Raw genomic sequence first — 144,179 nt, forward strand, 5'->3', positions numbered from 1 at the left:
ATGTGATCTCAGAACCAGTGTACCAAATCTTTCAAAAATCCTGGAGTGCGGGGGAAGTACCTGAGGATTGGAAAAAGGCTGATAGGGTTCCCATCTTCAAGAAAGGGGGGGAGGGACTTCCGGTTTGGGCTTCTTCAGCAACGGACCGAAAGCCGCAATCGTGTGCGGTTTTGATTCGTGCTCGCCACTGGAGCACCCCATGCCGCTTGGATTTGGGGCTAAGCCACCCCGTAGAGGTAGTGAAGAGGGGGGAGACTGCCAGCGGGGTTGAGGAGAGGCACATCTCTCCTCCTCAGCTAGCCATTACTCCTTTGCTGAAGATGGTTGCAGCGGTGGTCAGAAATGGCCACCTCAAAGAAGAACCTGACCAGACAAGATTGTGCAGGAGGAAGATAAAAGAGAAAGTTTTGACTAACCAGGTTGGATTGAAAAAGCAACTATACAGGGTACCCTGGGTCTTGAACTATAAAGAATACTACCATTCCCAAAAAAGATCTTTGAAGCGGCGAAAGAGAGAGGAAAGGGAAAGACTTCATGTTTTTTTTCCTCTTACATTGACAGTTGTAATTGGCTTTAAATGCTAAGAAGAAAAGATCTAAGCAAGAAATTGATATAAATCCACTTTGACATTAATAGGCAATTTTAAGCTGAAAATAAAATGTCAAAGGGATAGTAAAGACTTTTGGATGTTTTAAAACCTTTAAAAGGAGGAAAGGAGAGGGGGAAAAAAGAAAAGGGTGGAATCTGGAAAAAATGGAGGAGACCACCTGAAATTAAAAAGAATTAACAGTTAAATTTTAACAAGACTCCTAAAAGATACATTGTAATTGAAACTTTGCTACAAGATAACAGAACCTCTGGAAAGAGAAAGTGGAAAAAAGAAGCAAGAAGAAATAGCTTTGGATTATTTGGTGATTTTGGGAATTTTGGCTGTTGGATTTTAATGACTAAAATTAATTGGGTGGTGGTTTAAAAGTGTTTAAAATGGCATTACTCCTTGAAGAACTAAAATGGAATTTAAAAAGCAGAAAAATGCACAAGAGGGAAGAGGATCTTTTGGCTTCATATTTCAATAAATGGAGATTTTGAACTATGAAAAACAACAAGAAATGCTTGCAGAACAAGAAGGGCAGGACAAAGAAGTCATCTTTAATGATCAAATAATTCTATTGGGGTTAAAAAGGAAAAGAGGGGAAGGGAGTGAAAAACCTAAGATCTGAAAAAACAACCAAAAAAAAAAGAATAGCTTGAAGAGTAATTACAATACTAGGAGGAAGCAGAAGAGAGGATTACAGAAGGGAGAATTAGAATTAGAGAGAAAGGGGGTCAAAAAGGCAAGGGAGAAGAAGAGGGGGGAATGGAAAGAAGAAGTTATAAAGGACAGAAGCAGGATATAGAGAAGCAGGGGAAACATACAAGGATTCACAGAGATAATGGTTGAAAATTGAAAGAGGGGATTCTGCAAGGGTACATTAGATAGTATTGTTATATTAGAAATAGTAATGGGTATAGAAAATATGAAATATAGGTGATTAAAGTGATAGATAAAATTGGTACTGTTATGTAATAGAATGTAACTAAATGAAATAAAGAGAATAAGAGAATGGAAGTGAGAAAGGATGAGAATATTTTAACTTACCAATTATTTATTAAAATATAATTGAAAAGAAATATGAATATCAGATGTTAAGATGAATTTGAATAGAATAACAACTCTATTAATTACTTTACTTCCTTTTTTGTTTAGAATTTATTGATTCTTAAGGGAATGTACCAAATAGAACTTGGTTGATAAATTATATGAAATGGAATGTTATAATTGTATTTTTAGGACCTAGTGTGTATTTCTAAGGGAATGTACCAAGCAGAATTTGGTTGATAAGAGTTATATGTTATAAAATAGAGGTTAGAAATTCAATGTTATAATTAAGATATAAATTAAATCTTAAATGAGATTTGAATGGACAGTAATTTAAAAATATAAAAGTGTTATACTCCAATTAGTAATTACAGGGGAAATCTTGTTTTATGAGAAAAGAAAATATGAAAGTGTAAATAGGACAGACAAAAGTATAAATATAATGATTAGAAAGATACTGAAATTTAGAAAAAGATGAATATGTAAAAGATGAATATGAAGTGATAACCTGGAATCATGCTGTTCTCAAAAAGATATTTTAATTGTTGTTTTGTGAAAACCCAAATAAATTTTTTACAAAAAAAAAGAAAGGGGGGAGGGAAACAGACCCAGAAAACTACAGACCAATCAGCTTAACATCAATACCTGGGAAGATCCTGGAAAAGATAATAAAAAAACAGATCTGTGAACATCTAGAAACAAATAAAGTTATAACTAGTAGCCAGCACAGGTTTGCTAAAAACAGATCATGCCAAACCAATCTTATTTTATTCTTTGATAAAGTCACTAAATTAGCAGACCAGCAAAATGCTGTGGACATAGTATACTTAGATTTCAGTAAGGCATTTGACAAAGTAGACTACAATCTACTTCTTGGTAAGCCAGAAAATTGTGGAATAGACAACTTCACCACCAGATGTATTTGTAGCTGGCTGACCAACAGTACTCAATGAGTAATCCTTAATGGTACTACATCCACATGGAAAGAAGTAAGCAGTGGGGTACCACAAGGTTCTGTCTTAGGCCCAGTACTTTTCAATATCTTTATAAAAGCCTTAGATGAGGGAATAGTACTCATCAAATTTGCAGATGATACTAAATTGGCAGGACTATCCAACACCCCAGACGACAAACTCAGGATCCAAAAAGATCTTGACAAACTTGGGCCCTATCCAACAAAATGAATTTTAATGTGGAAGAAAGCAAAACTTTACATTTATGAAAAAATCAAAGATATAAGTACAGATTAGGCAAGACCTGGCTCAAAAACAGTAACTGTGAGAGGGACCTTGGAGTCCTAGTGAATGATCGTTTGAATATGAGCCAGCAGTGTGCAGCAGCAGCCAAAAAAACTAATACAACCCTGGCATAGAATCAAGATCATGTGAAGTATTAGTGCCACTTTGCAAAACCTTAGTAAGATCATACCTGAAATACTGCAACCAATTTTGGTCACCATACTACAAAAAAGATGTGAGACTTTGGAAAAAGTTCAGGGAAGAGATGATCGAAGGCCTGGAGACTAAACCATATGAAGAATGGCTGCAGATTTTGGGTCTGGCTAGTCTAAAGAAAAGAAAAATTAGGGGTGACATGATAGCAGTATTTCAGTATTTGAGGGGTTGCTACAAAGGAGAGGGGGGTCAAATTATTCTCCAAAGCACCAGAGGGCAGGACAAGAAATAATGGTTGGAAACTGATCAAAGAGAGAAGCAACTTGGAATTAAGGAGAAACTTCCTAATAGTAAGGACAATTAAGTGGAACAGCTTGCATCTGGAAATAATGGGCGCTCCATCACTGGAGGTTTTTAAGAAAAGACTGGATAGTCACTTGTCTGAGATTGTATAGGTTCTCCTGCTTGACCAGATGGCTGGACTAGAAGACCTCCAAGGTCCCTTCCAGCTCTATTCTATTTATGTTTTATATATGCAGACTATATATATAGGCTACAGACCACATTGATGCCAGAGGGGCTTAAAATTCTTGTTTCCTTTAAAAACAAAAATATCCTGATACACAAATTATAATTTTGAATGTTAATATTTTGCATTGTGAGTTAAAGGCCCAGGGCTCCCTAGCCAATCATACCATTCCATGAAGTGTTGAATGGCTAGTGCCATTCAGGACCAAGCATTTATTGCATACAAAAAACAATGATTAGCTAAAAGTTAAATCATTTTTTTCTCTTTATGCATCCCATTACCAGAGTCTTGAAGTTGCCAACATGGAGAAACACTAATATCTACCTTTCATTCATAGAAAAGATTTATTAACACACCATATCAAGCTGATTCTTAACGATTTTTAAAAAGATTCTCAGACAGCTAAAAGGAGAATAGGCTTTACATATATATAAAAGACCAAGCTCTTTATCTGCTGTAGGTGTCGAACCACCTACTTTCCTATAGCAATGGATTCATCCCGAGTTATACAGCCAGGACGCCCTAGTCGGTTGTATCCTTCTGTGCAGTTTGTGTGACGGCTTGTTGTCATGGGTTGCTGCCATTAGGAAACAAGAGCAGTGCATTCATCTTGAAGAGCCCTCAGGAGAAGAGCTAGCCTTGGCATTCCTCCTCTGGGTAGCAACCGTCCCACCCACCTGACAATGGGTCCTAGCTGCAGGATGTGAAGCAGCAATATCAACGGCCTGTCCCGGCTGAGGTCGCGGTGGATGAAGACGAGGCTGAACTGGACCAGGATGCAAGGCAAGAGAGCGAAGAAGAGCGTCAGCCACTGCCAAATGCGGTCTCCCGCCGAGCGGTAGGTGCTGCTCAGGTACAAGGCGATCGCCGTCTCGGCCACGAAGAGGAACAGCGAGACGAGGACGGAGCCCGGGAATTTCATCGCTCCTTTTTTGTGGCCTTCTCGCCGGCAGGCCAACCGGAGGCTCAGGGGGCTGCAAGGGAAGGCGGATGTCGTGGCGGAGAGACCTGCAGCGGAGGCTTCCCATCTCCGTCTTCTGCAGTTGGCGCTTCAGTTTCTTGAGCGAAGAGAGGAGCAACTGGCGCTTGCAATGCATGGCCGCTAGGAGTCAGGACTAAAAGCACTGCAGCACTCGCCGAGAGCGGGCATCTGAGTCCACCTTTCTGGGCTCGGGGATGAACAAAAGAGTCCCTCTGATCACAGCTCGACTTGTCTGTTAACTCTCGGAGTTTGGGAATAGTGGAATCTCTCCACATTGGAAACAAAGATGCAGATATCCTGTATTTTGCCACATGCTGGAGTTTGGCTCTACTTAAAATCAAGCCCAGATATACACCATGTTAATTTGTACAGGCAAAGGAAGAGGTGGCTTGAATGGTGAAGCCTTTTGATTTTACCCTGAATGTTACTCCTTCTCAAACAGCAGTCACTAATAAAGCCTCGTCCAACCAGATGTTCCATAAATGTCTAAGTACCTGTTACGAATTAACATACCCATTGTATCCCCAGATATCAGGGGAGGATGCTTTTAGAAAGGCTGTGGTGTAGATGCTCAATGGACAAAATTCACCCAGTGACAATTGCCCCCAATTTCATGGTAGTAAAAGTACTATGTACTGAGATTGTGTTAAGAAAAAATGGCAATTCCCCTTGACACGAGAAACCAGGGAACCTCTGCTTACTCTCTGCAGAATCGGGTATGTCAGGCTACAGAACTTTTCCCATTCAATCAACAAGAATGAACTTCTGAAAACGTATCAAAAGGAATCCTTTATTGAGATGAGACAATTCATGTAGAGGTCAAAAGCAGCGTGTAAGGCCTCTCAGGCATGCAGAGATAGATAAGGGAGTTTCAAAGCCCTCCCCTTATCTTGATGTGTATTTAGTAAAACAAAGAACCAACATGTTAATTCCCCCCACCCCCTTTTTAGAACGATCTTTTACAGAGTTTCCCAGGACACATCTCACTGTGGAATTTTTATGGTTTCTTCATCTCCTGGCTGTCTCTTTCAGAGGTGATAGGTTCTGGCCATCTGGGTTTCATCTCTCCATTGTATCATGTGTAGGTTATACAAATTCAATATAAGATTAAATATATTCAGGTTACATCAAGAAGGATATCTTTATCAGTCTCCCCCCCCCCTTTCTTCTTCCATTGAAGAAATGAGAGCTACACGGATCTGACACATGTCTCTGTGCTATTTACCAGTCCTAGATCCAGCAGAAAAGAGTTGCCGCTGTCAGTCTAAGAAAAGTTGCTTATCCATAGAAAACAAATACTCTTCCTAACATAGAATGGATCAGGAATGGGTGAGAATGGATGCTTAGAATGGTATTCCATTCCAAGAAGAGCTTTCCTTCAGGCTACTTTTGAAGATAGGTCGAAATCTACATATCTGAAAGTTGTAAAGGTTGAGAAACGCTGTTAGATGATATCTATGGCAAAAATTACAAAGACGGAAACACCTCAAAATAAGTAGCTAAATATAACTTTTTAGTAATCGAAAACCAGTACAAATCTGTATATAGGATAACATGAATATAGTGGCATAACTAAATAAATAAGTGGAATAACTCTTCACAGTGTGGGATGGGGATGTGAAATATTTCCAGTAGTCACCAGAATGATCAAAAATATGTACAGCTTAGATAGACTAAAATTATAAAAGACACCATGGGAGTTTGATAAAAGCAGGCACACAGGTCTCAAGGAAAACAAGGATATGTATTTTATATAAATAACATCAATTGGTGGAGGAATTTTGTTATTCTAAACCATATTTTGATTACCATTTTAAAAAGCTTTTAAAAAGCATCTTATTCTCTTATATACTTCTCTAGTTTACAATACAAAAGTAATACATTTTGAAATAAAGTGTGGAAACTACTATACTGGCAATATTTTTTAATTTAACATTAAGATACAATTTTACCAGAGAACATTCATCTTAATTTCAATAATGACAAGAAGTAGATATCAACGGTAAGAACAGTTTTGTAATGTATGCAATATTCATAGCACACAAATAGGTAGAGTTTAGCAATAGTTGATTCATAACAACATAAATTGCTTCTTTGTTGATTTTCAAATGTGAAATTAATTTTAGAATAATGTAATATATATTGCCATCTATATTGCCATTTATTAATGTCACAAATAATTCCAATATTTATTTATTTATTTATTTATTATATATTTACAGTATACTATACAGAGCTGAAAAGATCATTCCTGTACCATATTGTTTCGTCATAGAATTTTGTGTTGTGCAAAATAAGCCAATGTGAAATGTAAATTATACTTTATGGCTCAGTGTATTAAATAAAACAGGGTGGTTTTTTTTGATGATACTAGATTAAATAAATAATAGCTTAGCGCATTTTAGGATTGTAGTTGATAAATCAGAGTTTAAGGCTCCACAGTGCTAAAAAGCAAATGAGTTCTGGTCCATTATTTTTTTTATCATACATCAGTGAATAAATATTTTATTAATAATATAAATGTGATGTGTGCTCTGAACTTATATTTTGAAGGGGGGGAGAGGCTGGTCCTTACAGTACATGTATTTAGAACTTCCTGTTAGCCTGTATAGGAGCAGGAACACATAAGCACTGCCAGCCACACAATTCACAATTCCAGGACCTTTTTTTAGTAGTCCTTTCTGCCAGGTTAGCTCTCCACAGCAGATACATTTGTCTAAATATTGGAGGTTTTTAGAAACCAAATATGCTTTTGCAAACATGTATCCAATGCCTGAGGAGAAAACAAAGTGACTTGTAAGAACCACTGAAGAATAAACTACTGTATGAAAACAGAAAGTCTGCACTGTTAGCCTGGAGATATAAGATGCAAATAAAGTGCCAGATAAAATCTAAAAGCAATCACTTTTTTCTCTTCTTAAAAGGCTACCAATGCTCAAGAAATTATTTTTTATTCTGTGATAAGATGGTCTGAATGTTCAGATTTCCTAGCAGTACTCACTGCTTTTCAATATATTGTCACTAATAATGTTTTGCTCCCTCAAAAAAAGAGAGATTATCATGATTTTTAATAGCATGATCAGAATTAATTGGTAAGCAATTGGAGCTAGTGTATGGAAAAATTGTGTGGAACATGCAGGTATAAAATAGTTTGGTTTTATCTGCATTATTGTAGATAATGTGTTGCTTTCAAATAGAAAGTTCAGACAACACAATTAAGCCATATGAAAGCCATCCCAGTAAAATTAATATTATCCTTAGCAGATGATTTACAGCTGAAACTCAAAAAATTAGAATATCGTGCAAAAGTTCATTTATTTCAGTAATGCAACTTAAAAGGCGACCCTATTATATGAGATAGACTCATAACATGCAAAGCAAGATAGTTCAAGCCATGATTTGTCATAATTGAGATGATTATGGCGTACAGATCATGAAAACCCCAAATCCACAATCTCAGAAGATTAGAATATTGTGAAAAGGTTCAATATTCTAGGCTCAAAGTGTCCCACTCTAATCAGCTAATTAAGCCATAACACCTGCAAAGGATTCCAGAGCCTTTAAATGGTCTCTCAGTCTGGTTCAGTAGGAAGCACAATCATGGGAAAGACTGCTGACCTGACAGTTGTGCAGAAAACCATCATTGACACCCTCCATAAGGAGGGAAAGCCTCAAAAGGTAATTGCAAAAGAAGTTGGATGTTCCCAAAGTGCCGTATCAAAGCACATTAATAGAAAGTTGGGTGGAAGGGAAAAGTTTCTTCCACACTCTTCAGACTGCAGCCTGAAGAGGATTATCAGGAAAAGGCCATTCAAAAATGTTGGGGACTTTCACAAGGAGTGGACTGAGGCTGGAGTCAGTGCATCAAGAACCACCACACACAAACGGATCCTGGACATGGACTTCAAATGCCATATTCCTCTTGTCAAGCTGCTCCTGAACAACAAACATCAGAAGCATCTTACCTGGGCTAAAGAAAAACAGAACTGGTCTGTTGCTCAGTGGTCCAAAGTCCTCTTTTCTGATGAGAGCAACTTTTATGTCTCATTTGGAAACCAAGGACCCAGAGTCTGGAGGAAGAATGGAGAGGCACACACTGCAAGATGCTTGAAGTCCAGTGTGAAGTTTCCATAGTCTGTGTTGATGCCATGTCATTTGCTGGTGTGCTTCATTAAGTCCAGGGTCAACACAACCATCTACCAGGGGATTTTGGAGCACTTCATGCTTCCTTCTGCAGATGAGCTTTATGGGGATGCTGACTTCATTTTCCAGCAGGACTTGGCACCTGCCCACACTGCCAAAAGCATCAAAACCTGGTTCAATGACCGTGGGATTACTGTGTTTGATTGGCCAGCAAACTTGCCTGACCTGCACCCCATAGAGAATCTATGGGGCATTGCCAAGAGAAAGATGAGAGACATGAGACTGAACAATGCAGAAAAGCTGAAGGCCACTATTGAAGCATCCTGGTCTTCCATAACACCTCAGCAGTGCCACAGGCTGATAGCTTCCATGCCACGCCGCATTGAGGCAGTAATTGCTGCAAAAGTACAAGTACTGAGTACATATGCATGCTTATACTTTTCAGAGGTCTGATATTGTTCTATGTACAATCCTTGTTTTATTGATTCCATGTAACATTCTAATTTTCTGAGTTTGTGGATTTGGGGTTTTCATGAGCTATAAGCCATAATCATCTCAGTTATGACAAATCACAGCTTGAACTATCTTGCTTTGCATGTAATAAGTCTATCTCATATATTAGTTTCACCTTTTAAGTTGCAGTACTGAAATAAATGAACTTTTGCACAATATTCTAATTTTTTGAATTTCACCTGTATATGTAATGGGATTTTGCATTACTGAAATAAATGAGCTTTTGCATGATATTCTAATTTTTTGAGTTTCACCTGTATGGAGTCATAAGAAGATAGAAAAACACACACAAGAGGCACTCATTCTAATAGTCATGGATATCAGATTTTTTAAACTTTCAAAATAACTTAATGAAGAGGATCCATTTCTGCTTTTCTTCAAACACCAGAAATTTAGGGGGAGCCTTATGTATTTATGCTGTGGGCCAATTTTATATTCTGATGTTAGCTGATAATCCGGCATTGCCTGGGATATTTATTTATCCCAATCTTGTATTATTATATGCACACATACAAACACAGGATCCTTTGCTTAAAAAGCTGAACAAAAGATCAAAGGTGTCTTACATCAGAAGCTCAGGGGAAAAGGCATTTCTGGGCCACACAAGGGTTTATCACAGCAATAATATTCAGTATTTGGAACAGCACAGGGGCACACTGTTCTTTGCAATGACACATGGGGAAATAAAACAATGTTTTCATCATAAAAATAATTAAAACCCACAGAGAGAGAGGGAGAGTAATCTTCCTCTGCACACCGCTGGTTTGCATTTTCAAGTAAATGTAAAAATTGGGTTTCTTCTTATTGTCGCTTCAGTTAGGACTGTCCATCGGGAGGAAATCGTACAATATTCCCCCCCAAATCGATCAGTTGGATCTGAGTCTTTCCCGATATTATGAAGAAATCCAGAGATTTCATTTCCAACAAAAGAGCCATCTCTCGATATCTTGAGAACCATCTCAAAATTTAAAAAGGAAAAAGCTCGACTCTGAAGCCCATCCCTCCCACGCTCCGATCATCTTCTTCGAATGCTGCCATGGCAAGATTCCAGTCCTCCAAGAAGCCTCCTTGCTTTCCATCCTCCTCTTTCACTGGTTTTAAGTAGCTCAAATGGAGTTTTATCCCCCACTTTAAATAGCTTGCACGGGGTTTTATCCCCCGCTTTTCAATTTCACATGGTTTTGGTGAGGATGGGGAGATTTTCAACCAGGGTTTGGTGGTTCATTTTGATGCTGGTGATCAGGCCGTCTTTGTTACCATTGGAGCCCATGTAAGTGATCTCCTTCCCAGCTAAGGTGGTCATGCACCCAGCAAGGGCCATCAGCAGGGCGTTGCAAAAATGAAATCACGAAAATGAAACACCAAGGAAGAATATATCTATAGGTTTAAATAAAAGTAACTTTATTTACAGGATTTTAAAAGTATAAGTAGAGTATACAAATTATATCTAGATGTAAACAGCTCTATCTCTTCTATAGTGTAGTCAGGCTTCACAATATTGTACTGTCTCTGGATATCTAGATGTAGCAGCTCTTAGATCTCTTATCCTGTAGTCAGGACACGCACTGTTGTACTGTCTCTGAAGCTCTAGATCAGAGGTCCTCAAACGTGGCAACTTTAAGCCTTGTGGACTTCAACTTCCAGAATTCCTCAGGCATCTATGTTGGCTGGAGAATTCTGAGAGTTGAAGTCCACAAGTCTTAAAGTTGCCAAGTTTGGATACCTCTGCTCTAGATGTAGTAGCTCTATCTCTCTTATCCTTTAGTCGGGCCTCACACTGTTGTATTGTCTCTGAAATTTTGGATGTAGTACCTCTCTCACACAATGTTGCAAATCTTTTATTCCTCTCCTTGGGAGTTTCTTGTCTACGTTGGCATTTCATTTTTGTAGCCTTTGATTGCACTTGGCCAATCTCCTGATGTTTCTTTGGAGGCATCTTGGGCTTGGCCCTGTTATCTCAACCACTATGGTGAGAATTAGAGACCTAGTTGTTCTGGCCAACAGCCTTGGAAAAATTCCACAAGGAACAGACTTTGAGGTGATTATCTGCATTAGCAGGCACATCCCCCAACAACTTGCCCTCTTTGCTTGAAGCTGAGGCCCCTTACCAGAGGGAGCCCCCTTGTTTTTTGTAAGAACCAATCCCCCTTACCAGAGGGAGCCCCCTTGTGGAGTACTGTGAAGCCATTACCATGGTAACTCCACTGTGCTGTACAGTGGAATCCATTTTAAGGCACACACACCCAAGGGGTATTAGGGGTGTCTTACCCCCCACAGTATTTTTTTCCAGAGGATAAGTTATCTGTCTATGACATTTTGTTGAAATTGCTCGAGGTGTTCCAGGGTTATGCTGGAACACACACACACAAAGAGCCATTTATATATAGATTGATTGATTCATGGCTTTATACAAGGATAGGAATATTAACAGAAATCAAAAAGATGCACTCACAAAAAGAGAGACTCTATTTTATCCTTTGTAATAGATTTCAGATTTATCAGCTCACTAGGATGCTGTTATACACTACAGCATAGACAAGGTATTTTGAGGACCATTGTGAAAAAACTTCACATTTGCAGTGGAGGGCAACTGACAGCTCTACATTACTTAAACTTTGATCCATTTCAGTAGGAATAAAGCTGTTAAAGTAACAATAGTAACTTTACTAATGTTTCTTTACTATACTAACCATACAAGTTCATGATCAACAGGTGGGAGTTATTCATAATAGGAAAGGATGAGAGTCCTTGGGCAGTTCCTGTGAAGATCATAAGTAAAGTAAGCAGTACACGGCTATTTTCCTTGCAATTTGATTTTTGAAAGAATGATGCTATATTCCAGGGTCATCCAATAACACTGCATGATGGCAATCTCTGGGTAAATAAAAAACCCGGGATGATACAAAAATAGTGGACTGAGTTAAAACAAAGAAATGATGCCAAAGGTTGCTCTTTATTTAGTTTTTCCAGATACATGCTACAGCATACAAGATATACAGCTCTGGTTGCAGTGATAGGATTCAGCCAGTTCGGGAAAACTGGTAGCGATAATTCTGGCTTAAATTGGGAAAGTTAATTGTTATGGTATTAAAATATCACTTAAGGAGCATTTTAACAATGAGAAAATTTCTTTGCACTGTAATCATCTCTACTTAATAATCAATATAATGCACAATCAGTTCCACTGATATAGCTAGTAGGCATTTAATTTAGCAGAAAGAATGCTGCAAACTGAATAGTATCTAAATTACAAAAAGACTACGAAGACTTTTAATAAAAAAATGAGCTTCTATTTTTTATCTGAAATGCCAAGCAAAATTCTCCCAATTTTTTTGTAAGTTTTAAACTTACAAAATGTATAATGTGGGTTTCCAATTATCCATTAGAAACCCACATTATACATGCATCATATTGTCATAATCTAAATAAATCCAAATATAAGGAAAATAGTTGCTGGAGTTGTTTTGTATGCAGTAATGGATGGGATAGTTGAGAAAAATATGGAAAAGCTGAGAAAACAATTAACAGATTACAACAATGTCTCCATAACTTCCCTATGTGTGCTGATGTAGCAGTCCTGATGAACTAAAATGTATGACTCTTTTCTCACAGACTTTTCATTTAAAGGCTATTTTAGCAGTGACTCACAGATCACCCATTCCTGTTTACAATCATTCACTTTCACTTCTAAAGTTTGATAAGACTTGATGTTTGCATGAGTTTATAGCTTGGATAGCATGACCCTAACAAACTGAACTGCACATTGGTTTCTGTGCCAGAATAATGCCCCTTTACAATTCTAGTCCCTACAAGGGCATGTAGAGTATCGTGCTGGTACATCAGATGTTTGAAATAGTCAGCACATACACAGACTGGTTAACAATGACTTTTTTTAAAAAAACAGAACTGTTCCAAAGGGCACATTGTCCTGTAATTTTCTTGTGGCATCAATACTTTCACATGTCTTTTCTTTTTGGAGATATCATGTTACAATTTTCTAAAACTATGTTACCATAGACAAAGTTTAGTTTATGGAAGATATTTATAAACCAAAGTAATTAAATATCTGTTGTTTCTCTTTGTTATTCAAATTCATTACTCCCTTTTTACAACCCTGTAGTCCCTATCTGGGGTAGAGTCAGGGCATTTACTGGCTAGGTGCCCTTCCTGACATCCACATGGAGTTCGCAGCGGATATTTTTCTTTGCCCCCTAAGAGAGAAACATCCACCCCTACCTAGGAGTGAACTCTCAACCTTCCAAGTAGGAGACAATCATTTTCACCACAATGCTACTTGTTATGAAAGGAAAAAAATAGCCTCAAGTTTATAAAAGCAACAACATATAATAAGTTTTCACAAGATAGATTTGTAATATGAAGCACACAGCATGATATCCACATGAATGTTTGGAAAAGGTCAGTTAATATCTATTATATAATTAAATCCCATTTTATTTATAAATATTTTAACATAATCTACTTGCATCCATTTTGTACAGGAAGTTGGTAAAAGAGCCAGCTCATCTATGGCTACACTGCCAGTCTCTGAAGTACTTGGAAGATCTGGTCTTCATTTTGCAGAAATGATTCTTTTATGTTACCACATAAGTATGCCTATTATTAGAACTGTAATATGATTTGGAATAGAAGACAGAAAGATGTTTTGAAGACACAGAAGCACAAACAGCTGCATGATTTCAGGGTAAGCTACATCACTTTAAAAAATATAGAGATGCTACCGTATATTTCTGCCTTGACATTCAGAAATGTGAATTAGTTTTTAAACCTAAAGCATTGTATAGCCCAGAGGTCACAACTGGTGATCCATGGACCATTGGTGGTCCATGAAAAAAATTTGGTGGTCCACAGCACACCCGTGTCTGCAACAGGGGTGATACTGGCAGTGGATGGACTGATGTGCACAGGGAGGGAGGGTAGCATGTGGGATATCGCAGCATCAGAGCTTTTCCCGGGTGTTTCCTGGCCTGTGAGGGTGTGGGGATGGGGGGAAAGGAACCTCTGAACTTGTGCTGGGTGGTGGGAATCTGTTGTCCGGAGGCCAATGAGCCACATGCTGAAGACCAGATTCCTGGCAGGGAGGTGGGGCAATCCTACAGTCTCTCTAGCAAACCCATGTCATGGCTGCTGCCTCCTGCCTCCATGCATCGAGGAGGCTGAGCAGCAGCGGGAAGAGCATGAACCTCCTGAGCTGCAAGAAAGCAGCTGCCAGTAAAGATGTTGTGAGGGAAAGGCTCGACCCCTCCCCTCAGGAGCTGCAAAGCACTCGCCACCCCTCTGGCATCCATCAAGCCTCCTCCCACCGTGCTTCTCTTCCTCCTCATCAGAAGTGCTCAAATACCCAGCGGGGAGAAGGCTTGGGATGGTGTGCACTTGTGGCTCCCAAGGGGAGGGGTCCAGCCTCCCTCTTGCAACATCTTTACTTGAAGGCATCATTGGCAGCCGCTCAGCCTCCTTGGTGCACAGAGGCAGGAGGTAACACCAATTCAGAGGTTCCTTTTCCCCCACCCACACCCCCTCGCAGGCCAGGAAACACCCAGGATCTCCCATGCGCGCCAGTCCAACTGCCACCTGTATCACCCCGTTGCCCCACCTCCCCGCCAGCCATCTGGTCTTCAGCATGTGGCTTGTCGGCCTCCGGACATCAGATTCCCATCACCCAGCACCAGTTTAGAGGTTCCTTTCCTCCCACTCCCACCTCCACCCCTAGGGACAGAGAGGGGGGAGAAAAAGAGGGAGAAAGGGGGAGAGAGGGGAGGGAGAGATCTCAGTGTTTTGTTTTCTGTAGGAAATGGGTCTAAATGACTCTGAGTATTTAAGGTTGCAGAAACAGGCAGCCAAGTTAAGTGCCTGAAAGACCCCATCCCATCAGTGGGAGTCCAGGTGCTTTAGCGAGTGGCATGCTGGATTCATATTAGTGGTCCGCGGGATTTAAAATTATGAATTTGGTGGTCCCTCAGGTCCAGAAGGTTGGAGACCCCTGGTATAGCCTTACTATTTATAAGTATTTAATTTATAATTAACCTATGGGAAGTGCACAAATTATAATTTTAGATCCCATTTAATTCCTGGGAATTCCTAATAATATAGTCAGTACTTACGGTCCTGCAATTCACAGAAACAGGTTGCATAAATCATTTTTTTTTAAAAACTTCACTAAATGCATGGGTTTAGTGATGTTCATATATCACACATTACTATAATTAACAAAGCATGCCACGTAATACTTTAAACAGATTATCTTATTCCTCTCCAGTTGCTTAAAAATAAGTTTTGCATTATTCCCTGCTTTTCAGCATTACACTGATAAATAATTTATAGCACATCTAATTATTAGTCCTGAAATAAGCTGTAATTATCATAGTAACTTTTCTTCTACTTTTCTATCCATCAAATAAATAAAATAAAGGGCTGTTAGAATTTGCTGGTCTTGCCAACATCAGTGAAATCTATGCCATTTGCAGCTAAAGATGAATATGCGGAGTAGAGTTTACAATATTATTTTGAAAAGCTATTATAATGTGACACATCAGTGTTTCAATATTTTAGCTTGATTAGTCTTAGCCTGCAGCATCTTATTACAACTTTTTGATTCAAAATAGAACGAACAAGACTGAAAAGAACTCTTTTAGCAATGTTAGTTCCACAGAAAAAGAATCAGACACTCAAGTTTTAATAGTTTTATTTAGCATATAAAGTTGCACCAAATGTTTTAAAGTGGCATAATTTAAACGTAAACCATATGTGTAAAATATTTAATACTACAATATAATTGTTATGTTTTGAAAACTAAAAAAGTTGGAAAGTCAAATAGACAAAACAAATGGCTTCTAGAGTTTGTTGGTCCTTAGAAAATTTAGTGTCATTTAGAGGTATACAAAATAATGCTACTGTTATAGCCTGATGTAATGTTTCATCTTGCCTATATTAATAATCAACTTAAAACATAAGCTCAAATGTCTGTAAAAACTGAAAAGATTGCATATTCCACTATATGATCTATAGGAAAGGCAATTATTTTGTTTCAAAATAATTAGTGTATAATGAACAATATAAGATCTATATATATCAAAATACATTGAGATAACACAAAGGTAAAGCATCAAAATAAAGCTCAATGGAAACATTATTTTCAATTTTTTCAATATTGAGAGAAAATATATTTAAAATGTATGAGAAAAATCTGATTTCTTCTAGCCAAGGATTTGTATATTTATTGAATTCCATATGAGGTACCTGCTAGAACAAAATCCTGCTCTGCATATTGAGATGAACAAATAATATGAGCCTCTGGAGCTCCAAAATTTGTGTCTATAATTTAATAATCCAAATTTAAAAGTTATCCTTCACATCTTTTGCACACTGAGAATCTATGCCACAGCAAACTGGCGATTCATTAGCATGCTGCAGATAATTGTTTCTTTTAGGGGGTAGGCATCTTCCCTGCCAACCAGCCTTCTCTGGTATAAGCAATTTCCACATATTTTTGGATCTGGCATGCAACCTGGGTCATCCACATATATTTAATGCCTGTGCATTTAATATTTTTTAAAACAAGTCAGATTCTCCATCCTATACATGATAATTACATAATCTGAAAATTTAACTAAACACTGCTTTCAACTATCAGAAAGTATGGGAGCTAACCTGAAATTACTCAAGTTCATATCCTAACAGATGTATTTTATCAGCTCCCATGAATCCCAATCAGCAGCGATCTTTGAAAGACATTAGATAAAAAATGATAGTACCAGTAGAAGGAATGGAAAAAAATAAATGAAAGTAGACGTGGAATGAGAAATTTTGTTTCTTCCTCTTTTCTTCATATACTATTTTAAGCTGCTTAAGAATGAAACAAAACTATGGAGTTTCAGTAAAAGAAATATGTGAAAATACTCTTTTCTTTCATACGTTTGTTTTATTATCTTTTTACAATCTTGGATTGGGGGAGTAATTAGCAACAAAGAATAGAATAGAATAGAATAGAATAGAATAGAATAGAATAGAATAGAATAGAATAGAAAAATTTGCCAATGATATAGTATTTTTTTAGAGGAACTGTATGAAACCAGGACTGCCTTAATAAGAGAAACTGAAGAATTCAGTAAAGTAGCAGGACTTAAAATAAGTAAAAACAAAACAAAGATATTAATCAAAAATATGACGGACAAACAAAAAAAAGGAATTAGAAGAAAATTTGGGAATTGTCTATTGAATATCCCTAGTAGGAGGAATTCTGGTTTAAGTTCAATCTGTTCAGCTGTAATTTCCTCCAACCAGTTTTTGAAGTTTTCTGGCTTAAAATCAATATTGTACCCTGTAATTTCTTTTATCCATCTCCTCACTTTTTCCCAGTACTTATTGGCTTTGGAGCATTGCCACCACATATGGTAGTATGTTCCATCTACAAGCTTACATTTCCAGCAGTGTGGGTTCATATTCGGGTATATCCTGGCCAATCTTGCCAGTGTCAAATGCCATCTATAAAACATCTTGATAAGATTTTCTTTATACGCTGTTGATAATGTTAATTTGCAGTTCTTGGTCCACATGTTCTCCCAATCTTCTAACTGTATGTTGTGACCTATGTTTTGTGCCCAAGCGATCATCGGACCCTTAACTACCTCTTCCTCCTTTTCTACTTGGAGTAAATAATTATATGCTCTAGTAATAAATTTTTCTCCTTTACCAGTTAAAATTTGGTCTAATTTTTGGGGTTCCCTTTCTATTCCAAATTCCTTCATATCTTTTTTATACCTAGTTTTGATCTGTATAATTTATGATTATACCTTGTTCTTTTAATTTTTCAGTTGTTTTTAAATCCCCCTGGTTATCTAATCATTCCTTATATCTGATCCTTTTTTTGGTCTCTGTTGTATTTGGATAAATTACTGCTTCCATCGGTGACACCCTGTCTGGTAATTTAATATAGTACTTCTTCCTTAACTTTTCTCATATTGTTATTAATGAATCCTTAATTTGATGGCAATAAAAGTACGAATGTGTCCTTTCCCATTTGTCCCATAGAAAGGCATGCCATCCTCTATGGAGATCATGTCCCTCTAATACTAATATCCTCTTATTATCTAAATTTATCCAATCCTTAATCCAGAGCAATGCCACCACTTGATTCCCACTTTGGGAGTCCTAGGCCACCACTACTTCTATTGTCTTGTAACATTTTTATATTAATACGTGCTTTCTTTCCTAGCCAAATAAATTTAAGCACAGTTCTATTCAGCTCTTCAAAAAATTTCCAGTCTAGCTTTTTTAAAAATAATGTTTATTGAAAGTTTCAAAAAAAAAGAATATCTAAAAAAAGAAGCATGTTTTCACATTTTTGCAACGTTTTCATAGCAGTGTACATTTCTATTAGTGTCATTTAAAGTAATTTGCTACAAGTAAATCTATAACCTGTTTCCTAAATCCTTACTAATTTATGTTATTACAATTATAATACAATATTTATTTAATTATATTGCTTTACATATATATATATATATATATATACATACATTTATCCTTATTTCCATTTTCCCTTGTTGTTTGTTTAATCAATTTCACTAGACATCTTTATTTCCTTTTTATACAACCATTTGTACCATATATTCCAAATTGTAAAAAACTCCCCCTGTTCCTTGTTTTTTAATAACATGGTTAGTCTAACCATTTCTGCACATTAGTGGATTTTTAGTTATTGCCAGGTCCATGGGTATCATTGTTGATTTCCAGTTTTGGACAAAGACTATCCTTGCCGCTGTAATGATATGTGATATCAGATGCTGGTGTTTTTTGCTCCATGTCGGTTCTGTCATTCCAAGTAAAAAGGTCTCTGGGTTGAATTTAATCTTTAATTTTGTCATCTCTTCTAACCAGACCTGTATCTTAGACCAGTACTTTTGGGCTTTAGGACATACCCACCACGTCTAGTTTTACGGGAATTGTCTGGAACAAGTATAGGAATTTTGGTAGAATGTTCATTTTTATTGTAGCAACTCTGCCTATCAACAATATTTGTAACATTTTCCAACTTTCTAAATCTTTTTTGCATTGTAGCATCAATTTCTTATAGTTATCTTCTTTTATTGTTGAGCATCATCCTGTAAGCCGAATTCCTAAGTATTTAATCTTTTTCTCCACCTGTAGTCCCAATTCTCTTTCTAATTCCTTCTTTTGTTTTCCTGTTAAAATTTTTACTAACATTTTTGTTTTTTCTTTATTAATTTTTAATCCTGCCACTAATCGATATTGTTCAATTTCCTTTAACAAATTTGCCCGTTTCCATCGGTTGTGCAATGAAGAACACTAGGCCGTACACAAATGCTTGGGTTTTATATTCCTGATTTTTCATTTTCAGTCCTGTTATGTCCTCATTTTGCCTTATTTTAGTTAGAAGCACTTCTATTGTTAATATAAAAAGTAGAGTTGACATAGTACAACCTTGACGTACTCCTTTTTTTATTCATACTTTATTCATATTTTCATTCATTCTTGCTGGCAAAAAACCATTCTGGTCTGAGTGTATTATTTCATTTAGAACTATCTTTAATCTTTCCACCATTATGTAGTGAAGATTTTGGTCAGCATTTAACAGCGAGATTGGCCTGTAGTTTTCTCATTTGGAATAAGAGAAATATAAACTTCCATCCATGAATCTGGTATTTTTGATAGCTCCAATACATCATTGTACACGCCCAACATTACCTCTCCAAAGCATTCATACATATATTTATATACTTCTGATTACTCTTTTGTTTTTTTAACCGCTTTTTCTAATTCCATTGAAGTTATCTATTCAATGTGTCCCTTTGATCTTCCCTTAATTCTACCAAACTGTATCTTTTTAAATATTGTTCTATCTTATTTACCTCTATATTTTCTATATAGTTTTTCTCTATCATTTTATATTGTATTTCTCCATTCTCATCTTCCAATTCCTGAATCAATTTTTTTTCTCTCTCTTTTTTAATTTATGGGCTAGCCACTTCCCTGATTTATTGGCATGTTCAAAGTAAGTTTGTTTTGCCGCTTTCAGTTCTCTCACCTTCTCCTCTTGGTTTACCATATGTTTAACTAGATCTATGTCATTTTTCACTCCTTCATTTTGAGGTTCTCTTTGTAATTTCTGTTCTAGTTCTCTTATCTCTGTCGTTAATTTTTCCTGCCTTTGTCTCCTTTGTTTCTTTTTGCCCTGTATGCTATAGTAATACCCCTAAGATATGATTTTGCCATATTCCACACCACCTGAAGCGAAGTATCTTGGTTTAGATTTTCCTCAAAAAACATTTCCATATTCTTTTTAGTCCTTAAGATATATTCTTTTTCATTTAAAATTTGGGAGTTTAATGTCCACCTTCTCACTTTTTTCCCCATAACCCTTCCAAATTATTATTAATGGGTTGTGGTCCGCCCATGTATTCATCATAATTTCTATCTTATCCATCCCATTTCCTAATTCTCCACTCATCCAAACCATAACCAAGCGGTACCATGATTTGTGGGGATTTGAAAAAAGGTATATTTCTGCATTTTAGGATTTATCTTCCACCCTTGATCAACCAAATTTAATTCCCGCATCATTTCAAAAAATGTGATTGGTAAAATTTTCCTTTTCTGTGTAGCCAAATTCCCTATATAGTCTTTCCTCGGATCTACCACTGCATTGTAATCGCCTATAATGCATATATTATCATATTCTATTTCTGTAATTTTTTCATGCAGTGTCTTCTAAAATTATTTTTGGTTCTCATTTGGGGCATAGATTACTTCCAGAATCATATTTTTTGTCCAATCTGTAGTTCAACTGTCAAGATCTTTCCATTTTCATTTGTGTATTTTAACTTTGCTTCTAGGGTTGCTTTTATAAAGACTGATATTCCTCTTTGTTTTTTGCTAAAGCGGTATATACTGTCCCTAACCTGGGGTATTCTAAACAGTCCCTATGTTGATCTTTTATATAAACCTCCTGTAGGCAAACAACATCTATTTTTTCTTTAAACAGCCTTTTAAGGTCTTGATTTCTTTTAGCAGGAGAGTTTAGCCTGTTTATATTTATGGATATTAGTTGAATTTCTTTATCCATTAACTTATTGGTAGTTTGGTCTCTGTCTTCTGTTTTTTTCTAGTATCCCTTTGTGGTCTTGTCCTTAATTCTCTCCCTTCTGTACCCTTTTGTTCCTGTCCTTCCATACTACCTCCTACCTTTTCTACCTCTCTTATCTTTTGTGGGTGATCTTCTTGGCTCCTGGATTCCAGTTCTTCTCTACTACTATTTTCTTCTTCCTCTTCCACTAATTGTTCACAAATTTCTCTTGCTTTTTCCAACGTATCTACTCTAATCTTCCTCTCCTGCCAGGATATCAGCATCCCCTCCAGTATCAACCATCTAAATAGTATATTCTTCTTATTTAGCTGTTGTGCTAGAAATAGGTAGTCCCTTCTTATTTCTCTTACTTTTGGGGGGATTTGCTTTAGTGTTTGAATTTCTTTATCCTTATATATTAGTGGTTCTTCCCTCGTAATTTTATGTTATATCACATAACATAACTCGTTTCCTAGAGAACCTTACATGTACCTCTCGTGGTAACTTGTGTTGTCTGGCATAATTGGTATGTATGTGGTAGGCTTCATCTATCTCATAAACTATTTCCTGCCTATCCCTCTGCAAGGCTCCTGCTATCAAATCGGCCATAATTACACCCAAGTCTTCTTCCTTTTCCTCTACAATATTTTGGAACCTCAGGTAGAATGATGCCTTGTCCATCTCTAGATGGGTAATCTGGTCTTCCAATTCCCTATTTACAGTCGCCCATTTTTTGTCTACCAATTCTAACTTTTCCTCCATCTGCTCTGACCTAGTTTCCACCACTTTTATTCTTTGTTCATTTTTCCTCCATTGTTTGTTGTATAGTTTCTACCTTATAGTCCAGTTTATTAATATCCCCTTTCAAGTCAGCAAGAATTTTTGACATCGTCTCCTGCATTTTTAACATTGTTTCCTGAATAGACAGTAATGTATTTTGCATAGTCTGTGCATTTATCGTTATAGTTTGCTTTTCCATATTCAACATTCCCTCTATCGATCTTTGGCCTGATGGAGAAGGTGTTGCCAATGTCAGATTCAATGTCATTTTCTTTCTGGATTTCAAAGTTGTAATTGTAGTACTAGTCATATTTCTGAGACCTCTGATCCAAACCATCCACACTACCATTCACTGCCTATTTCCTCAGGACAACCAATATATAACTATTATACTGTAATATATCTTCCCAGGTTTAATATAAATATATTTTCTTATTGACAATTTCCCCCTATCCACCAATACCTTGTTGCTTATCCAAATATATATTATCTTCTATTAATCAAAATCTGGTTGCAACTTTTGAATAAATAAATCTATATTATATAAATCTATATGAATCTAAATGTTAGTTTTATCACCCAATCAGGTTTCCTAAATAAAGATCACCAAATAAATATTTTAAATCCAATATATTGCTTATTATATACTCTGTGGGTTAATCTACTTCTTTAACAAGCCTAATTCTCTATTTACTTCTCTATTCCACAGGTGCCTTTCCAATCTCACTCCTCCACTACTCTGTCTCCTTCAACAACTTCTTCAAAATATTAGCTTTTTCCTCTGGCTTCTCCCTCCTATTCTCCTTTTCTATCTCTACTCACAGCTCACTTACAATCCACCATTTACCATCCATTTTCCTTTCTCCTCCCTTCTTTCACTGTCTGCCCATTCCACCAATCTCCTTTTCCAACACTCTCCAGTCTCCTTTCACCACCAGTCAGTATGCCAGTTTCTGTCTCTCTCCGGTCCAACTCCAGTCACCTTCCTCGCTTGTTTCTCTCGTTTCTTTCCCATTTTTTAGTTTTTTCTTTTCAGTCTAGTCCTTTCTTCTCACAGCAATATTCACTTCCCTTTCAACTGTCTCTACTTGCCAGTTTACAATCTGCTTTCCAGCCTCTCGGCTCCTTCTGCATGCTGTTGTTTTTTTCTAAATTCCGCTCACGCACTCTTCCGTCTATTTCAGCTTCTATTTCAAAATGTCCTCTTTTTTTCCTCAAGCCTCCAGCCACTCGCTCCTATTTCACCATTCCAGCGTGTCTCCGACCCCAACTTGGTTCTTCCTCTGCTTTGCTAGCCCCAGTTCACAATCCACATTCCTTTTTCTTCCTTCTTTCACTGTCTGTCTGGGCCACCGAGTTCTTTCTCCAACACTCTCCAATTGTCTTTTCCTTCCGCCAATCCAAACACCAATCTCCCCTTCTCTCTGCACCAACTCCAATCACCTTCCCCACTCAGTCCTTTTGTTTCTGTCTCCAGCAGTGCCCGCTTCTCAGTCCCTCTCCCCGGGCTTCTCCTCTAGTCCACTTTGCTCTCCAGGCTTACTGCATCCCCTAAGAGTCCCAAATGTGAGACAATTGGGCTCGAAGACCGTTCTTTTTCCACCTGCTCCACCTTGGCTTCCCCACCGGAAGTCCCCCAAATTTCATTAATGGAAAGAATTACGGCAGTTAAAATAACTGTACTACTAAAAAAAACTATATCTATTCCAAACTATACCGGTAAAATTAGGCAAAACATTTTTCAGGGGATTAAATAAAATAATAGTTAAATTTGTTTGGGCTAGGAAAAAAACCTAGAATTAAAATGAAATTGTTGCAGGATAAAAGAGAGAAGTGGCTTTGGACTTTCAGATTGGGAGACATACTATCAGGCGGCAGCTATGGTATGGATAAGAGATTGGATTTACCTAGAGAACAAAAGGATATTATTAATAGAAGAACACGACCTGTAAAGAGGGTGGCATAGTTTCCTATGGGAAGGGAAAAATAAACAACACATCTACTTTCAAAGACATCAGATCAGGAATGCACTCATTCAAGTATGGTGGGACAAAATCAAGAAATACCATAGCGGGCGACACCAATTATGATTTTCTGGTACCTATCTTCGCATTTAATGGTGGGGCACCTTTTGTCTAGCCAACAAGTCCCAATATGACAGGTTCTGACATTTTTGGAGCTACTATAAATCGTATGAGTTCACAATGCCTTCCACAACGCCTTCAATTCTGTAATCTGGGTGGTGGGAGCTCCTCCAATTAACATTCCATCTACCTGTTCAAACTTGTTGGGGCATTTTAGGGCTCTAGCTTTATCCCTAATTGCTCAATGATAGGGAGTCCAATTAGACATCTGGAACATCCTGTATCACTGCTTCTAACTCTCCAAACTCCCCAGTTTCAGGCACCACCAACTTCACTTTAATTGTAAAAGGGGGGATGGCTGCACTCACCATGGGGTCCACTTCATCATTTGCCTTTCCGGAAAGGGTTTTTTTGGCCGGAGGTTCCTCGCTCTTTTCTGTGGGGAGGAGAACCTCTACAACTTGTCTGGCAAACCGACTGATGTCTGGGGGCTTCTGTGGAGCTCTCCTGCCACTGGCAGCTGTACAGTTGTGGGACTGGTGCAGGGGCCAGACATTTGGAACCTGACGACCAGCTTAACCACAATGGTAGCATTTGATAATTCATGTAGCTTTGGCAGGAGCAACTAAAACAGGTTTAGTCAGAGGGCATCTGGCCAAAGTTCTCAGAGGGGCCTCTCAGAGGGAGGTTTTTGGTGTGGGTGAATTTCTTTATCCAGAACAATGGACATGGCATATTGGTCTTGCAGTTGCTCTGGTACCTCTCAGATGCCACAGGCTTTTCTGACTTCTGGATCAATGGCTTCTTTAAAATAGTGCAGAAGTATCCTGTCAGGCCAAATGCATGAGGTTTCCTGCAACCTGTCTAAAGTCCCATAAAGAAGTCTTTTATGGGTTGATTACCTTGCTTCATCTCATTTATTTTGTCTTCATTTTCACCTACTCTGTCAGGGTCTTCAAATCTAGCCCGGAGCAGCTCAACAAATCCATTTGCATCATTTACCTCTGCAGCTTCCTCATTGTGTAACTGGGCTATCCAGGTGGAAGCATCTCCTTTATTCATCCCATTGGTAATTGCAGAAACTAGGTTGCACTATGTTTCATATTGGTTTCCATATTGATCTATATGTGCCCAGATTTGACTGAGGAAATAAACAAGGTTTTACGTTTCCCATCAAAGGTTGCTCTAAACCTTGGTGGTGCTGGTTTCACTGGTGGAATCCCCATAGCAACCACCAGCTGAGCTGGAATCTGTGGGGGCACTGCTGTGGGTGGCAGGAGGGGCCCCTGCAGGGGTGCTGCAAGGGGCGGTGGAGTGGCAGGCGGCAGCAGAGCTGGAATCTGCTGTGCTGCTGCTGCTCACTGCTGAATAGGGGCCATCCGCTGAACTGGTTGCTGTGCTGGAAAAGGAGGGATGGTTGCAGCCTGCTGTTGGATCTGACCCCATTGCTGTGCCAGGATTGTTGCTGCAAATTGACCCCATAGTTGGTCCCGAACCAGGTGGTGCAACTGGTGCTGGCATTCACTGGCATTGGACCCAGCCACAACCAGGATAGAATCCTCAGCCTGGGTGAATACATTCCGCAGGGGGTAGTATAAAGGCTGATGGATGAGGAGAGCACAATTGGAGGTTGCAGCATCCCAAATGCTAGCTGCATCTGCTGTTTCCCCCCTGCTGCTTGCCCCTGCTATGCTGAGCCAATTCTTCGGTCTCTAGCCAAGGGGAATGTTGCTGACACCATGTGACATCATGTGACATCATCACCACTGACATCAGTGCCAGGCCCTAAATCAAGAAAAGTGAATGTGGGTTGCATTAAGTTCCATTTCGGTCCAGGAGATTGGGACTGTGGGACATAACTTCCCACATCAAGTTGCTCGAAGTGCTCCTGGAGCCCTACCAATGATTGGCTTTGAGATGGAGGCAACAGGTTCCAGTCTCGGGAGTTGTCGGACCCCAAAGCTCCATTCTGGCCTGACTTCATTGGGCTGGAGTAGGAAAGTGTTCAGGCAGCTTCTCCTCCAGTCCCATCTCTGGATTTAGATCAGTCTGGCAACTTTTCCAAGAATCCATTTCCTTGGGCCAAGCCTAGCCTTCGTCTCTCCTCTGCAGCTTCAATGGCTTGCACAAATCCTTCAGAAGAAGGATATCGGGTCTCGAACCGTCCTCCGGTATCTGTTCCCATTGCTCCTTCTGTGATCTCCTCCTTCTCCATCTTCATTGAGTCTTTGCACCGCCAGAGCTTTAGGTCGGTACTGGGGCTCAGCACCCCAGACAGCTCCCTTTCGGGGTGCTGATAAGTATTTAGAGATTCGGGATAATGTCAGCATTCCAGAAAACCTCAACTCCAACAAATAACTCCAAGACAGACATCTTCTCAAAAGTTCCTCTTATTAGAGTAGCAAACTGGCACATCTGGGAAATCCTGAATCTGAAAGTTCCGGGTTTCCCTTCAATAAGTAAAATATTACAGATCCACCCCCTGCACCCCTCATTGCATCACATGCCCTAATCACCATCCGCCCCAACTTGAGACGTCCCCCAATCACTCCTCAACCAGATGCTGAAATAACATGACCTTGACTTAGAAGAATGCTATTATGTCTAACTATATGCACTCCAAGAAATTCCCCCCTTCCATTTTCCCAGGCCCAAGAATGTGGCAGTGTGGAAGCGTCTGGTGCTAATATGGCTTCCAAAGCTGACATCTGCCTTAGATCCAACCCACATGGCCAGTGAGAGACCACCTTGGCCATACCCCTGGGCATGAACACAGGAAGTGGTGAGCACATGCCTCCTGGATGAAAGGGAAGCACTCAGTCAGCCTGCAAGGCAAGACAGTCCCCAGGAACATGAGACTCTGTTAGGAATATGAGTCACCTAACAGCTATTTGGGTTAGAAATATATAAACCAGGATAAACATTTTAAAACTGTAACTTTAAGAAAATGCAAAACTGTAATTAGGTGTGGTTTCTCAAACTGCCATAAGATGGAGCCAGAAACCTGGGTTGTTTGGTCTTAGTCTCAGAAGAGAGTGTGTCTGAGAGAGTATCTCTGTTTCCTTCTGTTGGAAAGTATTGCCGTTCCTCCATTTTTCCTAATTGACTGATATTGCTGGATTTAATGTAAGTCTGATACTGAACTGTTTTTGACACTGGAATTTGATATTTGGATTATCCCTGGATGAAAACTGACTGATTTAACCTGTGAATGACTTTTAGACTGCTTATTTTGGACTTTGCTTAACGTTTCTGGAAGTAAAAACCTACATTTATTGTACAGTGTATCTGTGTGCTCTGTGTGTATTATTCAAACACTTCTCTCAAATACGTCTCCCTGTATGTGCTCATTCTCCTAACGGGGAATTACTTCAACATACTCCATGCGTGCCCAATGCATCCTCTGTGCATGCCCAGGGAGCAGGATGGGGGTGGGTCATCATAGGCTTCAGGATCTAAGGCCTACTACATTCCAGCCTGGATGGCCACCACCATGTTGTAGATCAGCGTTCGGCTGGCCTGGTCCTTTGCTGTTTCCAGGGCAGCCCCATGGGCCAAATCTAATCACATTGCGGGCCAGATGTGGCCTGCAGACCTTGAGTTTGACACCCCTGCTGTAGTATATTGTTATTACACAAAGGAAAATTATATTAATACTGATTACTAACTCTGTTCAGGCCTTATTTAAACTGGATGAGTTATTATTTTATTGGCTGATGTCATTCCAATGACACTGGCTGCCTAAAGGATTCACTTGTTTTATGTAAATGATTATGGAAGAAAGCTTTATTGGGAAAAATAAAGATGTTATAGCCCTTACTGAGGTGCAAACCCGTGTGATTATGCTTCTACAAGCTTTTATACTCAGTGCACAAACGACTGAAGAAAAGCTGTTGTCATTAGCTGCCAGTCAAAACAGAATATGGTGGGTCTCCAGAATCATAGTCTTTAAGGTGCTTACAAATGGAAATATAGATCAAAGCATCACAAAACGTCATTAATACTCTTCTGAACAATCAAAATACATGTGCTTAAATATAGTTAATCATCAACATAGTTTTAATTAGTGTTCATTGTAACAAGTAGATTTTAGAGACAAACCTGACTATTCCTACTAAATGATTTGCTCGTTTTTGCTATACAAGGATTCCAAAAATACTTATTTTGAGGGGGAAATTGTCAACATTTCTTACTGTATCTATTTTGTTCAAGGTTAAGTCTTTTTCAAGCCAAACTTGACTTCCAATTTCATGGATACATTTATATAGTTTTCTTGACAGCAATACAGAAGTGGTTCACCCTTTGCCTTCAAGATCTTTTCTTGACTTCGTAGTTTAGTCTACAGTCCTGCTATTCCTGGGAGGTTTCCCCATTGAAATAGAAATCAAGACCAATTTTCCCTAATTTCTGAACCTAGATAAAGTCAGTCTTGTGTTGCCATCTGCTTAAACAATCAATTTTTATAATTGAGCTATTTATTAGCACTACTTTCAATAGTAGAAAAAGTATGCCATGACAATAATGCCATGCCTAGTGTTAATATATAGTCACGCTGAAGTCTATTTTGTTTCCCAAATGTAGGGATTCTCACAGAATAAACCAAAGTTATAGAATAAGAATTGGCATAATACAGTAGAAATCTTTGAAACACCAAGCTATAATAAAGTGCTAAAAAGTGTTAGGGTTCATTTGTTTCTACAAAGGGAGCATTTCATCATTCATCATTCATTTGACATTAACATGAAGTACTGAAATGCTATTCACAATGTCCTCATACTGAGGAGGCAGATCCAAATGATTTGCAAATTCATTTCTCTGTGTGCTACTTTCACCAGTAACTTCCTCATAGGATGGTGGTGGTTCACAGTTTGACAACCTGATTGATAAGAAATCCATAGGTCTCTCTGTGTAGCTCAAGTACCTTGGGAAGTGTCCACTGCCTTCAAATATTTCTTCTTGGGGAGAATGAAGAACGCTGAATGACTGAGGGATGGGATTTCTCCGATCAGGAATGGCTCTGTCGCCTATATCTTCCCTGTTTCTGCTCTGGGTGTACATGGACTGTCCATGTGGGGTTTTTTGGAACAGGCATCTCCATGTGACAAATATAATAAGAACCACCACCAAAAGGCCAATGACTAGAGGAAACGTTAGGTAAAATGGGTACCAGTTCTGTCCTGCGTTACTTCCTCCATAGAGTCCATTGGTGTAGTCTTTCCAAAATTCTGCCTAAAAAAGTTAATTATGTGTTATTATAATCATTTTTTACCTACTGGTACTATAATTATGGTTGTTTGCCATTAGCTTTGATTTTGTATTTAGTTAATTGCAGTGTGTTTGAATGACAAGTAGAATAGAAGCATTTGAAATAAAGAAAACAAGACAGAACAAAGAAAAAACTAGTTCCTTTTTACAAATTAATCTCTAAAGGGAGGAATTTAAATTTGGGATCCCTAGAAATTCAACTTGTTCATGTTATAATAAAAATAGCTGAATAAAAAGTCACATGATGAAATCTTATAAGCCTACTGAAAGATCATTCTGGAATGATTCAGCAAAAAGGAGTTAAGATCATGTAGATGCAAAATCTAAAGTTTTATATTTAGTAATTATTTTCTAGCCTCATTCTTTAAGATGACAACACAAAGCATGCTATAGTTCTAATGTAGTATCATGTATTATATGGAAAAATATTAAATAAATATGTAAAGAATATTTTATATTTTTAGTAGGTAACTTACTGTTTTTTCATCATTTTCAAATGCTTCTCTTGCCTCTTCTTTATCACAGCGTTCTTCATAACATTCACGCTCAATGTTTCCTTTTTTAAGTTCTTCCAAAAGTCCATTAGTCCGTGGGTATCTTTTTAAGACAGAATTGGCCTTAGCCTCTATGAGGAATACTGCAGAAAACAAGGAAATACTAGTACTTACAAGTTGAGAAATTTATGTTCAGGATAATAATATTCTGCAGCATGAAGATGTACTGTTTGTGTCTATTTGGCAGCAATGTTAATTCTACAACCTGTTCAGTCAATCAAACTGAACTCATCATAAGGATGAGAGTATAGTAAGATTTAAAACAGCATCAAGTAACATGTTTCAGATATTTCAGCTATAAACCTCATCCTATGTATATAACGCTTAATCTATTGGATTATGAACACACAAACGTTGTATGTGTATACTATACTCATAAATATTTGGGGTTGTTTAAATGCTGGAGCTAACTGCAAAGTAATAAGAAAATGATTGAGGATACTCAAAATCCAATTCCTAAGTGTTAAATTTAATAGACAATTAGTATTTCAAATGATGTATGTTGTGCTTACTTTAAGCAGGGATAGGGAAAAAAGGCAGATTTCACACAAAAAAGGAAGTATTGGCACCCTATTTGTTTTATATTCAATGCTTTTTTTCCATGCTGGAGTAGGAACAATAGCATGTATATAGAATTTGGGTCTGGATAATAATTAATTATAGAGAACTTTGGGAAAAGAACCTATGTGCAGCTACAAATAATTTCCCCTCGATAATCTGATCTAAAAGTGCTTAATTAGTGCCAGATATTGGAGGGTGGGGTGGGAGAAGAAGGGGTGATCTTATTATCTACCCATCATGGATAGTTCACAAATTAAATTTAATGTTAAAATAATGATGCAATTCCTGTCAGGTTGCATTGTTGGAATGGAGAAAACTGATATGGAGAGTCTTACTCTTGAAATATATAAAAACTACCGTATATACTCGAGTATAAGTCGACCCGAATATAAGCCGAGGCACCTAATTTTGCCACAAAAAACTGGGAAAACTTATTGACTTGAGTATAAGCCGAGTTTTTCAGCACATTTTTTGTGCTGAAAAAACCCCCCTTGGCTTATACTCAAGTGAGATTCCCTCTGAAAGAAAAATGGTGTGGAGCTCCGGAGCTGGGCAGCCGCTTCCCTGCTTCCGTGTTTCTTTTGCAACTTGTAAGCATGGGGGTAATCGGAAGCAGAAAAGTTCTTGCATGAGGATATATTGTTTTTTCTTTATTTAACTGTTTTTAGGGGGGGTAAAGACCCACCATTATGTGAGAATGCTCAGACACGAAATCTATCCACCTGAAAATAAGTGTGTGTGTGGGGGGGGGGGGGATTTTAACAGAGGGAAGACATAGGGAGGAGGCAAAAGCGACGGAAGATCCTTCAGGGGAAACTGAGGGGGAGACTCAACCTTGGTCCAGATGAGCCCCCTTCCTCGCCCCTAAGGAAGCAGAGGCAGCCAGCAAGGACAGGCAAGCCCTGCTTTGACGACTCCGTCCGTCCTCGCTCCCACCCACCCACCCAAAGCCATGAAGTCCCCTAATCGCGCAGCCCAGAATTGCCCTCCCCTCAGGGGGCAGCAACGATGCCCGGTGTTTCCTGAAGCAAGAAGCTCCGCCGTGCAATGAAAGCGCCCTGGCTCTAGGCTCAGAAAACAACGTGAGCCGAGGTGGCTTCGTTTCCTCAGCCCCAGCTACTTTCAGTCCGCTTGGGAGGAGGAGGAGGTGGTGGCGGCGGCTCGCGTTGTTTTCTAAGATCGCGAGCCTAGAGCTCAGAAAACAACGCGAGCCGAGGTGGCTTCGTTTCCTCATCCCCAGCTGCTTTCAGTCCACTCGGGAGGAGGGGGAGGAGGTGGTCGCGGCGGCTCGCATTGTTTTCTGAGATCGCGAGCCTAGAGCCTAGAGCTCAGAAAACAACGCGAGCCACCACCGCCACCTCCTCTTCCTCCTCCTCCTCCTCCTCCTCCTCCCGAGTGGACTGAAAGCAGCTGGGGCTGAAGAAACGAAGCCACCTCAGCTCGCATTGTTTCTGAGCCTATAGCCAGGGCATTTTCATTGCATGGCGAAGCTTCTTGTTTCAGGAAACACCGGGCGTCGTTGCTGCCCCCTGGGGGGAGGGCAATTCTGGGCTGCGCGATTGGGGGACTTCGTGGCTTTGGGTGGGTGGGTGGGAGCAAGGACGGACGGAGTCTGCAAAGCGGGGCTTGCCTGTCCTTGCTGGCTGCCTCTGCTTCCTTAGGGGCGGGGAAGGGGGCTCATCTGGACCAAGGGTGAGTCTCCCCCTCAGTTTCCCCTGAAGGATCTTCTGTCGCTTTTGCCTTCTCCCTATGTCTTCCCTCTGTTAAAATCCCCCCCCACACACACACACTTATTTTCAGGCAGATAGATTTCGTGTCTGAGCATTCTCACATGATGGTGGGTCTTTTCCCCCCCTAAAAACAGTTAAATAAAGAAAAAACAATATATCCTCATGCAAGAACTTTTCTGCTTCCGATTACCCCCATGCTTGCTAGTTGCAAAGGAAACACGGAAGCAGGGAAGCGGCTGCCCAGCTCCGGAGCTCCACACCAATTTTTTTTCAGAGGGACTCTCACTCGAGTATAAGCCGAGGGGTTTTTTTTCAGCACAAAAAATGTGCTGAAAATCTTGGCTTATACTCGAGTATATACGGTCGGTAGTAGGGGCAATGGACATGCAAAAAAAATTACCCACAGAGATAAAAAGGTACTTGTACAGCATTACACATTTTTCAAAGTGAATGATAAGTTTTGTTATGGTCCACAGATAAATAACATGCACTTACCACTATCCATGTTAACACTTTTCTCTAGAAAGTGCTGAAAGGAAAAGAGAAGCAGCTTTTGTTAAGAGATAAAACAATTTTAAATCAAGAAATATTAAGTGGCACAAATCGAATCTCTTCTGATAATGCAGATCTTATCGTTCTGTTTTTGAATTTCATTTAATATGACTACATGCATAACACCATATTTTAATTTTAGAAATTAAAACAAAGCATGTTACACTTTGTCAAGTCTGTTTCACATCTGAAATGACTGGTTAATTATTTCCAATAAGCCCTTTGAGTAGTTCCTGGATAACAATGCATAAGACCATTTTGAACCAGAACAATCTTGTAAGAAAGAGAAGGGGCGTTGGTACTTACCTGATACGCCCTTTCTATTTGAGCTGCGAGGAGCATCCAGAGATGGGAGGTGCTTCAGTCTCTGCTTGCTTAGGCTGAGCTTGAATTGAGGAACGCTCCTCCTTCATCATGTGACTCTTCCAGGGGGTTCCCCAGTTTTGCGAAGGCGAGAGGAAAAAAAGGTTGCTCCTATCCCTATCACCTAGATAATTTTTGGTCCTTGGCCGAGAAGAGAGGCCCCCACCAGATGGAATTAGGGTGGGGCTGGATGCTCCTCGCAGCTCAAATAGAAAGGGTGTATCAGGTAAGTAATAACGCCCCTTCTCCTATGAGCTGCTCGGAGCATCCAGAGATGGGACATACCAAAGCTTGGCCTGTCCTAAGGGAGGGACTCCGTCTGGTCCTGAGTCTCCCTAGGGTCCCTAAGAACACGCTGCAGGACCCGCCTGCCAAATGAAGCCCCCGCAGAGGAAAACACGTCAATTTTATAGTGCAGAATGAAGGGGGAAAGTGAGGCCCAAGTCGCAGCCTTGCATATTTCGATTATTGGTGCCTGGGTAGCCCAGGCCGCAGAGGTGGCTGCGCTCCTGGTTGAATGGGCTGTTATGCCCTTAGGAACTTGAAGGGCTTGGGACAGATATGATTTAGCTATGGCCGCCCTAATCCATCGTCCTATGGTAGAAGATGACACCCTGTAACCCAGTGTTTTGGGTTGGAAAGACAGAAATAGGGCCTCAGACTTCCTGAAGGGCTTTGTACATTTGATGTAAATGCGCAGGGCTCATCTTACATTGAGTTTGTGCCATTGTTGTTCCCTTTCCTGCGATGGATTGGGACAAAAATTGGGGAGGATGAGCTCCTGGGCTCTGTGGAAAACCGAATTAACCTTTGGCAGAAAGGTGGGGTCAGGTCGGAGGATCACCCTATCTGCGTGAAAGACACAGAGGTCTTGCCTGACAGACAGGGCTGCTATTTCTGAGATATGTCGGGCTGATGTAATGGCCACCAAGAAAACTACTTTATATGTTAGGAATTGGAGACCCGTCTCCCTCAAGGGCTCAAAAGGCTCTTTGGTGAGGGAGAGAAGGACTTTATTGAGGTCCCAGGTGGGATAACGGTGGACTGGGGGGGGGCGTAAATTGATACTTAACAGATACTTGTGGACTTCAACTCCCAGAATTCCTCAGCCAGCAAAGCAAAGAATTCTGGGAGTTGAAGTCCACAAGTCTTAAAGTTGCCAAGGTTGGAGACCCCTGATCTACAGTACATTAGGACTAACAGCCCTCTTTCAACAGAGGGGGTGGGATACGACACCACCTATCTCCTGTTTACCATACAATCCTTTCAGCAGTTCCAAAAAGGCTCTACACCCATTTGCATTATTCAGGTGCCCCTAAGGGCACAGATAAAAATTTTTTAAGAAAGGCTCGGATGAGGGCGTGGTGAGAGAGGGAACTGAGACCGTCATAGGAAAGGACAGAAGACAGGGCAGCTACCTGATGCCTTAGCATGTTAGGGGACAACCCCTTGTCAAGTCCCTCCTGGAGGAACTCTAAAATTTGAGCTATGGAGGGAGAAACTGGGTTGATTTGAAGCTTGTTGCACCAATGACAGAAGATAGCCCATGTGGCATTATAAATTCGGATTGTTGATGGTCGTCTGGCAGCTAGGATGGTGTCAATGACCTTATTTGAGAGCTGACCTTTCCTCAAAGTGCTCCGCTCAACCTATAGATGGTCAGCTGGAGCCATTGCGGGTCCAGGTGCAGGAGGGGCCCTTGGGACAAGGAAATCCTGTCTGGAGGGATCCTCTGGGGGGGCCACCGAGGGAGTGTGGAGGTCCGCAAACCACGGCCGTCTGGGCCAGTAGGGAGCTACTAGGAGCAACTCTGCCTTTTCGTGGAGGAGCTTTTGGATCACCCTGGGTACCAGAGCCAGAGGAGGGAACGCATAGAGGAGCCCCGAGGGCCATGGGCAGCGGAGCGCGTTGTGATTCTCCGCTCCTTGGGACGGGTATCTTGAAAGGAATCTGGGGAGCTGGGTATTGAGGGGGGAGGCAAACAGGTCTATCACCGGTTTCCTGAATATCCTTGTTGCCTCTGTAAACAGGGATGGATGGAGGCGCCACTCCGAGTGGTCTATGGTGGTCCTGCTCAACCAGTCTGCCTGGATGTTTGATAGCCCTGATATGTGCTCTGCCTTGATGGACAGAAGGTTGGTCTCTGCCCAGCGACAGAGATGCTCGGCTTCCTTCATCAGCTGGATTGAATGTGTGCCCCCTTGCTTGTTGATGTGTGCATTGGCTGTGATGTTGTCTGTCAAAATGAGGACGTGTTGCCTGCGTACCTGGGGGAGGAAGCTGCACAGGGCCAGGAGACCGGCATGAAGCTCCAGCCAATTTATACTGCATGATTTTTCTATTGCAGTCCATCTCCCCTGGGATGAGAGAGACTGGAAGTGGGCACCCCATCTGGATAGGCTGGCATTCATGGTAATAGTCAGCCATTGAGGTTCCTTGAAGAAGCAGCCCTTGTTGATGAGTGGTCTTGTCCACCAGAGGAGGGACGTGAGGACCTTGGGCGGGACCCTGACTGGGGACTTGGAATTGCTTCTTCCGGATCTCTGGTACGGGAGCAGGAACCACTGTAGGGATCTGGTGTGGAGATGGGCCCAGGGAACAATAAAAATGCAGGAAATCATTTTCCCCAGTAATTTTGACAATTCCAATAAGGGCACCTTCTTGCGGTGCCTAATTTCTTTAACCAATTTCTGAATACTAAGGAGTCTTTCTGAGGATAGGTAAACCTTACTCTCCACTGTGTTGATAATAGCCCCCAAGTGGGTTATCTGAGTGGAGGGAAATAACTGGCTCTTTTTCGAGTTTATGAGGAACCCATGATCTTGAAGGGAATCTAAGGTTGCCTGGGTGTCTTTGACTGCCTGATTGATAGATGATGATTGAATCAAAATATCATCAAGGTAACATTGGAGACGGATGGGGGTATTTCTGATATGAGCCGCCAGGGCAGCCAGGACCTTGGTAAAGGTCCTGGGGGCGGAGGCCAGTCCGAAGGGAAGGGCCATGTACTCGAAGTGTTGGTTATTGTAACAGAACATTAGGAATTTGAAGTGGGAAGGCTGAATGGCAATATGGAGGTAGGCTTCTGTTAAGTCTACGGATGTGAGAAAGTCCCCCTGTCTGATCCCCAGTAATATAGATTGAAGGGAGTGCATTTTGAACTTGCGGTAGGTTAAAAAGCGGTTAAGTCGCTTCAAATCTAAGATGGCCTGCCATCCCCCCGAGTGTTTAGGAATGATGAAGAGGTGGGAATAAAAGCCCCGACCTCGTTGGTCTGGTTGAACAGGCTGGATGGCCCTAATGTTGAGCAGGTGCTGGATGGCGGAAGTTATCAGATTGTGTTTAATTGGGTCTTTGGAGGGGGGGGGGATGACATAAAGAAATTTGGGGAGGTGGAATGGAAGTCGAGGCCAAGGCCAAACCTAATGGTGTCCCTGACCCAAGAGTCGGAAGTGGAAGAATCCCATATGTTGGCAAACGACTTTAGACATCCGCCAATGGGGATAGAGTTGTCATGTCTACCTGGAATGTCGGAAAGGTCTGCTTCCGGACCCCCGAAAAGGGCACCCCTCCTACTCCTGTCTCCCGAGTCAGGTCGATCCTGGAACTGGCCTGGTCTGAAAGAGGGGGGCCTCTGATATTTGGGAGAGAAAGGGGCCAGGTAGAAGGGCTGAAAGGAACCCCTCTGAAAGGGCTGCAGCTGTCTGGAGTCTGACCTTTGGGTGAGGGAAGGGAGGAATTTCTTTTTGTTCCTGGTCTCCATAAGTAAGGGGTCCAGGGAGGGGCCGAATAGCTTGTCCCCCACTAAGGGAGAGGAGGCCAGCTTGGCTTTGTTTTTAAAATCCACCTGCCAGTATCTGAGCCATAGTAGGCGGCGGCCTGGGTGTGTGATGTAATTGCCCTGGCAGGAAATTTGATGGAGTGATATGTGGCATCCACCGAAAACTCCGCTGCGGCGGTGATCTTAGCAATGTCCTGGTGTGCCCTGGTGTTGGAGGCGGGGACATGCTGTCTAAGCTGGCGCAACCATCTAATAGAGGACCTAGTGAAGAAAGATGCGGCCGTAGCCGATCTTATGGCCCATGTGTCCGACTGATGGCCCTGTGCAGGGCCAGCTCGGCTCGCTTTTCCTCCAGTTTTAGGGCTTCTAAAGTCTCAGTAGGAGTCGAGGAGGATGCCTGGGCCTACAATGGGCTCATCGACCTTTGTCGTGATTGGAGGGGGCTGGGGGCACCCCTCCAGACGCCAGTTGTTTTTGGACCAGATCTGCAAGGACAGGGGAGCTGGAATAGTTTCGGCCTCTACCACTGGTTGGTTAAATATGAGGTCTTCAGGTCCCTCCCAGAGGGGTGGGGTGGGCTGAGGAGGGTTGCTTACTCAAACCTGAGATATTTTTGGCCTTCTACAATAAGGATTTGAATAGTTGTGGCTTAAAGAGGCCCGTGAAAATGGGCTGGTCAGGGATGAGCCCCTCGTCCCTGGACATTTCATCCCCTAGGGGATCCATATCTGATAGGGGTTCGCTATAGTGCATGGACCCCAGATCGAAGTTATGAGGGTCCATGAGCTGATCACCTTCCTCCTCCTCCTCCCCCTCTTCCATCTCCTCCTCCTGCCCTTGGAGGGGGGGGGTTCCCTATGTAAGGGGACCTGAACCAAAGGTTGTTCAGACCTGGGTAGGGATCTCACCGAGTGAGATTCCTGTTCAGAGCCTACCGGGTACAGACTGGGCCTGGTGGCTTGCTGGATGCCAGAAGCAATGCCTTGGCAAATAGACAACTCCATCCAGGATCTTATCTTCTCAGGGATCTCCTCAGGGAGAGACTTGTCTTGGCGGAGACCGGCAGCAGTTGGGTGAAGGTGGCCTCTGGAGCCCCTCTGGCCAATGTTTCAGGAGTCAGAGCCTGTTGTTCCTGAAGTGGCAAGCTGCGCCTGGAGGAGAAGGAAACATTTGGGGGGGAGGTTGAGCAGAGGTAGAGGGACTGGAGGATGGAGGAACCTGAGGCACCTTGGCTGCTTCCTTAGATCTCCTTTCTATTTCCTTTTGTAGGGCCTTGTGGCGCCTTAGGGCGTCCTTCTCGGCTGCTTTGGAGGTCTCCTTAGCCTGCTTGCGCAAGTTGTGTGTTTTGGCTTTTGCCTTCAAGGAAGGTCCTCTCGAGGTATTGCCATCTGCCATTGCAATGGCCTAAATATGGCTGGAGTAAGATAAAGAAATGAAATGAGGCGGTTGGCACGCCCAGGGTCTGATCTGGCAAGACGGTGTCCCTGATCAGTATTACCTCCCCCTTTTAGAAAAATTTGTCTTTCTATTCTCTCCTTTCTTTCTTTTTTTTCTCAATATATGTGTGTGTGTGTGTGTGTGTGTGTGTGTGTGTGTGTGTGTGTGTTGTGACTGGAAGGATCGATCCTGCTGGGAGTTTTGACTCTGATGACTCTGACGATGGAAGGTTGCAGCCTGCTGTGAATGTGGAGTCTGAATTATCAGAGGACACAGACGTGAGCCAGGAGGATGAGAGATTGTTGCAGAGACAATCCTCCCCAGAACCTTCGACTTCGTTCATGCCAGCGAATGATCAACAAAATGAGACAGAAGTTTCCAGCGAGGAAACTGACAGATCGTGGGTTGACGCCAGAACTAGGAGAACCAGGAAACGTCAATCTGAAGGGACGCATCAGGCCAAACATTGATTGGAGAGACTGACATGCCTATCCAGGTTATTTAAAGAGGCGTGCTGACTCTCAAGCTTTGCTTGGAAGCAAAGTGTTTGATGAGTCGAAAGAATACATTTGGAGGGGCCTCGTGATTTATGGACAATTCTGATTAGCCTGACAGGTTCCGGGAAGTCTGCCAAGGACTGGAAAACTGTGCTAATTTAACCCTTTTAAATCCGGTTTTGTTTCTGCTTGAATATTTTGAATTCTGAAACCTTGTCTTCTCATCTATGAATATAGGTGAGACATATATATATATATATATATATATATATATATATATATATATATATACATACATACATACATATACATACATACATACATACATACATACATACATAGAGAGAGAGAGAGAGAGAGAGAGAGATGTTATGTCTCACCTGTATCCAGAGTTCCAGAGTTCCAGAGTTCAAAATATTTAAACAAGAACAAAACCAGACTCAAAAGAGTTAACTGTACTGTTTTCCAGTCCCGGAATCTGTCTGGCAATTCAGAATTGTTCATAAATCACAACGGCCGCTTCAAACGTATCCTTTCAAATCAACAAAGCACTTTGCTCCAAGCAAACATTGAGAGTCAGCATGCCTCCTTAAATCCCCTGGATGGGTGTGTCAGTCTCTCTAATCAATGTCTGGCTTGATGCCTCCTTTCAGATTGTGATTGATGTTTCAATCTTCTCCTAGTTCTAGCGTCAAGCCAACATCCCTCAGTTTCCTCCTCACTAGAAGCCTCTGGCTCATTTTGTGGATCAGCTGCTGGCATGAACGAAGTCGAAGGTTCTGGAGAGGACTGTCTCTCTGACAATCTCCCATCCTCCTGGCTCACATCTGTGTCCTCTGATAATTCAGATTCCACATTCACAGCAGGCTCAAACCTTCCATCTTCAGAGGTATCAGAGTCAAAACTCCCAGCAGGGTCAATCCTTCCAGTCACAACATAGAGATATGTAAGGTAGCCAAAGAGGAGAGAATTGAGCCGTACCTCAGTGATAATATTTTTAAGTTTGAAAATATTATAGTGTCAAATATGAATAAATGCTATAATCAAGTTTGAGTTATGTTTCTATCCCTGCTCCTGGGATAACAGAAAGAAAGCCAATAAGCCGGATATCGAAAACGCCTAGGCCCAGTTAAGTTAAGGATAGGGCCTGCAGCAGCCTCTCTGCACAGGCTGACACGAGGCCTGTGTGCAGCTGCTGTGCTGCTGGAGAAGCTGTGAGGCTGGCCAACAAGACAAAATTAAATAAAAGCCAAGGTAATCTGGAAAAAAAGCTACAGACAAAAGTCAGGCGGGGGCCTGCTGTTTTGAAAAAGTTTCACTCATAGCTTCAGAAAAGCGAAAAATAAAATGGCACACGCCACGAGGCAGCCTCCAAAATGGCAGCTGCTAAAAATGCGCACCTCCCAGCAGCATTTTCCCCGCCTGGGGGATGAAGCCAGGGGCTCAGTTAGTCAAGAAAGATAAGGTAAAAGCCTGGGTAATGAAGGCAACGGCATTTGAGGGTGGGAGGAAAAATGCGGTACGGCTCTAACGGAGCAAAACACTGTGAAACGCCTTGAAACGGAGCGGTTTTTAAAACAACAAGGATTCGAGGCAGAGAGGAGAAGAGAGAGAGGGGGGGATTGGCTATGGGAGGTAGTGCGAAAAAAACACTACTGACCCTCCCTTCGCCTCCCTTGGGGGGCAAAAAATTGCGCTTCCCCCTTAATGGCAAGTATGCCAATTTAAACCAATGCGCAGGGGCTAAGGAGAGAAATCAAACCTGAGAGCTGAATAATAAGAGATATTTCCAAGTTTCTTGCTTCGGCCAAGGAGCAAAGAGAGAGCACAGCCTGTCTCGCACGAGGCTGAGCAAAAACTGGGGAATGCCCTGGAAGAGTCACATGATGAAGGAGGAGCGTTCCTCCTCCTTCAAGTTCAGACTAAGCAAGCAGAGACTGAAGCACTTCCCATCTCTGGATGCTCCGAGCAGCTCATAGGAGAAAGGGCATTGGTTCTTACTTGATAGGCCTATTCTCTGGGAGCTGTGAAGAACATCCAGTTCAGGGTAATACTTCCGTCTGCCATTCAATAGGCTGACCAAAGTTCTGAGGATCCGCCCCCTTGCCACTTGCCCCTAGTTTTGGCAAAGTCAAAGTGGTAGTTTACACCATTGTTCTTCCTTCATCGTTGCTCATTGTGCTTGACCAGGATCAGACCCAGAACCAGACGGTCATCTGGGTGGGGCTGGATGCTCATCACAGCTCCCAGAGAATGGGAGTATCAGGTAAGAACCAACACCCTTTCTCCAGTGAGCTGTTCCAAGCATCCAGGTCAGGGACATACCCAAGCTGGCGTGTCCTTACGGGAGGGCCTCCATCTGGTTTGGAGTCTCCCTCACCATGTAAACCCTCTGCAGGACATGTCTGCCAAAGGCAGCCTCCACCAAGGCAAAAATGTTCAATCTGTAATGTCTTATGAAGGATGACGGTGACAACCACGTTGCTGCCCTACAAATTTCTTCGATAGCGGCTTGTGTCACCCAAGCCACTAATGTGGCTGCACTCCTGATGGAGTATGCCATGATTCCTCTGGACATGGGTAATGTCTGTATTACATATGCCTTCACAATCATGGCTCAAACCCACTGTTGAAGCTGTGACTTTCCTCCCCAGTGTGGAGGGTTGGAATGAGACAAAGAGGGCCTCTGTCTTCCTGACAAAGAGGGTCTCTGTCTAACCAATCCAATATCTCCTGGAAGAGGCTCAGGTGCAGGCACCACTCAAAATGATCAACAGTGGTCCTGCTCAACCAGTCTGCTTGAATGTTGTGCTGTCCCAAGATATGCTCTGCTGTGATGGATTGGAGATGCCTCTCTGCCTCCCTCATGAGGGACTTTGAATGCATGCCCCATCGATTTATGTGGGCCTTGGTGGCCACATTCTCTGTCAGAAGGACATGCTGTCCCTGGATCTTGTGCTGGAACTTGTAGAGGGGCAGATGGGCTGCCCTGAGTTCCAGCCAATTGATGCTGCAATTTAGGTCTGTTGGAGACCAGCGACCCTGTGCTACTAAGGACTGACAATGAGTTCCCCAGCTGAAGAGGCTGGCATTGGTAGTAGTTGTCAATCAGTGTGGCTCTCTGAAGAGGCAGTCCCTGGTGATGTTCCTGGAAGTCCACCATTGAAGTGAAAGAAAAACTTTCAGTGGGACCAGGACCTTGGCCATGGAATTGTTCCTGCTGGATCTCTGGAATGGGAGCAGAAACCATTGCAAAGTCCTGGCATGGAGGTGGGCCCAAGGAACTATTGTAATACAGGAAATCATCTTCCTCAGAAGTTGAAATAACTGGGCCAGGGGCACTCTTTGAGAATTCAAATGCAAATGGACAATTCCCTGAGGCTGGCCTGTTGGTCAGGTGAGAGAAAAACCTTACTGTGTCGATTATGGTGCCCAGGTGCAGAAGTTGAGTGGTAGGTGTCAGATGGCTTTTGTCCAGATTGGCTGAAAAGCCATAATCCCGAAGGACTCGGACCATGTTTCATAGCTCTATCTCTGTCTGCAGATGAGATTGGGATTATATTAAAATGTCATCTAAATAACATTGCAGGTGAACCAGCATGCTCCTGAGATGTGCTGCTAAGGCCGTCAGCACTTTTGTAAAAGTCCAGGGGCCAAAGCCAGGCCGAATGGTAGGGTGCTGTACTCGTAATGGCGGTTGGCATAACAAAACTACAGGAATCTTCTGTGCATAGGTTTATAGGGATGTGCAGATTTGCTTCAGTCAGGTCCACTGAGGTCAAGACATCTCCCTACCTGAGATTTAGAAGAATAGATTGTAGGGAACTCATTTTAAATCTCCTGTATACTAGAAAGTGGTTCAGATGCTTCAGGTCTAGAATTGCTCTCCACCACCACTCTGAGATGTGGTGGGACCAGATGAATGGGACATACCGGGGTCTCCAGCAAATGCTGTATCGCAGTCTCCATAAGGTTCCTCCTTGTGGAATCCCGTGAAATAGAGCAAGGCATAAAAAAGTTTGGGGGTGTGGAGAGGAACTCCAGGGAGAGACCTGATCTTATAGTCTCCCAGACCCAGGCATCTGTGGTAATCATGTCCCACTGATTGGCAGAAAAGGTCAATCAGCCTCCAATGTCTGTTAGGTGTTCATTTGGACCGATGAAAGGATTTGCTCCCAGCTCCACAAAAGGGCCTCTTAGCTTGGGCTCCTCACCTGTTCCTATCTCTCAACCCTGTCCTATCAGTTTGTTGTCCCTGACGGAAACCAAAGGACCTTTGGGTTCTTTGGAAGTTGTTTCCCTGGTAAGGAGTCCGAAAGGAAGTTCTCCGAAAGGACTGGGTGGGGTGATAATTGAACCTCCAGGACTGGGAAGGCAATATCTTCCTCCTGTCCTGTGTCTCTACCAGGATGGGATCCAAAGCTGACCCAAAAAGTTTGTCCATCGAAAGGAGCAGCTGCCAACTTCCATTTATGTTTGGTATCTGCCTGCCAATGGCAGAGCCATAACAGGGGGCAGGCTGTGATTTGGGAGGCTATGGGATGATAATTTTACCGCATTGAGGGTACATCATCAGAAAATTCTGTGGCCACCACTAATTTTGCTATGTCTTGATGGGCTCTAATGTTAGTGGCCGGAATGGAATCTTGCAGGTGGCATAGTCACCTTAGGGAGGTTCAGGTGAAAAAAGATGTGACTGTGGCCATCTTAATAGCCTGGGCATCTGCCTGGTGTGCCCTACATAGTGCTAGCTCTGCCCTCTTATCCTCTGGTCTCAAAACATCCTCCGCCTTGCTGGGCATGGTGGAGGAAGCTGCTAGGGCCACAGCTGTTAGGTTCATCAACTACTGGTGTCTGAAGCAACCCAGTCAGATCTGAAGCCAAATTGTAAAATGTCCTATCATAACCCATAGGGTTGGGATAGGAGCCTGTGGAGGTCCACTGTCATCTGACCATATCCACAAACATCTTCAGGACTGGTATGACCTCTGTCTCTGTTATTGGTTCCAAAAAAATTAAATCATCTGATTCTCCCATGTTCAAGGCGGGCTCTGAAGAAATGGAAGGGCTGTCAAGGTGTGCTGTGTTTTTGGTCTTGAACAACAAGGACTTGAAAAGATGCGGGCAGAACAGTCCCATGAATGTAAGCTGTTCTGGAGCTAGCCCTTCATCCTCTGACATATCTTTGTCTAGTTGGTCCTCTGTCTCCGACGGGAAGGAATCAGTGTCATCTGATGAAATGGGAGAGTAAGGGTCCTGACCCTCTGCTGGTTTCCCCATGCGATGTATGGGATGAGGTTCTGGCTGAAACTCCTGTAGATTTCCCATTGGGTGCATGGGAAATGGCCAATCCAAAATGGCGCTGGCTGCTGAAACTGCCGGCACAAAGTTTGAAAGGTCTTGGGCAGCCAAGGGAGGTCTTGGTGCAAGTGGGGGAAAAATAAGAAAAAAGGAAAATTAGAGCTTGAAGAATGCACCGAGTGGAATTGCACCAATACACTTCCTGCTCAGATCAGCTGTATTGGTGAACCCTCTGATTTTTAGAAAGAAGCTTCAGCAGCGGAATCAAGCTCCTGTTCTTTGCACTGCTATGGCCCGCTGCTAAGGGCCTGCTGCAACCAATGGACAGCTATTAATTCGACACTGGTTGTCAGCATTTTAACAAAAAAAGAGAGAAAACCTCCAAAATAGAAAAAAGAAAAATATAACAGTCCGAAAAGGATCCCCCAAAAAACCTCGAGGGAAGATCTATTTAAAACAGTAGCGTTCCAATAATCCTGGTTAGCGATACATGTCTAGCTTGAACGACAGACTGAGCTAAAACTTGGCACAAGCGGCAAGCGGTGGATCCTGAGAACTTTGCTCAGCCTATTGAACAGCAGATGGAAGTATTATCCCAACCTGGATGCTTGGAACAGCTTACTGGAGAAATCAAGAGAAACATGAAATAATACTGCCTTAACTATGTTATTTATAAATAGATATAGATTCTAGAGAATTATTTTGGCAGACTTTCAAGATTGTTATATTATTTAACTAGCAATGAAGATCATTTCAGAAATCCAAGTGGTGTTTGGATTTCTGGAATGATCTTCATTGATAATTGAACTTGGGGCTGGATAATAAGTTTCCTGAATTTGCAAGGTATGAAGGCCTTGACAGACAAAAGCGTTTTCACCATGATTTAGAATAAGCTCACAAGAACCAAAAAAAACCCCAAAGTAGATATTGCAATGGACAATTTTGAAGTTCACATTCTTATTTCTTGTTATCAGGATCGAGAACATGCTTTTAAATTTTATTAATTTTTGCTAAGATTATTAGTATTTTTTATGTTTTAAGTAGCAAAAAAACTAGTTCTTTCTCAAGAGGAAAAGAAATAAATAACAAAATAAATATGGCCAATTAACGTTTTTAGTATTATCTTCTACAAAATCTCATTTCCCATTCTAGAATTCATCTGAAAAGAATCAAGAATTGATTCACCAGATTGATACTGTGGCTGAATTATGTATCAAACTATGCTAGGGTTTTTCAAACAAGTCATTGTGTATTAAGCAATAATATCAGTATTGATTAGGTTCATGCAATGAACTGATACAGAAACACCCTCATTACCGTTTAAAATGATGTGTTAGCTTAGCTAAATAGAGCGGTAGCTTGGTACTCAACTGCTTTGAAACTCACTGAATTTGGTACTCAACACATTTCCATGCAAAAACCCCTGTCCCGGTACTCATTGTTTGTTTGGTACTTAATGCACAACCTAGAATTTGTTGGTATTGGCTGCCTTGGGACTCACTGTTATTCCTAATGGGAAATATCTGTTGGTACTTATCATGCCTACCAGAACTAATTAACAAGGAATACTGAAGTACCATTGTATTTTACTCCTTGCTCCAAAAATAGAACAAATTTAGAAGGATTATGAGGAAATAACTAAAGGATACTGGGGAGGCCTCCTGGGAGTGTTTGTGCCTGAACTAGGTCTCCCTTGGTTTCTCCTATCCCTGACTCATCCCATGCTCTACCTAACGACCCGCACATTCATTTAATGAATGCATTGGGGAAAGCAGTGTCAGGGAAGTCATTAGATGCTTCATTTAATGTAATCCTCGACTTCTGATATGAATGGGCAGGCTACCTGTATTTTATATTGTATTAGGTCAATTTAGCACTGATATAAGCCATGAACTTCAAGTCATAAAGAGAAAGTATTGGGGGAAGCACTGATTTTGGTCAGTTGTATTACAAAGATTTATTAATATGGACATTATACAGAATGGCACACATTTCAGCCACTTATAAAAAATTTTTAAATACATGACTCACTGTTGGCAAGGCATTACATCTACCAAAAACTATTTGTGTGGATTGAAATATACCTATTTAATCAGGTATAAAAAAAACGATATTAGGCATATTTTATCCTTTTCAAGGTAAATTTCACTTTGAAAATTAATTCTGAGTAGAAAACTTTTCTTTAGTCCAAAAAAATGTATGTGATGAACAGCATCAACATTTCCGTGCCTTTGTGGAGTAGCATATACAACAAAAAAAACCTGCTGATGATGCAACAAGCTTGAAGCAAGTGACATCTATGGATTATTGACTTATTTTTAACTCTTGTACATCCTGGTCTGACTATCTCTGCTACCAATTGCTTTTCATTCCTTTCCATCACAATATTACAATTGAAGTTATTAATGGTTCTCTTTCAAAAACTTATATACACAATGCAGAGCCCTGAACTGAAAAACAAAACTTTGGGAACCAAAATGCAGTTTATTACAAGGTGCACTGGAAAAAAGAAAAACATATTTTAAAAATGAATAATAAGAATATGAAAGCAAATTCAGAGAGGGCGGAGCTGACGTCACGATGGTACAGCTTGCAATCTCAGGGCTCAGATTGCAGCCGATATCTTCGCGCCTGGTCAGTCCAAATGGACCTAAACCATCCCGTAGGGACGGTGACAGTGAGGGGCGCATCCTGTGGATCCCAGGGACATCGCAAAGTCCCTGGTTGATTCAGGAGAAGTCCCTTTTGCCGGCGGCAGAGAGGCAGCCCCAAAGCTGCTGAAGTTGGGACAGCTCTGGAAAGGAAGAGATCTAAAGAGAAAGTGTGTCGGCTGGGTGAGATCTTTTTTTTTACTAATATTCTGAAATTTGAAAGGACACTCTAAGAACAAGAAGAAATCTGTAAGATTCTTGACAAAATTGAATAAGTGGCAATTTTTAAAGAGAGATGTCAAAGTGAGGCTTGGCTTTTTATTCCTTTTTTTTTTCTTTTACTGGACTTTTATTGCGACTTAGCAGTTGTTAACTGGACTGATCTTTCCTTTATATATATTCTTTTTTTTTCTCTTCTCCTTTTTGATTTTTGAACTTTTTAGATTAGAGGCTCCCGTTAGTTTAGTTAGTTAGTTAGTTAGTTAGTTAGTTAGATATATATATATATATATATATATATATATATATATATATATATATATATATATATATATATATATATATATATATTTGTTTTCTGAGGTTCTCATGGTATTTATATGTGGATCTTTGGTTGTTCGGGTTTTCCGCGTAAGATTTGAAGTATCTAGGCAACGTTTCGATGAAGTCTCATTCATCATCTTCAGGCTTCTGTCTCCGGCTCTGTGCTTTTCAGAGTAATGTGAGATTGCAGCTGCTTCCTCCTTTTAACTGCCAGTGGGGGTGGGACTTGATTGGGTGGGGGCTTGGCTGTGTTCTGATTGGGTGGGGTGTGTTCTCATTGGTAGGGGGTTTGGTTGTGTTCTGATTGGTTGGGGGTTAGCCATGTTCTGATTGGTTGGAGGCGTGTTCTGTTCAGGTGGGGGCTTGGCTGTGCTCCGGTTAGTCTTAGTTGCTGGGGATTTGAGCTGGTGAGTTGTGATCTTGCTGTTTGGCTTCTAGTTCGTGGTCCTGTTGCATCTTCATAGTGGGTGTCGGTTTGCTTCATGTATGGCTCGGAGGGGTTTGAAGTGGGTAGTGATGCAGCTGTAGTGCAGCTTCTGGTCCATGGTCGTGTCTCATCTTCTGAGTGGGTGAGAGTCTGTTTTCTACATGGAAGTGTGGTGGTGGCATCTTGTGTGGCTCTCATGGGTGTGGGTCTGGTGTCCTTCTTCATGTTAGGTACTCGCCTGTTCATGAGGGCGGGTTTCCAAATGGCTGGAAGGCGGGAAGTGTCATCTCGTTTGTTCATGCTGTGTGGGCGTTTTTCTATCTCTATGGCTTCTCTGATTATTCTGCTGTTGAAGTGTTCGGTTTTGGCGATAGTTCTGGTGTTTTTAAAATCAATTTCATGTCCTGTGGCTTTGAGGTGTTGGACCAGGGAAGAGGTCGTTTCTTCTTTTTTGATTGAGTTCTTATGTTCTTCAATGCGTGCATTTATTCTTCTGTTAGTTTGTCCAATGTATGTGGTAGGGCAGGCAGTGCAGGGGATTTCGTATACTCCTTGGTTTTCTAATTCGATTTTGTCTTTGGGGTTTCTTAGGATGGTGGATATTTTTCTGTTTGTGCAGAATGCTGTTTTGATGTTGTGTTTTTGGAGGATCTTGCTGATTTTGTCTGTAGTGCCTTTTATATATGGGAGGAGAGCTTTGCCGTTTTCTTGTTCTCTGTCTTGGATTTTGGTTGGGGTTTCTTTTTGGATTAGGTGGGTAATCTTCTTTCTTTGGAATCCATTGGCTGTAAGTACGTTGGTGAGAGTGTGTAGTTCGGTTTTTTGGTGTTGTTCATCGGCTAAGCACCCCCACCCAATCAGAACACAGCCAAGCCCCCACCCAATCAAGTCCCACCCTCACTGGCAGTTAAAAGGAGGAAGCAGCTGCAATCTCACATTACTCTGAAAAGCACAGAGCCGGAGACAGAAGCCTGAAGATGATAAATGAGACTTCATCGAAACGTTGCCTAGATACTTCGAATCTTACGCGGGAGAAAACCCGAACAACCAAAGATCCATATATATATATATATATATATATATATATATATATATATTCTCTTTTTCTTTTCTTTTTTTAACTTTTATTATGTTTTCCCTGGGAAAGGGGGGGAGTGAGAACAAAGAAACTTTGTAACACTGCCAACTAGAGGCTTGAAAATATTTTATTTGAAGTTGAGAGAACTCTGAAACACTCCTTCTCAAGGACATTGTAACTTGATAAGATAGAGGGAAGAGCATGGGTGAATGTTATTACAGGTGCTCTTCTGGACTTCCATTAATAACTAAATACTTGAAGCTTGGCTTTGAAGCTTGTGGAGAAGAGAGTCATAACAAGAGCCTTGGATAATTAAATAAAGTGCAGTGTGTTTTTCTTTCTTTTATTTTCTTTTAGTTGTGCTACCCCCCCCCCCCAGCTCTATTGTAAACTCTTATTTTTGTAATATTTTTATGTTCCCTTTTATTTTAAAGGGAAAGCCTCAGAATTTTTCTTTTCTCTTTTCTCTTTTTTTATTGGGAGTTTTGCTTCTTCCATCCATGTTTTTGGCCTATTCTTATGTTTTATTTATTTTTTATCATAACTGAGATTTTTCAATTGGATTAAGGTGTGAAGAACCTGAAGAAACTTTTATTTTATTTTTTATCTTTGTTTTTTTCCACTTTCTTTATTTTTTTCTTATTATTATTGGGCCTTTTTCTTCTTCCTATTTTTATCCATTATTTTGGATTACAATTGACTATTTCCTAATTGGATTAAGGTTCAGAAGAACCTGAAGAACTTTTTCTTTTCTTTCTTTTTTTACTACTACTGGGCTTTTTTACTTTTTACTATTTTTATCCTCTATTTTGGATTATAATTGACTACCTTACTAATTGGATTAAGATTTAAAAGAATTTGAAGATTTTGAATCGTTGAAAATGAGTAGGAAACTCATACCTTCTGGTGCCTCAACCTCCACTTCTGCCTCCCCACCACCTGGAGGACAACGTTTAGTTCAAACAATGTTAAAGCAAGATAAAGACCAAGAAAAAGTCTTTATAGATGATTATGCAAGGAATCCAAGATCTTAAGACAAAATCAGACACCATTGAAAAGAGAACAGAGAACATTAAACAAAGAATAGAGAACACTGAGCAAAGAACAGGGAAGACCGATGAAAAAATTGAAAATATTCAACAAATGATGGCGAAGTATGATGAGAGATTCCAAAAAATTGAAGAAGATAAACAAAGAGAAGAGAAGATTGGAAACACTGACAACAGACTAACAGTGATTGAACAAGATAAAAGTGGGATGCTGAAGTGGGAGATGGACAGGTCAGAATTCTATCTCAGATTTCAAAATATAGAGAAAGAAAAAGGACAAAACTTAGCTGCGATAATGATAGAAATTCTGGCTGAAGCCTTAGAAATAACAGAGGAAAAGATGGTGGATGGAGTAGATGAGGTGTATCGAGTCTTTACAAGATATGCGATGAGAAACAACTTACCAAGAGAAGTTCACATCAGATTTACAAAAAAAGCCATTAAAACACAAATATTACAAGTGGCAAGAGAGAAGACGTTGAAATATAAAGGCAAGGAGATTGTGGTTTTAAAACAAATACCTAGAAGAGTGACAGAGATGAGAAGAGAATATCGATTCCTGACTAAAATGTTATTGAAAAAGGAGGTGAACTATAGATGGCTGATTCCAGAAGGACTAATGTTTACATGGCAAGAACAGAGACATAGAATTGATTCAATTGAGAAAGCAGAACTTTTCTACGCAGAATTTTTTGGAAGGAGGGAGGAAGAGGCAGAAAAAGAGGTTTCATTAATTGAATTCCAAGAGGACCAAATGGGGACTGAAAAAGAAGAAGGCGCAATAGGTGGACAGGTGGAGATCAAAGAACAACGGGAACCAAGATCTACGAGAGTGGCCAAACCTAATTATAAAATATAATCATGGAAGAGAAAAAATCGATTACAATGAACATAAATGGACTTAATTCAGCTGTTAAAAGGAGGAAATTTTTTCATAAATTTAGAGAAATTAAAATTTGATATAATTTGTCTACAAGAAGTACATATTAAAAAACAATATGAACAATTGATGGTACAACCAAAATTAGGGAAAATATTCACTTCTTTGACTCAATGTAAGAAAAGAGGAGTGGTTTTTTACATTAAAGAGACTATTCCAGCAAATATGGATTTATACTGATGAGGATGGAAGAGTATTAATGGTGGAAATAATGGACAATAATATGAAAACACTCCTGGACTTCCAGTCTGCAACGCTTCGGTGTAGGCAGGAATCCACGACTGTGCGCGGTTTCTGCCTGGTTCACTGCCCGAGTGCCCCGAGCCATCCGGCTTCGGGGCTAAGCCACCTTTGCAGAAGGTGGTGAAGACAGGGGGGCTCTGGCAGGGATGAGAGACATCGCATCTCTCTTCCCTAGCCAGCTAAATCCCCTTTTCCGAAGGCAGCTGAGCGGCGGTCAGCAATGGCCACCACATAGAAGAGCTCAGCCGGAAAAAGAAAGTGCAGGAGGAGCTGTGAAGAAGTGAAAGTGATCTTTGCTGACCAGGAAAAAGCAACAGTGAAAGTATCCTGATATTTAATATTTACTAAAGATACATTGTTCCCAGATTGTACAAGCGGCGAATGGATATTAAAGGGAAAACTTTTTTTCTTTTCACTCTCCTTCCAAACGGAACAGCGATAGAACTTTATGAGAAATCAGAAAACCCACATTGGAGGTATGCTAAATGCTAAAGACTATGCTAATACTAAGGGGATATGGATCTCTGAATATTTAAAGAAAAATCTTTTTATGCTGTAAGTGGGAAGGGAGAGGGAAAAAAAATGGAGTAGAATTTGAAAATAAGGAGGAGACTGCCTAGAATTTCAAAGAGCTATTTGAACATTAATAAGACTTCAAAAAGACATATTCTAATTGGAACTTTGTGACTCAACAGTAACCCCAGAAAAAGAAATGGAAGAAAGGAAAAAGTGCTAAAAGAAATAGTTTATCTGGATTGTTTGGTGACTTTGGATCTTCTGGGAATTATTTTTGCTTAAAAGCACTTTGGTGGCTGTTTTGGGAAAACTCTTTTCTCTTTATAATGGCATTATCTGTGGATGAATCAAAAACTGAATATCAAAAATATAAAAAGGAAGAACAAGAATGGAAAGATACTTTGGGCACTCTTTTTCAATTTTTAGAAATGGCGGTAGAGACAATGGGTAAATTTAATTGAAAAAGGGATTCTGTAAGGCAGGGGTCCCCAACCACCGGGCCACGGACCGGTACCGGTCCGTGGAACATTTCCTACCGGGCCGCCGGTTTGCTGGGCGCCGCCATCTTGTTTCGATGAGAAAGTGCTTCCGGGTGAACTTTTCCAGTTGGAAAGCAGCGTTTGGGTCCTGAAGGAATCCTTGCGCCTTAGTTTCATCGAAGGGGGGGCAGCTTCGAACGAAACTAAGGCACGAGGGTTCTTTCAGCACCCAAGGCAAGGTGAGCCAAGCGACCGTCCCGAAGCCGTCCCAAAGCGAAGCCCATTGACAAAGGTACAAAGGAGGAGTTGAAGGTGGTGGAAAGAAGCGGGGGACGGCTGGCTGGCCAGTCGCTCGGCTCGCCTTGCCTTGTCATGCGTGCTGATGCCGGTACCGGGCCGCGGATCATTTTGTGATGCCGGTACCAGGCTGTGGCACAAAAAAGGTTGGGGGCCACTGCTGTAAGATACATAAGATTGTGTTTTTATATGTGTTTTTTAGAATAAAACACTTGAGATATAAATGAGTATTAAGATATATGATTAATTTTTTAATGGTATTGACAGTGGTACTAGCCACATTATATATCTATAAATCTGTTCTTTTGTTGTTGTTGTTCTTTCTTTTTTTCTTTTTTCTTTCTATATAATACATTGTGTAATTTTAGAATGTACTAAACAGAATCCCAATACAAGTTATGTGTGATATTAAGTATTATTAGGTTAGGGGAAAGAGTTAAAGGCATCATACTCCAATCAGTGTACAGGAGAAGTCTTGTTTAAAGAGAAAAGATGTATGGATAGCTGAGAACAGACAAAGAATGACAAGTATTATGATTAGAACTGAGATGAGATAAGTAGAATAAAACTAAGAGAGTTAAAAGAAGGAAGAAGCTATATAAAAAATGGAAAATGGTAATAAGATATGGAATGGTATATAAAAGGAACATGATTTTTGAAGTTGTGTCTGTACGATGAGTTTTAACCCGGGATCAAGCAACTTTCAGAAAAGATGTTTTATGTTTTTTATGTTTTATGTTTTGTCTGTTTGTGTATTGGAAGAGAACAATGAAATTATAAATAAGACAGATGGATATAAAAAATGTATACAATCTAAAGTAAAAGAGATATAATTTGAATAAATAGAAGGAAAGGGAGTAATAAAGAGAGTTGGGATAAGATATGAAGTTGAACAGATAAGGTAAATATATATATTAAATTGTGTTTATATGGAAATGTGATATTGTGGAATTACTCTGTCTTTAAACATGATGTTGTATTGGTTTTTTCAGAAAAAGATTTCATATGTTATTATATTTTATGTTTTGTTTGTCTGTATATTGTTTTGTAAAATTAATAAAATTTGCTTAAAAAATATATATGAAAACACTCCTGATTGCTCCGAATGATAAACAAGAAGAATTCTATAAAAAATTACATATAAAAATGACTGAACTGGACTATGTTAATATAGTTATGAGAGATTTCAACAGAATTGTAGACAATAAATTGGATTACACAGCAACAATAACAAAACAAAATAGAAAGACTCTTCCTAAATCCTTCTTTAAAATGACAGATGAAATAAATTTAAAAGATATATGGAGAGAAAGAAATGCTAAAACCAAACAATATACTTTTTATTCAAATAGACATTTATCATAGCCCAGATTGGGCGTTGGTGCTTACCTGATACGCCCTTTCTCGTCGAGCTGCGTACAGCATCCAGATTGGGAGGTGCTCCAGTCTCTGCACTCACAGGCTGAGCTTCAATCTAGGAACGCTCCTCCCTGTCCATGTGACTCCCTCGGAGCGTTCCCCAGTTTTACGAAGACGAGCAGACAAACACTATCATCTCATCCTGACCATTGTAGAACATTAATCTCTGACTCCTTGATTCATTGGCCGAAACAGGATTCCCCACCAGACGGCTAAATTAGGGTGGGGCTGGATGCTCTACGCAGCTCGACGAGAAAGGGCGTATCAGGTAAGCACCAACGCCCATTCTCCATCGAGCTGCTCCGAGCATCCAGATTGGGACGTACCAAAGCGTGGCTTGTCCTATGGGAGGGGCTCCGTCTGGGTCGGAATCTCCTCTGATTTCTAAACAACTTGTTGTAGGGCTCGACTGACAGAGGACACTTCGACTGAAGCAAACCATCAATCTTGTAAAGAGGAATGAAAAGTTGACAGGGACGACCAGATGGCCTCTCGACAGGTGTCGTTGATCAATGTCTGAGTTGCCCAAACTGCTGAGGTAGCCGCACTCCTTGTGGAATGTGCGGTTATTCCTCTGGGAACAGGAGCGTTTGAACCAAGTCAGCCTTGGAGAGTGTAGCTCTAATCCAACGGCCTACAGTTGACGGGGATACTTTGATACCCAGCGTCTTAGGTTGAAACGAACAGCATAATGATTCCGACCATCTGAAAGGCTGAGTGCGGCTGATATAATACGAAGCGCACGCCTGACAATGAAGAATGCCGGTGTCTTTTCCTCTCTCTCTCGAGGGACTGGGACAACCGTTAGGAAGGAAAAAGTTCCTGAGATCCATGAAAGGCTGAGTTAACCTTGGGCAAGGAAGGAAGGGTCCGGTCGTAGGACCACCCGATCAGCATGAAAAACACCGAGATCCTTCTGGCGGATAGAGCTGCGATTTCAGAAATCCGACGAGCAGATGAGACTGCCACTAGAAACACTAGTTTGAACGTTAGGCATTGAAGTGATGTCTCCCTTAAGGGCTCGAAGGGAGGATTAGCAGAAACAGGAGAACCCAATTAAGATCCCAAGTTGGGTATCGGAGTACCACTGGAGGATGCCAGCTGGCAGTTCCTCTAAGGAATGCTCGGATGCGAGGGTGGTGGAAACGAGCCAATATTGCCACAGGAGATGACGGTTGATAAGGTTGTAACATGTTGTCTCAAGGAATTAGGGGCTAGCCCTTTATCCGCCTTGCATGAAGGCTAATATTTGTGCAATAGATGGAGAGAGTGGATCACTAAGTGATCGCGGCATCATCTAGCAAGAAAAATGTCCCATGTGGCATTATATATACGTACAGGTGGTTGAGGACCGAGTTGCTGTCAGAATGGTATAGATGGCCTGGCTGGCAGGCCCTTTTTTCTTTAAACAGTCCTACTCAACCTTCCGACGGCCAGATGAGGCCCCTGCAGGTTCGGATGCAGGAGGGGTCCCTGGGATAATGAGACTCTGCCCAGTGGGATTCTCCAGGGAAGGGCCACTGACGGGGTGCGAAAGTCTGTGTACCATAGTCTCCTGGGCCAGTGTGGGGTAGTCGAGAGAGTTCTGCCCTCTCGCGAATCAGCTTTAGGATCACCCTGGGGACCAACGGAAGTAGGGGAATGCGTAAGCAGCCCTGAGGGCTAGGGACGACGTAAGGCAGTGTGGTTCTCCGTGCTCCGCCCCCAAAGCGGGGTACCTTGAGAAAGGTCTCGTGGGCTGGGCATTGAACATGATGCGAGTGTCACCACTAGTGGTTGGCCTGATATTGCTGAGGCTTCCCTGAACAGGGAGAGGAACAGGCGCCACTCTGACTGGTCTATAGTGGTCCTGCTCAGCCAGTCTGCCTGAATGTTTGAGGCCCCCAATATAAGCTGCCCTGGTGGAAGGAGGCTGGTCTCTGCCCAGCGACATAGACGCTTAGCCTCCCTCATGAGCCAAATGGGTGTGTGTCCCCCTCTCTGATGACGTGCGCCTGTCAGAATGAAGATGTGGCGTCCGCGTACCTGGGGGAGGAAGCTGTGTAGGGCCAGGTATACAGCGTGAAGCTCCAGCCAATTTAGGCTGTACCGTAGCTTGGCTGCTGACCATGTGCCCGGAGCTGAGAACGAGTGGAGGTAACGCCCTATCCGGAAGGCTGGCATCTGTGGCGAGGGAGACCCACCGGGATTCCCTGAGGTAATGCTCTCTGTCAATGGCAGGTCTGGTCCACCAGAGGAGGGACATGAGGACCTCTGAAGTGCCTTCGCCAGGGAGTTTGGGTTGCTACCTCTCGATCGCTGCTTGGAGGCGGGAACCACTGAAGGGATCTGGGATGCAGACAGTCCCAAGGAAAAATGAAATGCATGAAACCAATCCATGGAATACATGAAGCCAAGCAATTTACTAAGTCCAGTAATGCTACCTTATTGTGCCCGCCTGATCTCCCTGACCGATTTCTGGATGCTATTCGGTGGATGGAGATAACTGGCTTTTTTGCCAATAAATGAGGACCCATGCATCTGGAGAGCAGGGAGGGTGACAACGTAAGGTGTTGTGGGGTTCTGGTGTCCCTTTCTGCTTGGAGTTTGGAAGGGGACAGGATAAGAGTGTCATCCAGAAATAGCGAATGCGGATGGGGAAGACTCTAAGGAGAGCCATCAGAGCCATGAGGCTCTGATGAAGGTTCTCGGGGCCGAGGTCAAGCCAAGGGGAAGGATCCCGTATAGGAAGTGTTGACTGTGGTAGCGAATCGGAGAATTTTGAAACGGGAGGGTCAAATAACGATATGTAGGTATGCCTCAGAGGGGTCAATGGAAGTGAGCCGATCTCCCTTCCTGGTACCCTGACGAATAGGTTGTAGCGAGTGCATCCTAAATTTATGCCGGAGAATGAACCAGTTGATCCTTTTCAAATCAAAAATGGGCCTCTACCTTCCGGAGTGTTTAAGGGTGGGACAGACTGTTGGCCTTGATCCAATAAGATGCTGGATAGCGGCATCTACTAGTCCATGTTTGGTGCAATCTTGGGAGAGGGGGTATCCTGAAATGCTCGGGGGGAGGGGATTGAAATTCAGGAGAAAAAGGCCGAATTGATAGCGTCCCTAACCCAGGCATCCTCGGCAAGGAGTTTGAGGCATCCGCCAATGGGATGAGAAGTAAGGGACTTATCTGGGGTGCCAGGAGGATTACTGCCTGCGTCCTGAAGGGGTTTCTTGGAGCTGGAACCGGGAGTCGGTTCGATCCTGGAGTTGGGCCCGCTGGGAGGCAGGGCTTCTCTGAAACTTGAGAGAGAAAGCTGTCTGATAGGGCGTTCGAAGGGGTCCCCTCCGAAAGAGCTGGGATACTCTGCCTTCAGGTCTGGGAAGGAGAGACGTAAGAAATTTATTTATTTATTTTATTTAATATATCAGTTTTCCATTAATAAGGTCCAAGGGCTGGATTGAAGAGATTGCCCCCCGAGATGGGAGCAGAGGCCCATTTAACTTGTTTTCTTTTGAGTTATTATTTATATATATATATGTCTGCTTGCCAACGTTGAAGCCAAGATCGACGCTGGCTGTGACCTGGGATGAAACAGCCCCGGTGGAAACTTAACGGTATGGAGTAGCGATGGCTGAGAATGCCGTAAGCTGCTTTGATGGAGCCTTGTAATGGAGGACCGTGTAAAGAAGGAAGCAGCGGTGGCTGCTCAAGTGGGCCAAGTATTAAATTGATGCGTCCGGCAAAATGCCAATTTGGCTTTAAGGCTTCCAGAGCATCACTTGGGATAGGGGAGGTCCGAACCCCCCTATGGACCCGACATAGTTGGGAGTCTCTAACAGGGTGGAAACTCTGCATCGAGATTAAAAATTCTCCTATCCCGATTGGAGGGGGTGGGAGGAGCCCCTACAGAAGCTAATTGTTTTGCTACCAGGTTAGAAGAATGGGCGGAGTAGGAATCACTTCAGCCTCCACAACCGGTAGTCTGAAAGGACTTCTCTGGATTACCAGAGGTTGCTGGGGAAGTAAGAGGGTTGTGACCCCAGACCAGAATATCTTTGCCTTAAACAAAAAGGGCTTGAACAGGTGGGGTTTGAAACCCACGAATGTGTGCTGGGAGGGGGTAATACCCACATCCTCCGATATTCCTAATTCCATTGGGTCCACCTCTGAAAAGGTTCAGAGTAGTGTAAGGACCCCATATTAACCTTTTCCACTTGCCTGACCCAGGCCTGTTTCCTCTTCCTCCGCCTTCTCCCCTTCGGGGGGAGGATATCCCCCTGGGGGGTATCTGACCCCAGTGAGGAAAGCTGGGGAAAGCTCTGCCAGAAACGGCTACGATATTAGGAACCATTGATGGTAGACCTGGTATGGTCATCTGCTGGAGACCTTCTGCGGTACCTGGGCAGGTAGCCAGCTGCATCCATTCTCCGATCCTGTCTGGAACCGGGTCTGCAGATGGGTCATCATGCTGTGGGCCAGTGGCTGATGGATTAAAGATAGCCCCGGATGTCCGGGTGGCTGGTGACAGAGGAGAAAACCTGGCCTGGAGAAGAAGGAAGTACTGGGATTATGGAGCTTGAGCCCCTTGAATGTTCATCAAATTCCTTCTCAATAAAAAGGGAAGGAGCCTTGGAGGTCATCTAGTCCAACCCCCTGCTGCAGCAGGGGAGCTCATTATTCTCAATATTAGCCTCTACCTAGGATCGAACTCATGAAACCTCCTGATTGTCAGGTGAGAGCTCCACCTCTAGGCCACCGCTTGGACGCGGTGCTTTAATGCCTCTCTCTGAGAGACTTAGGTGATCCCTTGGCCTGCCTGCGCAAATGGTGTGCCTTTGATTTGGCCTTCAAGGAAGGTCCTCTGGGGTTGTCCCCTGCCACAATAAGAGCGAAAGTCATGCATGATAGTAACCAAAGAAGGCGGTTGGCTCGCCTAGGAGTTCGACCTACAACAAGGCCGGATGTCCACGTCCCCCTTTTGGAAAATTTTTTTGTCCTTAATAATATTATTATTATTATTATTATTATTATTATTATTATTATTATTATTATTATTATCTGAATATATGATTTCTATTTATTTATTCATTTATTATTATTATTATTAAATAAAAACAATAAAAAAGGAAATGGAAATATGTACAATTAAGGTCTAGAGTACTGAAGTACTGTAGTATTTAATTCCAGATGGACAGAAAAACACGCTAAATGAATTAGAGAAAAGCAGTCAAATTACACAAATGAACGCTGAGGCCAGAGAAAAATAAAAGAGAAGGGTGGGCCTCATGCAGTTGCCTCCCAGCCAAAATGGGAGGTATTGGTACTGCCTCTACTTCGCCTCTAAGCCGGCTGCGGGATAGCCAACAAGTTACAATGACAGGCAATAGGGCTAGGAGCCACAATGCCTAATAGATCAAAGGGGCACTAAACAGGCCTCCGGTCCTGCTTTGGGCCTCAGAACAGTCACCACAGCAAATTGGTTAAAAGAAAATGGCGGCCACCATGAGGCAATGCCCAAAATGGCGTCCGATGGCCAGCGCGAAGGCTCAGGGACGGAAGTTTGCCTCCTCAAGAAAAAAGCAGCTTAAAACGCAGCGGAATGAGGGGCAGAGAGGAGGAATCATTCTCCTTTTACTTAAGGTGTTCCTGCGGGGAAAGGAGCAACAGCGTGCGAAGAAACACGTTATAAGGAAACTGCTGTTTGCGAGCAGCACGGCTTCAAGGCACGGCAGGTAGAAAGAGGATGGGGGGGCGCGAAGGTGCTGTTCTTCCCCCGTTTCGATCCTCCGAGGGGTGAGAAAAACGCTCCTCTTACAATGAGCAATAACCCAGTTGCGCAGGGGCCAAGGACTAAAGGGAAAATTCAAACCTGAACACAATTTGCTGGATTCCTGAATCGGCCAAGGAGGTCTGCTAAAAGCTTGCGAGGCTGAGCTAAAAACTGGGGAACGCTCCAAGGGAGTCACATGGACAGGGAGGAGCGTTCCTAGATTGAAGCTCAGCCTGTGAGTGTAGAGACTGGAGCACCTCCCAATCTGGATGCTCGGAGCAGCTCGATGGAGAATAGATATGATTTGGATCTCAACAGAACTAATATCTAACATTCAAGAAACAAATATTGAAACAAGTACTTGGGCAGACCATAATCCAATGACAATTAAATGGAAAGGACAAAAAAAAGATCGAGATGGACGTTAAATAATACTATCTTAAAGGAAAAAGACTTTGTACAATGGATGGAGAAAGAACTGGCCTTTTTTTATAGAGAAAACAAAAAAGAAGATACTTCAATACAGAATGTTTGGGACACAATGAAGGCATATGCTAGAGGCTTGATAATAGACTATATAAGAAAAAAGAATCAAGAAAAGGCAAGCTATTAAAGTTTTAGAAGATGAGCATAAAAGACTTGAAAAAGAACTGCAGAAAATGCCACAGAAAAAAGATGTTAAATTAAAATTGGACATAATTAAACATAAAATGGGTCTAATAGAGAAAGAAGAATTAGCACAGAAAATTAGAAGTGCTAAATAGAACTATTTCGAAGATGCAAATAAACCAGGCAGATGGTTAGCATATAAATTGAGAAAGGAGAAAGAATCAAGGAAAATATTACAATTAATAAATGATCAAGGCCAAATTTGCTATGGTAATGAAGAGAAAAAGGAAATCATTCGAGACTTCTACAGGCAACTGTATAAGCAAGAGAATATTGATGAGGAAAAAGTCAAACAGTATCTACAGAATGCTAATTTACCTAGGATACCTAAAGAGACTGAAAAAATGTTAGAAAGTAATATAACAATGATGGAATTAACTGAAGCACTTAAGAAGCAAAACAATGGGAAAGCACCAGGTCCAGATGGGCTTCCGGCAGAATTTTATAAAACACTACAAGAATCATTGAGCATTCCATTGCTTGAAGTCATGAATGAAGCTATGTTAAAGAGGATACCTAAAACATGGTCAGAAGCTTATATTACACTTATTCCAAAAGAAGAGGCTGATCCATCGCAAATCAAGAACTATAGACCTATTTCTTTATTAAATGCAGACTACAAAATTTTTGCTTCAATTTTGGCAGAAAGATTTAAAAAATACTTAAATAACTTTATTCATCCAGATCAAAATGGATTTCTACCAAAGAGACAAATCAAGGACAATATGAGAGTAATCCTGGACACTTTGGAATATTATGAGGCACATCCCGAAAAGCAAATGGCTTTGATATTTTTAGATGCCCAAAAGGCATTTGATAATGTGAATTGGAGATTTATGTTATTATTATTGGAACAGATGGGTTTTGCCAGAAAATTTATTCAAGCAATAGAAGCCATATACCATAAGCAAACGGCAAAGGTAATGATAGAGGGAGAATTCACAGACCCTATTAATATAAGAAAATGTACAAGACAAGGATGCCCCCTATCACCTTTGCTATCTGGAAGTGTTGAATAGAAATATTAGAGATGATAAAAGTATAAAGGGAATGAAAATTAAAAAGGAAGAATTTAAATTGCAAGCCTTTGCGGATGATCTGGCTTTTATCTTGGAAGACCCCTTAGAAACAGCTCCAAAACTATTGGAAAAGATAGAGACATATGGTGAGGTGGCAGGTTTGAAAATAAACAAAGATAAAACAAAGATTTTGACAAAGAATATGTTATTAAAAGAAAGAGAAGAACTGGCAGACCTATTGAAAATTCAAGTTACGAATAAGGTCAAGTATTTGGGGATATATTTGACACCAAGATGTAGTACATTAAAAGAGAACAATTACATTAAATTTAAGCAACAGATAGCCTCAGACTTGAGGAAATGGGAAAATCTACAATTGTCATTAATAGGGAGAATATCAACAATTAAGATGAATATCCTGCCCAGAATTTTATACTTGTTTCAAACAATACCGATTAGGCTTCGAAAAGACTATTTTGAAGACTTAAATAAAATTGTGTTGAAGTATATATGGCAAGGCAAAAAAGCAAGAATAAAGTTAAAACTTCTACAAGATGCCAGAGTTAGAGGAGGTTTTGGTTTGCTTAATTGGGAATTGTACTACCAAGCTGCAAACTTGACGTGGGCCAAGGAATGGATAACACTAAGACTAGATTGTTGACATTAGAAGGACATGATTTGTTGTTGGGGTGGCATGCTTTTTTATGGTATAAGGGAACTAAAACACAGGGCTATTTTAGAAGACATCATATAAGGGAGTCTTTGTGGCTGAATTGGGAGAAGATTAAAAGACAATGTTATTTGAAAATTCCAGTTTGGTTATTGACCATTGAAGCATTTTCCTATCCTATAATTTATAAGAAGGAACAAACAGTTAGATATGGGGAAATACTGGATGAAAAGGGTGAACTTAAATCAATGCAAAACTTAGAGGAACAAGGTATAAAGATGAACTGGTTTTCATATGCGCAAATACATTCAAGGTATGATGAAGACTTTAAGACAAAGGGATTTTATGATAAGTTGACTGAGTTAGATAAGATTTTGACAGGTACTGATGAAAAGGTGATTAAAAAATTATATGGTTATTTATTGGAAATTAAGCTAGAGGAAGAACAAGTTAAAGAAACTATGATTGCTTGGGGGAAGAATTTTGGATATGGGATCGATTTAGAGAAATGGCAAAAATTGTGGTCTCAAAATTATAAAATGACAATGTCAACAGCTTATAAAGAAAATTTGTATAAAATGTTTTACAGGTGGCACCTTCCCCCAACAAGAATAGCAAGAATGTTCAAGAAAAAATCTGAAAAATGCTGGAAATGTCATCAGATTCCTGGCTCATATTACCATATGTGGTGGACTTGTGAGGATGCTAGAAAATATTGGACTAAAATTCGCATGTGGTTGGAAAAAATGACAAAGAAACACATAGACTTGAAACCAGAGATTTTTTTATTGGGAATCTTACCTGATACATACAGTAAAGATCTGAAATACCTGATTGTAAATGTATTCACAGTGGCTAGGATTGTATTTGCTAAAAACTGGGAAAAAAATGAGAAAATACCATTGCAGGAAGAAATTATTAAGAAAATATTGGAATGTGCTGAGATGAGTAGATTGACATTTGAAATTAGAGAACAAGAGGATAAACAATTTTATGAAATTTGGGATCTTTTCTATCGATGATTGGATGATAAAACATAATAAATAGAATATTTAGAATCTTAGATAATAATGAATATATAAAGAGACATTTTTTCTTTTCTATTTGATATTTATAAAATGTTTTTAGGATAGATTTGGTATGATTATATGATTTGCTATTAAATAAACTAAGTAAATTATAGTTATCTCGTAAAGCATGAATGAATAAAATCAGAGTCAAATGATTGTTTAATAGTGATACTAGGGTATATAATTTTTGAATATGAGTCATTATGTAATGTAATTGTAATTGAGACTATGAAATGGAGGCACAAAAAATTGGTAAACCAACCGACACACTGTATACTTATGGAAAAGTTGGATGTTTTTATGTTTTGTTTGTTTTGTTTGTCTTTAAAAACTAATAAAACTGTTTTCAAAAAAAAATGAAAGCAAATTCTTACAAATTCACACATGAACAAAAAATAGATTAAAAACAGTATACACATATTTACTCAATTTTTTTTCTTTTTAATTTCAGCAGATTCAAGAGAAGCAAAACCTTCAGTTTTAAAATAAACTATCAACATAGCAAATGTAAAAAGATAACTCCGTATGATGAGTTTTGTAACACAGTGAATCAAGCATAAGCAAAAATTATTAATTATAACAAAAATGGGGAGAAAAAATAGAAACCGAGCTCAAACACATATTCTAATACATGAAACATTGTGTGATGACCTGTAGTCTCTCAAAATAAGCCAAAGCCCAAAACATATATTAAAGTCTGGTAAAGCCTTCAATTTAATTTCACTGTTTTATTAGGCACAGTTTAAAGTCACAAATAATGTAAATAATGAGGAAAACAGAAAACCAAAACAAACCGCATTGATGAGAGTTCTGAAGCAAGCCAAGATAACTAATTATAAACTCCAGGAAAATAATCGAGGAAAGTCCATGGGAAGAACGCCAGCAAAGATAAGCCTCTTTCAAGGTGAACACTAATTAACTTCAGCAATTCTAACTGCGCAGTTGCAAACTTATATACATACCTCCCACCTGCAAGCCATGAGGAGGATCATGGCAATCTCCTCTTGAGTAGACCTCACTTTTCCATGATCCTCTCCTCCCTGTGTGACCTAGGATGGATAGGGAATGGGCTTGGATCCTCCTCTGACTGCTCAGCCGGCCTCTGCCGTTCCCCAGCCTCCTCCACCACCTCTGGAGCCACACTCCCACTCTCTGTTGACTGTTCCTCCTCTTCCTCAGAGTCAGACTCCACCAGAGGCATGACACTATCCCCCACCACAGGGCCCCCTCCCCCGGGACCAGCCAGATGAGGACATTGAAACCGAGCGTGAAAGTCCTGGACCAAACGAGGAGCATGAACATCAGTGGCATCGACCCAGGTGAAGTCCTCTGGTCCATAACCTTTCCATGCCACCAAATACTGAAATCAGCCCCACAACTGGCATGAATCTCGGATGCTATCCACTTCGTAGTCCTCCTCTCCCAGAGGGGCTACTGGGGCTGGCTGTGATGGAGCCGGTCTATGCGGACTGTCAGGCGAGGCAGGGACTAACAGGGAACGATGAAAAACAGGATGGATACGCATGGTCAGTGGCAGGGAAAGACGATAAGCCACAGGATTGATCACTGCCTCGACCAGAAAAGGTTCCAAGTAACAGTGATCGAGCTTTTTCAATGGTTGCGTTGTTGGTAAATATTGAGTAGAGAGCCAAACCCGATCGCTGACCACTAAAGGTGGAACATCACGATGATGTCAGTCTGCAAACCATTTATAGCAGGGGTGGGCAAACTACGGCCCGGGGGCCACATCCGGCCCGTTGGTCTTTTTAATCCGGCCCACCGAAGATTGGTACAGAATTAAGGTTTGATGAGAATGATTGAATGATTGCATTCATTTGATTTTGACTTGTAATGACAGGCATTTCGACACCAGGTGGCGGCCCGTCTGTCAAATTTTAAAAGTCAATGAGGCCCCCGAGCCAAAAAGTTTGCCCACCCCTGGTTTATAGTCTTCCTTGGCTCTCTCTAGTTGATCGCAGACCATGTGGTGCATGGCTTTTAACTCCTGCAAAAACATATCCACTGCCGGAACTGGGGAAATCAAATGGGGCTAAAGGGAAAAGTTGTGGATGAAACCCATAGTTAGCAAAGAAAGGGGACACATGGTGGATGCATGTTGAGCACTGTTATAAGCGAACTCTGTCACCGGCAGCACCTCCACCCAATTGTCTTGTTGAGTATTGCTGAAACAGCGGAGGTACTGCTCCAAAATAGCATTCACTCACTCTGTCCCTCCATCAGTTTTGGGGTGATGAGAAGAAGACAGACACGCCTGAACTTGCAGTTTCGCGAGTAGGGTCTGCCAGAAGTGTGCTGTAAATTGTAACCCCTGATCTGATACCATGTGGTCTGGTAATCCATGCAACTGGAAAACATGGGAGATAAACAATTGAGCCATTATCTTGGCCGATGGAAGACCCGCACACAAAATAAAGTGGGCCATTTTAGTCGGTGCGTTGATTCCCTCCACTCGGAACATAGGTCACCGGGAAATCAAATCGAGCAAAGAATAAGGACCATCTTACCTGATGCTGGTTCAATGTCCGAGCTGTACGTAGGTGTTCCAAATTGCGATGATCCATCGAAACCTCGATTTGGTGATGAGCCCCCTCCAGGTGGTGCTGCCATGTCTCAAAAGCAACCTTAACTGCCAATAGCTCCTTGTCCCAAATCATATACTTGCGCTCTGGAGCCGACAACTTCCGGGAATAATAAGTGCACGGGAACAAGGTGCCTGCGGGAGCATAGGCCTGGAGGAGCACTGCACCAACAGCCACATCGGAAGCATCTGTTTCCACCACAAATGGCTGGCCTGGATCAGGGTGTTTGAGGATAGGCTCGGAAGCAAAGGCAACTTTCAATGCCTCGAAAGCTGCCTGCTCCTCAACACCCCAATGGAACTTCTCCCCCTTCTTGAGCAGATTAGAAAGGGGAGAAACAGTCTGTGGCACAATGAGGTGGGAGTTCATCAGAAGCCTCCTGGCTAAATACTTGGGATAAATCCTGATACTCTTTGGGGATGTTAATGGGTTCAGTCAGCTGGCTGGCTATGGCTGGTTCTCTGTTCTCTCCCCCCCACCACCGGGATGTTTGCAAATGCTACCTGGAATTGTACAGTTCCTCTCTTCCAGTTTATTTTTGGATTCCATTTCTGTAGCCATGTGAGCTTTAGGACTAGTGGTCTTTCCATTCCTGGGACTACAATGAACCATCTTGCTATGGTTCCCCAGATTTTCAACAGTTCTGTGGCAAAACTGTCTGGTTCCTCCCCCGCTATAGTTCCATCTAATTGGCAGAAAGCAATGGGGTTTTCCATTTTCCTTAGGTGGATTCCCAATTTCTCTACTAGGGTGTGGTTGATTAGGCACCAGGTGCAACCCAAATCCAGTAAGGCTGCTACTTCCTCCCCCTTCCCTTGGCTGGGGATAAACAGTCTTAGGGGTAGAGTGAGTGGTTTGATTGGGTCGCTTACCAGCAGGTCTTCTTCTGGATCACTTTCAGATTGGCTCAGGTCTCCTTGAGGCATTGGGGATTCTTCCTCTGGGTTTGGAGGGGGTCCGAAACCTCACGGCTTCTCAGAGCTGTTTCTTTTCCTCGGGGGTTGGATTTTCCAGGGTTCCCCCCCCCCCCCGGGTGGTCTGGCTTTCTGGAAGGGGTTTTTCAACAGCAGTCTGCTGCGCGGTGCCCCTCCTTTCCACACTTAAAACAGCCAGATGGTCTTGGAGTCATGGTGGTTTGGGGTTTGAAAAACTCCCGCTTCCCCTGGGGTGGGAATCTTCTCCAAACTCTGCCACTGCAGTACTGGTTACAGGCCATGTCTATCTCCACCTCCTCTGCCATCAGGTACCATTCATGCAAAAGGTTTGGAGCTCCATGGGCCAGGCAAGCAGTGTACAGGTTGTCATTGAGTCCATCTTTGAACCAACAGACTAGGATATCTTCTGGCCAGTTGACTCGGTTGGCCAGGTTGCAAAATTCTCAGTGTATTCGGCAACAGGGCAACGGCCTTGCTTTACAATCCTAATGCAGTCGTGGGCTTTTTGATCAGCAAGGGGGTCTTTGAAGCATTGGCGTAGGGCTGTCATAAATTGATCGAGATTCCTCAATTCTGGGGCATTGACATTGTGGAGGGTCACTATCCATCTGGGAGCTGCTCCTTCTAGGGCCTCGAGTCCTCTGGGTGGGGAAGTTCTGCCCATATTCTTGCATATAGGTGAGGACTTGCACCAGGAAGAATCCCAGTTTCTGGGGGTCCCTATTGAATTTCACCCCCAAGGGTGGGATCTTTCTCTGCAGTTGTATGTCTCTGGGTTGGCCAGGGTTGGCCCCTGCTCTGGAGAGGCAAGGGGTTGGGTACCTGGCACTGCTGCTGGTGCGCCAACTTGTTCCATTGCTCCATCATTCTCAGCTAGATCAGGGGTGACGGCTCGGGTTCTCTCAATTTCTGGTTCACTCGTTCTCCTTCATTGGTGACCTAGTTCATCCCTCACATTGAGGTCCTCCAGGGTTTCCCTCATGAGACGATTTATCTACTGTTTCAGTCGGTCATCTGCCAGTGGTTTCTTGACCCATTCTTCCTGATAAGAGAGGGCCTCCAGCTCCATTTTCCACCTGGGTTTATGGTTACCCTGGGTGAGGATTACTCCCCTGGTTCTTCCATCCCAGTTGTCTTTCTTTCCTATGCTTATAGACCACCAGGGCTTTGTGGAATTTTCACAGGCAGCTCCACTGTCTTCGATGGGGTACACAAAGTCAGTGTCTGGTTGGGTAGCTGTCGAAGTTTCTCCCCAGCATTCAGCTTCCCCTTGCTCCTTGCTATGTTCAGACATTTTCTCAGGTTCCCTTTGGTAGAATGAAATTCTCTATAGAAGGAGAGAAAAAAATTCCTCTCCAGGTTGACCACTACTGCAGGTCCTGCTTTATGTAAGGCCTAGACCCTCTCCCTTCAAAGAATAAGAATGAACTTCTGAAAGCTAAGGACGTCAGAAGGAATTGTTTATTGAAAGGAAGTGATCCCAGTACTAGTCAAAGCAGAATCTAAGATGCTTCCAGGCATACAGTATAGATAAAGGGAGTTAGAACCCCTCCCCTTATTCTGATGTGGATTTAGTCAAACAAAGAAACAACATGTTAATACCCCCACCTTTTCTGGGAAGTAGCTTAGAAGAGTTTCCCAGGAAGTTTACTTTCGGAGCTGGAATTTTTATGGCCCCTTCTTCTCTTGCTATCTCTCCAAGAGGTGACAAGTTTCCAGGTATCTGGGCTCCAGTCCGCAGTTGTATATCACGTGCAAGTTATACAGATTCAATACAAGACTTTAGATATTCAGGTTACATCAAAAAGGATTACTTCTACCAACTCCCCCCGCCCCGCCCTTCTTCCATTGAAGAATGGCAGATACTCGGATCTGACAGTATGTTTTTTTTCCTTCACGTTTTCAGAAAAAAAGCAGAAAGATTCTCAGGAAAAACAGATTACTTTTCCCAATTCTTCTCTCATATTTAAGTTACTTAACAGTGTAAGTTCAATTAACTCAGAGAGTCACATTTTGGCTTTTCTTTTATTCCCCACCCCACCTTGCTTGCTGATCCAAATTCTGCAAACAGCAGAAAGAACTAACAATGCAGAATGTTTGAACTTTTATCAGAAAGCAGAAATTTCCTACCTCTGAGTAACCATAAGGATTTTGAATCAAATTTAATAGTTAAAGACAAGGTAACATATTCATTGGTGGCAATGAATAATATAAATGTATTTATGTTTTGTAAGCTTTTCAACAATAAGTTTTGAAGCTAAAACATCCTGACCCTTCTCCTTAGAGCTGCTTGGATCATCCAGAGAGTGGGTAGTGCTTCTGTCTCTGCTGTTGTAGGCTGAGCTTAATTCTTGAGGAACGCTCCTCCTTCCATCACATGACTCCATTACAGCGTTCCCCAGTTTATGCTCAGCCTCGTGCAGAGTAGGCAGTGTTTTTCGAAGTGCTCTTGGCCATCTCAGGAAAGCCTTATTTTGACTCGCTATCTTTCTTCTCATCAGGTTGTATTTGGTTTATTTCCTCTCTTAGCCCTGCGCAGTTAGTTTTGATTTTAGATTCCCCTGGGAAGCCCTCCCAGGCCCCATGGGGTGCCAGGGGGAAGGCTAGCAAACTTTACAAACTACCCCCCCCCTTTCCTCATTGCCTTTCTGCCGTTTTTTTTCCTTGGTTCTGCCTAACAGACTTCGTTTTTATTTAGACACTCCGATTCGCTCCGTTCCCCCCCCCCCGAACACCACCTTTCTTATCAATCCGAAGCTTATTTGCCTCTTTCTTTCCTGACCTCCCCCTGGGGACCTTGGATTGCCCCTGAGGAGTTTTTCTTGCTGCTGCTGAAGGGCCCTGTAAGTCCACATCGCAGGCGGTCGCCATTTTAAGCGCCGCCTCATGGCTGGGTGCCATTTTGGTTTTTTTCCCCTTATCTATCTGATCGCTGCAGCATGCCCGTACTGAAGCAGCAGGACCCGCAGGCCTGCTCAGAGTCGATAAAAGCCTTGAATTTACTCTGTTGCGTTGGAGGCTTGTTCTCTGCCGCAGGCTGCTGTAGCTGGCGCGGCTTACTTCTCACCACTTCCGCCCAGTTCTGCCTGGGAAGGCAGTCTGGTATAGGGGCGAAACCTATATATATAAAAACAATAATAACAATACCAGAGGAAAATAAGAGACAGAGAAAGATTTTCTTATTTTAATAAATTTTACATACATACATACATACATACATACATACATATATATATATGAATAAAAAAGGGGGGGCATAAAAGAATTTCCCAGGGCTCCCGGCCTTGTTGTAGGTCGACCCCTAGGCACTCCAACCGCCTCATATTTGATCTTTATCTTCCTCAATTATCTAAAAATGGCAGAAGGCAATCCTTTCAGAGGCCCTTCTTTGAAGGCCAAATAAAAAAACCACCATCTGCGCAGGCAGGCTAAGGATTCCTCCAAAGCCTCCCAGAGGGACGCCCTAAGACGCCACAAGGCACTGAAAAAAGAAATAGATAAGACGCACCAGACAGGCAGGCTCAGTGCCTCCCATACCACCTCCTTCCACTCCTTCTACCTCTACTCTAACCCCCCTCCTTTAGTCCATTCCTCCCTATCCAGGCGCAGCTCGCCCTCTCAAGGTCACCAGGCTCCTTGAACACCAGCCAGACGAACACCAGAGGCTACCTTCACACCCACAGCCGCCAGCCTACGCCAGGAGGAACCTCTCATTCAGAAGGTTCTGGAGCAACTGAGATCCTGGATGGAGTTGGCTATCCGCCAAGGAATTGCGGAAGGACTCCAACAGATGGCTAGGCCTGGTCTATATCAGCTGGCCACCGAATCCGACTCTCATTCCATAAGATCACTCCCACTCAGATCGGAACCGCCCCAGGATCAGGTACCCCATCAGGGGGAGGTTTCGCCCTCAGTAAGGGAGGACGAGGAAGAGGTGGAAGGGGACCTAGATTTGTGCAGGGAGGAGGAGGAGGAGCAGTTTGACTTGGTTAAATTCACATAACACTGTCATAAACAATGGTTTATTGCAAATATGGTAATTTGTAGTAGCAGAAATTGAACTCAATGAAATAAAATCAATAGTGATTGGCATATACAGGCCAAATGATAAAAGTAATTTTTTTGAATATCTAATGTATCAATTATTATCCTTTTTGTATGAAAACTGGCTTATGTTGGGGAATTGGAATGGAGTGATTACACCAGCTTTGGTGTTGTGGTCTGCCAGCTGCTGGCAGAGCTTGCAGCAGAGTCAGACAGTAGTGAGGGGGTTGGGGAGGAACCCAGGCCATTCCTGGAGGCTGAGGAAGGCTCGGATGAAGGCTCTGTGTGAGAGGCAGAGATGGGGCCAGGGCAGACTGCCAGTCATCAGCTGCCTTCAGGCTTGGACAGCAATGAGGCGGGGGAGCTTCTGGAACTGGTTCTCAGCCTGTGCATGTGCAGAACTGCCAAAAGGACGGCACAATTAAGAACTCAGAATCGACATGGGTGGACGATGAATGGCCCCTCCCATCAGGATTAAAAGAGAAGCAAAAAGGGAGGATGCTTTTGCAGGAAACAACTCACTTGTTTGGTCATTTGTTTGTTCCAATCTTGTGGAGTCTATATAATCCAGCCCTTCCCTGCCAGCAGTGAGTGTGGAACTATTTACAAGGCAGCGTTCCAGGATTGATAAAGGTCCAAGCTCGTTAGTATACCTTCGCAAGACTTTTGCCAAGTCATTGGCTGACTGTGAATGAAATAAATTCACATTATTGTAATAAAAGAGGTTTTTGCTGGGACTCAGAACTGACAGTGCTTTTTGGGGAGACAGAACATTTGGATAGATTAACTACTAAGGGGATTAAACACTCCCACGGTAAATTACCAAAGACCTTTTTTGAGATGATGGACAATGACACGAATAGATTCATGGAGATATAAAAATGGCTCCGCCAGAGAATATACAGTTTTTTTCAGAAAGACAAGTATTTTTCAAGAATTGATATGATATGGAATTCTAAAAATCTTGCAAATAAAAATATAAAAGTAGATATTTTACCCAAATCCTTTTCTGATCATAATCCAGTGCTTTTGGTATTAAGAGGAGAGAGTCGAGCTTCAGATGGAGATGAAATTAATCTGTTCTGCAAAAGGAAATGTTCATAAAAGATTGTAAAAAAGAACTACATCATGTGCACAATTATTAGGCAAATGAGTATTTTGACCCTATCACCCTTTGTATGCATATTTTCCACTTCCAAGCTGTATAAACTTAAATTCTTAGTGAATATAAGCAGATCAGGTGATGTGTATTTGTGTAATGAGGGAGGGTAAGGAGATCAACATCCTACATTAAGGTGTGCATAATTATTAGTCAGCTTCTTTTCCTCAGGCAAAATGGGCTAAAAAAGACTCTGACTCTGAAAAGTCAAAAATTGTAAAAAGTCTTTCAGGGGGATGCAGCACCCTTGAAATTGCTAAGATATTGGGGTGCTATCACAGAATTATCAAACGTTTTGTTGTAAACAGTCAACAGGGTCGCAAAAAATATTGAGAAAAACATATGCACATTAAATGCTAAAGATTTCAGAAGAAACAAATGTGAAGCTAACCAAGAATCCATTATCCTCCAGTGCTGTCATATTCCAGAACTGCAACCTACCTGGAGTGCCCAGAAGTACAAGATATTCAGAGCTCAGAGACATGGCCCAGGTAAGGAAGGCTAAAACCTGACCATCACTGAACAAGATACATAAGTTGAAATGGCAAGATTGGGCCAAGAAATATCTGAAGACAGATTTCTTGAAGTTTTTATGGGACTGATGAGAATGACTCTTGATGGACCAGATGGATGGGCCCATGGCTGGATCAATAATGGGCACAGAGATCCACTTTGACTTAGACGCCAGCAAGGTAGAGGTGGGGTATTGGTTGGTATTATTAAAGATGAGCTAGTTGGACCTTTTGGGGTTGAAGGTGGACTCAAAATCAACGCAAAAACCTACTGTCAGTTTTTAGAAGACACTTTCTCTAAGCAGTTGTACAGGAAAAATTCTGCATCTTTCATGACCACCATGATTTTTATGCAGGACAAAGCTCCATTGCATGCATTGAAATACTCCACTGCATTGCTAGCCAGTAAGGGACTTAAAATGAAAAATAATGACATTCCTCACTTGACCTAAACCCTATTGAGAACTTGTGGGTCCTTCTTAAACAGGAGAGTTAGTGAAAGAAATCAGTACACCTCTCTGAACAATGTCTGGGAGCTGTAGTTGCTGCTGCACAAAAAGTTGATCATTAACAAATCAAGAAACTGACAGACTCCATGAATGGAAGGCTTATGACTGTTATGGAGAAGGATGGCTATATTGGTCACTGATTTTTTTTGAACTGTCAGAAATGTTTATTTGTAAATTTTGAGTTGTGTCATGGCCCCATCGGAGCCTGAGTCCATGGAGGATGACAAGCTGAAGCTGAGGCCCACAGACTATGGCTTCGTTGGTTCCAGAGGAACACAGGGAGGAGCAGGACAAGGCTCCTCAGGCCTGGAATGGCTTGCCAGCCGGGAAGAACGGGGACAGGATGACCAAGAGAGGGGGAAAGAGAGGGCAGGCAATGGAGCAATGGAACTCAGACAACAAGCAAGGACTGCCCCCTCCTGATCCCTGAGCATGGAGAGTGGAGAGGAGGCAGAAGCAGTGCAGGACAACCTGACAATTCAGGAGGAGAGCGCCCTGCCCCTCTTCACAAGGCACATCTGGGGATTGAGACTTAAGGAGACCCCATGCGGAGAGGTGCTTGTCAGGATTCGTGGAGTTTCATGTGCCATTGCCGATGTCTGGAGTTTGCTGGACTTCTTGCCTTTATGCTGCCTTGTTCCCTTTGCCTAACTGGACTTCTGACCTTGAAGCTATTGTGCTAACGGTGTTTTGCTGGATTACTCGCAGCCAGAGGCTGCTGGAGGTGTGTGTGAGCACTTGCCATAAACATGGGATTGTTTGGGGGAAAGTTGGGGCAATAAAGGGGAGTTCAAACTATCAGCTGGCTGTGTTCCCTCCGTGTCTTGCCCTGGGTCATGACAGGTTATTATTCTCACTTTAACAGATGAACATAAATGAGATGGGAAAATTTTCATTTTTTATTTAGTTGCATAATTATTCTGCACACTAATAGTTGTCCAATAATTGTGCACACATAGATATTCTCCTAAGAAAACCATAACCTCATTTTAACTGTCTTAAATATTCAGGTTTGACGTTTATTATGGATTGACCGAGAGCACTGTAGTTGTTCAATAATAAAATTAATCCTCCAAAATACAGCTTGCCTAATAATTGTGCACATGGCGTACATGAATACTTTAATAATAAATTAGGTAAAGGGACAAGTTTAACAACTGTGTGGGATATTAGTAAAGCTGTTGTAAGGGGTTATTTTATACAGTATAATTGTTTAGAGAAGAAAAAAACCCACGAAAAGACACAAAAGATACTAGATGAAATCAGACAGAGAGAAATCAAATTGCAAAATACACCTATGGACCTTTATATCAAATTAAACTGCTATGACAACAACTGTCCATGTTTACAGAACAAGAAATAAAAACAAAACTGAAGTACGCTAAACAAAGACACTTTGAGTTTGCAAATAAACTGGAGAGATGGTTGGCATATTGTTATATGTGGAAATATACCTTATACACCTAAGAATATAAAGGGCAAGACAGACTCCATGTTTGTTCTTAGTCTGACCTGTTAGAGATCAGAACATTTATATAACTTGATATGAACGTGTTATGAAATTGTTATCAATCTGTTACTCTGTTAAAGGTCTATAGAATTGCAAAATATTATGTTCTTGGCCTGGTTTGAGATTCATAAGAAGGTCGCCCTGACATTATAGAATTATTAATGATCTCTTGTGTAATCTTTCAAGTGAAAAACTGGAAATTTGATGATAATGAGAAAAGTTGGGGGATTTCCATGGGAGGATGGGACTTTCTTATGAAAAACACTGTATAACTTCTATGTATGGAAAACGGGAAGTATTATGTAATCTGTTAAATGTGATAATCCTATATAAGGCTGTATTTACTGAAGGGGAGTGTCTCCTTTCTCCTAAAACGGTTGTTTTGGGGTTAGGGGTCTGGTACTGCAATACCTTATATAATAAAGCATCCCATGGGCTCTGATCAGGGGTGGGATTCTACCAATTCGCACCTATTCATTAAACCGGTTGTTAACATTCTAAGCAGTTTGGAGAACCAGTTGTTAGAAGAAATTTCTGCCCTAATCCTGTAAGGAAGGCAGGAAGGAAACATTCTGGTATTGCTTACAGAAACTGCTTCTCCATTAACCCTTATTACATTCTTGGCAGGACTAGACTTCCTGTCTCAGGAATGTCTCTGGATTTTCCCCCACTCCTTTGCTGGTACTTTGCTTGTGTGGAGTGACCATTCAAATTTCAATGGAACTGAAAAATGTGACTTATGACCACTTTTCACACTTACGACTGTTGCAGCATCCCATAGTCATGAGAGGCCAGGCAAAGAGATGCGTGCCTCGAGTGATATTGAGTTGGCCATACACAGCCAATAACATGACCACCAAACCATGCCCACCCAGTCACATGACCACCAAGCCACACCCACCACCTAAACCATGCCCACAGAACTGGTTGTTAAAAAATTGAATCCCACCCCTGGCTTGATTATCAGTCTGTTGTTTTATTTTTGGTATATTCTTATACATATATAAGAAAGGAAAGGAAAAAGATATGATTGAGAAAATTTGTGAAGGCAATGTAATTTGTGAAGGCAATGTCTGTAATAACAGACAATGAACTTATCAAAACATTTTTTCATAATTTTTATTCTAACTTATATAAAAGACAGGTTAGATATGTCAAAAATAGATGAATATCTTTCAAGACAACAGCTGCTTAAATTATCACAAACTCAGAGACAACTTATGAATGATCCAATAACTGTCTTTGAGATATCAGAAGCCATTATAAAATATTAAATCAGGTAAAGCTCCAGGCCCAGATGGCTTTACAAGCCAATACTATAAGTGCTTTGAGAAGGAAATTATTCAACCATTAAAAGACACAATGAATGATATATGGGGGGGGGGGGGGATAACTCAAATGTGGAAGGAAAGTAATATTGTACGGTTGTCCTTTTTTAAAGAGTCAACTGGACTTTCTTGATTTTTCTTTGAAGACGTTTCACTTCTCATCCAAGAAGCTTCTTCAGCTCTGACTGGATGGTGGGGAATGGAAGGATTTATATTCCTTGCAGACAGCCGGACATTTGCATTTTTTTAGCAGGTCATTAAGACTACCTGGAAGTTTATGGCCTCTATGTCAAAGAGAGGTTAAAGAGGCCATCTATGTCAAAATTGAACAGCCCTCTCTCAACAGAGGGGGAGGGATACAACATCATCTATCTCCAATCTACAACACAGTCCTTTCAACAGTTCCAAGAAGGCTTCACACCAATTTGCACTACTCGGGTGACTCTGATGACATGGATAAACCTCCAGGTAGCCTTAATGATCTGCTAAAAGAATGCAAATGTCCAGCTGTCTGCAAGGAATATAAATCCTTCCAATCCCCCACCATCCAGTCAGAGCTGAAAAAGCTTCTTGGATGAGAAGTGAAATGTACTCAAAAAAAAACCCAGAAAGTCCAATTGCCTCTTGAAAAAAGCACCTTTGTGTAAGGAATAAGAGAAACCAAGGCAACCCCTTACCTGGACGATGGAATGCAGCATTCGAAAAACTTAAACAACTGTTCTCAGCAGAACCAATGCTGGAACACCCAGACCCTGAACAACCATTTGTCATCCAAGCAGACGCTAGCAATGTACCAGTTGGAGCAGTTCTAATCCAAAAGAATGGACGTGGACAGTTCAACCACAGTTCCCTGAAAGTGCAGGAAATACTGTCATTTGGGTTGTAACTGATATTTTTTCAAAACAGTTTCATTTTGTACCCTGCCAAAAGATCCCAACAGCCAAGACCTTGGCAAAGATGTTTTACAGCCTTCATTTATTGCCTTCATGGAGCTCCCCAAAGGATTATCTCAGATTGGGGTATACAATTCACATCCACATTTTGGTAGGCATTTTTAAACCTATTAGGCTCCACCCAGGAGTTGTCGTTATCCAATCACTAGTGGAGGGGCTGAAAGATCGAACAGTGTATTAGAATATTTAAGATGCTTTATTAATTACCAACAGGACAATTGGACTGAACTTCCTTTTGCAGAGGTAGCATACAACAACTCGGTCCACAGCAGCACTGGTTTCACTCCATTCCAGGTAGCCACAGGCCAAGAATTCAACCCCATGCCAAAACTACCCACCAAGGAACCTGAAATCCCCTCCCTTAAGGAATGGATTAATAATTTGCAAGCCACTTGGCCAGTGGTCAGACTAGCCTTACAAGATGCTAGAGCAGCTTTTAAAGCTCAAGTGGACAAAAACGTTGTGATCCTAAACCATTCAAAGTTGGGGACCGCGTATATTTGTCCACAAAATTCCTAAAATGGTTGCAACCTTCTAAGAAACTGGGACCTAAATTCATTGGACCATTTTCCATCTCCAGAATTATTAATCCTGTTACTGTAGAGCTTCTAGTTTCCAAAACACAGTATTTCACTGTAGCCTATTCAAACCAGAAATTACTTCAAACCTTAGACCCCCCTCCCTTCCAACACCTCCAACTCCCATTATGGTACACGGGGGACATTTTGAAATTAAAGATATCCTTGATTCGCGCACTCACTGTGGATCCACACAATATTTAGTAGCTTGGAAACACTTCCTTCCTCACAAAATGAGTGGGTAGCCAAACGACATGTAAAAGCACCCACATTACTATGGAAGTAACACCTGAAAAACCCTCACAAACCATCCTAAGCTGTAAATGTAACATGTTTTATGTCTTCCAGGTGGCTTTCTCAAATTTTTGAGGAGGGCAGTATGTCAGATCCGTGTATCTGCCATTCTTCAATGGAAGAAGAAGGGGGGGGGGAGTTGGTACAAGTAATCCTTTTTGATGTAACCTGAATATATTAAATCTTATATTGAATCTGTATAACTTGCACATGATATACAACTGGAGGACTGGAGCCATATGTGTCGAAACTTGTCATCTGTTGAAGAGATAGCAAGAGGAGAAGAGACCATAAAAATTCCAGCTCTGGAAGATACTCCCTGGGAACCTCTTTTAAGATACATTCACAGAAAAGGGGAGGGCGGAATTAACATGTTGGTTTTTTGTTTAACTAAATCCACATCAGAATAAGGGGAGGGGTTCTAACTCCCTTTATCTATTACTGTATCCCTGGAAGCATCTTAGATTCTGCTTTGACTAGTCCTGGCATCACTTCCTTTTAATAAAGAATTCCTTTTGAAGTGCTTAGCTTTCAGAAATTCATTCTTTTTCAGTTGAAGGGGAAAAGTCCAGTGCCTCCACGAACTGTATATAATGTAATGTTGTTGGAATTTAAAAGTGTGGTTTTCTTAGCTAAATTTCAGGCTGAGAGACCCCACTGGGCTTTGCAAACTGCCTTTTTCTTTTAAGTTTTAAATAAAATTTCTTTGTTTTCACTGACCCAAGTTTTTGTTGGCTGACATCATTTTCCAACATTTGGGAATAATATTATGTTGTCACCAAAGGAGGGTCAGCACATTGTAAAGACAAAGAATTACAAACCAATTTCAGTATTAAATAAGGACTATAAACTCTGCTGCAGTTTTGCAGGAAGACTAAATAAGATTTTACCAGGATATATACATGAAGACCAATCTGGCTTCCTGCCAAAAAGACAGCTAAGAGATATGAGGATTGTATTGAATATTGCTGAATATTTACAAAACCATAATGAGAAACAGGCAGCTTTATTGTGTTTAGATGCAGAGAAGGTATTTGACAATTTAAATTGGGCTTTTATGTTTAAAGTATGGGAAGAAATTGACTTTGGAGAGAACTTTATTCAAGGAATCAAATTTGTTTACAGTTCACAGAAAGCAAATTTTTTTATTTATGGTGATTTAACTAACTCATTTGAATTTCAAAAGGATATGAGACAAGGATACCCTTTGTCTCCTTTACTTGGTGTTGGAAGTTTTGAATACACATACAAAGCATGAGAAAATAATGGGAATAACTATCAAGAGAGAAGTTTAGAAATAGGGCATTGGTCCTACCTAAACGCTTCTTCTTGAGGAGCCGAAGGGAGAATCCAGCTAGTCTCTTAGCTCTGCAGACTGAGTTGAAAAACTGAGGACACACTCCCTGGTAACGGTCCCTAGTTCTGAACAACGCTGAAGTGAATTCAGCTGCTCCTCATCCTCAAACTGATAGCTCAGTTGATACCACAAAAAAAGAGGGACATTTCCTTCCTACTCCAACCTGACAGAATACAGGATGGGACTGGATTCTCCCTTCGGTTCCCTAAGAAGAAGCATTCAGGTAGGACCAATGCCCCTTCTCCACTGAGCCAAAGGGATTTAATCCAGGATGGGACATACCAAAACTGGCTAATGGCTGTCCTATGGGTGGGATCTAGATTGGTCGGAAGTCCCCACCTCTACATGAACACCCTGCAGGACTCGTCTTCCAAAGGATGCCTCTGCTGAGGCATAGGAATCAATTTTGTAATGTCTTATGAATGGTGTCACCGATGACCAGGTTGCAGCTGAAATATCCAGAATCAATGCCTACGTTGCCCAGGCTTTGGTGGTCGCTGCACTTCTGGTTGAGTGTGCAGTGAGATTCTCCTGGGTACAGGAAGGCTCTGTAACTCATATGCCTTTGCAATGCAGGTCTGAGCCAGCGACTTACTGTGAAAGGTGCCACCCTGCAACCCAAAGTTGACAGCTGAAAGGAAATGAACAGGGCTTCCGTCCTCCTAAGAGAAGAGGTTCTTTTAATGTAAATATGGAGGGCCCTCCTAATGTCCAAGGTGTGCCATTTTCTCTCCAGTGCATGGGTAGGCTTTGAACAGAAGTTCAGCAAAATCAACTCTTGTGAACGATGGAATAAGGACGGATGACCTGGACTCCCAAGTGGGTTCCCCAACCATACAGACTGGTGTCAGTTGTGATGGTAATCCTCTGGGGCTCCCTGTACAAGCATCCCTGATCTATGGCTTGGGACTGCCACCAATGGAGAGAACGAAGAACTGGCAAGGGGACGCGAACCCTCCTTGGTGAGTTGCCCCTGCATGCCCTCCGGTAGGGGAGCAGGAACCACTGAAGGGTTCAGGAATGGAAGCGGGTCCATGGGACAATCCTGATGCATGATATCATTCTGCCGAGAAGTTGAAACAGCAAGATGATAGGCGCCTTTTTGGAAGACAGGATCAGCGACGTGACTTCCCTGATACTGTCTCGATGCTCCTGTGAGAGAAAAACCTGCCCGGCCAAGGTGTCTATGATAGCACCCAAATGCAAGAGCTGAGTCAATGGTACTAGGTGGCATTTGCCCAGGTTTATCGAGAACCCATGCTCTTGAATAATCCTGATTGTCGACATCAGATCCTCCTCTGCCTGGGGTCAGGAAGAGGATGCTATCAGGATGTCATCCATATAGCAATGGATCCTTATGGGTAAGGATGCTGCCAGGAGCTTGGTAAAAGTCTGTGGGGCTGATGACAGGCCGAATGGGAGAGCCCTGTATTGAAAATGGTGGCTGCCATAGCAAAACTTCAGGAACTGACGGTGGTTGGGGTGTATGGGCACATGGAGGTAGACCTCCGTCAAGTCTACTGAGGCCAAAAAATCTCCCTCCCGCAGTCCCTCTAGAATGGAGTGGAGGGAGTGAATCTTGAACCTTCGGTAGATTAGATGTCTGTTGAGCCCTTTCAGGTTGAGGATTGCTCGCCACCCCCCACCCCCCGAGGCCTTTGGAATCACAAACAACACTGAATAGAAACCCTGTCTCTCCTGGTCTACCAGAACCAGCTGAATGGCCTGAATGTCCAGCAGATGGTGGATCTCTGATTCCATGTGATCCCTCTTTGAGGGGTCCCTGGAGATGCCCTCTGGCGGCAAAGGCTTGTCTATTGGCCTGAGATGAGGATCTTTGGAAGAAGGGCCTACTTTGACGGGGAAAGCCTGCCCCAGCTTCTCCCTGTTTAAAGGAGGGCTTCCTGTAGTAGGGAGGAGACCTGTAATCAAAGCACCTCCCCTGGGAGGGCAGGATCTTTCACTTGTCTCCGGTTTCCATCAAAAAGGGATCCAGGGCCTCCCCAAAGTCTCTCTCCCTTGAAGGGAGCTGATGCCAGCTTCCATTTGGTTCTGACATCCATATGCCAATTTCTTAGCCAGAGAAACCTACGTGCTGTTATGGAAGAGGCCATGCTCTGGAAGAAAATTTGGGTGACGTGAGGGTGGCATCAACAGTCAATTGAGCTGCAGCTATAATCTTCTTCAGGTCCTGATGCACCCTGAGATCCTCAGGTGGGATTCTGCCCTGGAGCTGCCTCAGCCACCACAAAGAGGCACGAGTAAAAAAAAGACACGGTCATCGATGCTCTGATGGCCCAAGCATCGGCTTGATGAGCTCTCCAGAGTGCCATCTCCTCCTTCCGGTCCTCTGCCTTTAAAACGTCCTCCGCATCAGGTGGGATGACAGATGAGGAAGTTAGGGCTACCACTGGGCCATCTACCTTTGGCACTTCCATAATGTCCAAAAAGTCCTTGTCCACATTAAATAAGGTAGACTCAGACCCACTGGGGCGAGTGTACGCCCCAGGGGTCTCCCACTGCTTTAAAAAAAATTTTTTTATTGGTTTTTAAAAACAAACATAATCAAACAAAACATAAAAACATCAAGCCATCTTCCATATATATACATACAGTGTGCCGGTTGGTTTACAAATTGTTTTGTGCTTCCATTTCATAGTCTTCAATTACAATTACACTGTATATATTCTTGTATTTTCAATCTAGTATTAAATAGATTAATATTATTAATCAATCATTTGACTATATTTTTATTCATTCATGTTTTATGAAATAATCATATTTTACTTAATTTGTTTTATGACAGTTCATATTATCATTTCAAATCTATCCTAGAATCATTTTGTAGATATAATAAGAAAAGAATACATCTTTATATAATATTTTCTAAGAATCTACATAATTCATTACTATATTTTATTGTCTAACCACTGATAGAATAGATCCCAAATTTTATAAAATTGTTTATGATCTTGTTCTCTGATTTCAAATGTCAATCTACTCATTTCAGCACATTCCAATATTTTCTTAATGCTTTCCTCATGTGATGGTATTTTCTCATTTTTCCAATTTTTAGCAAATACAATCCTAGCCGCTATTAATACATTTACAATCAGGTATTTCAAGTCTTTACTACATATTTCAGGTAAAATTCCCAATAAAAATATCTCTGGTTTCAAATCTGTATGCTTTTTTGTCATTTTTTCCAACCACATGTGGATTTTAGTCCAATATTTTCTAGCATCCTCACAAGTCCACCACATATGGTAATATGAGCCAGGTGTCTGATGACATTTCCAACATTTTTCAGATTTATTCTTGAACATTCTTGCTATTCTTGTCTGGGGAAATGCCACCTGTAAAACATCTTATACAAATTTTCTTTATATGCTGTTGACATTGTCATTTTATAATTTTGAGAACACAATTTTTGCCATTTCTCTAGATCAATCCCATATCCAAAATTCTTCCCCCAAGCAATCATATTTTCTTTGACTTTTTCTTCTTCTAGTTTAATTTCTAACAAATATCCATACAATTTTTTAAACACCTTTTCATCAGTACCTGTCAAAATCTTATCTAAGTCAGTCAGTTTATCACAAAACCTTCTGTTTTAGAGTCCTTATCATACCTTGAATGTATTTGTGCATATGAAAACCAATTCATCTTTATACCTTGTTTCTCTAAGTTTTGTATAGATTTAAGTTCACACTTTTCATTCAATATTTCACCATATCTGTTTGTTCCTTTTTATATATTATAGGATAAGAAAATGCTTCAACAGTCGATAACCAGACTGGAATTTTCAAATAACATTGCCTTTTAGTCTTCTCCCAGTTTAACCACAGAGACTCCCATATATGTCTTCTAAAATACCACTGTGCTTTAGTCCCTTTATACCATAGAAAAGCATGCCACCCCAACAACAGATCATGTCCTTCTAATGTCAACAATCTAGTATTTCTTAATGTTATCCATTCCTTAACCCACATCAGATTTGTAGCTTGGTATTACAACTCCCAATTAGGCAGACCAAATCCTCCTCTTATTCTAGCATCTTGCAAAAGTTTTAACTTTATTCTCGCTTTCTTACCTTGCCATATATATTTCAACACAATTTTATTTAAATCTTCAAAGTAATCTTTTCCAAGCCTAATTGGAATTGTTTGAAAGAAATATAAAATTCTGGGTAATATATTCATCTTGATTGTTGATATTCTCCCTATTAATGACAGTTGTAAATTTTCCCATTTCGCCAAATCTAGTGCTATCTGCTGCTTAAGTTTGATATAATTATTCTCTTTTAGTGTACTGCATCTTGCTGTCAAGTGTATCCCCAAATATTTGATCTTATTCATAACCTGGATTTTCAATAGGTCTGCCAGTTCTTCCTTTTGACGATAGCATATTCTTTGTCAAGATCTTTGCCTTATCTTTATTTATTTTCAAACCAGCCACCTTTCCATATGTCTCTATCTTTTCTATCAATTTTGATGCTGTTTCTAATGGGTCTTCTAGAAGTCAGGTTTTAAGGTCAAGAAAAAGGTGAAATACTCAGGGGCTAAGTTGATATAAATAAATATAAAATTGATTAAAAAATTATTAGCCTAAGTTTTTGTATTCCTGAAGCCTAAGAAAGGTAAAAGGATTGCTTAATTTGAATTCCTGATGCCAAACGAGGATTCAAAAGTAAAAAGATGATTTAAAATTTGAAGTATAAAGACTGTTAATTTGGATTTGTGATAAAGCAAAGTAATGTTGAAGCCAGGAGTGAATGTAGAATGCTAAGCTCTGTGCCTCAGTTTGAATTGCAGGGAGGGGCAAGAATCCCCCCTTCCTCTTTTACACAAGAGACTTTCCAAATAAAGCTCTGGCTTTCAAAGGCTATAAAATTTGCCAGGGTTCCTTTGTCTTTGTATTAAGCCAGGAAGGGGCAAATTCCTCCTCCTTTTCTCTTCAGCAAAAGAAGTGCTGTGTCTCAAATTATAACTCCTAACTGGGAAGAGTCAATTTGTAAAACAAAGGGAGGAGCCAGGTTTTACCCATCTGCCCTGCTTCTCCCCAGTTGCTACCTACAAACTTTTTTTTTTCAAACGCAGATGAAGCTACAATTCTCAACAATTGGAGAGGGTTCAGAAAAATATATAATAACCCACTCTTTGAAGTTTCTGGCAAAAGACAACCTAAAATTTGCCCTTGATATTGAAGGGGCTATTGATATTTCTTTCTTTTTTTTGTAAATTTTATTTGAGTTCACAAAGAGAAAAAAAATACAAATAAAACATCTTTTTTGAAAGTAGTGTAATCCCGGGTTACATTTCTTCGTACAGACACAAATTCAGGTTCATGCTCATTTTTATATTCTATTCCATATCTTATTACTGTTTTACATTTTCTGCATAGCTTCTCCCCTCTTTCAATTTTCTCAATTTTATTTTAATTATCTCATCTCAATTCAAATCTTTGTATTTATATTTTTTATCTGTCCTGTTTCAATTATCTATTATCTTTTCTCATTAAACAAAATTTCTCCTGTAGTTACTGACTGGAGTATGACACCTTTATATCTTTTCCCTAAAGTTGTAACATTCAATATAATACATAACTTCCATTCGGATTCTGCTTGGTACATTCTTAAAATACACACTGTATTCTTAAAAAAAGAAAAAATATAAATGTATATAATTAAAACAACATTCCATTCCAATTCAATTCTATCATTAATATTAATATTCATTAAAGTCTTAACATCTTTAACATTACTTTTCAATTAAATATCATACTTCTATGGGAACAATTATAAGCTTTCCATAGTTAATTCCCCCCCCTTCACTTATACTTTATAAAACATTAACTAATTAAAATGTTCCCATTCCTTCCTAATTCAATTTTCTCATTTATTTTATTTCACTTATTTTATTCACAAACATTTCACTACACTATTTTATCCCTCATTTTAATCATATGTTGTTTCCAATTTTCTAACGTTATTTCTATTACTAATATAACAATACAATCTTATGTACCTTTACAGAATCCCTTTTTCAGTTAGATTTTCACCCATTATCTCTAAATAGGTCCTGTTTCTCTATATCTTGCTCCAGTCCTTTGTAACTTCTTTTCCTTTCCTTCTTCCCTCTCTTCTTCTCTCTCCCCTTTTTACCCCCTTGTCTCTCTACCTCTGTTTCTCTCTTCTGTATTCCCCTTTTCTGTTGCTTTCCAGTATTATACTTATTTTTCGAATTATTTTTATTTTCTTTGGTTGTTTTTTTAAGTCTTAAATTCTCCATTCTCTTTCCCCCCTTTCCTTTTTTCCCCCACCTAAGATTACTTGTTCATTAAAGATGGCTTCTTCTTTGTCCCAATCTTCTTGTTCTGCAGGCATTTCTAGTTGTTTCTCATAGTTCCAAATCTCCATTTCTAAGAATTGAAAAACGAAGCCAAAAGAACCCTTCCTGTCTTGTGCATCTTCTTTGTACTTTTTAAGTTCCATTTTCAATTCATCCAGAAGTGATTCCATTGTATAAATTTTTAAACAACCACCCGATTGATTTTAGTCATTCAAATATAACCAAGAATCCAAAGATCATCAAATAATCCAAATACACGCAAGCTGTTTCTTTTTTGCTCTTTTTTTCACTTTCTCTTCCTGGGATTACTATTTAGTTGCAAAGTTTCAGTTAAAATTTATCTTTTAGAAGTCTTGTTGAAGTTTTACTGTAGGTTCTTTTTAATTCCAGGCAGTCTCCTCCCTCTTCCAGATCCTGCCCTTATTCTTTTTCTCTCCCTTCCTGCTTATGAAAAAGAAAAATTTTAATGTCCAGAAATCTTTATTATCCCTTTGGCATTTTGTTTTATTTTCAGCTTAATTGCCTATTGATGTCAAAGCAGATTTTTCCAATTTCTTATTTAAGTCTCTTAGTTGTCAGTATAGGGAAGGAGAGAGAGAAGAAGAAAAAACCCAAACCTTTCCCTTTTCACTTTCCTTCGCTGCTTCGGACTCTTCTTTGGGAGCGATGTTATTTTTTGTAAGTTTAAGTTCCAAGGTACCTTAGTTGTTGCTTTTACAATTTAACCCAGTCAGCCAAAACTTTCACTTCTTATCTTCCTCCTGCACGTTCTTTTCCGGTCGAGTTCTTCTTTGTGGTGACCATTTCTGACCACCGCTGCTACAACTGCCTTCGGGAAAGGGAGTAATGGCCAGCTGAGGAGGAGAGATGCGGCTCTCCTCAACCCTGCAGGCAGTCTCCCCTCTCCTTCACTACCTCTACAGGGTGGCTTAGCCCCAAAACCAGCCAGCTCGGGGCACTCCAGCGGCGAGCCCAGACAGAAACCGCGCACGATCGCGGATTTCTGTCTGTCACCCAAGCCCTTCAAACTTCAAACTGGAAGTCCGGGGCTACTGATATTTCTCAACAACTGAGAATGATAGCTGAAGAAGAGAAGGAAAGAGGAAATATAAATCACATTTGCCATTTCCTAACATAAATTCAATGTTTTGATGGACTAGTTCAGCCAGAGATTAGTAATACAATGAAAATAAATGTAAAGAAACTATCTTAATTGAAACCTTATTGTATTGAGTTCACACCTGTAAGATTAAAAAGAAGCATTTCCCCCATATCTTTTTCCTTTTTAAAAACAGTTTGATCTACTGATACCAAAAGCAATCACAGCCATATTTGCCTATGTAGGAAAAAATCCAAATTTCATGCTTAGGTGTATCTTTATCAAGATCAAAGTAGCATAAGTGTACAAGTTTTTGGGTAGTCCAAAACTGTTCACTAGAGTCCAAAAATTAAGCTAGATTTTTTAAAAAAATTATTTATACATTTTTCTTTAAGTGCTTACTAAGCATTTATTGTCTGAATCAATTTACAAATAGTGATAATAGTAATAACATTCTTTTGTTGTTGTTCTTAGCTGCGAAGTTGTGTCTGACCCATTGTGATCCCATGGACAACATTCCTCCAGGACTTTCTGTCTTCTACCATCTTCTGGAGTCCATTTAGGCTCATGCCTACTGCTTCAGTGACTCCATCCAGCCACCTCATTCTCTGTCGTCCCGTTCTTCTATTGCCCTCAATCTTTCCCAGCATTAGGCTTCTCCAGTGAGTCCTTCCTTCTCATTAGGTGGCCAAAGTATTTGAGTTTCATCTTCAGGATTTGGCCTTCTAAAAAGCAGTTAGTTGATCTCCTCTAGGACTGACCAGTTTGATCGCCTTGCAGTCCAAGGGACTTGCAGGAGTCTTCTTCAGCATCATAGTTCAAAGGCCTCAATTCTTTGGTGCTCAGGCTTTCTTATAGTCCAACCTCCACAGCCATACATTGCAACTGGGAAAACCATAGTGATGGGCTGTCTGCTAAAATAAAGCAAGGTCATACACACACATGAAAGTAAATCAGGAAGCCTGTAATTGTGGAGTCTGTCTGACAAGAACAAAGAATCCATAGGAAATATCATGTGTAAATCTTGTAACTCCTGGCTAATTAGAAAGCTGATAAAAGTCATATGAGTTAGACAACTTGCAGACCTCAGCTAAAAGTTAGGAATAGAGATGGCCTGCAGCAAATCAAATGCATATTAGATAACTACTAGGGCATTCATTAGCCAAGACTTGAGAATAGGGACAGCTAGAAACCAATAGAACAAATTGTAGAATTATTACTAAATGTTTATTAGATAGTATTTCTTATTATCTCACTTTGTCTCACCTTCTCCTTTAGTGAAAATGTATAAAACTTAATCAATCCTTTGTTCTTGGCTCTCGGCATTTTGACCAGGAGCCCTTTTCCTTGGAGTACTCCAATAAAAAGCAATCAGAAAACCTGCACTTTGTGTCTGGTGTCCATTATTGGCACCAGGTTCAGACCCGAATTGGGGACAACAATCACCTTGATTATATGCACTTTTGTTGGCAGGATAATGTCTCTGCTTTTTAATATGCTGTCTAGATTTGCCATAGCTTTCCTCTCCAGAAGCGTCTTTTAATTTCTTGGGTGTAGTCCCCATCTGTGGTGATCTTGGAGCCCAGTAAAATAAAATCTGTCACTACCTCCATTTCTTCCCCATCTGTTTGCCAGGAATTGATAAACATGACGGGATGGTCACTGACTTCGAGCCAGACATCCTAGAATGTGAAGTGAAATGAGCCTTAGGAAATCTGAGCAACAACAAAGCTAGTGGAGGTGACAGCATTCCAGATGAGCTATTCAAAATCTTAAAAGACGATGCAGTAAAAGTGCTACACTTAATCTGCCAGCAAATTTAGAAAACTCAACAGTGGCCACAGTTTACATTCCAATTCCAAAGAAAGGCAATGCCAAAGAATGTTCAAACTATCACACAATTGCACTCATTTCACATGCTGGTAAAGTTATGCTTAAAATCGTACAAGCTAGACTCCAGCAGTATGTGGATAGAGAACTATCAGAAGTACAGGCAGGATTTCGAAAAGGCAGAGGAACTAGAGATCAAATTGCCAACATATGCTGGATCATGGAGAAAGCTTGGGAGTTCCAGAAAAACATCTAGTTCTGTTTCATTGACTATGCTAAAGCCTTTGATTGTGTGGATCACAACAAATTGTGGCAAGTTCTTAGAGATGGGAATACCAGACCATCTTATTTGTCTCTTGAGAAACCTATATGCGGGTCAAGAAGCAACAATGAGAACTGGACACGGAATCATTGATTGGTTCAAAATTGGGAAAGGAGTCCAACAAGGCTGTATACCTATATATAATTCTTTACTAATATATAATAATTATGTATAACAATATTCTTCCAATTTCTAACTTTATTATCTAACCAATGGTAAAACAAATTCCAAATTAGAAAGTATTCTGTGTCTTCTTGTCCTTTATGTTAACCTATCCATTTCTGCAGTCTAGTATTTTCTCTGCAGGGATTTCCTCATTTTTCCAATATTGTGCAATTATAATTCTCACTGTCATCAAAACATGTACTATTAAATATACCTTCCCTTTATTATATTTTTTTCTGGCAGTATACCTAACGCAACTATTTCTGATTTTAAGTCTATATGTTGTTTTATCATTTTCTCTAACGAAGTATGTATTTTCGTCCATTTTTTTTTCCTTTGAACATGTCCACTACATATGGTAGGTAATAAGAGCTTGGTGTGTAGTTACATTTCCAACATTTGGTGAACATGTTTTTAAACATCTTTGCTAGTCTTGCCGGTGGCACATGCCACCTGTAAAACATTTTATATAAGTTTTCTTTGTATGTAGTTGCCATTGTCAATTTATAATTTCTATCCCAGTGTTTTTGCCATTTGTCTAATTCTATTATATATTCAAAGTTTTTTGCCCATACTATCATTCTTTCACTTGTTCATCTTCCATTTTCAGGCTTAATAATTAACTATATATTTTCTTTATTAATTTTTCATCTGTTCCTAATAGTATCTGATCAAGTGCTGTTGGTTCTTTCTAAAAACCATATATTTTAGCATCTTTCACATATGTTGATTGTATTTGCAAATGTGGCCACCAGAAGGTGGTCCACACCTTCATTTTGTAGTTCCTGTTTAGTTTTAAGTTCTACTTTCTCATTTAAAATATCTTTATACATTACAATTTTTTTCCAAATTTATAACATTTGGGTATGTAAGTGCTTCCATTGTGGAAAGCCAGACTGGAATTTTCATATAAATTTTTTGCTTTAACTTTTTCCCATATTAAGAGTACAGCCGTTCCTTACATAATGTCTTTGAAAGTACTTATGTATTTTATTTTTTCCATACCACAAGAGGTATGGTATGCCAATCCACTTGGAAGTCATGTTCCTCCAGCAGTAACAAACTTCTATTTCTCAGATTTATCCATTCTTTCACCCATGTTAGTGCAAAGGCCTGGTAATAAAGGCCCCAATCTGGCAGTCCAAAGCCCCCATTCTTCTTTGAGTCTTGTAACATTTTCAGTCTTATTCTTGCTTTTTTCCCTTTCCAAACATATTTCAAAATTATTGCATTTAATTCATCAAAGAATTTTTTTCTCTTGCTTTATAGGAATCGTTTGAAACAGAAACAGTAGCTTTGGCAAGATATTCATTTTTATAGTTGCTATTCTTCCTATCATTGACAATTGCAAATTTTTCCAATTCTCCAGGTCAAGTTTAATTTGTTTGTATTAACCTTATATCTTCTTTAATAGTTGCACACCTTGCTGTTAAATAAATTCCCAAATATTTTACTCTTTTAACTACCTGAAGACCTATTTTCTTTGTCAGTTCATTTTTCTGTTTATCTGTAAGGTTTTTAGCTAATATTTTCATTTTTTTTCTTTATTTATTCTCAACCCTGCTACTTCTCTATACCCCTCATTTTTTTCCCATTAACTTAGGGCCAGATTCCAATGGTTCTTCTAAAATAAATACCAAGACATCTGCAAATGCTTGTAGTTTGTATTTTTCTCTTTTTATTTTCAAGCCTTTTATTTCTGGATCCTGTCTAATATGTCTATTTAATGCTTCCAATGTTAATGTAAATAATAATGGGGACAGCGGACATCCTTGTCTTGTGCCTTTTTGAATGTTAAAAGTTTGCCATCAAGTCCCCATTTACTATCACTTTTGCCATTTGTTTGAAGTATATGGTCTTAATCATGTTCATAAACTTTTCACCATACTCCATGCACTATGTTGTAACATGAATTGCCAATTTACATTATCAATTGCTTTCTGTGCATCTAAAAAAATCAATGCCATTTGTTTATCAGAGAGCATTTCATAATATTGCAACATATGTAAGATAACTCTTACATTTTTCTTAATTTGTCTTTTGTGTAAAAATTCGTTTTTGTCTGAGATAAATTCATTGAAGAATCTTTTTAGTCTTTCTGCTATTATTGATGCAAATATTTTATAATCTGCGTTCAATAGTGATATAGGCCTATAATTCTTTATCTGTGTTAAGTCTGAGCTTCTTTCAGTATGAATATTTGCATCTATCCATGTGTTTGGCATCTTACCTTCCAATAATACTTCATTATAAATCTCTAGCATTGACAAATTCAATATATCCTAAAGGTATTTGTACACTTCTGCGAGTAGTCTATCTGGCCCTGATGTTTTATTAGTCTTTTGTCTATTTATTGCCTCTGTTAATTCCATCACTGTTATTTTTTCATTTAGCATTGCTCTCACATTTTCATATGTTTTTGGTAGTTTAGCCTTCTCTAGATATTGCTTTATCTTTCCCACTGCAATTTTTTCTTGATCATAAAATTTCCCATAGAACTCCTGAATTATTTTCTTTTTGGACTCATTTTGGGATTGTAAAGTTCCTCTCTCATCTTGTAGTTTACTTATTAGTTTCTTCTCTTTCTTCTTTTTCAATTTATACGCTAACCATCTTCCTGGTTTATTGGTATTTTCAAAAAAGTTTTGTTTTACTCTTTTAATTTGTTGTGCCAATTCTAAAGCTAGATGTTTTAATCAATGAAATTTCCAAAATAAGATCAGTACCACCATGCTGTTTGTGTAAAGATGGCATTAAGTTACAGGTATTGAAAGTTGGATCTCGTCATGGCACATTCTCTTCGAGAGTGATTAGTTCAAAGTCATTCAATAAGTTTCAGTGTACATAAATTGTATATAATGAGAATATGTGAAGAGAATAAAGTATAAATACTGAGAGTACGTTTAACTTTGATTTATAATAGCCAGTTTCTCATAATGTGGAACTGACTAGATTTCCCAATTATTTCTAGGAATTTGTGTAAAACCACTATTTTTTGCAACTGAAATGTAATACCTATTTTAAAAATCTTTTAAAAATATTTTTTAAAAATACTTCTAAATGATTGAACTGGCTTAAATGCTCAAAATGCAGAAAACTTCTTAAAAATGCATTACAAGATATATACCTCCCTCAAATATATATGAGTTTGATGTATACAGGGATATTGTCTCTTATACATTGCCCGTGTATTTTAGTCCTATTTCACACTACAAAACACAAATGCTTAAGCAACTTTTAACATATTTCTGGAATTTTAAAAAGAAACAAGCAAGGACACACATGCCCTTTGATTCAAAGTACAGAATGTACATGGTTACCGACATAAATAAATCATAGCTTGTAGGAACTGCTGCCACTGACTACACCAACACAGTAACAAATCTGAAAATTAAAATGTGAAGTATTGGATGTAGCCAGCAAAAGTTGCAGCCTGTTGTTAACAAACGCCACGAAGAACAATAACAACGCTACCACCATGTATGAAATGTAGCAAACATTATAATAGATAAAAACTAAACGTGAAACAGTTTTTCCCAGCAGAATATTTTCCAGTTGGACTGTGTGTAACAGTACATTTACAACATTGGACTGCTATTCCCATCATCACGAAACAACGCGGAAGCTGCGTGAAGAAACTAGATGACATAATGGAGCGAGTTTCCTGCTTAACTCGAAAGAATCAGATTGCAACAAAGTGAGCGATTAACGCCGAGAAGAGCAGAGAAATTGAGGGAAGTTATTTTTTTAACATCACTTCATTGGGATGATTGAAGTTCGCGGCTCTCTCAACTAGAGAACGGATACGACGTTCCCCTAAATTTCGCTGCGTCTGCTTTAAACTTTATCTTTGTATTAAGAATAATTTACAACTAGATATATTAGCGTGCACTGCCTGTCCCGAACGCTTTTCCAAATCCTCAAACCGTAGTTTCATGTGCCTTGGCTTCCTAACATTGGACTTATTCCGAAAAGAGGGCTGAAAGTGTATTTTCACAACCAGATTACCGCTACTGCAAAGAACCGCTCATAGCAATATCAGGACCAGCTTCATACAGAGTATCAGCACGAGGTGCTTTTGACAAGCAGCACAGGACCTTCTTCAATATCAAGAATCCCCGGACCTCGAGTTAAAATTGGCAGGCAGCCGGGCGGGGCTTGCATATCGGACATGGGATCGCAAGCGAGTCCAAGGCTCACCAAGGATCTCCAAACTCGAGAAATCAAGTTGATATTCTGTCCCTTGGCTCAGCGCTGCTAATCCAAATCTTCCTAAAACTTTCTTACGGCCGCTCCAAAACAAAGTCCTCTTCCTGGGAACCCCTTTTTCGCCATGTAAGAACAATTTGTTTTCCGCAGTTTGCAATACGCTCGTTCCCTCATCCGTGCACTCACCCGCCGATTGGCCGCCTGTTAACAACCTCGAACCCACCTTCTTTTTGCCTTTACGGACGGCTTCAGCGCTTCAACTATTCCTTACAGCTCGGTTTGAAAAAGCACGTTCTGCGCAAGCGTCATTCCAAAAATTAACTCCACCCCATAGTTCCTAATGGTGGGGAAAGAAAGCCAAGTTGTAAAGCGTGAATATGGGAGGAAAAGCTGTGCGAGAAGAGGCCGTTGCCCCGCCCCGGCTTATTCTGATTAGTAGAGTGAACACTCCCTTGTTCTTCTCCGTTCTCTCCATGTATAATAATTTGTGTTTTCAATTCAGTTAAGGGCAGAAGGCAGCGGAAATGGTTTCAGAGTTTAGGCAAAGAACTGAGTTCCCTTAAAGAGTTTTCCAAAAATTCAACTAAAATGCAAGCCAATACTTTCTCAGTTTTGTTCCTGGAAAGTTTGCAGGACTCCTAATAGAAATTGGTATATAAATGATCTGACTGAGGGAAAGAATGTTTTAGGATATAGGTATTCCTCGACTAGCAAGGGTTCACTGAAGTTAAAATGGCACTGAAAAAGTGATTATTTTTTCACACTTGTGACTGTTGGAAGAAATATCCTTCTGGGTTCAGTTCCAAGTGGGAAAAAGACACTGGATTCATGGAAGTCGCTTGGAAAGAAAGTTTACTGATGAACAGAATTAAGGCAGGACATAAAAATATATTAATTTTAGAGAAATAATGATACAAGTTTTATAGATAGTGAAATATGTGATATTAGCAAGAAAAAGAACAAGGAAGTGTGAAAAGCCAAACCACAAGGATCATCTATCGGTCACAAAGTCATATTTGCCAAGAAACCTTGTCTCGCTTGTAACAAAACCGAAAGCTAGGGCTGGCTTCTGGTTTGAGCTTCTTCAGCGACGGACCGAAACCGCGACTCTGCGCGGTTTTGATCCGTGCTCGCCGCTGGAGCACCCCGAGCCAACTGGTTTCGGGGCTAAGCCACCCTGTAGAGGTAGTGAAGGAGAGGGGAGACTGCCTGCAGGGTTGAGGAGAGCCGCATCTCTCCTCCTCAGCTGGCCATTACTCCCTTTCCCGAAGGCAGTTGTAGCAGCGGTGGTCAGAAATGGTCACCACAAAGAAGAACTCGACCGGAAAAGAACGTGCAGGAGGAAGATAAGAAGTGAAAGTTTTGGCTGACTGGGTTAAATTGTAAAAGCAACAACTAAGGTACCTTGGAACTTAAACTTACAAAAAATAACATCGCTCCCAAAGAAGAGTCCGAAGCAGCGAAGGAAAGTAAAAAGGGAAAGGTTTGGGTTTTTTCTTCTTCTCTCTCTCCTTCCCTATACTGACAACTAAGAGACTTAAATAAGAAATTGGAAAAATCTGCTTTGACATCAATAGGCAATTAAGCTGAAAATAAAACAAAATGCCAAAGGGATAATAAAGATTTCTGGACATTAAAATTTTTCTTTTTCATAAGCAGGAAGGCAGTTCCCGAAGGCAGTTGTAGCAGCGGTGGTCAGAAATGGTCACCACAAAGAACTACTCAACTGGAAAAGAATGTGCAGGAGGAAGATAAGAAGAGAAAGTTTTGGTTGACCGGGTCAAACAGCAAAAGCAACAAATAAGGTGCCCTGGAATTTAAACTATTCAAAAAAAACACTGTTCCCAAAGAAGATTTTTAAGCAGCGAAGGAGAGAGAAAAGGGAAAGGATTCGTGTTTTTTTCTCCTTTTCCTATACTGACAGCTAAGAGACTTAATCAAGAAATTGGAAAAAATCCATTTTGACATTAATAGGCATTTAGTGCTGAAAATAAAAAGTCAAAGGGATAATAAAGATTTCTGGATAATTAAAAGCTTTTGAAAACAGGAAAGGAGAGAAAAAGAATAAAAGGGCAGGACCTGGAAGGGAGGAGACTGCCTGGAATTAAAAAGAACTTACAGCAAAATCTCAACAAGACTTCCAAAAGATACATCTTAACTGAAACATCGCAACAAAACAGTAAAACCCCGGGAAGAGAAAGTGAAAAAAGAAATAAGAAGAAACAGCTTGGGAGTATTTGGATTACTTGGTGATCTCTGGATTCTTGATTACTGCATTTGAATGACTGAAATCAATCAGGTAGTTGTTTAAAAGTGTTTAAAATGGCCCCACTCTTAGAAGAACTGAAAATGGAACTTAAAAAGTACAAAGAAGATGCACAAGAAGGGAGAGGTTCTTTTGGCTTTGTATTTCAGTTCTTAGAAATGGAGATTTGGAACTATGAGAAACAACTAGAAATGCCTGCAGAACAAGAAGATTGGGACAAAGAAGAAGCCATCTTTAATGAACAAGTAATCTTAGGTGGGGGAAAAAAGGAAAGGGGGGAAAGAGAATGGAGAATTTAAGACTTAAAAAAACAACCAAAGAAAATAAAAATAATTCGAAAAATAAGTATAATACTGGAAAGCAACAGAAAAGGGGAATACAGAAGAGAGAAACAGAGGTAGAGAGACAAGGGGGTAAAAAGGGGAGGGAGAAGAAGAAAGGGAAGAAAGAAAGGAAAAGAAGTTATAAAGGACAGAAACAAAATATAGAGAAAAAGGGCCTATTTAGAGATAATGGGTGAAAATCTAATTGAAAAAGAGATTCTGCAAAGGTACATAAGATAGTATTGTTATATTAGAAATAGAAATAATTTCAGAAAATATGAAACTGTATGATTAAAATGTCTGATAAAATAGTTATCATAATTTAGTGGAATGTTTGTCAATAAATAAATGTAACAAAATGAGTAATGATTTATAAAACATGAAGAGAAATAAGGGAAAACTTAATTATGGATATTATATGTGTCTTTAAGGAAGTATATTTAATTGAAAAGAAATGTTAAAGATGTTAAGACTTTAATGAATATTAATGATAGAACTGAATTGGAATGGAATGAGGGTTTTAATTACATATAATTATAATCCTTTTTTTTAAAGAATATGTTGTGTATTATAAGAATGTACCAAGCAGAATTCGATTGGAAGTTATGTATTATATTGAATGTTATAACCTCAAGGTCTATATTGAAGTTTAAATAAGAGTTGAATGGATAAAATTAAAAGATATAAAGGTGTCATACATAACTACAGGAGAAAATTTGTTTAATGAGAAAAGATAATATGAAATTGAAACAGAACAGACAAAAGTATAAATATAATGATTTGAATTGAGATGAGATAATCAAAATAAAATCAAGAAAGTTAAAAGAGGGGAAAAACTATATAGAAAATGCAAATTAGTAATAAGATATGGAATAGAACACAAAAATGAGCATGAAATTGAGTTTGTGTTTGTATAAAGAAGTGCATCCCGGGACCATGCTATTTTCAAAAAAGATGTTTTACTTCTATTTTGTGTGTGTGAAAACCCTTAAAAAAAGGATTATAAATATATGTAATTAAAAACTTTAATAAAAAAAAACCGCACAAGCTAGGGAGTTTAGCAAGATGGGTTTGTGACATCCAGCCATCCTAGCCTAGCAACGGGAAGGGGAAAACTGTGTTTCAGTAACCAATGAATGACTGACAAGTTATATTTCTGTTGCCCCTTTTGAAGAAGTATATAGGCATGTGCTGTTCTATAAGAAATGTGTTCAGAAGTAGCTCTGGCTAAAATAATCTGAACCTGTTTATTCAAATAAAACCAACTTATTCCAAGGTCTGAGTCTCTTAATTTCCTGCAACAAAATCACATGCCTTGGAAATCGTGGGTGCAAAGAAAAGAGATGCTGAGAGTCCCTGGGTTTTATGCCTTAATTCCATTACCCTGGAGCTGGGGAGGGGCAGGGATCTGCAGGAAGCTGCTGTCTTAAAAATAGATTTCTCCTTTTCTCATCCAGTGAAATATCATATTCTGCCTCTTTAATATTTCCTAGAATGTTTCATTCTTCTAGGAGAGGGGTGGGTGCTAACTTTCTACAATATCCCTTTTTGCCAAAATATGTGGGTGGAACACACATGTTATTGTCAAAAGATTAAAAATTGATCAGATCAGGGAGACTTGATGGGTGCTTTTAATTTTTCTTATGCAAAGGAGAAGGCATTGATAGAGAAAAGGATTCCTTCAGTGGTTCCCAAACACTTTCAGCCATGAAGGTCTAGCAGCCAGGGGAAAGGTTCTGGAAAGAAATTTACAGTATCCGATTTTCCATGCCATTTTTTTCAGAAATTTGATGCACTTTCTGTGAGCTTACAGTCAGGTTTCAAGCAAGCACAAGTTCCAAAGTTCTTCACAACCATGGTTTGCCTTTAAATTACAGGCTGCCTGTTAGATTGTGGGAATGAGACTCAGGATACCAGCTTGGTAACCAGTCATCTTCTCTCTAGAAAACTGTGCGCCCAAGAAACCGCGGCAGCCCTTTTACGGTGGGGCTGCTCGCAGCTGTGGCTAGTGACGGCTCTTCAATTTTCCCACTGCCATGGACCAACCAATTGTAGGTAAGTATGTTAATACATAACACCCCTCCCCACCTGGCCCGGTCCAACCAATCGGGGCCTCGCCTACCGTACATAATCACGTAGGTAGGCGGGGCTTTTATGGTTTCAACTGGTCCTGCACAGCTCAGTTGCGGGTTGGCTTCTGGACTGTTCGGACAGGTCTGTTGTTCCTCCCGTCCTTCTGGGAACCTCCTGGAAGGTTGAGTCGGCAATGCTGCTCCCGCCAGGAATCTCCTGGTCGGTTGAGTTGGTTTGGCTGCTCCCGCCAGGGGCCACTTTCCCACTCCCCCTCTGGGCTTGTTCCTGTCTCCCCGATCTGTCTTCTTCTCTGGTCTCAGGTACGTGCTTGCGTTTTACGACTGGGGCTATCATTAGTAGTGGATGTGTGTAGTTGTCAGGGTTTGTTCTGTTGTTTTTCTTGCTCATGGGTCTTCCCCTCCCTCTGTACTTTTGTTTTGTCTGTTTGAGGGGTCTCCCCTCTCTTCCCTGGTTGTGTTTTGTTTGCTTGAGGGGTCTCCCCCTCCCCTATGGTTATGCTTGAGGGGTCTCCCCCCCCTTCCCTGGTTTTGTTATGTTTGTGTGAGGAGGTCTCCCCGCTTCTCCATGGGTTGGCCTGTGTCACCCTTTGTATTTCTCAATCTGTGCTGGTCTATGTGTCTCTTCGAGCTCCTACCGTCCACAGTGTCTACCCTGTAAGAATGGGGACTGGTTATTTGGGTCACCTTTGCCAGTATCCATAATGGTTCCCCCGTAAGGTTTTTTGTGTATACTGGGTCCCCTGTTTGAAATGTGCAGCAATTACTGGAGGAGTCTGCTGGTTTCTCTGGGTTATTTGTGGGGTGCAGTCTGTCTAGGTGTGATCTTAGTTTCCTCCCCATTAGTAATTCTGCTGGGCTTTTATTTGTTGTGGCACTGGGTGTTATGTGCTGTATGCTTAGTAGTTTATCTATCTTTTCCTGTGTGTCCCTGGGCCCTAGCTTTTGTAATGTTTCCTTTATGTAATGTACCATGCGTTCCACCCATCCGTTCGTCGACGAGTGTCCCGGTGCTGTCAGTGCATGCCTTATCCCATGCTGTGCTAAAAATCCTTTGAATGGTGTTGTGGTGAATTGTGGTCCGTTGTCAGATACAATTAAATCTGGCAACCCATGTGTTGCAAAAAGTTTCTTGAGCTGTCTAATGATGGCTTCTGTCATGGTAGAGTGCATGATGTTTACCTCTAGCCATTTGGAGTAAGTGTCTATGACTATTAGTAATGTGTATCCTTTGGTTGGGCCTGAAAAATCAATGTGTAATCTTGACCATGGTCCCCTTGGTGCTTCCCATTCATGTTTTGGCACTGCAGGAGATGTTGGCTCAGATTCCTGGCAGCATTCACACATTGCCACCCAATCCCCTATTTCCTTATCCATCCCTGGCCACCATACGTAACTACTTGCCAGGGATTTCATTTTTATGATATCCGTGTGTCCTTCGTGTAGCATTTTTAGTAAGCTTTCCCTTAAAACGTCCTGTATAACCACCTGATCCCCCCATAGTACGCACCCCTTCAGCATTGAGAGTTGTGTTTGTCTATTCCGGAATGATTTGGCGTTCTCGTCAATCTCAGTCTCTGACCATGCTTTTCCTACCCAATTTAAAATTTGCGCCAGGTTTTTGTCTCTAGTCGTTTCCCTAGCAATGTCTGCTGCTGTTATGGGTAGGTTTTTTAATGTCTCTATTTGGAGAGTAGATGTGGTTGGTGCTGTGTCTTTTAGGTCAGGTAGAGGGCAATGGCTGAGCGCATCAGCATGATTTATGTCCTTTCCAGGTCGGTATGTTAATTTGTAGTTGTAGGCAGCCAAGAATTCTGACCACCTTGTCATCCGGGGTGACAGTATATTAGGTGGAGCTTTGTTTCCTGCGATGATGCCCAGGAGTGGCTTGTGGTCTGTGACTAGGGTGAAAGTCCTCCTATAGGTATATTTATGGAAACGCTTGATTTCGGTGACAGTGGCCAATGCCTCTTTGCCTAGTTGGCTGTAGTTCCGCTCTGGTTTGGACAGAGTTTTTGAATAGAATGCTATGGGTACTTCTTTCCCATCTGGTAATACCTAGCTGAGGATAGTGCCGATGCCGAAAGGGGATGCATTGCAGGTTAGGGTTATTGGGAGTGTTTTGCTGTATTGTATTAGTACGCAGTCTGATGTGATCAAGTTTTTTATTTCCTGGAATGCTGTTTCTTCCTGTTGCCCCCAGGCCCAGGTTGTTTCCTTGTCAAGCAACCTGGGTAGTGGTTCCGCAATGGTTGCTTTCTGTGGTAGGAATATATTATAAAAGTTAATGAGTTATGAAAGCTTGCAGATCAGTTTTATTCACGGGTCTGGGGGCTTCCTTTATTGCTCTGACCTTATTTTCTGTGGGGTAAATTCCTTCACTGTCTATAAGGTATCTTAGGAATTCAAATTAGCTGGTGGCTAATTGGCACTTCTCCTTTTTTACTTTTAGCCCTGCCTCCTTGAATTTACTTAGGACTTCCCTTAGGCAGTCCCGCAATTGTTCTTTGTCCTTGGCTGATACGAGGACATCGTCAAAGTATGGTACCAACCCTTTTATCCCTTGAAATTGGGCATTGGTACTTACCTGACACGCCATTTCTCTTCGAGCTGCAAGGAGTATCCAGAAGTGGGTGGTGCTTCAGTCTCTGCATTTGTAGGCTGAGCTTAATTTTGAGGAACACTCCTCCTCCTCCACGTGACTCCTCCGTAGCGTTCCCCAGTTTTGCAAAGACGAGAGGAAAAAAATTTGTGCTCTCATCCTAACTAGCTAAAGGTTCATTGGCCGAAACAAGACCCCACCAGACAATGAAAGATTAGGGTGGGGCTGGATGCTCCTCGCAGCTCGAAGAGAAATGGTGTGTCAGGTAAGTACCAACGCCCATTCTCCATAGAGCTGCTCGGAGCATCCAGAAGTGGGACATACCAAAGCTGGGCCTGTTCTACAGGAGGGGCGCCGTCTGGTCTGTAATTACGTCGGGTTCTCTAAAGACCTTCTGTAGGACCCTTCTGCCAAAGGAAGCCTCAGCTGAGGCATACGTGTCAATCTTGTAGTGCCTGATAAAGGGTGATGGAGAGGTCCATGTCGCTGCCCAGCAGATTTCATTTATTGGAGCCTGGGTAGCCCAGGCAGCTGAAGTTGCCGCACTCCTGGTGGAGTGAGCCGTGATACCCCTGGGTACCTGGAGGGCCTGTGACTGGTATGATCTGGCAATGGCCGCCCTTATCCAATGGCCTATGGTGGTTGGTGGAACCTTGAGCCCCTGTGCCTTAGGTTGAAAGGAAATAAACAAGGCCTCTGACTTTTGAAAAGCCTCTGTGCATTTGATGTAAACACGGAAGGCACGCCTCACATGCAGAGTGTGCCATTGCCTCTCCCTTTCCTGTGATGGCATGGGGCAAAAATTTGGGAGGATAAGTTCCTGAGCCCTGTGAAAAACCAAATTGACCTTGGGCAAAAAGGAAGGGTCAGGCCGGAGAACCACTCAATCAGTGTGAAATACACAAAGGTCTTTCCTAATGGATAGTGCAGCGATCTCTGATATCCTACGGGCTGATGTGATCACTACAAGGAAGACTACCTTGTATGATAGAAACTGGAGAGAAACCTCCCTTAAGGGCTCGAAAGGGGTTTTTGTGAGTGAGGTAAGGACCCTGTTAAGGTCCCAGGTTGGGTACTGATGAAGGGTCGGCGGGTGTAAATTTGTGGGGCTCCTCAGAAAAGCCCAAATACGGGGATGATGAGAAAGGGAACCGGCCTCTTTACGGGGGATAACCGTTGATAAGGCTGCTACCTGTCATCTTAATGTTAGTATAGTGTCAATGACCCTGCTAGATAGGTTTTCCCTCTTCAAGCGGTCCCGCTCAACCTCCAGACAGCTAGTTGGAGCCATTGGGGGTCCGGGTGGAGAAGTGGTCCTTGAGACAGGGAGATCCTGTCTGATGGGATCCTCCAGGGTGGGGCCACTGATAGGCTGTGGAGGTCCGCAAACCAAGGACATCTGGGCCAGTAGGGTGCTACAAGAAGCAGTTCCGCTTTCTCGTGAAGTACCCTTTGAATGACCCTGGGCACCAGCGCCGGGGGGGGAATGCATACAGTAGACCCGTGGGCCATGGGCAATGTAAGGCGTTGTGGTTCTCCGCCGCTTGAGATGGGAATCTTGTAAAGAACCTTGGAAGTTGGGCATTGAGGGGGGAGGCAAACCCTGGGCACCAGAGCTGAGGGGGAAATGCATAGAGGAGCCCCAAGGGCCAAGGGCAGCAGAGTGCACTGTGGTTCTCTGCTCCTTGGGATGGGTATCTTGAAATGAATCTCGGGAGCTGGGTATTGAGAGAAGAGGTGAACAGGTCTACCACCGGTTGCCCGAAGATGGATGCCGCCTCCTTGAACAGTGATGGGTGGAGGCGCCACTCCGACTGGTCTATGGTGGCCCTGCTCAACCAGTCTGCTTGGGTGTTTGATAGTCCCGAGATGTGATCTGCCCTGAGGGAAAGGAGGTGGGACTCCGCCCAATGGCAGAGGCGCTCAGCCTCCCTCATCAAGTGTAATGATTGTGTGCCCGCTTGTTTGTTGATGTGGGCTTTGGCCGTGATATTGTCTGTGAGGATGAGGATGTGGTGGCCACATACCTGAGGGAGGAAGCTGCGGAGGGCCAGGTGGATGGCGTGAAGTTCCAGCCAGTTTATGTTGCATAGTTGCTCTGTCGCTGACCATCTGCCTTGTGATGTGAGGGACTGAACATGAGCGCCCCATCCGAACATACTGGCATCTATGGTAACGGTGAGCCTTTGGGGCTCCTTGAGGATGGACGATTTGCTTCACCAAAGGAGGGACATGAGGACCCTTGGTGGAACCCTGACCCTGAGTTTTGAGTTGCTTGATCTGGTTCTTTGGTATGGAAGCAGGAACCACTGGAGGGATCTGGAGTGTAAACGGGCCCAGGGAATAATGGAAATACATGAAATCATTTTCCCCAGTAATTGAGATAGTTCCAGAAGGGAAACGCTCCTAAGGCGCCTGATGGTTCTAATGGATTTCTGGATGCTGAGAAGCCTATCCGAAGATAGGAACACCTTCCCTTTCAGAGTGTCAATCACCGTCCCCAGGTGGGTTATTCTGGTGGAAGGGGATAACTGGCTTTTCTTCCAATTGATAAGAAACCCATGGTCCTGGAGAGTGGCTAGAGTAACCTGAGTATCCCTCACTGCTTGATCTTTAGAGTGGGATAGGATGAGGATGTCATCCAGGTGACAGTGGAGGCGCACAGGGAGGGTTCTGAGGTGGGCAGCTCAAGGCCATACCTGATGGTGTCCCTAACCCAGGCGTCAGAAGTAGAGGCATCCCACTGGTTGGTGAAGGCTTTAAGACGCCTGCCAATGGGGATTGGGTCATGTGGCCTATCTGGAGTGCCGAAAGGGCTAGCTACCAGATCCTCGAAAGGGCCTTTTGTAGTTACCGCCCCTTCTGTTTCTGTCAGAGGAGTTGGTCCTGTCTTGGGGTTGGCCCGACCCAAAGGGAGGGGACCTTTGATACCTAGGAGAGAAGGAGGCCTGGTAAAAGGGCCAAAAGGGAGCTCTCCAAAAGGGCTGAGAGGTTCTAGGTTCTGACTTCCGGGTGAGGGATGGGAGAAATTTCTTCTTATTGCGACCTTCTGTTAAAAGGGGATCCAAAGACAGTCCAAATAATTTGTTTCCCACAAGGGGAGCGGAAGCCAATTTAACCTTATTCTTGAGGTCTGCCTGCCAATGCTTCAGCCAGAGCAGACGGCGGGTGGTGACATGAAATAGCTCTGGTGGAAAACTTAACAGAGTGGAAGGTGGCATCGGCCGAGAACTTGGCTGCATACGTAATCTTGGCAATGTCCTGATGAGCTCTGATATTGGAGACTGGGACATGTTGCTTGAGCTGGCGGAGCCAGCGAATGGATGACCGGGTGAAGAAAGAGGCGGTTGTAGCCGATCTGATTGCCCAGGCATCTGACTGGTGGGCTCGGCACAAGGCCAGCTCGGCCCGCTTCTCCTCTGGCCTCAAGGCCTCCAAGGGGTCACTGAGGGTGGAGGAAGAGGCAAGACCCATGATGGGCTCATCAACCTCTGGAGTGCCTAATAAATTGGAGAATTCTGGGTCCAGATTGAATTTTTTTTTATCGTGGGCTGATGGGGCAGGGGGGGCGCTGAAGAGGCCAACTGTTTAACCACCAGGTCAGAGAAGATGGGAGGAGTTGGGATGACTTTGGTTTCCACTACGGGCTGTTTAAAAATGGAGTCCTCTGGACCTTCCGGAGCAAGAGGAGTGGGATCAGAGAGAAACTGAGTAGGCCCGAAATATTCCTGGCCTTGAAAAGGAGGGACTTGAATAATTGAGGCTTGAATAGCCCCACAAAGGCGGGTTGGTCAGGAGTGAGGCCCTCATCCTCGGACATCTCCGCTTCTAATGGGTCCACCTCAGAAAGGGGTTCGCTGTATTGCAAAGACCCCAAGTCAAACTCCTCCTCTTCTTCCCTGATTAGATCTAGGTCCCTTTCCTCCTCCTCTTCCTCCTCCCTTATTGTAGGGGGAACTTCCCCCTGAGGGGGTACCTGTTCATGGAGCGGTTCCGATCTGGGCAGGGATCTTACTGATTGAGATTCGTAATCAGGGGCCATCGGATGGAGACCGGGCCTGGCTATGTGCTGGAGTCCTTCTGCGATCCCTTGGATCCAGGATCTCAGTTGCTCTGGAACCTCTTGGATGAGTGGTTCCTCTTGGCATAAACCGGCGGCTGTAGGGGTGAAGGTAGCTTCTGGTGCCCATCTTCCAGGAGCCTGATGACCCTGAGAGGGTGAGCTGTGCCTGGATAAGGAGGAATAGACTGGGGGGGGGTTGGGTAGAGATAGAGGGGGTGGAGGGTGGTAGGGCAGGAGGCACTGAGCCTGACTGTCTGGTGTGTCTGTCGATCTCCTTTTCCAGTGCCTTGTGGCATCTTAAGGCATCCCTCTGGGAGGCTTTGGATGTTTCCTTAGCCTGCCTGCGCAAATGGTGGGTTTTAGATTTGGCCTTCAATGAAGGACCTCTGGAAGGTTTGCCCTCTGCCATTTCAAAAGGAATGGTAGAAGATGAGAATCAATATGAGGTGGTTGGTACGCTTAGGGTTCGATCTGCAACAAGGTTGGGAGCCCTAAAAATTATTTCACGCCCCCCTTTTGACTTATTATTATTATTATTATTATTATTATTATTATTATTACAATAAAATACAAAAGAACGGGAGTCCAATCAGCCGAATGAACGCCAGAGGCCTAGTAGGAGAGAGAGCTAGGCCTTCAGCAGCTGCCTTCCCAGGCGGAACTGGGCAGGTGTGGTGCTGCTACTGCTGCGCCTGCTGAGTCAAGCTGCAGGATAGCCAACAAGTAGTAATGCAATCAATCAGCCTCCAAGCCAAAAGGTTGGAGAAAGGAAATGGAAAATCGGCTCTGAACAGGTCTACGGGTCCTGTTCCTTGAGCTAAATTCGTACCGCAGCAATTAGATCGAAGGCAAAATGGCACCCGACCACAAGGCGGCGCTCAAAATGGCGGACACCTGCAAAGTGCGGAGTTCGGGGCCTCTCAGTGGCAGAAAAATGCCTCCCAGGGACAATCTAAGGTCCGCAAGAAGAAGAGGGCAGGAAAGGAAGAAGAAAGCTCTTCCGGTAACGAAAAACAAAGGAAACGGCATTCGGGTGTGTGTGTGAACGGAACGAATTTAACTGAATAAAATCAAGCCGCTGGCAAGAGAAACGAAGAAAAAAATCAAGCGACAAGAAAGGAAAACATAGCAGGGTTTAGGTTGGCTATGGAGGGGTGGGGGGGGCAGTGTGAAGGCACTGCTCGCCCTCCCCTTTGCCACCCACTGGGGCGAAAAAAACACCTCCCTAGGGTAATGGGCAGTGAGAAAAACCAAATGCGCAGGGCTAAGGGAAATAAATAAACAATACGACCTGAAATGGAACGAAAAAATGAGTCAGAATGAAACTATCTTGAAACGGCCGAGGAGCTCTTCGAATTGATGCCTGTCTCACATGAGGCTGAGCATAAACTGGGGAATGCTACAGAGGAGTCATGTGGAGGAGGAGGAGCGTTCCTCGAAATTAAGCTCAGCCTACAAATGTAGAGACTGAAGCACCACCCACTTCTGGATGCTCCAAGCAGCTCTAAGGAGAAAGGCATTCCATTAAGCTCTGGAACACCCCTGGGGTGACGCTGACACCAAATTGTTATCTGTTGCATTTAAATGCCCCCCATGTGTTATGATTGTCTGGGCTTCTGCTGTTTTGGGGTCAACAGGTAATTGTTGGTATGCCTGTGCAAGATCTAGTTTTGTGAAGATTCCCCCCTTCCAAGGGAATGTAATAGATGCTGTACCACTGGGACAGGGTATGCGCTTTGTTGGAGCGCGTGGTTAAGGGTCGTTTTCTAGTCTCTGCAGATGCGCACAGACCCATCTGGTTTAATTGGAGTAACAATTGGGGTTTCCCATCTGAAAAATGTTGGAAATGTCATCAGATACCTGGCTCATATTACCATATGTGGTGGACTTGTGAGGATGCTAGAAAATATTGGACTAAAATTTGCATGTGGTTGGAAAAAATGATAAAGAAACAAAAAGACATGAAACCAGAGATTTTTTTTATTGGGAATTTTACCTGATACATATAGTAAATATTTGAAATACCTGATTGTAAATGTATTAAACAGCGGCTGGGATTGTATTTGCTAAAAATTGGAAAAATGAGAAAATACCATTGCAGGAGGAAATCATTAAGAAAATATTGGAATTTGCTGAAATGAGTAGATTGACATTTGAAATTAGAGAACAAGAGGATAAACAATTTTATAAAATTTGGGACCTTTTCTATCAATGGTTGGATAATAAAAAACAATAATAGAATACTTAGAATTTTAGAAAATAATGAATATATAAAGATGTATTTCTTTTTTTGTTATCATATCTATAAAATGTTTTTAGGATAGTTTTGGGAGGATTATATGAATTGTTATAAAATAAACTAAGTAAATTATAGTTATCTCACAAAGTATGAATGAACAAAATTATAGTCAAATGATTGATTAATAGTGATACTAGGGTATTCAATTTTTGATTGATAATATGAGTTATTATGCAATGTAACAGTAATTGAGACTATGAAATGGATGTACAAAAAATTTGTAAACCAACCGACACACTGCTTGTACATTTATGAAAGAAAGCTCGATGTTTTTATGTTTTGTTTGTTTTTGTTTGTCTTTAAAAACCAATAAAATTGTTTTTTAAAAAAAAAAACAATTGGGGTTTCCCACTTTGTGTAGGACCCCTTGTGCAATGAGTTTATCCAATTGCTCATTGATTGTTGGTTTAAGCACAAAAGGAACCCTCCTCGCCTTTAACTTTATAGGGGTTAGGGTTGGATTTAGGTTAGAGGAAATTGTGGACCCCGGTACTTGCCCAGTTCTCCATCGAACACGTCTCAGAATTCTTCCATCAGGTCCTCTTCCCACTCTGTCTTGGTGATGCTGTTTATTCCTGTGACTTTGATTCCCAATGGTGCAAACCATTCAAGTCCCAGTAGGCTTGGTCGATTTCGGTCAACTATGGTTAGTGGGAGGATTAGGGTGTATTTTTTGAATGTTACTTTGAATTGCCCAGTGCCCACTATGGGGATTTTGTTCCCCTGGTAATCTTTCAGTGTTAGTGTTTGCCTTTCAAGTCCTTCCCAGTTGATGTCTGGTATCAGTTTTTTATGGTGTCCCATGATACCATTGATAAATATGAACCTAAATTCACTTCCATCCGGCAAGGCTGGCCTTCTATGGTAACCTGGACATGTACTTTATGGGCGTTTGTCATGTTTGAGTGTCCAATGGTCACCGTCTAGTGTGTTTCTTCCGCTACTTGCCTCTTTTCCTCGCCTGTTTCGGTTGTCTTGGTTCCAATGGCTGTCTGTTTGTTTCTCCCTCTCGGGGGTGTGTGTGTGTGTGTGTTCCATCTTTGTCTAGGGCCGTAGTTTTTCCTTGCTCGGCATGCCCTAGCAATATGTCTCTGCCATTCACAATGTTTGCAGATTGTGTCTAGGAAACGGCACTCTGAATGTGGATAGTTCCCCTCGCAGCCGGCACAACAGAATTCCTTCCTTTTTCCATTCTGGTCCCTTCTGCTATGTTCCGAGTGGAGTTGATTTACCCCCACATCTCCCTCTTCATCTTCCGATGTGGACTCGATGTCCTTGTGGTGGGTCGTGGTGGTGTTTTTTGAGGTTTCCGGTGGTGCTTTATTCATTTTCCGTATGGCGGCTGCCGATTTCTGTGTTGCTTCTGCTGCAGTAGCCTCTTCTATTGCTTCTTCGAGTGTTATTTTGGGTTTAGTTAATAATTGGCCTTGTAGTGTAAGATCTCTCAGTCCCAGCACCACTCAGTCTCTCATGGCCTCATCCATGTTTAGGAATTCACACACTCCGGCAATGTCCCTCAGAGTTGCAGTGAAATCGCCGATGCTCTTGCCTTCTTTTTGCCGATAAAATTCATGTCATTTGATGAAGCAGGAAATGGTTGGTGTATAGTGAGCCCTCAGTATTCGCTCCAGGTCCGGCCAGGCCATTGTTTTCATGTCGGTGGGTGCCACTAATGCTTTGGCCATTTTGAATACGGCAGGGCCACAATGTGTGAGGAAGACGGCTCTCTTTCTGTGTTCGGAAATGTTATTGAGGTCGCTCCCTTCGAGGAACATGAGAAATCGGTCAATGTACCATTCCCAGTCTTTGGTTGCTGGATCGAACGGTGCAGGTGGCATGTTGTTTCCGGCCATTTTGTCTCGATGAGTTGCTGGTGTTCGTTGGTCACCATGTGCTGGCTGGTTCCCTTTGTCTCAAGATCCCACTCTCATCGCCAGGGTTAGATCGCGGGAATGAGACTCAGGACACTAGCTTGGTAACTAGTCATCTTTACTTCTCTCTAGAAAACTGCGCACTGAAGAAACTGTGGCAGCCCTTTTATGGTCGGGCTGCTCGCAGCTGTGGCCAGTGACGGCTCTTTAATTTTCCCGCCTCCACGGACCGACCAATTGTAGGTAAGTATGTTAATACATAACGCTGCCCATTTCCAAGGGATGGTTACTAAACCTGCCCTAGTTCTTAGTTTCCAGGGTTTGTGAGGCCAAATTGAGGTTAGCCATTGTGTAATCCAGACTATTTAGTATTTTTAAAATTGCACACAGGGAATTTTAAATTCCCTGCAACTCTGGGATTTGGAGATCCTTGGGACTCCTATTCATGAAACCACCAGTGCAACATATCCTGCTTTACTGGGCAATTGGGCAGCATCATTTGTGAGTCACAATCAGGGTTTGGGATTTGGAGATCTCTTTTTTCTGCTATCTCTTCAAGTGAGGGAATTGCCTGAGAGGGATGCCCTCTCCCCCATGGGATTAGCAGGGAGATATGACTACTTGGGCCTTAGTGCCACAAAACCCCACAAAAACATAAAAAAGGAAGCTGGGAGAAGCTTTGTGTGGAGGTAGGTGAATTAGTCCTCTGTCTAATTCTAAATGGTGTGTCTCTGTGTGTATGCTTGTATATGCAGCTACTTTTACAATACAGACAATACAAACATGCTGGACAAATTTCCCTCCCACCAAACAGAAGTCCAAGATGTTCAGAATTTTCTGTGCCAGCCACACACAAATAAAATCCTTACATTAATACATTAAACTGATTACAATATAAATGAGACAAGAAAGAAAACCTTACAATGAATTTTCACCCCCCTACCCCCCCCCCCCATAATCTTTCCAACTGTCTTCTGGGGATTGAAAAGAGCCTTTTAGTCTTTTACTGGTCCATCTCAGTATCCTCTCTTTCATGTCTCTGGGTGGCATTGGGCTTGGCCTGGTGGTATGGCTGGTCAGTCAGGCTTGTTAAGGTCTGCTCCACTCTGGTTGCTGTGATAACTTTCAGTGGAAGACTGGATCCAAACTCAATTCTTTGACTCCAATGGATGGAATGTCTCCACATGTTGCAGGGCTGAAAGATAAGAACAAGGTCCCTTCCCCGCTTTTGTGGGTGAGGAAAGGCATTGTTTGCAGAATAAGAGTTTTGGGGTGGGGGGGTGGTAGATAGATTGCAGGCAAGGTTTGAGGAAAAAACAACGCATCACTATTGCAGTTAATAAACAGATAAATCAGTTTCAGCAAAATGGAGACACAACAGATGAGAAAGGAAAAAACTGGATTCACATGCTTCAGGAAAAAGATGAATAGGTAAAACCATTTAAACACATACTGTAAGTGCAAGGCTGAAATTTTTCTGTAAATGAACTTAAAACATTTGCACATAACCTTGGGTTAAAAGCAAAGAGAGGAAAGAAAATTGAACTCAGTTTTCTTCACTCTGTTCTGTGGGCCAGACAAAACAAAATGAAGGCTTTTTTCCTTTCCTTCAGTGCTCCCAATCTTTTCTAACAATTTAAAATTCATATCTTTAGGGATCTGAGATATTTAACAGCTAAAATTACCTCAAGAACACACAAAGATTTACACACACACATATACACAAAGTCAAGAAAAACAAAAGAGAAAAGGAAAATAGGACTCTCAGGTTTACACACACTTTTCATTCCCACCATAAATACCAGTTAAATTAGGGAAGGCACAACTCTTAATAAGCATACCATGTGGTTGCATGGAAGACAGGAAGAGAGAAAAATAAACAAACAAACAGATAAACAAAACAAACAAAAATCCCAACCTACCTATTTATATATTTCCCTTTTAAGTACCTTTATTTAGCCAAATTGATTTTCCAGCTTCATCCCTGACCAAAGCCCACTTCTTACACAACTTTTTTTCTTTTTCTTTTTTTATGCCCACCTAGACAGGCAACTGCCTCTTTTCATCCTAGGCATCAAGCAAGTCTTCTCCCAGGGAGCCTACCCTGACCCTTGAGCTAGAGCATCCCATGTTTCCCCTCCGATGTAGGAATTCAATTGGACCCTACTGGGTTCTGATGAATGAGCCTCCTAAACAAGACTCATGCCTTGCCAGCAGTTTTCGGACCAAAAAAGGTCTGGGATGACTGTGGTTCCCTATCAGAGTAAAGGCCCCTCCTTTTAAAAAAATTTTTTTTATTGGTTTTTAAAAACAAACATAAACAAACAAACATAAAAACATCAAGCTATCTTCCATATGTGTACATACAGTGTGCCGGTTGGTTTACAAATAGTTTTGTGCTTCCATTTCATAGTCTTCAATTACAATTACATTGCATATAATCTCATATTTTCAATCAAAAATTAAATACTTTGGTATCATTATTAATCATTTGACTATACCTTTATTCATTCATGTTTTACAAGATAATCATAATTTACTTAGTTATTTTATAACAGTTCATATCATCATCCCAAATCTATCCTAAAATCATTTTGTAGATATAATAAGAAAGAAGTACATCTTTATATATTTATTATTTTCGAAAAGTCTAAATATTTCATTACTGTATTGTCTAACCATTGATAGAAAAAATCCCAAATTTTATAAAATTGTTTATCCTCTTGTTCTCTAATTTCAAATGTCAATCTACCCATTTCAGCACATTCCAATATTACAACATATTACAAGCATTATTCCAACATAGAGCTGCTACGAGTGTCCAGATTGGGAGGTGCTCCAGTCTCGGCTCTCACAGGCTGAGCTTGAAATTGAGGAACGTCTCTCACCATCACGTGGTCCTCTGGGCGCTCCCCAGTTTTTAGCTCAGCCTCGTGGTAGTCAGGCTGTTTGTTCCTTAGCTCTTGGCTGATCAGTATTTTCTCAGTTTTACTTATTGAAATTGGACCCTTTGCTTCAGCAGCGCGGTGGATTTAAGGTTTGAACTCCTCAGGGAGCCTTTCTTGTTCCAAGGGGGGAGTTTTTTATTTCTTCTTTCCAGGGGTAGAAGCTAGCGCTTCGAGCGCTGCACCCCCCCCCACCCACCCCACCCCCCTCCTCCGCATGCCGTTCTTCGCTCCGTGCGAAGCCGTTTCGTTTTTGCCTGCCTTGTTCTTCGATCGCTGTTTCCCCCCCACGAACGTCCCTTAGCTCAGGGAAAATTACTTCCCTGCCTCTCTCTTTGCTCTGGGAGAGTTCCGCCGCTGGTTGTAGCCTCAAATAGTTTGCGGCTGCCATTTTGGAGCGCCGCATGGCATCCGCCATCTTGGGTGCGCCCAGGTGTCGGCACCATTTTGAGTGTGGCCGTATGGCCGTCCGCCATTGTTAGAGGCCATTCATTGCAGGCTGCGTGCAATTCTGAATCACTAGGCAGATCCCTGGACTGCCTACATTCAACTCGTACCTTCAGGCCTTTATTCAAAGGGTTTTTCTAGAACACCAAGGGTCCGTTGGCTCCGCAGCCCCCCCCAGCAGGCGAGGTAGCAGCATTGTCATCTCCCCCCCGGTCCGCCCGGAGAGGGTAGCTGCTTGGGCGTTCACTTTCTGGCTGATTGGTTTCCTGGGCTAGGTCCCGAGCTTTAATAGCAGTTTACAAAAAAAAAATTTTTTTGATCAAAGGGGTGTGTGAAACAGGCGCTGGGATCCCCGGCCTTCCGTAGGCTGCATCCAGACATGCCAACCGTCTCATATTAATCAAAATCCTTTTTTCTCTTCTCCAGATGGCAGATGACAAAACATCTCGTGGCACTTCTTTGAAGGCCAAGTCAAAATCCCACCACCTGCGCAAACAAACTCAGGAAGCTTCCAAAGCCTCCCAGAGGGAAGCCCTCAGGCGTCACAGGGCACTTGAGAAGGAAATTGACAGGCGGTCCAGAGAGTTATGCTCCGTGCCCCTGGCTCCTTCCGCCCCCACTCCTTCAACCTCCACCCACCCTCCTCTCCCCTCTTCCCCTGCTCCTTCCTCATCCTCACAGCCTAGACAGGCCCCTGAGGCCACTTTTACTCCCACTGCTGCAGGCCTGCGCCCGGAGGAGCCTCTCCCACCCCCCACGGTGGAGATTCCGGAGAACCTGAAACAATGGATGGAGCTGGCCATCCGGCAAGGGATAGCGCAAGAACTCCAGCACATGGCTGGTCCGGCCCCACGGTCCGCGGCCCCTGAAGTTCAGGCACCCTCCGTTCGATCATTCTGCGGATCAGAGGTCTCGCACGGTCAGGTAGCATCCCACGGGGATTTGCCTTTGCCTTTGGGGATGGAGGAGATAGAGACTCAGGAGCTCGGGGGCCCTACCCACTTTGGGGAAGAGGAGGATCTTGACTTGGGGTCCATCACTGGCAGTAAGCCCTTCTCGGGAGCAGACCCACTGGAGGGGGACATGTCGGAGGACGAGGGCCTCACTCCGGACCAGCCCGCATTTGTGGGGCTTTTCAAGCCACACCTGTTTAGGTCCATTCTATTTAAGGCCAAAAATACTTCTGGCCTGACCCCACCCACTCCATCCCAGCCAGCGGCATCGGGGGAACCCCTCGATTCCATTTTTTCCCAACCCGTGGTGGAAACTGATGTGATCCCTGTTCCACCTATCTTCTCCGACATGGTCTCCAGGCAGCTAGCCTCCTCGGGGCCCCCTCCCCTCCCACCTCCCAGGACAAGCGTTTCTTCAACCTTGACCCGCAGTTCTCCCTCTTGCTAGACCCCCCTGTGGACGAGCCTATTGTAGGCCTGGCTTCCCGTTCAACTCCTAGCGATGCCCTCGAGGCACTCAAGCCCGAGGACAAATGAGCCGAGCTGGCCCTGCGCCGCGCTCACCATTCTGACGCTTGGGCAGTCAGGGCATCCACTGCCGCGTCTTTCTTTATTAGATCTTCCATCAAGTGGCTTCGACAGCTCAAACAGCATGTCCCCGCAGGCAACCTCAGAGCCCAGCAGGACATCGCTAAGCTCATGGCCGCGGCCGAGTTCTCAGCGGACGCCACATTCCAAGCCGCAAAATTCTCCACCAGGGCCATTTCGTCCCAGGTCACCGCTCGCCGCTTGCTCTGGCTCTGCCATTGGCAAGCGGACGTCAAAAACAAGGCCAAAAAGGCCTCTGCTCCCATTTCTGGGGGGAAACTTTTTGGACCGGCTCTCGACCCCTTCCTGGCCGAGACCCGTAACAACCGCAAGTACCTCCCCTCTCTTTTTCGGAGGCCCGACTCCAGAGGTCCCTCTCCCTCCCTTCGCTGAGGCTCCTTTCACCCCTCCCCCATGCCTACTTTCCCCCAGATACTCCCAACCCTCCTACAGAACCCCCTCTCACGACCGGTTGGATCCGTCCGACAGGTCCAGAAGAGGTGCCTCTTTCAAGAAGTCCTTCCGGGGATCCGGAAACAGACCTTTCCGTCGATCTCGTTAATGCAAATCTCCCCATAGGCGGCCGCCTCAAACACTTTGCCCATCGATGGGAAGCCATCACTACTGACGCATGGGTCAGGGACACCATTCGCCTCGGCCTGGCACTCGAGTTCCAATCTTCCCTTCCCGAATTCTTCATGTCTTCCCCCCTTTCCAGGAACCCTGCAAAAAGGGCCCTCATGGAGGCTGCCATTAGCTACCTCCTTGACATAAAGGCCATCCAGCCCGTCCCCGCAGCTGAACGGGGGCGAGGCTTCTATTCACACCTGTTCGTAGTGCCCAAGCATTCTGGGGGTTGGAGGGCTATCCTAGACCTAAAAAGACTAAACCGCTACATTGCCCCCCGCAAATTCAAGATGCACACTTTGCAGTCTATACTTACGGGAACCCGGCGAGGGGACTGGCTCACCTCAATTGACCTCTCCGAGGCATATTTACACATTGCAATTCATCCCTCCCACTACACGTTTCTCCGCTTTTCTTACAATAGACAACATTTCCAGTACGTTGCGCTTCCCTTTGGTCTGTCCTCCGCCCCCAGGGTGTTCACCAAGGTTTTGGCGGCCCTTGCCGCCCACTTGCGATCTTTCCCTGTCTGGCTCCACTGTTACCTGGACGACATACTCATCCTCTCCTCTTCTAGGGCTCTTGCCCAACGAGATACCCAACTGACCCTTAACACCCTTCAAAATCATGGGTTCATGATTAATTGGAGGAAAAGTTACCTTTCCCCCTCTACCCGACTCACTCACTTGGGGGCAGTGATCGACACCGCCCGGGAATTGGTTTTCCTGTCTCCGGACAGGTGGCTTAGCATCCAACAATCCATTAAGGAGGTCAGGAGGGCAAGAACAGTTTCTCTTTTAGAATTGTCTAAACTGTTGGGGAAGCTTGTTTCATGTATATCTATTATCCCCTGGGCCCGTTTCCATACCAGGTCCCTACAATGGTTTCTGCTGCCGTATCAATGCTCAGGAAGGAGCAACTCATGACTCCGGGTCAGAGTTCCTCCAAGAGTTCTCACGTCCCTCCTTTGGTGGACCAGGCCGGCCATCAACAAGGGCCACTACTTCAAGGAACCCGACAGGCTATCCGTCACCACGGACGCGAGCCTACTCGGCTGGGGCGCTCATGTCCTCTCCATTTTGGCACAGGGCAAATGGTCGTCAACAGAGCAACTCTGCTCCATAAATTGGCTGGAGCTTCACGCTGTCTACCTGGCGCTTCGCAGCTTCCTACCCCAGGTACGCGGACGTCACGTCCTGGTCCTCACAGACAACATTACCACAAAGGCACATATCAACAGACGGGGGGCACTCAGTCAGCAAGGCTCATGAGAGAAGCCGAACGTCTTTGCCGCTGGGCGGAATCGAATCTGGCCTCCATCAGGGCAGATCATATATCAGGGACCCTAAACATTCAAGCAGATTGGCTCAGCAGGGCCACTCTGGACCAAGCAGAATGGCGCCTCCACCCCTCTCTCTTCAGGGAGGCAGCCTCAATCTTCGGGCTCCCCATGGTGGATCTCTTCGCATCCCCCCTCAACACCCAACTACCGAGGTTTTTTTCAAGATATCCCTCCCACGGGGCGGAGAATCACGATGCCCTCCGTTGCCCTTGCCCTCCAGGGCTCCTTTATGCCTTTCCCCCACTCTCCATCATCCCCAGGGTGATACACAAGTTGATCTTGGAAAGGGCAGAGATTCTTCTAGTAGCCCCCTATTGGCCCAGACGCCCTTGGTTTGCGGACCTCCGCAACCTCTCGGTGGCCCCTCCCTGGAGGATTCCTCCAGACAGGATCTCCCTGTCCCAGGGCCCTCTGCTACATCCGAAACCCCAATGGCTCCAATTAGCCATCTGGAGGTTGAGCGGAATCGCCTAAAGGCACAGAAAATCTCCAGCCAGGTTATAGACACCATCCTGGCAGCCAGACGACCCTCGACCACCTGTATATACAATGCCACGTGGGTCGCCTTCCGTTCTTGGGCCCTCAAGCTTCAAATTAACCCTCTTTCTCCTTCCATCTCTCAGATCCTGGATTTTCTTCAGGTGGGCCTTAACAAGGGTCTGTCTACCAACACCCTAAGGCGTCAGGTCGCTGCCCTCGCAACAGTTGTCTCCTCGGACACGGGGGGTTCCATCTCCCATCACCCCCTTATCAGGACTTTCCTCAGGGGAGCTTCCAATCTCCGCCCCCCGACCATACACCGCTTTCCGACCTGGGACCTCAATAAGGTTCTGGTCGCTCTTACTAAGCCCCCCTTTGAGCCCATTAGGGAGGCTTCCTTACAGTTTCTCACCCTCAAGACTGTTTTTCTTGTGGCCATCACATCCGCTCGTTGGATCTCGGAGATAGCAGCCCTTTCCATTAGACAGGACCTTTGTATATTTCACTCTGATAGTGTCGTCCTCCGCCCCGGCCCCACTTTCCTCCCTAAAATAAATTCAGCATTTCACAGAACTCAAGAGCTCATACTTCCTAATTTCTGCCCCAATCCCTCTCGAGAGAGGGAGAGACAGTGGCATTCCCTTGATGTAAGGCGCGCCTTGAGAGCGTATATCAAACGCACCCAGCCTTTTCGCAAGTCAGAGGCCTTATTTGTGTCCTTCCAACCTGCTTCTCTTGGTCACAAGGTGACACCCACAACCGTGGGTTGCTGGATTAGGGCCGCCATTGCCAAAGCCTACCAGGCACAGTCCCTCCCCGTTCCCATGGGCATCACCGCCCACTCCACTAGAAGTGCGGCTACTACTGCCGCATGGGCCACACAAGCCTCCATAATCGACATCTGTAGGGCTGCCACCTGGGCATCCCCATCTCCCTTCATCAAGCACTATAAGATTGATGTATTTGCATCCGCCGAGGCTTCTTTTGGCAGGCGGGTACTTCAGCGGGTCCTCGAGGTTCCAGGGGAGGTTCCACCCCAGACGGGAGCCCGCCCGCAGGACTCGCCAAGCTTTGGTATGTCCCAACCTGGACACTCGTAGCAGCTCTATGGAAAAGGGGCGTTGGTTCTTACCTGATACGCTTCTTTTCATAGAGCTGCATAGAGTGTCCAGCCCCACCCATTAGTCCGTCTGGTGGGGAACCTCACTGTTCAGCCAAGCATACTAACACTCTTTAGTTAGGATGAGAACAGGGCCTTCCTTCTCGTCTTTGCAAAACTGGGGAGCGCCCAGAGGACCACGTGATGGTGAGAGGCGTTCCTCAATTTCAAGCTCAGCCTGTGAGAGCCGAGACTGGAGCACCTCCCAACCTGGACACTCTATGCAGCTCTATGAAAAGAAGCGTATCAGGTAAGAACCAACGCCCCTTTTCTTAATGATTTCCTCCTGTGATGGTATTTTCTCATTTTTCCAGTTTTTAGCAAATACAATCCTAGCCGCTGTTAATACATTTACAATCAGGTATTTCAAGTCTTTACTGTATATTTCAGGTAAAATTCCCAATAAAAGTATCTCTGGTTTCAAGTCTATATGTTTTTTTGTCATTTTTTCCAACCACATGTGGATTTTAGTCCAGTATTTTTTAGCATCCGCACAAGTCCACCACATATGGTAATATGAGCCAGGTGTCTGATGACATTTCCAACATTTTTTGGATTTATTCTTGAACATTCTTGCTATTCTTGTCGGGGGAAGTGCCACCTGTAAAACATCTTATACAAATTTTCTTTATATGCTGTTGACATTGTCATTTTATAATTTTGAGACCACAATTTTTGCCATTTCTCTAAATCGACCCCATATCCAAAATTCTTCCCCCAAGCAATCATGGTTTCTTTAACTTGTTCTTCTTCTAATTTAATTTCTAATAAATATCCATACAGTTTTTTAAACACCTTTTCATCAGTATCTGTCAAAATCTTATCTAAATCAGTCAATTTATCATAGAAACCTTCCATTTTAGAATCTTTTTTTTTTAAGAACAAGTTTTATTGATTTTTGAAGACAAACAAAACATAACACATAAAAGTATAAAACCTCCTTTCTAAGAATTACTTAAAAATTTTAACAAGGCAAATAAAGCATTATTTTTTAAAAACATAGTTCCACATTATCACATTTCCATTTACACATATATATCTTTTCAAAATTTCTCATTATTTCTCCCTTCACTTTTATTCAATTATATTTCTTTCTATCAAAGTTTTAGTAATTCTCAATCAGTCATAAGCACACAAAATACATAACCTAAAGCAAAACATTGGAAAAAAAAAACCTCCTTAGTTATCATTTATACATGTCTTTTCCCAATTTCTCTCCCTTTGATTTCATTTCTCCAAGATTTTATTAATTTACAATCAAACATAAATAATCAACACACAAAACATAAAACATAAAACTTCTTTTGAAAAGTGACTTGGCCCCAGGTTACATCTTTTTTGACAGACCTAAATCAAATTCATGCCCACCTTATATACCCTTCATATCTTATTAACCATTTTGTATTTTCTATATAACTTCTCCCATCTTTTCACTCTCTTAATTATATTTTATTTATTTCATCTTATTTCAAAGTCATTATACTTATATCTTTTGTCCGTTCTTTACCAAACATCTATTTATCTCTTCTCTTTAACAAAAAATTTCCCCTGTAATCACTTTTGAAGTATGACGCCTTCTCCTAAAATAAAGCTTAAAATAATACATAATTTCCATCCTGATTCTGCTTAGTACATTCTACATATTAAATCTTAAAATAAAAGAATAGTAAACTTATAGTATAGTTAAATAAATAATTTCTATTCTAATTCTGATAAGTACATTGTTTTAGAATAAAAAAATAAAATACTAAGGTTATAATAACATTAAAACAGTAACAAATTAAACTATAACTAAGCATTAATCATTTAACACATTCTCCTAATATTTTATTAAATATCAACATCTATCATTATTAAACATTAATATTTTATTAAATATTCCAATAAACTATTTCAAATGCAAATACTACAATACTATCTTATGCACTCTTGCAGAATCTTCTTTAATTATACACTATCCATCATCCTTCGTCTCTAAAAAAAACTTTCTTTTTAAAATCTTGTTCTAGCCCGTGGCTTTTTTTTTCTTTTTCCCTTCCTTTCTTCTCCAATCTGGTCTTTTTGCCCCCACCCTCCTCTCCCCCTTTTTAAGTTTCCCTCTCTGTTGTAATTCTCTTTTCAATTGCTTTCTAACATTGTACCTTCTTTTCACCCTATTTTTCTTTTTCTTGTTTGTTTTATTAAATCTTAAATTCTCATTTTTCCTTCCACTCTTCCCATTTTCTTTCTTAGTCAAACTTTTTAGTCCATTAAAGATGGCTTCTTCCTTTTCTTCTTCTTCTTCTCCTTCTCCTTCCTCCAGTATTTGCTGGTACGTAGAAACCGCCATTTCTAAAAAATGGAAGGCAGCTCCCAAGGAATCCTTGCCACTTTGTTGTCTTTCTTTTAATTTTTCATATTCCATTTTCAGTTCATCAACAGATGGTACCATTATAGGTTTTTAAAAACAACCCAGATGCTTTCAATCTTAAAGTAATTTCCAAATGTCAGAGTTATCAAACAATCCAAACAAACAAAAATTATTTCCTCTTCTTCTCTTTACAGTTTTTCCTCCAGGGGCAAAACCCCAAATGTATTTTAAAAGCCATATTACAATTAATTGATGGTCTTGTAATCTTCAAGGCGTCTCCTCCAACAAAGTTTTTTTAAAAAAATTTTTAGTCCTCTCCTTCCCACTTATAACAAAGAGCTTATTTTTACCTTTAAAAAGCAGGTTTTTCTGTGCTCCTTTGCTTTCTCCATAAGGAGGGGGAGTGAGCTTTCCTTCAGCACTTTCGCCGATGTAACAAATTCTTTTGGAAACAAATGTATCAATCCAAAGTCAGGTTTCCAGGGTGTTTTAAAAGTAACTTAATGTCCTGGTTCAGCCAAGAAAACTCCTTCTGGCTCTTCCTCCTGCACAATCTTATCCAGTTGAAGATTTCTTTGTGGCTGCCATTACTGACAGCCGCTCCACCGTCTCAGGAAAAAGGAGTCTAGCCGGCTGGGGAAGGGGGGTGCGATATCCCCAGACCCCTACCCGGATCTCCTCTGTCTTCCGCTGCCCCTTCAGGGCAGCGACAACCCCCAAATCCAGTTGGATCAGGGGTACCTCAACGGCGAGCGCAGCAGGGACCCACAGAGAAGCGGATTCCTGCCGCTGCCGAAGCCTTGCAACCGGAAGTATCCCATTTTAGAATCTTTATCATACCTTGAATGTATTTGCGCATATGAAAACCAATTCATCTTTATACCTTGCTCCTCTAGTTTTTGTATAGATTTGAGTTCACCCTTTTCATTCAATATTTCACCATATCTAACTGTTTGTTCCTTTTTGTATATTATAGGATAAGAAAATGCTTCAATAGTTGATAACCAGACTGGAATTTTCAAATAACGTTGTCTTTTAATCTTCTCCCAGTTTAACCACAGAGACTCCCATATATAATGTCTTCTAAAATACCCCTGTGTTTTAGTTCCTTTACACCATAAAAAAGCATGCCATCCCAACAACAGATCATGTCCTTCTAATGTCAACAATCTAGTATTTCTTAGTGTTATCCATTCCTTAACCCACATCAGATTTGTAGCTCGATAGTACAACTCCCAATTAGGCAAACCAAATCCTCCTCTAATTCTAGCATCTTGCAAAAGTTTCAACTTTATTCTCGCTTTCTTACTTTGCCATATATATTTCAACACAATTTTGTTTAGATCTTAAAAGTAGTCTTTTCCAAGCCTAACTGGAATTGTTTGAAAGAAATATAAAATTCTGGGTAATATATTCATCTTGATTGTTGAAATTCTCCCTATTAGTGACAGTTGTACATTTTCCCATTTCGCCAGATCTAGTGCTATCTGCTGTTTAAATTTGATATAATTATTCTCTTTTAATGTACTACATCTTGCTGTCAAATATATCCCCAAGTACTTGATCTTATTCGTGATCTGAATTTTCAATAGGTTTGCCAGTTCTTCCTTTTGTCTTAATAGCATATTCTTTGTCAAGATCTTTGTCTTCTTTATTTATTTTCAAACCAGCCACCTTTCCATATCTCTATCTTTTCTATCAATTTTGATGCTGTTTCTAAAGGGTCTTCTAAGATGAAAACCAGATAATCTGCAAATGCTTAAAGCTTAAATTCTTCCTTTTTGATTTTCATTCCTTTTATATTCTTTTCATCTCTAATATTTCTGTTTAGCACTTCCAAAGTTAACACAAACAACAAAGGTGATAGTGGGCACCCTTGTCTTGTTCCTTTTCTTATATTGATAGAGTCTGTCAGTTCTCCCTCTATCATTACCTTTGCCGTTTGCTTATAGTATATAGCTTCTATTGCTTGAATAAATTTTCTAGCAAAACCCACCTGTTCCAACAGTAATAACATTATCAAATGCCTTCTGTGCATCTAGAAATATCAGAGCCATTTGTTTTTCAGGATGTGCCTCGTAGTATGCCAAGGTATCCAAGATTACTCTCATATTGTCTTTAATTTGTCTCTTTGACAGAAATCCATTTTGATCAGGATGGATAAAATTATTTAAATATTTTTAAGTCTTTCTGCCAATACTGAAGCAAAAATTTTATAATCTGCATTTACTAGAGAAATGGATCTATAGCTCTTAATTTGTAATGGGTCGGCCTCCTCTTTTGGAATAAGTGTAATATAGGCTTCTGACCATGATTTAGGTATCTTCTTTAACAGAACTTCATAACTTCTAGCAAAGGAAGGTTAAATGATTCTTGTAATGTTTTATAAAATTCTGCCGGAAGTCCATCTGGGCCTGGTGCCTTTCCATTATTTTGTTTCTTGACTGCTTCAGTTAACTCCATCATCGTTATATTGCTTTCTAACATTTTTTTCAGTTTCTTTAGGTATCTGAGGTAAATTAGCATTCTTTAAGTACTGTTTAACTCTTTCCTCATCAATATTCTCTTGCGTATATAATTTCCCATAGAAGTCTCGAATGATTTCCTTCTTCTCTTTACTACCATGGCAAACTTGGCCTTGATCATCTATTAATTGCAATATTTTCCTTGATTCTTTCTCCTTTCTCAATTTGTATGCTAACCATCTACCTGGTTTGTTTGCGTCTTCAAAGTAATTCTGTTTAGCACCTCTAATTTTCTGTGCTAATTCTTCTGTTTCTATTTGACCCATTTTATGTTTAATTATATCCATTTTTAGCTTGATGTCCTTTTTCTGTGGCATTTTCTGTAGCTCTTTTTCAAGTCTTTTATGCTCATCCTCTAAGGTCTTAGAGGCTAGTCTTTTCATAGTATTCCTTTTCTTTGTATAGTCTATTATCAAGCCTCTAACATATTCCTTCATTGTATCCCATACATTCTGAATTGATGTATCTTCTTTTTTGTTTTCTCTAAAGAAAAAAGCCAATTCTTTCTCCATCCACTGTGTGAAGTCTTTTTCCTTTAAAATAGTATTATTTAACGTCCATCTAGATCTTCTTTTTTGTCCTTTCCATTTAATTGTCATTGGACTGTGATCTGCCCAATATTGTTTCAATATTTATTTCTTGAATATTAGTTATTAATTCTGTTGACATCCATATCATATCTATTCTGGACCATGATAAGTGTCTATTTGAATAGAAGGTGTATTGTTTAGTTTTAGCATTTCTTTCTCTCCATGTATCTTTTAAGTTTATTTCATCTACCATTTTAAAAAAAGATTTAGGGAGTCTTTTTGTTTTGCTTTATTGTTTTCTGTGCTGTATAGTCCAATTTATTGTCTACAATTCCATTAAAATCTCCCATCATAACTATATTAGCATAGTCCAGTTCGATTATTTTCATATGTAATTTTTTGTAGAATTTCTTGTTTGTCATTTGGAGCATAAATTGCAATCAGGAGTGTTTTCGTATTATTGTCCATTATTTCCACCATTAGTATTCTTCCATCATCATCGGTATAAATCAATTTTGCTGGGGTGGTCTCTTTAATATATAAAACCACCCCTCTTTTCTTACATTGTGTCAAGGAAGTAAATATTTTCCCTAATTTTCGCTGTACCAACAATTGTTCATATTGTTTTTTAATATGTACTTCTTGTAGACAAACTATATCAAATTTTAATTTCTCTAATTTATGAAAAAATTTCCTCCTTTTAACAGCTGAATTAAGTCCATTTATGTTCATTGTAATCAATTTTTTCTCTTCCATGGTTATATTTTATAGTGAGGTTTAGCAGCTCTTATAGATCTTAGTTCACGTTGTTCTTTGGCTTCCACCTTTCCACCTACTGCACCTTCTTTTTCAGTCGCCATTTGGCAGTCTTCTTGAAATTCAATTAGTGAGATCTCTTTTTCTGTCTCTTCCTCTTTCCCTCCAAAAAATTCTGTATAAAATAATTCCGCTTTCTCAATTGAGTCAATTCTATGTCTCTGTTCTTGCCATGTGAACATTAAACCTTCTGGAATCAGCCATCTATAATTCACCTCTTTTTTAAGTAGCATTTTGGTCAGGAATCGGTATTCTCTTCTCATCTCTCTCACTCTTCTGGGTATTTGTTTCAAGACCACAATCTCCTTGTCTTTATATTTCAATGTTTTCTCTTTTGCCACTTGCAATATTTGCGTTTTAATGGCTTTCTTTGTAAATCTAATGTGAACTTCTCTTGGTAAGCTATTTCTCATCGCATATCTTGTGAAAACTCGATAAACCTCATATATTCCATCCATCATCTTTTCTTGAGTTATTTCCAAAGCTTCAGCCAGTATTTCTATCATTATCTCAGCTAAGTTTTGTCCTTTTTCTTCCTCTACGTTTTGGAATCTAAGATAGAATTCTGATCTATCCATCTCCCATCTCAACATCCCACTTTTATTTTGTTCAACCACCGTTAATCTATTATCAATATCTCCAATCTTCTTATCTCTTTGTTTATCTTCTTCAATTTTTTGGAATCTCTCATCATACTTCAACATCATTTGTTGGATGTTCTCCACTTTTTCATCAGTTTTCCCTGTTCTTTGTTCAATGTTCTCTGTTCTTTGTTCTCTATTCTCTTTTCAATATTTTCTGATCTTGCTTGAATATTTTGAATTCCTTGCATAATCATCTGCAGAGTCACTTTTTCTTGTTCTTTTTCTTGCTTTAACATTGTCTGTATTGAACGTTGTCCTCCAGATGGTGGAGAGGAAGAAGTAGAAGTTGAAGAACCAGGATCTGTAAATTTCCTACTCATTTTAAGCAATTCAAAATCTTCAGGTTCTTCTAAACCTTAATCCAATTGTGAAGTAACCAATTATAATTCAAAATAAAGATAATAGAAAAAAGAAGTCCAGTAATAATGATTAAAAAAAAGGAAAAAAAGGCGGGGGGGACAAAATTTCTTCAGGTTCTTGTATACCTTAATCCAATCAATAGTTAGACAAAGAAAAAGGCTTAAGGGGAAAAAAAGGAAAAGGAAAAATTCTTCAGGTTCTTCAACACCTTAATCCAATTGAAAGGTCTCAAATAGAAAAGAGTGCATGAATATAAACCAGAAAGGTAGATGAAAAATCAAAAATACCAGGAAAGGGAAAAAAAAGGCTTTTAAGGCTTTCCCTTTAAAATAAAAAGCAAATGTAGAGATTGGACTTCCAAAGAAAAAAAGAAAAACAAAGACAAGCTCCAACAAAGCCAAAAAACCATATAGTTGTCACAAGAGAAAAAGATAAAATGAAATACAATAAAACTGGTGAGGAGGGATAGCACAACTTAGAAAAAGTACCTTTTGCACACTGCACTTTGTTTAATTATCCAAGGCTCTTATTATAGCTCTCTTCTCCAAAAACTTATCACCTTTCCCCCCCTAGATTTCAACACCATACTCCAGCTGTTGATAGAAGCCCAGAAGAGCACCTGTAATAATACTCTCCCATGCTCTTCCCTCTATCTTATCAAATAGCAATGTCCTTGAAAAAGAGTCTCAGTTCTTTCTTTCTTAGCTTTGTCTGGTCACAGGGAAATAAAATATTTTCAAGCCTCTAGTTGGCAGTGTTACAAAGTTTCTTTGCTCTCACTTTCCCCCTCCTTTTCCGAGTAAGATATAATAAGATTTAATAAAAAAAAGAAAAATATATTTTAAAAAAAGAAATAACTACAGGGAGCCTCTAGCCTAAAATATTACAAAATCAAAAAGGAGAAAAAAGAAAATAGATGTAAACGAAAAAACCAGTCCAGTTTCAAAATACAAGATCACGTATAGAAAATCCAGCAATGAGAAAAAAAATTACTTTGACATTCCTGTTTAAAATCACCACTTAATCACTTCTTTCAAAGCTTTTACAGATTCTTTCTTTTCCTTAGGGTGTCCTTTCAGATCTTAGAATAAAAAAAAAGTTCTCACCAAACCGGCACACTCTCTCTTTCTATTCTCTTCTGTTTCAGAGCTGTCCCAACTTCTGCAGCTTTAATGGCTGCCTCTTTGCCACTGGCAAGAAGAGCTTCTCCTGGATCTACCAAGGGCTTTGCGGTATCCCTGGGATTGACAGGATGCGCTCTTCACTTTCACCATCTCTTTGGGATGGTTTAGATCCGATGGGACCATCTAGGAGCAAAGATATCGGCAGCGATCTCAGACCTCCAAGATTGCATGCCGTATCATCGCGATGCCAGCTCCACCCTCTCCAAGGCCCCTACTTTGTAGGAAAACACCCGCCATCAGTTTGCAGACCAAACGGGTCTGGGAGGACTGCACTGCTCCCCTGCACCTCCTTCCACTGGCTTTACTGCACAGTTTTCAGACTCACTAAAGTCCGTGAGGACCTCTGCTTGCTTCCAGAGGTAAGGGCCCCTCCCTTTTTAGAGCTTTGCTCACTGACTTCCCCCTTGTTATGCAAGTTCAACTCTTTCATCCACTTTTCTATTCCATTTCACCACTCTCTCCTTTTCCTAACAAGAGGTCCTATGCTCTGAAAATGCTAAGCAGAACTTTTTTTGAAAATGCAAATAAGACAGAAGATGAGAAAGGAACTTTAAAGTACCAAAATGAGGATAAAACAATAATAATTCAAGATTATTATAAAAAGTTGTATGAACAAGAAAATGTCTCTCAAGAGAAAATTAAAGAATACTTGGAAAAAGTGGAATTACCTAAAGGACCAGAAAAAAGTAAAAACTATGTTAAATGAACGAATATCAATGATGGAATTATCAGAAGAGATCAAGAGACAAAAGAATAATAAAACACCAGAACCAGATGGGCTATGGGCAGAATTTTATAAATGTTTACAAGATACTTTAGTCAAGGGGTCTGCAACCTGCGGCTCTGAAGCCACATGCAGCTCTTTCAGCCTTCTGCTGTGGCCCCCTGTTGGTTGATCCCACTAATGGCTGGTCCCTCCCCTCCCCATCACTCCTTGCCTGGACTGAGAAAGTAAGGGTGATGGTGGGGGATGGAGAGCAGGAGGTGACTGGATGGGAGTGAGTAACATCAAGTTAGTCACACCCACCCAGTCAAATCAGTTTTAAATTATTGGCTCCCAGTGCTTTCTTTTCTGCGGGAAACAGGTCCAAATGGCTCTTTGAGTGATTAAGGTTGCAGACCCCTGCTCTAGGCCTATCAATATTGGAAGTCTATAATGAAGTATTGATTGATGCGAAGGTACCAAATTAATGGATGGAAGCACATATTACTTTGATTCCAAAAGAAGACTCAGATTTAATGCAGATAAAAAACTACAAGCCCATATCTTTAATGAATGCTGACTATAAAATATATGCTTCAATAACGGCAGAGAGACTAAAAAGGTTTGTAAATGAATTTATACATTCAGATCAAAATGCCTAAGAGACAGATTAAAAACAATATCAGAATGATTTTAAATACAAAGGCAATATGCCAGAGGTAGCTAACCTTTTTGGGCTCCTGTGCCAAAAATTGAGAAAAATTGGCATTCACGTGCCGGCACCTAGAAGGCAATATGTGTCCCCCCACATCCCCTATGCATGTGTGCACAATCCCCACCCACCCACCCCTGCTGCCCCCTTACCTGCACTGTGCCACAGCTGATTTTTGGCTGGTTTGAGGCCTTTTTCAGCCTCCCAAAGGCTTGAGGAAGGCTTCTGCAGGCTTCTACAAGCTTTGTAGGATGAAATCTAGCTCATTTCATCACTTCCTGTTTTTCTGAAAATACCAGAAGTGACAAAACAGAGCTATATTTCAATCTACAATGTTTGTAGAATCCTGTAGAAGCCTTCTTCAAGCCTTTGGAAAGCCGAAAAAGGCCTCAAACCCACTGAAAATCAGCTGTGAGGCACGCACATGCACAGTGAGGTAAGTTTGCCTGCAGCTCGTGTGCTGGCACAAATGGCTCTGTGTGTCACCTGTGCCATAGGTTCACCATCATGGCAATATACCATAAACAAATGGCAAAGGTGATAGTAAATGAAGATACGACAGAGAATTTTAATATAAAAAAGGCACAAGAATGTCCACTATCTCCTTTACTATTCATATTGACATTGGAAGTGTTAAATAGAAATATTGGACAAGGCATAGAAATTAAAGGTATGGAAATAAAAAGGGAACAATATAAATTATCGGCATTTGCAGATCCAGGTCTTTATCTTGGAAGACCCACAAGAAAATGGACTCAAACTAATTAGGAAAATAGAAGGATATGGTGAAGTTGCAGGACTGGAAATAAAGAAAAAAACCCAAAATAATAGTTTAAAATGTTACAGACATACAGAGGTATAATATTAATAGAGGTATAATAATAGAGGTATAATAATAATAGGTATTCAGATTGTCAAGAAAATTAAATATTTAGAAATCCAACTAATGACAAGGTGTGTAACAATTAAAGGAAATAATTATTATAAATTGGCACAACAAATTAAAATGGATTTGGAGAAGTAGAAAAATCTACAACTATCACTGATGGGAAGAGTAGCCACCATAAAAATGAATATCCTGTCAAGATTATTATATTTATTCCAAACAATACCAATAAAACTGGAGAAAAAAATATTTTGAGATATTTGAGATATTAAGAATTAAATAAAACAATATTAAAATATATGTGGCAAGGGAAAAAAAGCAAGGGTAAATTTGAAAATGTTGCAAGATTCTAAAAACAGAGGTGGTTTTGGGTTACCAGATTGGGAATTGTATTATCAGACTTCAACACTCACATGGATGAAAGAATGGATGGATTGAGGAACAAGAGATTACTGACCTTGGAGGGACATGATCTTGAACTAGGTTGGCATGCTTTTTATGGTATGGAAAAAACAAAATATGTACTATTGTACATACTATTATACTATGTTAGGAATTCATTATTCGCACAAAGGAAGCAAGATCCAGCTGTGATTGGGAGAAAGAATCACACACACAGTCACACACACACACACACACACACACACGTAACACATATTTCCCACACTTTTCTGGGCTGTAAAATTAAACTTTAGAGGTACTCACCTTCTTTCCAAGCAGCCTTTGAGCTCAACACTCAAAACCCTTTACAACCTTAGTTCCAAATGGCCAAGATCCAGGAAAACTCACCCACAGACTCAATGGGTCTGCTGTCAGCAAGAGTCTGCTTACTTGGGCCAGGTCCATTGGTCAAGTCCCATCTGGAGGGCCAAATTGTTGGAAGAAATATCCGGGGTTCAGTTCCAAGTGGGAAAAAGACACTGGATTCCTGGAAGTTGCTTGGAAAGAAGTTTTATTGATGAACAGAATCACGTGCCTTGGAAATCCTGGGTGAAAAGGGAAGAGATGCTGAGAGTCCCTGGGTTTTATGCCCTCTCTAAGCTTTGAACTTCCTGGGGCACAGGAAGAGTATCCTGATTGGTTGCTGTCAGGGTTCATAGCTAGCTTTGTAGGTTGTCTTTGTGCTAAGTTTGGTTGAATCCTGCCGGGTGATGCAATGTTCCCAGGTGCCATGTGGTGATATGGGTAATCCTATCATGTCCTGAGGGCCATGTCTTAATCCCATCAACCTGGAGCTGAAGGGGAGGTTCAGGAAGCTGCAGGAAGCTGCTTTGTCTTTAAAAACATATTTCTCCTTTTCTCATCCAGGAAAATATTCTGCCTTTTTGATATTTCCTATAATATTTCATTCTTCAAGGAGAGAGGTGGGTGCTAACTTTCTACATAACCTTTGAAGTCATCCCCATGATCACATGATCAAAATTTAGACTCTTGGCAACTGATTCTTATTTATGATGGTTGCAGTGCCTTGGGGTTATGTGATTCTCTTTTGTGACCTAGCAAGCAAAGTCACTAGGGAACCCAGAGTGGCTTAACAACTATGTTACTAACTTAACTGCAGTGATTAACTTACCAACTGTGGCAAGAAATGTCACAAAATGAGGAAAAAATAATTTAACAACTGACTAGTTTAGCAATATAAATTTTGGGCTCAGTTGTGATTGTAAGCTGAGGACTGCTTATTTTTTTCTGGACAGTACAGGCTCAGTTATTCTTACAGCCAGCATTTTTAAAACACGTCTCACTCAGGAAAAATCTTTAGGACAGCTTAATACTTATGTAAGGCCAATTTTGTGAAGCGAACAGCACTTCTAAAGTTGATTAAAATTACTTTAAAGCATTACTTGGACAACAAACAATGCTTAGTTACATTAGTAAAATTTGGGTATATTATATAATATTTGAGTGTTAATATTTAAACCATTTTAGCTTATACTACAATTCTAGCATGTTTTCTTAATCTAAATAATTCCAAAGAAAGATACAACAGATCGACGCAATCATACAAAATTCAAGCTAAAATTATAAAAGACAATGGCCATACTTTTAAGGCCATTTCCCCACCTTAATCTAATCACAGCAAAACCTGTCCTTACAAATATTTGTGCCGTGTCCTATTATACTTATCTTATTGCAGCCCATGAATAAAGGTTTAAACAATTATTAGCCTGTTAATAATTCCCCACTTTTTCTGACACCTCTTAAGAGCAGCCTCAACATGTTCAACATCTGTTTGTCATTCATTCTTCAGATGTCAGGTGACTGGCAGTGACAAGAAAGAGGAGTAGAGGGTTCAGCTACACTTAAGGATGGGTGGAGAATGCTACACCTTAATTGTGGGGAAAGACCCCAGATGACATGCTATCTTAGTTCAGTCAAGGCAGTGTGATCAGCTAACTAAATCTATGCTAATGGCAAACAGATAAGAATTCTATAAACTGGAGGTTTGCATCACAAATGAACTCATAAGATGCTGCATAGTTGATGCATAGCACTTTCAATATGTGATATATGTTGATTTTTAATTCTGGCCATGCAAAAAGCTTAAGTGACTCAGCAGTGAATCAGGTCCATGCAAATGAGGCTTTATATTTTAAGACAAACACCTTGAATTTGTCTGAGTAACATTCAGATAGCAAATGGATTTTTAAAATGTTTGCAAATCACCATAGTAATATTTTGGCATTTTGTTACTAATGAGCTTCAAACTTTTCTTGACTTGATAGATTACAATTTACCAGCATAGCCCTCAGTAGCTGTTTAGTTCTTTATACTCTAAGCTGATATTTGGGATACCAGTGAATAGTATCTAGGCAGCCTGTATTTTGCTGGGTTTTTTCCCCTGCCTTCATTTTTCCAAGAATCAGGATCTTTCCCAAAGACTCTTGCTTTTGCATGATGTGCCCAAGATAGCATACAAAACTGTAAATGAATAATTTATAATAACAAATCTGCTTCAAAAATGGCAGGCATTATCAACTAATTTAAATAGTTGGTTACTTATTTACTTGTATCCCACCTTTACTATTTTTACAAATAACTCAATGCTGTGAACATATACAACACACCTTCCTCCTCCTAGTTTCCTCACAACAACAATGTGGGTTGTGCTGAGAAAGAGTAACTGGTGCAAAGCCACCCAGCTGGCTTTCATAGCTAAGTGGTACAAACTCACAGTCTCTCACTTTCTAGCTTGGTGCCTTAACTACTACACCAAATAGCTCTCAGTTATAACTGGCTGTAACTCCTTTTCCCCAACCAGAATTATTTCATTGCTTTAAGAACTGTGAAACATCTATACAGAATCATAAACTATTGGGATATTTGAAATAAGAGTTCTTTGAAATTAATTACTCCAAGCTGTAGTCTGTCAATAAATATATCCTCGTGTTTTTATGTACTAGACCTCTCAATATTTGATACATGGAAAATGTGAACATGACTAATGATTGAAACTTGCTCACCAATAAATAGTAATTTTAAAATAGACTGATGATCTAGAAGAGTGTAAAATAAAGAGTTTAAGCTCCAAAAGATTCCATTCCCCGCCCCCCCAAAGGATACCATCAGAACGATACTTTTCTGGAATAAAAGAACTCTAGAACATTTAGCCTAACTATTTATAAAGAAAGACTGAACACTGTAGGAGAAAAAAAATCCAAAGCTGATCTATTTCATTTTGCTTCTAAGCATTAACCTCCCATCAAAATCTAAAGATATATAATGTAGCAGCACCCTGGAAAGAGATTTCTATCGATTTTATAGTGGAGTTACCTGAAAGCACAGGTATTGGATTGTAATGGACCTCTTTTCAAAACAAGTCCATTTTATACCAGAAGATCCCAACAGCCAAGGCATTAGCAAAAATGCACATTTATACTAATGTGTACACATTTATTGCCTCCATGGAGCTCCCCAATGGATTATCTCAGACAGGTGTACAATTCACTTCAAAATTTTAGCGGACATTTTTAAACCTATTAGGCTCCACCCAGGAGTTAAGCTCCAGTGGTGGTATTCAACCGGTTCGCACTGGATCGGGCGAACCAGTAGCAAAAATTTGGTGTGGGTCGCCGAACTGGTAGTAAGTTCTGGCTGGCCACGCCCCCGATCCGGTCGCCCTCCTGCCCGATGCTCACTAACCTGCCCACCTGACATTCGCCTAAGGTATTTCTTTTTTTTTCCCCTCCCGACAATCAGCTGTGCATAGATCATTCTGTTCAACAGTGTGTCGGTTGGGTAAATATATCTTGTGCACATAGTAATATTATCATACATTTCTTACTTGTTTATATTTATAACCATTCTAGTCAATATTTTATATCACATTAGTCAATTGTTATATTATCATTAACATTGTAATTATAGTCTTTCAAATATATATTTCATCCTTATCTAAATTATATTCATCTCTTACTCAATCTAACTCAATCAATTATGATATGTGCTGCCTTCGGAGCCTTCAGAGTCTGGCAACAGCAAAGCAGAAGAGCCTGTTCCCAGTGCGCATGTGCACAGAGCTGCTAGAAAGTGAGAGCAGCTGAAGCAGAAGGAGTGACTCCAGAGTAAGGCTGGGAGGTGATTGCCTTTCCCATAAGGGATAAAAGTCAGACCTCAATGATGAAAAGCTTTGCAGGAAGCACAGCAGTTCAGTAATTTCTGAGTCCTTCATGAAGCTCTGTACTCTGGTTGTTTTTTTCTGGGTTTTTGGGTTGGTTTATGTTAGCCTTAATTGGACTTCTGTTTTTTTGGCAGCATTCTACAGCACTGAAAAGTATGCCCTTATCTGGAGGAACTGGGTATAATTATTTTTGCTGGGAATGCAAGTAATTCCAAGCATCCCATTAAAATAGGTGTTACTTTTAAATTCAGTTTGTGTTTTATTAAGTTTGACGAAGCCTGGGTCAGAACAATATGCATCAAGAAATAAATTTCCCAGAGAGGTAGCTGTGAGATTTACTAAGGAGGCAATATGAATGGAAATCAGGGGTGGGATTCTACCAGTTCATACTGGTTTGGTAAAACTGAATGTTGATGTTCCAGGTAGTTCGGAGAACTGGTAAAATGGGACCCTGGCTGGTGCCACCTCTCTCTGCCCGCCACTCCGTTCCCAGACCAGTTTTTCATTATTGTGCATGCGCAACATTGCACGTATGCATGACAATCGCTGATGGCATTCTCCCTCACCCGCCCCATTCTGCCCCGCCCAGTCACTACTTACAGTGCATGTGCACTATGCTTCCCACATTTTCCCGCCCACCACCATCACTCCCAGCAGCAGCAGCTGCCCCAGCCAGCCAGCTAGCCAGCCAGCCACTACTGCCTGCCTTCTGCCACCCTGCTTGATCTGGGGGAGTGAGGGCAAGCCCTGGACGCCACTGCCGGTAGTTGCCCTCGCCTGCCCAGACTGCCTTGCCTGGACTGCCTCCCCAGGTCTGCCTGCCTTGTCCAGACTACCTGCTTCACCCGGACTGCCTCCCCCAGCTGGCCACCATTACCAAAGATGCAGATCGGTGAGTGAGACTTCCAAGCAAAACCTGGTCACATATCTGCTTCCACCGCCAGCCGTGGTTGAGTGCCACAACAACTCCTGGACTACAGTTGCCCTCGCTGAAGCTACCTGCCTTGCCTGCTGCCATCTTCTCTGGCCCACAGCCCTCCATTGTTGTTGCCTTGCCTTCCACCACTGAGTGAGGAGGCAAAGGCAGCAAGCCCTGCCGGTCGTCTACCTCCTCCTGCTGCTGTCACTGCCCGCCCTGGTCAAATGCCAACTCCTGGGCCACCCAGCCTCCCTTGCTACCTGCCTCACTCAGCTGGTCACCACCATCTTTGGCCAGCCACCATCTTTGCTCAGCCGGCACCATCTTCTCCCGCCCATAGCTCACTGCACCGTTGTTGCTACCTTGCCTTCCACCACCGATTGGTGAGTGAGGAGGCAAAGGCAGTAAGCCCTGCTAGTCACTTACCTTCTCCTGCCACCATTGCTGCTAGCTGGGGTCGAGTGCCAACTCCCAGGCTGGCCACCCAGCTGTCCTTGCTGCAGCAAGTTCCAAGAAGACTGAGCTGGCTAGCCAAGTTGCCTGCCAAATTTTTGGTAAATTGCTTTTTTTTAAATTTCTTTATGTATTTTTTTTGTATCTGTTTTGGCTTTTATTAATCATAAAAAAACAGATACTAAAAATAAATAAATACATACATAGATAAACATTTTATTATTATTATTAGATGTTGATACTTCTGTTTGTTTCTCCTTTGCTTTTCACTATTAGGAAAAAGCAAAGGAGAAACATAAATATCAATATGTAACAATAACAGTAGTGTAACAAAAAAAATTCATTTATGTATGTATTCAGGTTTTCAGTATCCCCACTGTTTGTATGATTAATAAAAACAAAACCTATACTAAAAATATTATTAAAAATTATTTAAATAAGTTTTCAACTTATCAACATTTAAGAACAATAGTGTAACAAAAAATCTTAACTAAACTTCTTTGTTTGGCTTATTTCTAATTCTAATTCTAATGTTAATTATATCAACATGTTTATAATTATCAACCATCTATATTTAATTCATACATAGCAATGATCTTTCTCAGCCTAATTTCTACCTCTTATCTCTATCCATTTCTGCACATTGTAATTTTTAAATTTCAATTTCATCTATAGGGATCTCTTCGTTTTTCCACTGTTGTGTAAACATAATTCCAGCTGCTGTTAACAAGTGTAAAATTAAATATGTATTATATTCCCTTTATTTATGTGGGTACCAACAAAAATATTTCTGGTTTTAAAATTTAAATCTATATGTTGCTTTACCATTTTTGCTAACCTTGACACTACATCCTCTTGAATAGCTGTTTGAATTCTAGCAGAGCCCAATACTGAATCTAATTCATATATACCAGTTTTTTAAACTGAGGAATAAATTTCAGGAAAAGAATTTAGTATTGCTTTGTGAATGTGCCTATCAATTCCATCCTTAATCTAACTTTTTAGATGATTTTGTACTATTATCTTTCTTTTGTACTATATATATCTGCATAAGGCTGTAAAAAGCTTCACTACATTTTTAAGCTGCATTCTAAAAAGCTTAGGTGACCAAACATGGCTTCCCCTGGCTTCTCTCTCTGTGCTGTAGAGAGAGCATTCTATTAGGGACTGTTGGCCTTGGTAAGTAGTCTTGACTAAGAAAGATTTTTGTGTCACTACTGGCACAAAATAACAAACTCCTTTGGTTTGTTAATAGTATTTCTATTTTAAGTGTTTCTTTTTCAATTAATGAATTGTAATCAGCCATTCTTTTATATACACAGTGCAACATCTTTTTTATAGACTGTCATTTTCAAATCCACTTTTAGTTCCATCTCAGTTTTGTCTGGTGAAACTTGTTCCTCTTCCATAACATCTTTTAAACACTAACTAGCTATAGTGTCAGGGACTCTTAAAAGTAACTGAATATTCCTGATCTCTGCCCCTCATCTGCTTTCTTCATTTCCCACTGCCTTCACCACTCAACTTACAACAACAATCGAGTCCAAACCACTACATCGTTGAATTTTTTTGCAGTATATTACCAACAATTTTAGGGGAAAAATATGATGGACTGGAAGTTTCCCAGAAAAAATTAGGTTGCAAGCATTGCAGAAGATTTGAAATTTCGACCAAAGAAAAAAGTGTCCACGGAGCAAAGGAATGGAAGAATTTCTAAATTGAACCAGTAGGAGTAAAGAAGTACAGCAAGCTTCTCTCGGAATGAAATTGAAGGAACATTTCTCATCTAAGGCTTACAACATCTGTGCAGAGAAGTTGGAGCAATGTGAGTGTCAGGGTTCCAGAAATTGTTCAGTTTAATCAATAACTCTGAGACAGGCATATTCTCAAAGTGCTTTATTAAACCAAAAAAACTTGGCACGTCTGTGAGATTTCAAAACTAAACTTTCCTCCCAGACCTCTTACAATAATCAACACCCACCCATTTTTCCCCACATCATCAATCACGTGAACCAATCACCCTTCAACTACAATTCTTGCTGCACCATAAAGAATTTGACAGTCTTACGTATCTGTTATGTCTACTAAAAATTATTCAAATACCAACAGCCCCCCCTCCTTCCATCCTCTGTATCAGTGTGGCAGCTTTTAATAGGGATTCCAAAGCTGACAGGGAGCAGGATGTGATAAGCAAAGGACTGGAGAGGATGACTGAGAAATATTTGGGTAGTACATGTAGAGTGTTTACTACAGTGTATGGTCTGGCACAAACATGCAGACCATTTTCATATATAGATGATTTGATTGAATTGCAAATAAAAATGGTTTAGATTTAGGAACAGGGTTGCATTCATGTAAAACTGCAGTTGCAATAGTAGATTTCATTGCAAAAGAAATTAGGAAACATTTATTTACTAAAATTATTGTAAAAACTCACAAAATCTGTTTAATCATTGACAAGGCCTCAACGATATCTTCCAAACTGGTTCTTATACTGTACTTAAAAGTTGAGGATCTAGTTTTCTCACCAACAATTTTCCTTGAACTAGTAGAATTGGATAAACAAGATGCAGAGACAATATGTTGTTCAGTTATGGAAAGTTTGAATAAAGTTGGGATTAATAAGAAATATCTGGAGAAACATTTAATTGGATTTTGCTCTGATGGTGCCAGTGTTATGCTTGGGAGAAAATCTAGGGTAAGCACTAGGATAGCCAAAGACTTTCCAAACATTATAATATGGTACTGCTTAAACCATCATCTGCAATTTGTTTTAGATGATTCTATTAGGGAAATAAAGCAAATCAATCATTTTCAAATTTTTATTGATAAAATATATTCTATTTTCCATCAATCGAATAAGAATCTAATTGAACTTAACAAAATTTCCGAACAACTTGAGATTGAAATTATAAAAAGTGGTAGAGTTTTTGGACCAAGATGGGCTGCCTGTAGTTTAAGATCAACCGTAGCTGTATGGCGTGCTTATCCAGTGCTACATCAGTTTTTCTGTTCAAATAAAAAATACTCTGGTATGGCTGTCCGTCTTGAAAACACTTATTTTCTCACTTATTTGGCCTTGATGATTGATGTCCTAACTGAAATATCTCTTCTTTCTAATGCATTGCAAACAAGAAACATAGGCTGAAAAACTTGTGGTAAGATCAATTAAATCATTTGAAATGCTTATAAAGGAAAAGGGTGCATATGAAAAAAAGGTTGATGATTAATTATTTCAGAAACCTTTAAAAATATAAATTTTATACAAAATAATTGAGTTGGGGGCTTCCTTGTGAAAGACTTATAAAAAGCATTGTAACTAATTTGAAGAATAGATTGATGTATTGCGAACATTTAAAAAGGCTGCCAATTTAAAGACATTGATAAATTAAAATTTCTAAATTATTTGGAGCCTGATTATTGGAACATTGAAGAAGTGGTGGTTCCATGGAGAGCAGCTGAAGAACAATTGGTTGCATTTGGTGAAATTTTCAATTATGAAATCAATATTAATGATTATCATGATTTCATAGAAAATGTATTAAAAGATTCAGAAAAATATACAATTCCTTGCAGCATTAAAAAGGCTAGATTTGGCAGTACTTTAAATAAGTTTTATTATTTTTTGTAAAGTTTTGTTATGTAATAGTTTTTAAATTAATATTTTAAAATGTAACAATATAGTTTTGTGTACCCTTTTTATTATTTAAGCATTAAAGACATGACATAATAAACTACCTTTTGTTTTGGTATATCTTTTTAATACTTAAAGTCATTAGGGCAAAGAAGTGATGTTGAGTTGGCCATGCTCACATAACCACCAAACCACACCCACAAATTAGGCCATGCCCACAGAATCCGTTGTGAAGAAATTTGAATCCCACCCCTGATAGAAATACTTCAAAAGCAAGAGATGACCCATTGAAATACAAAGGGAGAGAAATAATAGTTTTGAAACAGATCCCTAGAAGAGTAAGAGATATGAGAAAATAATACCAATTTTTGACAAGATAGTTAAACATGAACTAAATTTCAGATGGCTGATACATGAAGGAATACTGGTGACCTGGATGGAACAAATATATAGACTGGATGCTATAGAGCCATGTTGGTGAATCTGTGGCACATGTGCCAGAGGTGGCATGCAGCTGTGGGCATATGAGCCATCACCCCAGCTCAGCTCCGCTGTACATGCATGCAGGTGTCTTCCGCCAGCCAGCTTATCTTCAGGTCTCTGCCATGCATGCACGGAGGCCAGGGCCCATGTGTGGGGGATGTGTATCTACAGAGGTGGGGTGCATGTGTGGGAGACATGTGCATGTGCAGGAGTGGGGCACATGCACAGGGGACACACACATATTGCATTTGGGGGGTGCATGCACATGCACGTGCTTTGACCACTTGGTGCTCGAAAGGTTAGCTATCACTGCTATAGAAAAAGCAGAGCAATTCTATGATGAGCAATTTGGATCATATGAGGAAAAAAGAAAGACAGGAAATAGATGATAAAAACAAGAGGAAGCATGCAGGAGAGGAAATGCACAAAAAAAGATGAAACAGAACTAAAGGAAAGAGCAGAACAAGAAGATGCAAAGATAAAAGATCAGAGAGAAAGAAGAGCAACTAGAATAACAAGACCTATCTACAAGTAAAAATATGGAAGAAGAAAAAGTTATTGTCAATAAATGGACTGAATTCTCCTATGAAAAGAAAGAGGACTTTTAACAAATCGGGAAAGCTAAAACTAGATTTAATTAATTTGTCTTCAAGAGGTCCACATTAAAACAACACCATAATAAACTGTTGGAATATCCTAAAATTGGGAAATTATCGGTATATTCTTCACTAGCACAAAAAAAAAAAAAAAAAGAGGTGTGGCCTTATATATTAAAGAAACAACAAATGCTGGACAACACTTTGCAGATGAAGAGTGGAGAATTTGATGGTGGAGATAACAATGAACTGCAGATACTTTTGGTAGTAATATATGCACCAAATAATAAACAAGAAAAATTTTATGAAAAATTACACAAGAAAATTACAGAATTGGAATATGAAAATATTTGTATAGTAGGAGACTTTAATGCAACTTTAGATGCAGAACTTTATTACAAAAACAGTAAAGTAAGCAAAACAGCTAGAAAAATACTTCCAAATTCTTTTTTTAAAATGGCGGAAGACATAGGTATTCAAGATGTATGGAGGGAGATAAATTCTAAGAGAAACCAGTACTCATTTTATTCAAATAGATATATGTCCTGGTCAAGAATAGATATGATATGGATGCCATTGGACTTAAAGTCAAATGTTCAAGAAATAGAAGGAGGCAAGTGTGTGGACAGATCACAGCCAGAGTGGAAAATACAAAAGAAAATACAAAAGAAAAAATGGAGATGGGAATTGAATCAATCAATATTAAAATATAAGGAATGTACACAACTATGGAAAGAGAAATGGACTTTTCCCCCAAAGAGAATAGGAAAGAAGAAACTTCTCGACAAAATGTATTGGATGCTGCTAAGGCGTATATTTGGGGATTAGCTATAATCTACAAGGGGGGTAATAAGAAAAAGAAACAAAATCAAAAGACATTAGAAGAAAAACACAAAAGATTCGAATTAGAATTACAGAAAGAACCACAAAAAGACTTTAAAAAATCAAATGGAATTAATAAAACACAAATTAAATCTGCTACATAAAGAAAAATTGGCACAAAAAATTAAAAATGCAAAGCAGAATTTCTTTGAAAATGCCTGGAAAATGGTTGTGTTCTGACCCAAACCTTGTTCTAAGGAAACAAACACTAAACAGGTAAAAACAAAACCTTTTAATGCTTAAACCTTTTTATTCACAGTGAAAAGGCTATTAAAACTAATTGTCTCTGATAAGAATGAGCCTTACCTAGGTTGTGCAAGGCTGTCAAGAGCACTAGATTAAGTTGCCAAGAAATATTCCAAACAAAAAGTCTTCAAACACAAACCAAGATAGTCCAAACTTCCACAAGGCTTGAAGTGCAAGAACTTCTTTGCTTCCTTCAAAGAATGCTGGTCTTTCAGGCTGGCTTTTATCTCTTAAGGGAGGAGCCATTACCTTGCAACCTTACTCCCAAGTTGCCCATGCTGCTGCAGCTGCTCTTTCCTACAAGCAGCTCTGTGCACACGCGCAATAGGCACAGGCTCCTCAGGGTCCTCTGCATCACTGCTGCCAGCTTCCACAATCTTCGAAGGCAGCACTCCACTCTCTGATGGTCCTGGCCCCATCCCTACATCACACGCAGGCCCCTCAACTGAGTCCTCGCTCTCCGAGACCTCAGCTGTCTGCACCTGCTGCCGACGAACCACAACAGGCTAGCGTATAAATTGAAAACAGAGAAAGAAAAGAAATTGATACATAGATTAGCAGATGAAAATTATCACTAAAATGAGGACAAAAAAATAATAATTCAATATTATTATGAAAAGTTGTATGAGCTGGAGCAAGTTTCAGAACAGAGAATTAAACAATATTTGGAAAAAGCAGATCTACCTAACATACTGGAAACAGTGAAAGTTATGTTAAATGAACAGATATCAATGATGGAACTATCAGAAGTGATTAAGAGGCAAAAGAATAATAAAACACCAGGACTAGATGGGCTTCCGGCAGAATTTTATAAACATTTACAAGGCCCATCAATGTTGGAAGTATGTAATGAAGTATTGTTTGAAGCAAAGGTACCAAATTTGTCGATGGAAGCAAACATCTTATTTCGAAAGAAGATTCAGATTTAATGCAGATAAAAAAATTAAAGACCTATATGTCTACTGAATGCTGATTATAAAATATATGCTTCAATAACAGCAGAGAGACTGAAAAGATTTTTGCGTGAACTTACGCATGCAGATCAAAATAGTTTCCTGCCTAAAAGACAGCTTAAAAACAATATGAGAATGATCTTGAATACATTGGAATATTATGAAGCACATCCTGGATAACAAATGGCACGGATTTTTCTGGATGCGCAGAAAGCATTTTATAATGTAAACTGGCAATTTATGTTGTTATAACTAAAATTTATGGACTTTGGTGAGAGATTTATTAACATGATTAATGCAATATATCATAAGCAAATGGCAAAGGTGATAGTAAATGGAGATATGATAGAGCAGTGGTAGTCAACCTGGTCCCTACCGCCCACTAGCAGGCATTCCAGCTTTCATGGTGGGTGGTAGGGGTTTTGTCCGATACTGAAGCACTTTCCTTTTTTAAAATTTAACTGACTTTTAAAAAAAAATTCATAGCATTATTTAAAAACATTTTCATTAGGTTTTCATAAAATTCCCCATGACAATTTAAATTTCTGAAAATATACTATTTGTATCACCCACGCATAAGTTTAATTCACATTATGTAAGTGAAACTAAATGGCGCTATAGTGTGACCGCAAACAAAAGAGCCTCATCCCAGAATAGCTCACACATCTGCCCCCACACCACCCAGCTGTAACAGACAAGCAGAGCTGGAAGCCGGCGCCCCCTCCCCCAAACCCAATCCACGATGCATGAGAGGCATGCATAGATGATGATACATGGTTCAGGGTCTTTTGTTTGTGGTCGCACTGGTCAGTATACAGTTAGATTTGCGGGAGTGAGTATGTGCCTTCAGCTTTAAACAAAACATTGTGAAATATTGTGAGCCTATGTCTCAGAAAAAGAAATATGCTTGTGGCTTTTTGCCAGAGTATCTGAAGATGGGTTTCATAGAATCTGTTGTAAATAAACAACATCCAATGTGTTTATTGTGTCATAAAACATTATCCAATGAGGCAATGAAGCTAAGTCAGTTGCATGAACATCTTTCTACAAAGCATCCAAATGATAAGGACAAGCCCATTGAATATTTTCAGGAAATATATAAAAAAATTCAAAATTGTTCCACAATTGTTGCATCATTTAAGAAACAATATGCAGCGAACGAAGATGGATTAATTGCCACTTGTTAGGCATGTAAGTCACCAGTTGGGTTGGAAAATATATAAACCAGGATAGACATTTTAATATTGTCTCATTAAGAGAATGCTAAAACTGTAATTGGCTGTGGTTCCTCAAATGGCCATAAGATGGAGCCAGAAACCTGGGCTGTTCTGTCCTGTTGTTTCTGAGAGTGTTGCTCTTCCTACATTGACTGTTGCTGATCGTTGATGTAAGTCTGTTACTGAACTGTTTTTGATACTGGACTTTGTTATTGGATTATCCCTGGAGTGAAAACTGACTGCTTTAACTGTGAATGACTTGGACTGCTTGTTTGAACTTTGCTTAACCATTTTACTGGAAGTAAAAACCTACATTTTACTATATAGTGTGGCTGTGTGCTGTGTGTGTGTTATTCTTCACTACTCTCACTACATATCCCTGTGTGTGCTCATTCTCCTAATGGGGAATTACCTCAACACTGGTTATGGGCCCAGGCCATACCAGGCTCAGATAACTGAGAGTTAGTGTGAATGCACAGTATTGTATACAGACAGCTGTTTATTGTTTAATTGTGGGTTACTATCCTGGTAAAGATGGCACAAGACCCTTTAACAAGTCTATCACTGATAACCCGGTTGGATGGAACAAACTATGTTTCCTGGTCTATGAAGCACAGTCTACTTCTGCATAGAGAAGAGTTATGGAATGTCGTTCAAGACCCACCAGATGTAAATGCTTGGGATCCAGAAAATGAGGACGATGCCAAGAAGCTTGCTGACTTTAAACAGAACAACGAATGAGCTCTTTGTATAATTGGATTAACACTGAGTGACCATAAAAATCCATGAAAAGAATTTTTCAAGAGCTACATGAAAAGGAACTGATATTTTCAGAGCTGCATCAAGTTTACATCATTCTTTCCTCACTGGATAAAAATTATGATGATTACGTATCTTCACTGGAAGTCCTGCCCAGAGATAAACTGACATTGACTGACACAACCGGAAGTTTGTTAGAAGAAACAAGAAGATGGCTGGATAGGGACCAACTAAGAAAGGAACAACCACAAGAAGAGAATTTGTGTTCAACTGCCTATACTGTTAGGAAATGTTTTTTTTGTGGGGCTAGGGGACATATAGCTAGATTCTGTAAGAAGGGAAAATGACAGAATACTGTTAATCACCAGAAGGCTAGGAAGAATGTTAGTTTAGGTATGTCTAGCAATTCAACTGTAAACCATGATTTGTGGGTTGTTGATAGTGGAGCATCGCAGTGCATTACTAGAAATAGAGAGGGGTTTGTAATGATGTCTACGAGTAAGCAACATGTATCATTGGCAAATGGATGGAAGATGAAAGCTTCTGGTGAAGGTACTACATATTGTTCTTGTATAAATGAGCATTTAACTATGTTATATGTTCCTAAACTGAAATTTAATTTGTTATCAGTAAGGGCTTTAGTTAATATTGGTTATGTAGTAACCTTTAGGGGAGATAACTGTATAATAGAGAAAGAGGGTAAAAGTGTTACTGCTAATTTAGAAAATGATTTATATGTGATACATGATGACCAGTTGAAGATGACTAACTCGGTTTATAACAATGTTAAGCCACATGATGAATGTATACATTTACTGCATAGATGCCTGGGGCACATTAATTTCAAAATGCTCAAACAAACTGTTGAATTGTAAGAGGGAATAAAATTGAAACCCTGCAGCAAGTATTTAAACTGTAATGCCTGTAGCCAAGATAAAAGCAAGGTTACTCCAGCAAACAGATAAAATGGATTTAAGACCAAAGAACCTTTAGAGGTTGTGTTTGCTGACCTAATTGATCCTAAGAAACCTAGTTTAGGAGGTGCCTGCTATATTTTGAGTATAATGGACCATTACTCATGATACGGTTTCTGCTATCTCATAAAAAACAAAACAGAAACATTCTAACATTTCTTTAATTGGCTAAGGTTTGCTGAGAAAAAAATGAGGAATAAAGTAATTACTTTAGTTACTGATAACGGGACTGAGTTTATTAACAATAGATTCCAAACAATGCTAAAATTGGCTGGTGTCGAGCATAAACATTCTGCACCTTACAGACCACAACATAACTTGTTTGTAGAATGAAGAGGGCAAACGTTACAAGCCATGGCTCGCACTATGTTATCTGATTCAGGTGTGCCTGAAACACTGTGGGGTGAGGCCATAATGTATAGCAATCATGTGTTAAACAATGTGGTGAATACAACAACTGGTGAATTGCCATTCACTTGTTGGCATGGCAGAAAGCCAAATTTAAGTTACCTACACACATTTGGAGCTCCAGCATGGATGCATATTCCCTCACAAGTAAGACTGAAAGGGCAACATAGAGCTAGGAAATTATTTTTCATAGGTTACAAAGCCAACCATAGGTTTTTTAGATTTTGGGATCCAGGCACAGCTCTTGTTTATTGTAGCGCTAGTGCAAAATTTCTTGAGCACATTGGGTGGGATAAACTGGAACAGGAATCCAGCAATGATATTATTATTGACACCCCAAATAGTCCCTAAAGATGAATTAAGTAAACCACGAATAGCCATTAAAGAGGAAGAGCAGGCACAGGATGAAGTAGGAGAACAGACACAGGAGGAGGTAGGAGAACAGGAGCAGGTGGCACAGGTGAGTCCACCAGTAAGCCCTGTATTAC

At 41.0% G+C, this 144,179-nt stretch overlaps 2 protein-coding genes across 12 annotated transcripts in view; both read right to left on the reverse strand.

Moving 5' to 3' along the window:
* XK (X-linked Kx blood group antigen, Kell and VPS13A binding protein) overlaps window positions 1-4,617 on the reverse strand; it is a 20,659-nt gene extending 16,042 nt beyond the window's left edge. Inside the window, exon 1 of the mRNA XM_026713649.2 lies at window positions 4,240-4,617. Coding sequence (XP_026569434.1) covers window positions 4,240-4,484 — 245 coding nt within the window. The 5' untranslated portion in view covers window positions 4,485-4,617. The remainder of the gene's footprint in view (window positions 1-4,239) is intronic.
* A 23,585-nt stretch (window positions 4,618-28,202) lies between these two features.
* Window positions 28,203-93,077, reverse strand: PRRG1 (proline rich and Gla domain 1). 11 transcript variants are annotated; one of them, XM_087937783.1, is made up of 7 exons: window positions 93,005-93,077; window positions 76,302-76,474; window positions 71,604-71,688; window positions 71,129-71,291; window positions 32,770-32,803; window positions 29,906-30,066; window positions 28,203-29,393 (listed from the first exon to the last, which is right to left on the reverse strand). In XM_087937783.1, the coding sequence occupies exons 4-7, from the start codon at window positions 71,138-71,140 to the stop codon at window positions 28,890-28,892; spliced, it is 711 nt and encodes a 236-aa protein (XP_087793909.1). In that variant the 5' UTR covers window positions 71,141-71,291; window positions 71,604-71,688; window positions 76,302-76,474; window positions 93,005-93,077; the 3' UTR covers window positions 28,203-28,889. The 11 variants fall into 11 exon arrangements, with proteins under 11 accessions (XP_087793909.1, XP_087793908.1, XP_087793910.1 ...); XM_087937782.1 differs by having other exon boundaries at window positions 92,968-93,077; XM_087937784.1 differs by lacking the exon at window positions 76,302-76,474.
* Between the last annotated feature and the right edge of the window lie 51,102 nt (window positions 93,078-144,179).

The sequence above is a fragment of the Pseudonaja textilis genome, chromosome 7 (assembly GCF_049901715.1).
Source record: "Pseudonaja textilis isolate UNSWEBS1 chromosome 7, rPseTex1.2, whole genome shotgun sequence".
NCBI classification, from domain to species: domain Eukaryota; kingdom Metazoa; phylum Chordata; class Lepidosauria; order Squamata; family Elapidae; genus Pseudonaja; species Pseudonaja textilis.

Bases quoted from the DNA above. Each gene is read 5' to 3' on its own strand.
- PRRG1 (XM_087937780.1), bottom strand. From the start codon at position 87,770: ATGGCAAATCTAGACAGCATATTAAAAAGCAGAGACATTATCCTGCCA. The intron at 32,804-87,701 runs GTGATTGTTGTC...TTTTCCTTTCAG, and splicing joins CAAAAGTGCATATAATCAAG to CACTTTCTAGAGAAAAGTGT. The intron at 29,394-29,905 runs GTAAGTTACCTA...TAACTTTTTTAG, and splicing joins TTGAAAATGATGAAAAAACA to GCAGAATTTTGGAAAGACTA.